Source organism: Mustela erminea, chromosome 12 (assembly GCF_009829155.1).
Source record: "Mustela erminea isolate mMusErm1 chromosome 12, mMusErm1.Pri, whole genome shotgun sequence".
Classification (NCBI taxonomy): Eukaryota; Metazoa; Chordata; class Mammalia; order Carnivora; family Mustelidae; genus Mustela; species Mustela erminea.
Window position 1 is genome coordinate 74,649,960 of NC_045625.1, and position 144,179 is coordinate 74,794,138.

A 144,179-nucleotide genomic window follows, 5' to 3' on the forward strand; every position below is an offset into this window, starting at 1 on the left:
AAAATCTTCACACACTAAAAAAGAACAAGAAACAAGGAAGACAAGGCAAATGTAGAAACAACTGAATATTCTACATATAAAAAATATTTTGGGGGGGCACCTGGGTGGCACAGTGGGTTAAGTGTACAGCTCTTGGTTTTGGCTCAGGCCATGATCTCAAGATCCTGGGATCAAGCCCCATGTCTATGCTCAGAGGGAAGTCTGACTGAGGATCTCTCTTCCTATTACCCTTCCCCACCCCCGACTCATACCCTCTATCTCTAAAATAAATACATAAAAATGTTTAAATATATACATTTTTTCCTGAAATTAAAATGTCAATACACTGAACAACAGTTTAGACACAGCTGAATAAGGAATGAGTGAATTGGAAAGAATATTAAAATTAGCAATTTCAACACAGAGATATAAACAGATGGAAAGAAAGGTTAAGAGACAAGGAGAACAAAATGAGGAGGTCCAAAATACACCTAATGAGTATTTAAAACTAAAAGAGAGAGCTAAGTGTTTTGCATATTATTTATGCCCTTTAGTTGACATAACATGTTGAAGTCGGTATTATTTTTCCCAATTTATGCAAAAAGAGATACTAAGACTTAGTTGAATAATATGTCTAATTGCATATATGTTGGCACGTGATGGTTAATTTATATATTAATTTCAATAAGCCATGGAGTGCCCAGACCTTTGGTCAAACATTATATTGTGTGCTTCTGTGAGTGTGTTTCTGTGTGAGAGTAACATTTAAATGGGTAGACTGAGCAAAGATAGCCCTCCATAACAGAGTTGGGCCTCATCCAATCAGCTGAAGGCCTGACTAGAACAAAAAGGCTGACCCTCCTGTAAGAGGGGGAAATTCCTCCTGCTGGCCTGGCTTGAGCTAAGACGTTGGATTTTTCCTGTCTTTGGATTGGAGCTACAACACTGGCTCTCCTGCATTTCCAGCTTGCCAACTGCAGATGGTAGGACCTCTCGGCTTTCATAATCACATAAGCCAATTCCTTATAATAAACCTCTTAGAAAGAAAAATATATTATATATATACATACATATATAATAGATTTATATATTTTTTCTTTCTGTTTCTCTGGAGAACACTGATTAATATAAGCACCACTGTTTTTAGGGTTAAAGCTGATAAGTGAATATAGCTAGATACCTGAAATCAAAAAAAGAGGAGTAGAAGACAAAGAAGGAGACATAACTGCATATAAACATAAAGCTTATATTCAAAGAACTGGTCTCCACAACGTGGGAAAACTATCTATGGCACTAAATTTACAGAAAACCTTGCTTTAATATAACAAAACAGAGGCCAAGCGAGATACACACTGAAGACCCAGCAGCATGTTTCAGTTCTGCAGCGCTCTATTAAAGATTGTTCCATTCAGTCTTCCGGAAGAAAGGAACATTTTCAGAGCTGGATAAACACAGAAGGTTAGATTAGGAGAGCCTTTCCCATCCATATTTAACATAAAGTGATAAGAAGATAGGCTTTCCAAGAACAGAGGGATGGTAAGCATCCAATTCACCAGGCTCCCAGCAGCACTGGCTGCTGCCCAGTTCTGATGGGAAACATACAAATGGGGCAGAGCAGCAGGATTTACTCCTGACCCTCAGGAAGAGACAGCCTGGACTGACCACACTGTAACAGCTACAAGATAAACGGATAAGCAAAGAAAGTGCAAAAGATCTAGTAGGAATCACAATCTGGAGCAAATCCTGTAGCATTTGGGATGCTTAGCAGAACAAATGGGTGACATTTAATCTGTGTCTATATTAGAAAGTCTTAACTTAAAAAAAAATATTTGACTTTTAACTTAATGCTGCATTTAAGCAGTGCACACACAGAAAGCTTTGGGGCTGCAGTTTTTGTTTGGAACATTGTTTTTATTTCTGTTGTGATCTGATGAAAATAAACAGCAATCTGACAATTAACAACTATTTCTGAATATGACTTGACCAAAAGAGAAATTTTTCCCAGACTGGAAAATAATACATTTTTGGGGTGGAGAACTATTTAAAATAGTAGACTTGAGAGAACTGGATTTGTATCCTTGCTTTGCCACCGCCTACTTGTATAATCATAGCCAACAATATACTAACAAAAAAAAAAAAAAAAAAAAAACAGGTACCATTTATTGGGAACTGACTATGGGCAGTAGTTGGTTAAGTACCGTACATTTATTATCGCCTTTAATTCTTATGACAATCCCATGAGTGGGATATTATGAGTTCTGTGTTTTAGATGAGCAAATTGAAGTTCAAAAAGGCTGTTAAATGCATTTCCCAAGGTCATTTAACCTTTCAGACTTAAGATTTCTTATTCATAAAGTTTGGGGATTAGACTGAAAGACTAAAATTCATCTTTAACACCTAGGATCTCCTTTGAGAGGTTCTTAGAAAAGAATGTCTCTTATAATAGCATTCCCCCATAATGTTCAATGCAATATATACATGACGACCACCCCTAGATGTTTGTTAAAAATTACCGAGTTTCATTTTTTTTTTTCAAAGTCAATCCATAAGTTTCACAGTCTTTATTAAATCAACAAACAAAATGAGTTATCATGGTCATGGGCTTGAAACAGGCATGCGCTGCAAAGTCAAAGAAAACTTTGCAGCAAACCAAGTAAGATCCAGGATGTAATAATGACTTTACAATATTTGTACTTATTTCAGGTTACAGTGGTGACCCCAGTGGGGGATCCACTGGAAAAGAGTAGAGGAGAATTGTCTACACCTAATTTTTTTTTTAATGTTTTGTTTTGTGTATTCAGCAAACAGAATGAAAGGTTTTGTTGGTACTTTTTTCTCAGGAGGGTTAAGGGACCTTCATTAGGACAGCTTTGGCCATGATTCATTTGTTGTGATTGTCATTCTGCACTCCATTTATGTCCACTAGGACCCAACTAACTCAAGAAACTGGATTTTATTTGGAAACCGGGGGCACTGAACAATGACCTAAATGTGATACATAATCCTTGAGGAACAGAGGATAAGCAATAGAGAGCCACTGAAAACCAAAAGCAATGTCAACATTCTGTGAAAGGAGTGATAAAAGTGCAAATCTGAAGTTGTCTGGAAAACCAAGAGGTAGAGTTACAAAACCAAGAGGGAAAACAAAATAGGTTTCTCAGAACTCAATGCCCACACAATGGAAAGGTAAAAAGCCCAAAACTTCAGAAAGTGATGAGAAATGATAGATACATAAAAAAAAAACCACCAGAACAAAACTGTGAGGAAGGGAGAAGCTATCATTTCAGGTGGTGCTAAAGTGCAGTGCAGCCATGACACATGACTTACTATGTAGCAAGAAAAAGAAAAATCTGGAACTGGCACCTGAGGTAGATTTAGGACCAACTGTATATTTTGAGGAGAAATAAAGAAAATATTGGTTTAATTATGACTCTTGAATTATATTATTTATGACACGTATTGGCTTTTTTAGCTTTTAAAAATATTATCTAAGAAATGTAACTCTAACATTATATTTACCAGTATAACTTCTATGTCATTTTGACCCACCTCCACTTTGCCTAAAGAATGAAGAAAATACTGTCATTCGTTTTACAAATATATTGGACACCAAGCTTGAGAATGAAAAGGTGAAGTTTCAAATTCCTGCTCTCAAGTAATTCACAGTCTAATAGGAAGACAGATGATTAAGCAGTTAATTTCAACACAATTTAAAATGCGCTATGATGGGTGTGAGATGTGCTGTAAGCAGCTCTGATCCTAGGAGCAGTGAAGCCTGCAACTCAAGGTCAAGTACATCTGCCAGCAATTTTTTTCATCAGCTTTGGTGATGGGAGGCTGCCTTTTTGAAGGATATATGTGTGGGGCTTTTGGGGGGGATGGGTGGGAATTTGGTTGGGACAGAAGATGTCATGCCATTGGGCCATTTAGTCAAGGACAGCGATGACCCCCTTCAGGAACGAAGGCCCTGAGACAATGAGTAGTCACATTACTCTGCCACTAACAACAGGTTGTCTTTCAACTCCCCATTAGGTACTGGGCTTCATCCTTCATGCCTAAAGGATACATTAACTCCCCACATTCTCTAAGTAGGGATGAGTACTAGTTCTGTTTTTTAAATGAGGAAACTACCACACAGAGTGTGGAAATGCCCCAAGGCATGAGACAAGTAAACAGTGGCATAAGGATCTTACTCATAAAATCACTAGAGCCCAGGTGTGTGACCACTGCTCCCTACTGCCTCCCTGCCTTCACTCTGAACAGAATGGACTTCTGGTTGATCAGTGATATCCACTAACTGCTTACCACTGCCTCCATCAGGAGGTAAGGGTCTATGACCCTTCGCTTTGAATATGGACAGGCTCAGTGACCTCTGACCAGCAGAATATGGCAGACGTGACATGTGTTGGTTCCTAGGTCTTTAGACACTGGCAGCTTCAACTTCCTCCTCCTGGAACATGCACTACTTTTTAAAGTAAAGAACCAAACATGCGTCATGAAGAATAAATTCAAGAGTAGCAAGCTCCAAGATGTCAGTAAAAGACCCGACCGCCCTGCTGAAGAGACCACATGGAGAAGCCTTGAGATTTTTATGACACTACATGGAAAAGGGAAGGAAATGGCTGCACCCAGCCTCCCAGCTCTCCCCTCCCAGGGAGCAAGGGAAATGTTCTCGGTCCCTCCAGACTAGTCTTACCGTCTGCTGGATATCATCCAATGATCCCAGTCAGTGCAAAGCTGAACAGAAGCGGAGCACTATACAAAATCCTACCTTCAAAATAATGTTAGGTAGAAAAAGATGTTATTTTTAAATGAATGAGGTTTGGGATTGTTCATTATTCAACAATAAATAACCAGAATGGATAAACTGACTGAGAAGTAGATATAAGATAGGGAATAGGGGAAATACACACTCCAAAGAAAGAGAGCTACCGGGACCTGCTGCAACACTCTTCCCACTGGCGGGAGGTAGGAATCTTTGGAATCAGTTAGCTATTTAAAAAGAGAGAGAGGGGTGCCTGGGTGGCTCAGTGGGTTAAACCTCTGCCTTGATCAGGTCATGATCAGGTCATGATCTTAGAGTCCAGGGATCAAGCCCCGCATCAGGCTCTCTGCTCCGCAGGGAGCCTGCTCCCCCCGCCTGCCCGGCTCTCCGCCTACTTGTGATCTCTGTCTGTCAAATAAATAAACTCTTTTAAATAATAATAATAAATAAATAAATGAAAATAAAAAAGAGAAAGAAAGTGTTCCCCAAAGCAAGCATATCTTTGCATTCTAATGGTTATTTCACTATAATTGTTTACTTCCTACCTCTGAGTCCTTCCCGTTACACTTACGCCTCCAGTCAAGTTTTATTAAACCTCACAGCCTAGATTAGAGTGAAGGGTAAGACACAGCAGAATAGGGAAGGGATAAGCACACAGTCACTCACCATACTCTGTGTAACACAAAGGAAATGCCCTCGTTGTTTGGACAGACTGCCTGGGCCCCATCCCAGCTCTGTAAGTTTCTTATTTTATCCCCTTCGACAAATTATTTAAACCCTTTGTGACTCAGATGCCCCATCTAGAAAAATCAGAGCCAGGACTGGCTCCCTATGCTTTCTATATCCATCATCAAGAAAAACGGGGAGCTTCAGAAACCTTCCTCAGCTTCCCCTCAATACTCAGAGCCTTACTGCCAACATCTGCCTTGAGGCCAACTTGGCTTCTAGAAGATGGGATGAGGGGTCTAAGTAGCTGGCGAGTGCCTAGAATGCCTCCAGACCACAAGCATTTTAGGTAGAGAGGGTGAGATGAGAAAACACCCAGGAGTATGAGGTAGAAGTGACTTTGGAAATCCTAAGAAGACCACAATGACATAACATCTGGTGGGCAGAGCAGAAGGTATAGGCAGTGGGGGAGGGCAGAAGAAGAGGAGTTGGACAGGAAAGCAAGATCAGACCACAGACAGCTTTATTTCCCATGCCAGGTAGTCGGGGGTTCATTGTGTAGGCAAGTGGACTAGGGGTGGGGGCAGCAATTACAAAGTCTGGAATTACAGACTCTTCATACCACATACTAACAATTAATCTTTGTAAGAACTTTGCTAGGCTGGTCGAGAACATACCGTTATTCCATTGCTACTGAGGAAATAAGATCAGGAGGTACAGTCCCCAGGACTCAGCAGGCCTGTAGGGTCTTCTCTGACCCAAGCAACCTGAGGCAGAAAATGAAGTTGGTGGTAGAGGACCACTCAATACATGCAAAGAGAACAGCTACTTTATAAATCTTCTCTCTACTCTGGAATTTCACTGTACAGGAAAAGCAGTAAATACATCCTAGGCAATCCAGCTCATATCCCTAGGTTTACTTCCTATGCTATAGCAATGAAACCAAACAGGAGCTGGTGGTCAATTATACACACCAAGATCTTCCAAAAGATCTTGGCAAAGTGTTTCTGTCTTGAGCTATAAAGCAAGGAGACACCTTTGTTCAACGGACAAGATCCCAGTTGTCCATATAAAAAAATAAATTACTTTAACGGCTATATCACCCATCAGGGCTAACAGTGGGAAACCCCCGTTACTTCCTGACAATGAGGTAGCACAAATTTGTTAAATAATCAGCTTATCTTGCCCTTTGCTGGCAATGTCAATGAAATTCACATTCCTTCCTAAGCAAAGAGATTTCTAAACCCAAGTCAGCCTGATTTGGTCTAAATTTTTATGTTTCAATTCCATCTATCATGCTTCATTCAAAACCATTAAAGAACAAAAGAACGACAGCCAGTCTCCCTCAATCACTAACCTTTAAAATTTCTAACCTAGATAGAGTTCACTCTCAAGACGGAATGACTTACTAGTTAGGAATATGGGAATTTTTCCATAATACAAAACCTGTGTTTTCAACAATATCCCTTTACTTTTCAGTTATTAAACTTCCCCCCAACAACTAGCACCTCTACTAACAAGAACAACATAGGAGGGAACAGCAGTCTTCAGAGAGTACCTCATCTAGGGAAGAAAGAACAAACAAAAGACATAGGCGTCTGTATTCACTGGTGGCCGGAAATTCAGCAGATGAAAGGAAATGGAGTTTCAGACCTCTGCAAACTCTCTCTCTTCTACGACCTCTTACTACGCACTTTCACCATATGAAAACAAAGAAGAAAAAACAATCATTATTACTTTTCTAGTCTGTGCCAGGATATGAGTATTTTGTAATTATTCCTCTCCTTTCAGAAAAAGGCGCCATGACACTCACAGCCATTCCTCAGAGACTCTCTATTCTCTCACCAAAAGCTCTCACCACCACACGCTCCTGATTCATTTATTAAACCCTCAGATCCCTCCTTAAATCTTCTCAGTGGGACCCTCACCTCCATCTTCATTGCACTTCTTGGCTCAAACGGCCCAAATCTCTTTCTGATTTCAATCTCTTCTATTCATTCTCCATTCAAGTAATTCTTGTTGCCCTTCCAAACTATAAGCCTCATTATAAGCCTTCTTACCTCAAAATTCTTCTAGGCTAATTCTAAAATTCCTCAAGAGAAATGTTAAATTCCTTAATCTGGTCCCCTCTCCTCACCGTGACTTGGCTGTAATTCCAGCTCCGGGGTAAAGGGCGGGGTGATGCAGTCCAGAAGAACATCCTCTTGTCACATGAAGTCAGCAGTACAAGCAAGTGTTCAGTTTAGGCTTCAGTCTTTTATGTCTCAGGCCTTATGGGAGAGGAAAGCCAGGCTTTTCAAAAGGCCTGAGGTCTTCAGTGTAGAATTTGGGGTATCACAGAGGGCCACACGAAGGGCAATTTATGCTAGCCTCCCCAGAATATTTTCCTATTGGAGAATATTTCTTCAATTCTCCAATTTCTCCTTTCTCCTATTGAGAAAAAACTCTGAAGCTTGAGCTAGACTGACTCCAAGAGGTTCCAGTTAGTCTAAACCAAGCGAGCCATGGCATTCCCCTCACCACAGACAGGGGTTCAGGGCTGGGTACATAAACTGGCCTTAATCCAAACAGCTCAGAGCATTCTCTGGCCCCTGGTATTGCTTCAGAGGCAGGTACATGACCTAAGATGCTCCAATCATAATAAAGCTCTGGACTTTGAGGAATGTGGGAAGAAAACTCTGATACCTCTCCTGGCTAAGAAGAAGGAAACCTACAGACTGCAGTCGCTAGTGGCTACTTTGCATTACCATAATAGACTAATGGGAAATCCAATATAAATGTGGTCAAAGTGAGACAGAATACTCAAGAGAAACACACACACACACACATACACACACACACACACACACACAAACACACACACAATGGGACTTCATTCCTGAGGCATTGTAGACATTTGGGTTATTTACTAAATGAGTCAACAAATTCCCTTTCCTGTTGAAAGCCAGACGTATCACCTAAACCATCCTAACCTATCCTGTACCCGCTCTTTTCTTCCCCTTCAACACAAACCCTTCATCTTTGTAAATTCTTTGCTTTCCCCACTCCACTTCACTTATTTTATCTCTGAGTCTCAGGAGAGGCTGTCAGTTTTTACTTCCTTCTTCTGAGCCGGTTGGGACCTAGAAGTGGGTAGATGCTTCCAACCCGGAGGAAGTAGGAGGCTCTCCTTAAGAACTAGTTTCAAGGTTAAATATCTTAGAAACAATTACATCTTCCTCTCCACATCTCCAGCACAGTTATTATATTAAAAACACTTAGTCTTTTGCCAACTTCAGTTGCATTCCCAAAGGTCCCCCTGTTAAACTGACTTCAGTTCACAGCAAGACCTGGAGAAGCCAAGGAGAAAGGGAGGGGTGAAGGGGAAGGAGAAAAACAAATCACCCCATGGTACACATGGAATCACTCATGGGCCCCTGAAAAGCACAGCTTCAAACAGTCCTCTACCTTTCTACATACCCTCCCCTCTGCCCAGAATCCCTCAACTGAACTCATGGTCTCACACATGTTGGCCTATCTTTTTAGACAACTAAAGAACAAGGTTAGGAAGCCACAGATACAATCCAGTATTCTCTCCATCAGGTCCCTACTATGGTATAAAGATCTCTCTCATAGTTCTTATCATTCTTGTCTACACTCACTTTTGTCTACACTACACTACACTGAATTTTGACTCCCTTCCCAAAACCAGATGCTAAAGCCACAGGAAGGCAAAGTCCCTGTCATATGGCAAAGGCTCAAAATTGTTTTATATATTGAATCTCATCTACAAGCTAAAATATGGAAAAGATTAGCTTTAAACTTCTTATATAATGGAAGTCTCCAGTGACTATTATAGACAGTGGAAGAAATAGAGCATTGAAGGTAAAATCAGAACCCTTATGAGAATGTAAAAAAGAACTCATGTTTGAAAGGTCTAAGCCTTGCGTTAGATCACCCACTCATCAAACAACAACCGCACTCCTACCACCAAGCCCTAGCGAATTAATCACTAGTGTTAATCAGATTAGTTACTTCACCAATCAGAGGCTGCTTCATTCAAATTTAACCTAACAAACCCAATATTTATCACAAACTCCTCACAAACCCTGACTTCTGCTTTCTTCATGAGGGTGCATTACCTGTCATAAGTGCCTCCTGGCCAACAAGAAATAAATTCAGCTTTTGTACTTCAGATTTGAGTCTGGGGTCTTCCAAGTTGTGATTGCTTTCAATACATTGCAGTCCTACTCATTGAAGAAACCTGAAAACACACCCAGTCTACAGGAAATGTGATATTTTTCAGGTAGATGGAAAAAAGCATCTCCTATCTAGTGCCATTACACCATTCCCATACTTCCCAACTTTCTATCCCTTTAACCTATCTGTAACCTATTATGCCCAATTGATAAAACAGAAATTAAACAAATGCAATTAATTCCTTTCTTTTTCATTTAAGGAAGCTCAAAGTCAGTAGCTTAAAATTGTAAGAATGACTTGAAGAGATCTTTAGATCAACAAGAAGAACTATATGGGTCTAAGAGATAAATAATCCAAAAATTAATGGCTTACTTACCCAGGTGCCCGACATTAGGGAGAGACATCACCAAAGTGTCTGAGCTACACAGGATTTAAATTTTCATGCAAAACCTCAAATAAATCTTCGATATAGACTTCCAGCAACAATTTAATAATTTTTTAGTCATTTGAATTCTTTAAGAGATTTTACTGCTGGCATTTTTTTATTTTTCCTCTTTATAATTTCATTCAAGCTATCTTTCTAATACAGTATCTTTTAATTTAAAAAAATTCAATGCAAAACTCCAAACTGTGCAAAGAAAGCGACTACGAAATTCATCCTCTGTGCTTGGCAATGACATTTCATTTACAGTGCGTGTGGCCAATAGGAACCCAGCCGGTGTCTGTGTTAGCCAGCTGGTAACAAAGTGGTTTGATTCTAAGGGTCCTCCCTTTCATCCTCTTTGCTGAAGGTGAAGATAGCATGAAGAAGCATTAGCACAGTGAGGGTCTTACAGAAGCTACTCAAGGAATGTTTTGTTCACATCTGAAATTCAGTGTAAGAAAAGTAAACATCATGGGACCTGTTTGCCAAAAATACCTAATTCTCTCCCCTCCGGCAAATGGTGGGATTACACTTACTCACTCTCTTGTGTTTGTTGGGGGGGGGGAGGTCAAGCAGGGAAGGGGGATGCCAATAAGAGATGCCACTTGTAGAACATTCAATAACCCCTATGATACCCTCTAGAGCCCTCTTTTCCTTCAGCCATGAAGCCTGGCTGTTCTATCAGACCAGACCCCTAAATGATTACGGTGAACAGAATCGTCTAATGATACGTGATGAACATGAAACATGAAGCAGAAATAAATCTTTGTTGTTTTTAAGCCACAGAGTATAGAGTTGTGTGTAATTCTAGTAAAACACAGTCTCTCCTGACTGATTCCAGTGTAATATGGCCCATTCAAGGAAATGAAGTCATTCAGGTACTAGAAATACATGCCAGAAGAGTGATTTCACCTATAAGTAATCTTTTTTGGCCACTGATAATATTATAGTAAGTTTAGAGTATATGTCATTTAAAATTCTATGAATTAAGAAACTTCAAGTACAAATAGCATGAAAATGGCCTCTCATTTCACCACAGGTTAAAACCTCAACTGACAAGTTAAACTCTCAAATTGGAGGCCAAAATAAAGTGAAAATAGCTCAAACTCTTCACCACGCACTTCACACTCAGGCCCCACCAGGGGCTAGGGCTGGGCAGCCTAACTGAGGCTTGTCTGCTCACTGCTGTTACCCCAGATGCTGTCGCTAATAATTATACCAGGCCTTTGTCCCCCCCCTTTGCTGGTTTCCTTCTTAGCATGTCAACAAACTTCGTTTTAAGCTCTGTTAGGGGCACTAGTCTTTCTTTTGTTCTTGGCAGAGAGAGGAGTATTTTTAGAAACTAACCTTACTATTTTCAGAGGGGGGTCATTAGCAGCCACAAAATGAGAATAATGTGTGCCCCCGGGGGCTCCAAGAACTGGTGAGCGAATTCTGAGCTCTCTGACCCCAACCCACAGAAGCTTCGCCATCCTGTCTGAACTCTGGTTGCTGAAGCAACTCAGGCTGACACATCCCCTCTCCTGCTACCTGGCCGGGCCTTGGTTTCTGGGGCGAACAATGAGAGTTTGCAGTTTTTAGAGTTCAACATAAAATCACATCATTGCTGGGCGTCGCAAGTCTTCACTAAAGGAAATGGGTACGCGACCACAAATTTCCCAAAGATCAGCTAGGTTCTGGTGACAGAAATGCAGTGGCGGGTCTCTCTGCTGGGGACAACGTGTGCAGTAAGTCCGATTGGCCCCTGCAGCTTGAAACCTCAGTGGGCGCAGCTAAGGCTGCGTGCGTGCCTGGACCTCACCCACGTCTCAAAAAAGAGAATACCTAAGTGTTCTCGGCAGATTTGTAAGTGACACTTCCTTCTCCCCTCCCCATTTCTTCTTCCCCCTCTTATAACTGAAACAGCACTCTGGAACCAAACCCTCCCTTTCCAGAGTTCGTTAACATTTTCTCAAAGAACAGTCCCACATAATTCCTAAATTGAGCTTGCCTTCTTTTACGTTGTGGCAAAGTGCAATTACAGTTTAAAGGGAATATTTATGTACATTAGTTAACGACATCATTGCAACTTACTGCTCACACATCAACACTTAATTAGTGCAAGCGTAAGTGACATAATTGCTACAAGGCATGCATTTGCTAGTAATGTGAGGTAATTTCATGCACTATGCACATTTTAAATATCTACTTTATACTTTGTCAGGCTGAATTTTTTAAATCAATAAGGGATATTTACATGGATCAGAAGTCTTCTTCCCTACTGTAGACAAATATACTGTTAATGGCCTTGCGACGTATGTGATATCCTGCCGGGTTTTGAAAGCCGGAAAGGTGTAAGACGGGCTACAGACCCTGCCCTTGGGGGTAGAGAGAATGCCCTAACGTGCAGATCATCAGCCACATTAATTACATGGGTTGCCCTCTTTCATTTACATCCATGTAATATGCATTTAAATCTCTCTTCAGGCACTGCAAATTCTTATTTAGAAATATTTCTAAAATCCAGTGGTTCTGTAAAACGGGGAGTTTCAGAGTCCCTTCAAAAATGGCAAACACTTCTAAGAAATCGCAAACAGCATCTTTCTACAATGTACCTTTATTCAAAGAAACTCCCTCAGAGACTTCTCCAGTGGCTTTTCCTATACTTCATAGCCAAGTTCAAACCCCAGCATGGGATGGCACCAGACCTTGGGGATCTTCTGGGAGGGGTCATTCCAACCACTCCAAAGGCAAGCTTCTCTTTCCACCCTTGCTCAGGCTACACCCCCTCTGTGTTGCAACCCTACTCCCCCCCCACACACACACACCCCAACCCCGACGAGTCCCAGCCCCATGAAGCCCTACTGCATGCTCCTCTCTCCCTGATCATGGCATCAACCATACACTGTGCTGTTACTCACACATCTACCTCCCTAGTAGATATTGAACAAGACTCACAAGATGGATTGATTTCACTTCGCTGATCCCCACATAACTGCGGTGAACACTGTGTCCCATGGAGGCAGAAAGTGTCGTGAATGAGAGCTTGTGCTTTAGAGTAAAGTAATCTTCAACCCAAAGTGACTTTAGCCAAAACGCTTCTCCTGCCTCAAGTTCCTCATATGTAGAATGGGGAGATGTGGCCTAAAAACCCCAGCCTTATAGACTGGCTGACCTGAGTCAGAGTCCTTGGGCTGTGGACATGGATTTTCCTCCCTGATTGCCTGTCTCTCTAGCACCCAAGCCCAATTTTTTTTAAAGATTTTATTTATTTATTTGACACACAGAGATCACAAGTAGGCAGAGAGACAGCAGAGAGAGAGCGGGAAGCAGGCTCGATCCCAGGACCCTGGGATCATGACTTGAGCAGAAGGCAGAAGCTTTAACCCACTGAGCCACCCAGGCGCCCCCAAGCTCATTTTTAGTCCCTGAATCTCACCTACCGGCCTATTCAACCTTACTCAATACCCAGCTCTCCAAGCCCAGGGTAGCCATTAGGACCCCTAACTGCTTTGGAGCGAAGTTTCAATGGTCAGGTCCACAGCAAAGCTGGGCTTTTAACTTGTTTTTTCCTCGGTCAGGAAGGCAAGCGACACTGCACCTTGAGATAAAAGGTCCTGGGTTTAAGCTCCAGCTTGTCACTGCGTCAGCTGTTCAGCAACTACTTAAGTTTCAACAACTTAGCAGACCATATGTTAGGTGGTCAGGAGGCAATGGTGAGCGAAAGTCACCTCTCAGAGCACAGACAGTTCCAACTGGGCCTGAACAGGTCTTGAACTTGTTGGAGGCAGTTTCTTTGATGTGGAGACAATATTCCCCCTTAACACTTAAAAGTCTGTGATGAAAATAAAAGGAAAGGGTGTATTTGGCGATGTATGATCAACTGTAAAGCGCAATGCAAATCAGGACTATCAGATTCTGACCCCTTCCCAAGGGTCTCCCAGTGCTCAGTCCACACGAACCTAGCGGGCATTACGTCGCTTAGCTAAATGCACTTTCCTCTATAGTTTCTAGCTCTAGACCACGCTACATTCCCCAGGAGTTCAGATCCTCCTGCTCGACAGGCTAATGTGCCGCTGCCATCCCCTTGATATTAGTCTAATTCTGATGTGAGGCTACGGAAGTGACAAGTGAAGCTATTTTAGAGGTGCCTGGGGTCGTACAACATTTTGAAAATTATTTTGCTGTCGCAGTCACGTCAGAAGAGATCTGCAGGAAGATTCTGTGGTTCTGAAGTGAACATGAGGTGCCTTTCTGCTTGTGCTCTGGAGAGAGCCGGCATGATGAACGGGACTGTCAGCAGGCACTCTGCTGAATGCCACGGAGCCCCACACGGCGCCCACCGAGCCACGGCCTCGGGGATCTTCCCGGCAACTCCAACGAAGCTTTGCAACCCACAGTGCCTGGAAGGATCCAGGAATAGGGAACAAAGAGTCCCTTGCCACCAAATGACACTTTTTTTGTTGTTCAAGTGTCAGAAGTGGATGTCTTTTTTCAATAGGAGAGATCCAGAAAGCTTTGAGGGGAAGGATCCGTCTTGCACTTTCTAAAAGGATAACTGAGAAAAGCTGCAAAAAATCAGAACTGGAATTCTGTAACCACTTATTCTCTTCTCTCAGTTTGTGCATTGAGCCTAGCTGCCCTCTTTAAGTAGTGACAGTAATGAACCCAAAGAATATGGGAGAACACTGACCACGAAATGACTTTTTAACAATAGCCTTGAAGTAGGAGTTTTCCAAAAAGGAAGCCCGGGACCAGAGTCTACACAATGAACACTAGGCCCACAGAGTTAACTACTTCCCTTTTCTCTGCATATTTCTGCAGCACACGCGGCAGGGGAATCCATACCCCTGAAGAAGGACCCTACTCCCAAAGCATCAAGATAACCCAAAGCACAAAGGTAACTTCTAGATATTTTCTTCTAAACCCCACTGACCAGGCTGTGAGGTCCTTTAAGATTAGAAACATAGGCTACCCACTTCCGTGCCCACCGTATCACATAGTGCTTTTACACAGAGAATGGGTCTTCCTGGGCTGCTCGCTGAATGAACGAATGACCAAACAGCTATGAAAGAATGAAGAGAAAGAACGAGGAGGCGGACAAAGAGGCTGAAATGGAGGAAAGGAGAGAAAAAAGACAAATTGTATAGAGAGTAAGGAGCATATAAAAGTAATGGATAAAGATCAGCAAATATGGAGGTCTGTCCAGCCTAACCTCCTTGGCTGAGAAAACAGCCGGATGAGTTGAGTGCTTTGTGAAGGGAAGCCGAAGTCACTGCACCATTGTTCTCCTCCTGTCCCTTGCTTATCTCCCTCCCCGTGGACCCTAACTTGCCACCAAGAAGACAGAAGAAAAGGTATCTTTTCAGATAAAAGTCCCTCTCACGCACAACCAGCTTATTTCAGCTTCCTGATTCTGACAGCCTTCTATAGATCTCTAATTCTAGAATGTGGTAACTGAAGTTACTCTGCCTATTGCCATCCCCTAATTCTAAGCACAAAGGTCATCCACACATACAGTCACCATCCTATGTCCTACCCCACTAATGCACTGGAAGGATTCAAAGTGGTGTATCAGGTTCAGCAGCTTTCAGACAAAGAATATTATTTTTAATGCACTGTGGCAAAGTAAGCATCAATGGTGCTTTTGACCTTCATTATTTGTTCTGAACAGAACCACATGGTTCTCAGAGCTTGCAAGAGCATATTTCCACAAACCTCCATCAAGTAACAATTATTGATGATTCTAATCTCTTTCGATAAATATTTTAGAACACAGCAGAATCAGTGTCAGTAGGAGATATCCTCAAACTGTCCTCCTGATAGGGGCTATTATTTTCCTAGTTACACACAAAAAAAGAGAGCTTTTATGCCCCTTCTCAGTAGAAAGATGTATTTATGTCACAAAGCTCCATAGAAAGATTTTAATAGATAAGAAATTGTTACTCCAATGTCTTCTCTCGAACACCTAAACCATACTTGCTCTCCATTTTGCCTCTTTAATGTTACCTTATACCGATCTACCACCTTCAGAAGCTCTATCTCTAGGCCCTGGGAAAAAGTTGCAATCGAACAAGGAGCTGTCCAGACCTGGTAGAGACTAAAGATGCTCACAATTCGTCTGGATAAGGAGAGAGGTACTACAGAACACGTCCAGCCTTTCTATAGAACCCATCCTCCCAGTGTGGCTTACCATAACATTTCCAAAACCACAATTTACAATTGACAAGAGAACACATGTCATGTTCCTTACAAACAAAGGGAGACATCCATTTTATAATAATAACAATACAAAAACAATAACAACAATGCCAACTTGAACTGCACCTTGCGGTTACCTTCTGGCTCCTTAGTGACAAAAACAAACAACGTAACAGAATTCAAAATGTAAACTACTAGGGAAAGACATAGGCTTGTGTCAATTGTATTTTACCTCTGAAGGAACTAGAGTCTTTAAAACACAGGCTGGATATTTTATACCCTTCCATTCAGCTATACCACCCTTCAGTGAATGATAGGTACCAATGCCACCAACCAACTAATTCCCACCAACCACCACTCATTAATTCCCACGAATGCATGAAGAATGAAAACCTCCAGCTAGGCCTTGCTGAGACATTGACAAGTGAAGCCAAGTTTCAAAAGGAGACCCACTGAGTCATAAAGATCCTACCTTCAGGCTGTGTCTATCACAACTCCCCCATTTCACTCTTCCGGGCCTGTTTCAGACACCATTATCTCTCCCCTGTTTTCGGACACCATTCTCTCTCTCCAGGGCAACTGCTCTTGCTTTCAAACAGCTTCCAGAAGACCACATGATGGTTCATCTAGAAAACAAGTTAAGTACATACAGGATCGCATCAGGCTGGCATCAGAATTCTCATCAGCAGCCCTACATGTTATAAGTTAAAGACATATTCAAAGTTCTACAAGATTCTGAATGTGAAATTCTATAGTCATACAAAAAAACAAGGAAGAAGTAAGATTTAAAAAAAAAAAAAAAAGTGTGTTTGGATGTGCATGGACACAGACTAGCAATGAACCAAGCACCATTTGTGAGTTTGACATTTGAGTGTGTATCACAGACAAAAAAATAAAGTTAAAACCAAAACAGAGGAGACAGAGAATTCCAAGAAAAGCTGCCCCCAAAAGTGCAAGACACATCCAGGGGCTAACAAGAGTTGATGCTGTAAGCGGATTCAAAGAGTGACCGTGGGGCACCTGGGTGGCTCTGTCTGTTCGGCGTCTGCCTTCATCTCAGGTCATGGTCTCAGGTCCTGGGACCAAGGCCCACATCCGGCTCTCTGCTCAGCCGGGAGTCTGCTTCTCCCTCTCCCTCTATGATCTCTTTCACTTTTGCTCTCTCTCAAATAAATAAATAAATTTTTTTAAAATAAACAAACAAACAAGAAAAAAACAAAGAGTGACCAGCCCTCATATAGCAGGAATTTCTTCTCCAGAGGAAGAAAGTATTGTGTGTGGTAAAAATGAGGCCAGGTGATTTTGAGAACACAGCAAACCCCATTAATTTAACAGCTACTGGGCAAAAACAAAAAATGCAATAAAGCATAGATCCACTTATAAAAAGTCAACTTAAAAATGAGAACAGGAAAGACAGAAGAGCTACCAGAAAAAACCATTGTTTAAATATGAGTCATGCTAAAATATGACAAAATTGTAATAAAAGTGAATCCATTTGACTCTGACATTAGGAACATTCTTTTTCAAATGGCAAAAATGTCCTAACACTGGGCATAAAAAGAAGGAAATGCAATCCCACGCCTTTATTTGAATTTGCAGTGAATAATATGTAGATGGCCATTAAAACAAATGATATTTATTGGCTTCCGGCCTGCAGTAAAAGCTAAAGACAAAGCTCATAATAATTATGGTTTCAGAAAGGAAGGTAAATGTTTCACTATGACTAAAAGAAGTATTGCCAGAAATTGGGAAGCAGAAAGGCAGGAGAAGGAAGAGAAGGGAGAGACAGGACATAAGCATAGCATTATGAAACAAACTGGGATATAAGCATAGTATTATGAAACTAATCAAGACAGGAACTAAAAAGAGTACTGTACACAAGTGGTCGCTTTGGCGGAATGAAAGATGCTGAGGAAGAATAAGTAGAAAAAAATTATACTTTTCCTTTCAAACACCTCTAAGCTTACAAAAGCCTAGTGAACAGTACACATATCAAATCATCTGTTGTACACCTTAAATATGTACAATTTTATGTCAATTAAACCTCAGTAAAGCCAGAAAATAAACATGTATACCTTGGACATTTCCTTTAAATATAAATAAAATATAGTAACAAGGACAAAGGGAAATCTTAAATGAAAAAGCACAGTATAATCTCAGATATGTTGATACGGCTGGATATATGCTCAGGAAAAAGCCTCAAAGGATACAGGCCAGCTCATCCATGTTTTCACACTCAGAAAATGGATTACTGGTGGTTTTTCACTTTCTTCTTTACATCTTTACATACTACGTCTCTCTCTCTCTCTCTTTTTGTAATGAGCACATCTTAAAAATACCAAAAAAAAGTTTTATTCTTATAAATCAGTACGTTTTTAAGATTTATTTATTAGAGAGAGAGAGAGAAAGAGCACGGGCGCATGGACATTGGGAGGGGCAGAAGGAAAGGGGGAAAGAGAATCTCAAGCAAACTCATCACTGAGCACAGAGCCCTACAAGAGGCTCGATCCCATGACCGGAGATCATGACCTGAGCCGAAATCAAGAGTCAGAGGCTTAACCAAAAGAGCCACCCTGGTGCCCCTTGAACATCAAATTTTAAAATGTATCTTTGAATCCTACAATTAACCAATTTTAAAAACCTATTACTTCTAGATTTTTGTAACATTTCAAAGTATTTTAAGTATTTTAGTTTTTTATATAAGCAGGGTCATAACTATACACATATTTTACATAAATGGAATTAGATATAACGTTATAATTTTTTCATACTTTTCTCCACCCATTTATTTACAACATGTTCACGCCTCCATTATAACAACTATTATCCAAACCAGTAGGTATGTCTATTTTTCCTACCTGTTTTTTATCCAGAGGATAAGATCCCAAAGTTAAGAACTCTGTTTTAATAATTCTATATGCCCAATTCCTTGCACATAAAAGGTATGCAATGTGATCCTTGATCAATCTGAGAAAAAGTCTGATGTACCACTCTTCTGTGAGGTTGGTTACCAAAAATTACCTTTGTAAATACTGCGTTCAGGCACACAACTAAAGCGACTACTTAACAACGCAGAGCCCTCATGTTGTTCCACCTTCCCCTCCTCATGGTACATTCCTGATCCTCTGGACAGGAAAAGAGGGATTTTCTTTTCTGCTTGATCATTCCATTTGAAAAAAAAAATAAAAGGTTCCTAAAAACTAATTTTCCACCATTAGGGCTTCTGTGGGAGCTCTGATGGGCTTCCAGCAGAGGGCGCAGCGGTTGCCAAAAGACCTCTTATAAAATTAAAGGGAGACAAGACGTCCTCCCCTTCCATCATCAAATCACCTTTCGAGACTTTCTTCTATAATGTTCCTCACCCTCACAATGAGATAATAAATTAAGTCTCCAATTTTAGTGAGTCATCACTCCTCAAATGACTGCCCTACTATAGTACCAGGGCAGACAGGCAAAATACTATTCTCCCATGGGTGACGATTATGTCACTTAGAAATAAAGAGCCCAAAGGAGGCAGGAAGAAAGAGGAGGTGGGGGAAAAATAATTTCCGATGTCATAGTTTCTTCTAAAATAATCTGTGAAATGACCTCAAAAATGATTGCAGTCACTATCTTTTCTATTAAAATCTCAAACTTTTTTTCCTCAAAGAAAGAGAACAAAACTTTTTTTTCCCCTCAAAAATATTTTATGAGTCTCTTGGCTGTAAGTTAAATTAAGACTGCATTTCCTATCCAGTACTCAACAGTACTCAAAAAGAATATCACACATTTTAGAAATAGACAAAGGATATTAAGAAGTACAAGCCTCCAGTTATAAAACAAATAAGTCACTGGGATAAAAAGTACAGCATTAGAAATATAGTCAATATCGAAATAACTTTGTATGGTGACAGATGCTACCTACGTGCATAACTATGTAATTGTCAAATCACTCTGTTGTACACCTGAACCTAATATTGTATATCAACTATACTTTCATTAAAAAAGGACCACCGCGCAGATCAGAAAATTTAAAAATGACCAGAAGCCACTTCCTCATGACCCCACCCAGCCAAAGAAAAATGACATGCACAAATTTTACCACCATAGACTAGTTTTGTTCAGCTTTGAAATTTATATAAATAAAATCATACAGAAAAGTGCTCTGTAAATAGTAGCTACCACTGCATTACAACTATGAAAACTTTTGCTAAATGAAGAATAATAAGAAGTTAAACCCCACCCCCCAGTAAACTCTAAGCAAACCTTATAAATAACATTCTAAATGAGATTTATCCACCATGCACATGAAAAAACTGGACTCAAACAGAAGTTTTGCAACTGCTTAAGCAAAAATCCCACTCTCTGCACAGTAAGTATCTAAACTGAGGTTTGAACCTAGATGTCCTCACTCCAAAATACTCTTCCCTCTATTTCACACAGCCATATGAATAAGTAAGATAATTGCATTTCTATTGGAAAATCATCACCTTACTTAGGGCTTGTAAATCTTAGAATATTGAGCTGAGCAAACAACTGCTTCTCTTCTATGGAACTTACCATCCTTTGGTGACATTACAAGGCAAGCTCTTGAATGGCATGAGTGCTAGCTCAGAGACAGTTACAGGCCAAGTTTACATGACAGGCTTCCTCCTATTAAAGAGTTTCAAGTCACTGGGGATAAAACCAAGAAACGGTTTTATTTCATCACTATTTCCAAATTTAATATTATTGAGTTTCCCTGCCCCATTACTTAAGGAAGTTTGAGGCAAATCCCATAGGTTTCTAGGTACTTTCTAAAAACCAGTCTAAAAAATAATAAATAAATACCCAGTCCAGTTAATGTTTCAATCTCATATCCAATTCAACAGCTAACAACTTCTTATATCACAGACTGGACCAGTGGCTCAAGTAGCCGACTGTGAAGAGGAAAGCATGATCCACTTCTATACTTTTTCTTCCCCATGATGTCCTGGAATTCAGAATGGAAGAGTATGGTATACTTCTGGATCACTTCTTTCCCTCCCCTCTACCTTGATCCTTGTGGTTAAGTCTGAGAAAGAGAAATAAAGGGGGGAAAGACACCCCATGTAACTGGCCACCTGTCAGTAATGAGGAGACATCACTGCTGTCCCTCTCATCCAGTCTGGTTCTATGTAATGGTGATGGTCCTTGCTGATATGGCAGCACATGCACGTGTGGGGTCCCTGGCAATGTTCTGGCCTCCAAGTACATCAGGCTTCTCAACAATAACCCTACTGACATACGAACACGGGTAATTCTTACTGTGTGGGCCTCCCTGTGCATTGTTTCATGATGTCTAACAGCATTCCTGGCCTCTACTCACTACATGCAATGGCAGCACCCTCCTCCCATTTGTTAAACTAGAATTGCTACTTGTCCCCTAAAGGGCCGATTCGGCCTGGATGAGAACCACTGTCTGTGTATGGTATGCGTATAACTCTTGGGCAGCCTCAGGAGCAATGGTTACTTCAAGTCCTTCCTTGGGCAGGTATACCCTCTTTAAGCCTAGATGTCACCTGGGCAGGCCAAGGATAACTGACTGATCCATCCTTTAACCTCTCTACTTCTTAATGCGTAGCCCTGCTAACCAATCATGGTTCTCTACTGAGCTCTCCAACAATAGTAGAAAGTTGGAATGTAACCATAATTGGATACAGGATCTTTAAAAAGGTAATTTAGTTAAAATGAGGTCATAAATCCAATATGACTGGGGTTTTTAGAAGAAGAGTAAATTTGGGGCGCCTGGGTAGCTCAGTCAGTTGGGCATCTGAATCCTGATTTTGGCTCAGGTCATGATCTCAGAGTTGTGGAATTCAGTTCCGTGTCAGGCTGCATGTTCAGCACAGAGTCTGCTTGGGTTTCTCCCTCTCTCTCTGCCCCCACTCACTTGTGCACTAAATAAATAAATAAAATCTTTACAAGAGTAAATTTGGACATAAACAATTATAGGGTAAAAGCAATGTGAAGAAACAGGGAGAAGACAGCCATTTACAAATCAGGAAGATACCTCAGAAAAAAACTAACTCTGTCAACACCCTGATCTTGGACTTCAAGCCCCCAGAACTGTGAGAAAATAATTTTCTGTTACATGAACCACCCAGTCCATGATACTTTGTTGTGGCAGTAATAGCAAACAAATCCATCCAAATACACTCCTATTCTTATCAACCTGGGGTAGGGAGATGGCTGAATAAGAAGGGCAGATTGTACCTCCTCTGATTAAGCCCTCGAGAGCTGTTTACCCCCTGTCTTTTGGTGACCCCATTTAAATAAGTGGTACTTGGACACTCTTCAACTCTGGGCCCCTATCACCAATTCTGGAGCAAGAGAAGAAAAAAATCCCTCTCGCTATCACGGCATAGATGCATCCACTGGGATTTTAATAGCATCCAAAAAGAAAACCATATTTTTAGCATTACAAAGAGAAAAATAGCTCCTCTATTGTCCACTGCTATCATACATCTCATAAATGCCTCATAAGGCAATAGCACCTTGTGTATATGAACCTGGGTGAAGGTTCTATGATGCAGTGACATGTCTGCTTGGTGATTTCATGGACAATATACCATAAACATGGCCGACTTATGGAATAATCTCTTTGTGTTGCTGGCTGGGAAATTGTTTTCAAACGCTGGTCAAGGTCTGGATGGCATCCTTCTAAGCAGACATAAATCACTGCCTTGAGTGCTCTGAACAATTCTAGGACAGGAAATGATCTTGGCAGTCACCTAACCTAATACCTCATCTGATGTTTCAATGACTTCCATCTACCTATGACCATGCTAGCTTGCACATAAAACAGAACCTTTGAGAAATAAAACCATGTGAGGATCCTAGACGCATAAGCCTGACCTGTAGGGTGAATTAAGCATTATGCATATTCACAGGTAAAACCTTATTTTTAAAGAAGCTGGTCTTTGAGATTCATCACTGAACAAGAAAACACAGTTTCCATTCCTGGTCACCTCCCTCAGTAATCTGCCATTCTATGCCCCACCATGTGACTGGGATCCATTAGGTGTCAACACTACGTAGAATGAAAAGAGAACATCAAACGAATTTAGTAGGCCGGTCTTAGTCTAGGACAAGTAGCTGGATAGTTAACCTTGGGCAAGTTCACTTTTGACTTTTAGTTTCTTCATCTTAAAGCAGGAGGATAAAAACATACAGTTTTAATGTTTACAGTGTTCCATAGTTTATATGCTGTTTTCCATTTTTAATTTCCCCAAATCTCATCTCATTTATATATAATATGTATACGTATAAACATGTGTGTGTGTATAAAATTTTGCCCATAGCCTAGTGATAAGCTTCCCCTATCTGTAATATGTAAGTCTCTACATAGACCTTTCCACTCTGGGAAATGTTATCCTTGTGAAACCTCCTTGAAATAGCAGCTAATTTCTGCCAAGTCTGGAGGGAGATGTTAAGGGGGTCAGATAATATGTTAGTTTTCTTTCACTGCCATAACAAATAACCACAAACATAGGTGAATAAAAACAACCCAAATCTATTAGCTCATAATTCTATAGGTCAGAAGTTTGAGCTGGGTCAACCGGTTTCTCTAAGCTAGATTTCACAAGGCAAAAATTAAGGTGTCAGCCGCTGGGCTTTAACCGGGAGGTTCTGGTAAGAATCTGCTTCCCAGCTCATTCAAGTTCTGATGGTTTTAGTACTGAAGTCGCAAGAGCTGGTGCTGCTCTTAGCTCCCAGAGGCAAGGACTGTACAGTCCTTGCACTCAGGCCCTCCTCACAGAGTCAGCTACAGCACGTCGAACCCTTCTAATGCTTAGAAACTCTCCAACTTCTCCTTCTGCTGAACCTCCAACTTCCAGCCAGAGAAAGTTCTCTGCTTTTAAAGGCCCATGTAATTAGTCCCTTCCCATGGGAATAATCCAGGATCATCTTCTCTTAAAGTCTCTACCCTTAATTACAACTGCAAAGTCCTTTTCCTTGAAACATGATATATTTATAGGTTCTAGGAATGTCGGAACATTTTCCAGGAGTCCTTATCCTGCCTATGTGGTGAGGGAAGAAAACTGATTAAGGGCACAGAAACAACTTCCTCCGTAGTATTGATCTGTTCAGGGAATTTTTCTTCTCTATGATTCAACAGGGCACTTAAAATAATAGTTTACATTGGGGCGCCTGGGTGGCTCAGTGGGTTAAAGCCTCTGCCTTCGGCTCAGGTCATGATCCCATGGTCCTGGGGTCGAGCCTCCCATCGGGCTTTCTGCTCAGCGTGGAGCCTGCTTCCTCCTCTCTCTGCCTGCCTCTCTGCCTACTTGTGATCTCTGTCTGTCAAAGAAATAAATAAAATCTTCGAAAAAAAAAATAATAGTTTACATTTAATGTGCATTTTTTATAAACGTAGCACTTTACTAGTATTTTAAAACACCACTTCATTTAATCCTCATAAAATCTTGGGCAATCAACCCTATTATCATCCCCATTCTACATCTGAGGCCACTGAGATTCAAAAGAGCAAGGATTTAAACCCCATTTCTGTGTCTCCAGAATCCCACACCCTCCACATTTTAGGGCTAACAAGTCACAAGCTCAGAGATCATGTGACTTACCCAAAAAATACGCAGATGGTTACTGCAAGCATCGGGAACAAAATCAGATCCGTACCTGTCTTACTAATTCCTGCTCTACCTGGCTGGCCCTCTGCTCACAAGTGCTTGATGCCCTGTAGTCAGAGCTCATACGACCGCACATCTGTCCATAGAGCACCACAACACTCGCTTCGATTACTCTCTTCTCCACATCTCTGAAAGTACTCGTCCTGCTGAGGTCACAGCAGCTTTGAAAATAGTGGGGCATTTTTTGTGTGTGTTATAAATGTCATACTTTATAATGCTAAAATATAAATTTGATAGTGGGCTTTGAAGCTTGGACTCTCATAATCACCTTCCAGCACACTAGGTAGAAAAGAGTAGCTACCTAGACCAAGAGGAATGGAAAGAGGACAATTCACCATCAGAAATTGTGGGTGAATAACTACAGTCTATAATACTCACTCTCCTGTTTCATCTGTAAGCACTTGCTCAAGCATGTAAATATGCAGGTGGTCCAAGAGCTGTTACAACCCAGTGTGTAACTGATGACACACAACACTAAAGATTTATTCATGCTCCTAGGGCCAGTATTCATTTGAACATCATAATATAGAGAGCAATTAATGAGCTCTTTCCATAACTCATTCATAGGGCATTCTGAAATTTTACTGAAGTTCCTTTCAAGTGTGGATGTTGACATGATGGCCATTTCTGTGGAGAATACTATTTTCAGACACAATCAGCAAACTCACGAAGCTACTATATAAGCCTCACTGAATGTCTTTAAGGAACGGGGTATTTGGCATAAATTCTTATGCCAAATTCTTACATGGTCAATCAGTTAATAATAGTACTTACATATACTCTCTCATTAAATGACCAGAGCTACCTATAACAGAAATGTGATTAGGCCCCACATGCACCTGAGAACACTAAGACCCAGAAAGGATAAGGAGCTTTTATCCAAGATGAGACAACTAGGAAAGCGCGGGATCCAGTTTTCGTGACCAGTCTGTCAGCGCCCATCCGCTCTAGTGCTTTCCCTGCTACTGATTCAGCATCTTCTTCACACACAAAATACGTGAACTTCCAGGCTCAGCTTTTTTCACTCAGCCTAATTCTCCAGCGGATAGATCCAAGTTGCGTGTATCAACGGTTTGCTCCTTATTGCTCAATAATATTCCATGGCATGGATGTCTATCAGTTTCTTTAACCACTAACCCACCAACTAAGGGTCAATCTGAAACATTTATTCGAGTGTTTCCACTTGTTCACCTCATGGAAAAAGATCAGTCAATGTATCTAAAAACTTTTTCCTTGGCCGTGTAAGAGGAAAAACATATTCACTTTAAGTGACAATGACTGGAAGGAGTTTAGCCATCATTAAGGATTTATTAAATGGTTGCTGTTTAGTTTTCATAGTAACCCTAGACCTGTTATTATTATATACATTATACAGATAATAAAAGCAAGGCTCAAAAAGTTCAAATTCCCACAGCTACTCAATAGTTGATCCACGACTAAAACCCAAATCCTTCCCACCTTAGATCCATCCCCTCTGTCCTCTGCTAGACCACACTGCCTGTGAGGGGAAAGAGAGAAGCCAACAGGAGCCCCTGCATTCAGAAACAGCACATCCGGAAGAACTATGCCATCAGCCACTGTGCGCTGGGAGAACAAAAGTCTGCCGGGCTTTCTTGACCATTATGCCTTTTTCATACCCAGCTTCTTTTATTTAACATCCCTGTAATCCAGAACGCTAACCCCCAAGTCCTGTTATTCCTAACAACAACAACAAACTTCACCAGACAAAAAAAGGAATAAAAAAGTTAGAATCAATTTATGGCTATTATGGCACCTTTGGTAGGGCAAGGAAATCTCGGATAACATGTGCTCCCGCATGGAATTAAGGACTTGAAGATAAAATAGTCCCCTTTCTTTTATTCCTCCCACACGCTGACATGGTATTGCTCCATAATTTTTTTGTCACAGCTTTCAGATAAATCAGTAGAACCACTACCTCTCTTGTCAGGCTGGTTTCAAATGACACCCGAGCACCGAGCCGGGGTCACAGGACTGTCCCCCTGCCAGCTTCCTGTGCGTGGCCACACCCCGCCCACCCTCAGAGAAGACCACATCTTGCTTACTAGACAGAGATAAATTCCTCGCTGGCATGCTCATCAGACACTAAGCCAAACTCATCTCTTTCCTCCTCTCCTTGCCTCCCTCACTCCGGTTATTTATAGAGATCACAGGTGAATCGGGGGAAATTATTACAGCGCGGTGACTGCTGAAAGGCTGGGAGCTAAAGAAGATGGATTATCATGGCTCTGACATGATTTGTATGGATTTCCAAAATTAAGCTGTTCGCCTAGAGTGACCACCTTCCTCCCACCCTGGGCTTCGCAGCTGCCCTGGTGATAACCTTCATCTGCACTTGTGAGCCCAAAAAGCTGAGCACGTTTCCCATTACCTTGCAAGCGACTGTGTAGGGTTCTTCTGGCCCCTCGGTAATAGCAGGGCTGCTGGTGAGCAGAGTGATAAACACCTACAGAGAGGGATGTAGCGTGAAAAGATCTCATCACCTGCCATTAGCTCACCGATGAATAATGCAGCATGTTCCGTGGCAGGTGTCAGGGGTGGGAGGGAGAAGTGCTCCTCGGAATGCTCTAGTGAGCTCTTCAGCACAAAGTAAGGGGTGAGAGCAACAGATGCATGGGACAAAATTATACAAGCTATTGTGTTTTTAAAGAAAGGGGAACTTTTACTTCACAAATATCTGGCGGGGCTCCTGTCTTTCTGTCTTCTACCCCTACCGTCAGGGCAGGCTAATGCTTCCTTCTCTGAAACGTTCACCATTCCCCCCTGGACCCCATGCCAAGGGATACTTTCCCTCTGATTGCACTGCTCAGCCAACACCACATTTCTCCCTCTGGCTCCAGTTCTTTCTCTGGTTGGTATATCTGGATCTTCTTTTACATATATGTGGACCTTCATTTTATTTTCATTAAACTTCGTAGGTGTGGGTTAAATAGATCTATCAGGCGGGAGCAAATGCAGTAATTTCTTTATGCAGTGGTACCCACATGGACATGCAACACACACGAAAGTGGTAATTTGGGGCCAAAAGAATGGGTAGCTAATGGGCTTATTACCTTTAAGAGTCTGCCTGAAGAGAATAGCATCAGTCCAGCAGAATGTAAGACAAAAATGGGATCCATTATTGGTTATTCACAGCACAACCTCCTCTATCCTAAGAGCCACAAACTGAGCCTCAGATCCCACATGAAGACAACTTTTGATTAACTTTAGCTCAACCTTCTTCAAGACTGCCACAACTTCTGAGCACTCAGGAGTAGTTTTTCATTTTTCTGCCAGTTATCAGATTTTCCAGTATGGCCAGACATGCCAATTTGACTCCAGGACTAATTAGCCACCAGCCTCAAACCTAAATCCCACATTCTCTGAGGCCGAAATGCCAGGTCCTCTTGTGGTGTGCAGCAGTACCACTTAAGGTGAGAAGAAAAATTTTAAATGAGAGAAATAGTCCTCTGGCTAAAATGGGCTAGAGGGTTTTAAATGCAGCACAGGTTACTACAGGCAATTGCTGAAGAGAATGTGCAGCAGCGACTTGCCCCCTACATCTAATTCCGGGTCTGCCCTTGTCACCGGTGCAAATGAAGATCCAAGCCCTTCCCGCACATCATGAGGGAGGGAAAACAGGTGGGCCAGACGGAAGCACCATGGTAAATTAAAACAAAGCTTGCCTTTGACACTACACTGATGCCCTTCTTCATCACTTGGGGCATCATTTTTCAGAACATATGCCCTGACAGGGGGAAGTTCACTTAGACAGTTGACAAGACAGATATGGAACTGTCCCAGGGAATTAAGGACATAAGTCAATGTATCATCTCTTTCACCTCGTTACCCCCAAGAGACCAGGATCCATAGAACGCCTTCAACTGCCTAATAATATCTCGTTTAGTCTTGCCCTCCTCCCAAACATGCCAGCTTCTCTAAGTGCCACTGATATATTTCCTCTTCACAATTCCCACCCCTTGTTGGAAAGCTATCAGAATCCATTCCTTAATTCAACAGTATCTGTTAAGTATGTGTGATGTGCCAGGAATATAGTTAAATGCTAAGGCTGTTCATGTCTCTGCCCAAAGGAGAACCATATCCCAGTAGAGGAAACAGTAACCAATTACCAGTAACCAAATAAACAAGCAAGTGTTTAGGCATTGTAACCACTGCTATCTAGGAAACAAAACAGCAGGCTGATGTGCTAAATCATAACCAGAAAAGAGGCTACAGTAGTAAAGGCCAGGTACGAGTAGACATCTGACCAAACATGAGGAAGAGAAAGCCAGCTGTGTTAGTACAGGTCCTCTAAGAAGCAGACTCCAAGGCAGGATTAAAGGTGTAAAGATTTGATGGGGAAAAAATGCCTGTGATTAAAGGAGAGAAAGGGGGGAGGCTGACACTGTCATGAGACCATCATACAAGTCTGACCCCAGGTGATGGAAAGAGGGAGAGAAGGTTGATGAGAAGAGTCCTAGGCTCCTATGCAATGTAACAAAGGTTCAGCAAAGCTACCATGGACTTCTGGAGCCAAAGTCAGCAGCTAAGAAGAGCCCCATGTCTCCTAGGAATAAGGCTCCCTGAGTTTACCCACAATACTCAATCTTCACAACACTCAACCACTGAACCCAAGAGAGAAGCCCTGAGAGGCAGGTCCTTGATGCAAAATCGTTGGTAGATTTCCAACCACAGAAACCCTCAAGGGGCCTTCACTCAGTCAGTCACACCACAGGTAGAAGATGTGGGAAGTTCATTCTCATGACAACCGTAGTAGACAGAAGAAGAACAGAAGAAAAGAGAATTCCAGGGAGAAGGACAAGTAGATGGAGGCTGAAAACCACCTGGAATGAATGAATCTTTTTACAATGTATGAAAGTAAACAGAAGCTGTCAAATGTGGCAAACTGAAAACAGTATATGGGCCCCAAAATAGGATAATGATCATTGAAATTGAAACCATGCATATTCATGAATGAAATACTATGTGGTCAATAATTTGGATTTTAAAGTAAGGGATTTCAATCTCCCCCCACCCAACAACAGGCACACGCACACACACACACACACACACACACACACAATTTACTCCCATAGTAACAAACTGATTGGTTAGGTCTAAGGACACTAGTCATATTGCTAAAAAAGTATATAAATGTGCTAAGCAAAGGAACTGAAAGTCAGGTACACATGTATGTGAGGGACAGAAAGGATCTCTCCTTTTAACTGGACTGACATTTTTCTCCGGGAATTCAAAATATACTGGGCCAAGAATCTAGTCCCCCCAACTAAAAAGAAAGGAACTATCAAAGTCATAAGGGGAGGGTCATGCAGAATGACACACAGACCAAGATACCCACAAAAGAAAGAAGTGAAAAATCTGACCCACACTGGATGTTTACAAACTAAGCTTAGAACAGAGTTATCTCAGAAGCTTAACTATATGATCAGAGTGGCCACCTAGATAATCTTCTCTTAGAGGGGCTAGATTAAAAAGTAGTACTCCTAATCTGGGTCATAATATTATAAATTATTTCAAAATAATTCAAAATCAGTTACCTACTGTTCTGTATCACCACTAATGGCTGAAAGCAAGATGTACATCTTATATGTTTAATTATCCCCAGATCTTAATACTGTTTGTTGTTTTTCCTCAGTGGGGATCAAAGACCTGTTTCTCTCTTTTTTTAAAAAAAGATTTTATTTATTTATTTGACAGAGAGAGAGAGAGATCACAAGTAGGCAGAGAGGCAGGCGGTGGGGGGGGGGGGGGCGGGCTCACCACTGAGCAGAGAGCCCAATGCGGGGCTCGATCCCAGGACCCCAAGATCATTACCCAAGTCAAAGGCAGAGGCCCAACCAGTGAGCCACACAGGCACTCCAAACCTGTTTCTTGAATTAAACTTCAGTATATGAAATGGCTAAGAACATTGTCTAGTGGAATCACCAATATTACCCATTAAGTATTGTCTGAGATGGCTTTTCCCTAGTATCTTCATCTAGCCATCTGGCGCAATTTTTGGAACTAATTAGCATTGTTGGCTTTTATTAAGCAAGATGGTTCTTGTTAAATGGTGATAACACTTTTTAGAGTTCCGTTCAATGATCAATTGAGATTTTAGTAATGAAATGGGGGAAGAAACAAGTCATGTGAGTTAAAAAGTGTGGCAGAAACCAACTATAATGGGTTGAACTGTGCCCCACAAAAGATAGGTTCAAGTCCTAACCCCCAGTCCTATGAATCTGGACCTTTTATGGAAAGAGTCTTTGCAGATGTAATTAAAATATGTTAAGATGAGAACAGTCTAGATTAGGATGGGCAATAAATTCAATCACTGTTGAGTTTAGAAGAGGACAGACACAAAGAGGAAAAGATACACAGAGAAGTCATGGGGTGCTGGAACAGAAAATGGAGCGATGCAGCTACAAGCCAAGGGATGAAAATTGCCAGCCAACATGAGTAGGTAGGAGAAAGATGTGGAATAGATTCTCAGAAACTCTAAAGGGAACCAAACCTGCTGACACCTTAATTTTGGAAGTCTGGCCTCCAGTACTGTAAAGAATACATTTCTATTGTTTTAAGACACCAAGTTAATGCCTATCATGGGAGCCCTGGGAAACTAGTACATCAACTCTGTCCATTTTGATCCTGGATCTATGTTACAGAGTGCTTAATAAAAATAAAACAAAACAACAACAACAACAACAATAAAACTAATCTTCTTAAATGGTGACACTAAATCAGAATCCAAGCAAACTGAAGAATATCACGTCGTCAGTAACTCTCCTTTGAAATGAGGCCACACTCACCACCTATGCCCTATGTTGTTATGGGCTTGAAGGCTATCAGAGCATGAGGGCATACAGGAGGGTCTGGTCCAGGCACCTTGGTTTCTAACCTGCTCAGAGGAGCAATACCCCATCCATAAAGGTTGGTGAATATTGCCTTGGTGAGTGGTATTTGGGGGACCTAGAGAATAAAATCTGGCTGGCCCCACTGCAACTCTGAGCAGCTGTTAGGAAGCCAACAAGACTGGGCCATTTGAACATGTGTCACCAAGTTCATTAGGACATGCCAGCACACATTATTATAACTGAAAATCATGTACCAGAACAGACTCGTCAGGAAACAGGTTATTATCACTGGACTGTTCAGTAACATAGCTTCTCACAGATGTTGGTAACTATACCAATATCCTTAGACAAAGCTGAACTATGATGACCCTCTTTTCCAATTATAACAATCATATCTCTGGCATGCTGTTGCTCTTGAAATGTGATGAGCTCACAAGTTTGTTTAAAGTCTGGTCTCAAAAATAAGCATTTCTCTTAGCAAAAACTATGGCTTCCTAAGGACTTTCTCAGTGTTAGAGATAAGGAATAGAAAAATCTTTTGAAAGAATCATTCAGTGCTGTTGTTAACTATCGTAAGCTTCTTATCTGAGAACAAAATTGTACATTCCCTTAAATTTGAGGAAAAGGGTATTCCTTTAGATGTCAGACTTACCAAAATATGTATGTGTATGTGTACACGTGCGTGCGTGTGCGCGTGTGCGCGCGCGCACACACACACACACACACAGTATACTGGAAAAGCAAATGGAAAAAAAGAGGCCAAATAACATTTTTAAATGAGGTATACATTGATATTTTCAAATCCTTAAGTAAATTAGAATTTTTAAGTTCAAGAACATCTAAGTAGTTTTTGGATTTTAAGCATATACTTCATTTTTATATAAATGATGCTAAAAACACTGCTCTGAGATATCAAATCTATGTGGGATTCTTCCTTCCTTAATGAAGACAACTCATTCCTGTGATATGCACTTTTTGCCAGTTGCTCTGATAACCAAAAGCAAAACAACAAAAGAACCAGAGGGTTGCCTTCTACAATATCAGATAAAAGGAAGATGGTATAAAAGAATTATTCAACATTACATAAAACACTGTTAAATGTGGCAGAACTCATCAAACATACACCTAGGGATCCTGCGCCTAGGAAACAACATGGCATAGTTTAAAAAACAAAAATGTTGAAAGAGAATGTTATAGCCTCGGGCAATACCTTGAATGTGTGGAACTACAGCTTAAAGTTAGTTTTCCAGAAGAAGACTCTTACAGATACCAGGATCCTACAGTATGTTAAAAAGTATCTTTAAAAAAAAAAAAAAGTATCTTGAGTTTCTAAAATTTGGTAGAATTTAAGATGACTCCTAGCTGGCTTAGACACGAGAAATTTTTATATTCTAGAAAGCTCATCTTCTACAAAGTAAAGCAATATAGGGACTAGCTACCATGGAGGATGGAAAGATACAGCCAACACTTACTGAATTGTCTTTCCAAATTCTCCCTGCAATACATATGATTGGAACATCAGCTTCTCAGAAGCCATGCCCTTAAAAATGCCTAGCCTGGGTTCAGTCAATTGGTTGGGCCTGATTTGCCTTGCATGCCCCTAGGGCAAGGAATTTCTTCTTCTCCAGGAAGGAATTAGGCATACAATATTATAGACATGGTTTGGCTGGTTTCTTGATCAAAGAAGACATAAATTTAGAAACCATAAGCACTTTTTTCTGCTATATACACATGGATAGATTCAAGTCTGCAATTTAAAAAAAAAAGGAAATTTGAAAAGAAAAAAGAAATGCAACAGCTGTGTGGGAAAAAAACATATATATATATGATATTGATATATATATATATATATATATATAATGAAATTCTTACCTAGGATTTAAGTTCCTGGTAGAGCTTGTTCCTGAGGACTAGCAGTAACCTATACTACAAGATGATTTTTATAATAGTTTCCACCCTTCAATGAAGATTTTTCTGTGAGATTTTATTATTTTTCAATTAGAGAATGACAAGAGTAGCAAGATAAGTTAAGTGGTAAAACTAGAGGAGTTAAAATGAACAGTGATGTGGTGAGATTTCAGTAATTCCAGGTGAAGACATATATAATTCTTGTCATGCCTTATAAGGAAAACTAGATCTATGTACATCATAGTAAAACAATTTAGAAATAAAGTACAACAACAAGAGGATTTTAAGTAGTCAAAGATAAAAGGCACTTTACATTCAAAGAAGCAACAATCAGACTGTCAGCTGACTTCTCAACAGAAACAATACAAGTCTGAAGATAATGGAATGGTATCTTTAAAATTCTGAAAGAAAGTGTCTGCCTGGAATTCAAAACCCATTGAAAATAGCTTTCAGAGAGGTAAAAATAAAGGCATTCCAAAACCAACCAACCTGTCAACACCATACCAACTCTAAACTGGGGGAAAGAGAAAGAGAAGGAAAGAAAGAAGAAAGAAAAGGAAGGAAGGAAGGGAGGGAGGAAGGGAGGAAGGGAAGGGAAGATAAAGGTGAGAGGAAAGGAAATTTTGAAAGTAGGGAGAGAGAAAAGGAAGGAAAACACGTCTTTATCGAAACAAATGTCGGATTTATTTATTTATGACAGGATTGTCATGGTGCAGAAGCATGAACTCACAACCACACAGATTACTTACTAAGGATAATGGGCTAAAAAAAAAAAATGTACATAGGGTGCCTGGGTGGCTCAGTCAGCTAAGCACCTGCCTTCAACTCAGGTCATGATCTGAGGGTCCTGGGAAAGAGCCCCACGCTGGGTTCCCTGCTCAATGGTGAGTCTGCTTCTCCCTCTCACTCAAGTAAATAAATAAAATCCTTTTAAAAAATTGTGACTATTTAATGAGAGATCTAGCAGTCACCATCCCAAGCAAACAGTCAAGCTCAGCATCCCTAATTTTTTTTTTAAGATTTTTATTTATTTATTTGACAGAGAGAAATCACAAGCAGACGGAGAGGCAGGCAGAGAGAGAGGGAAGCAGGCTCCCTGCCAAGCAGAGAGCCCGATGTGGGACTCGATCCCAGGACCCTGAGATCATCATCCCTAATTTTAACGAATCTGTGACCTTATGTGAGCAACGGGAACAAAATACTACAATTATCACCTATAAAGTCGCATCCCTATGAAATTTTTTTGAAGATTTTATTTATTTATTTATTTGACAGAGAGAGAGAACACAAATAGGCAGAGAGGCAGGCGGGGGGGGGGGTGGGGGGAAGCAGGCTCCCCACTGAGCAAAGAGTCCGATGCAGGGCTCAATCCCAGGACCCTGAGATCATGACCTGAGTCAAAGGCAGAGATTTAACCCACTAAGCCACCCAGGCACCCCATCCTATGAAATTTTAAGATAGTCTTTTTTTTTTTTTTTAAAGATTTGTTTATTTGAGAGAGAGAGAGAGGGAAAGCGTGTGCTGAGAGAGGGGCAGAGAGAGAAGGAGAAAGAATTTCAAGCAGACACCCCACTAGGCACGGAACCCAACATGGGGCTTGATCTCATAACCCTGAGATCATGACCTGAGCTGAAATCGAGTCAAATTCTCAATGAACTGAGCCACCCAGGTGCCCAGCACAGTATTTTAATTAAGATATAATTGACATATAATATCTATTAGTTTTAGGTGTACAATATAATGATGTGATATATATATATATATATTGCAAAATGTTTATAATGAGTTTAGTTAACATCTTTTACTACACACACTTTATTTTTTCTTGTGATTGAAACTTTTAAGATCTACCCCCTTAGAAACTTCACATATACAACAGTTAACAGTATTGTTAACTATTGTCAACATGCTGTATATTACATCCCCAGGACTTACTTATAACTATGATTTTGTACTTTTGACCACCTTCCCTATTTTACCACCTACCCCTCACCTCTGGTAACCACCAATATGTTTTCTATATCTGTAAGTTCAGTTTTTTAAGATTTCAAAGATAAGTGATACGATAGAGTATTTTTTTTTTCTCTGACTTATTTCACTTAGCTCAATGCCTTCAAGGTCCATCCATATTGTCACAAATGGCAAGATTTCCCTCTATTTATGGCTAAATAATATTCTATTATACATATCACAGAATATATATATTCTTTATCCATTCATCTGTCAATGGATACTTAGGTTGTTTCTATACCTTGGCTATTGTGTGTAATGCTATGATGAACGTGGAGGTACAGACATCTTGAGACAGTGATTTTATTTCCTTTGGATAAATTCCTAGAAATCAGATTGCTAGATCATATGGTAGTTCCATTTTTAAATTTCTGAGAAACTTCCATACTGTTCTCCAGAATGGCTATACCAATTACATTCCCATATCAGTGCACAAGAGTTCCCTTTTCTTTACAACCTCACCAACACATGTTATTTATCTCTAAGTATTCTTAAAAAAACAACAAAAAAAACCCCACTAATTTTTATATCATCAATCCTCTACACACAACCTCTGATTTACTTGTAATTCACAAGTTAGAGTTATGCCTCCCAACATACTAGCATTTCATGAGTTAAATGAAATCATTTGGAAACAATCAGACAAATTCAGAATACAGGGCATTTCTTACTACTACTGGCTTGGACTCCTCCAAAGGTCAAGGTCATTAAATAAATAATAAGATAGGAAACAGTTCAGAAGAGATTTAATCATCCAAATCAGTGTGTGAAATTTCATTGGAGTCTTAGTCTGTTAAAAAAAAATCACCTATAAAAGGCATATTAGGGAAATTGGAGAAGTTTAGATACGTACTGAATATTAGAATAAACTGCATTATGGGTAATTTTCTCAAGTAGGAGAATGGTACTGTGTTTATACAGAATAAATAAGAAATATTTTGACATATTTAGAAAGTATGTTGAAATATTTAGAATAATGTGTTGTGATGTCTAAAATATACTTCCAGGTAATACAGCAAAGATAGAGTTAATTGTTAAACTGTGGGTAGAGAACATATGGAAATCAATTTGCTATTCTTTCTTCTTTCTGTATTTTTAAAATTTTCCCTTCTTATAAAGTAAGGAGGGAAATAAATTTTTTAAATCCCTGGTTACAGCAACTTAATCATAATATAAATGCCCGCTGATTAGGTCTTTACTTGTTCTAAGTGACAACATCCAATACAAAATGGCTGGGGCGTGATTTATTTTTTCTTGTAATAGAACAGTTATAATTTCAGGCATATTTGCATATAGATGTTCAAATGGGGTGACCAAACATCTTTCTGGAGCATCTCTTGGCTCTGCTTTCTGCTGAGGTAAGCTTACAAGAAGCATGGAAATCATTAGGAGCCCCTCCTTTTACATGCTAACTGTTTAGCAATCTTGGTCAAAAGAGAATGCCTCTTCCAAACAGTCCCAACAAAAGTTCTTCAGATAGTAAGATCACTCTCTAAACTAATCATTGTGTTAAACATAGCCGGATATGCCAGCTGCCTAGTTCACAGACAGGTGCTTACCTATGGAATCATAACTGGAGTCAACTATACTGACTGAAAGTGATTTACAGTAGTTACTTACAAGTTAACAGAAGAAAAATCTTGCTATTGTCATGGGGTGTGTAGGAGGGGGGGACAGAGACAGTGAGAGAGAAAGAGGGAGAGAGAGAAAAGTGGACAGAAAAAAAAATGGGCAAAATAATGATCATTATTAAAGAAAAACAGTGAAAAGTGAGCAGAAAACAAGAACATGTGGGCAAAATAATGACCAACTGCAGATTCCTTTCTCTCCTTAATGGAGGTTTGGGAGTACAGAGACCTGGATCCTACAGGACATCCAAAGTAGGGACTGACATCTCCAGCAAGGTAGGTCCAGACTGAGGAGGCTGGAAACATGAGATTATTTCAGCAAAGTATCAAATAGGAAGATTTCAACTATAAGACACAGAGGAGCTAAGTAAAATGTGCTGCAAAGGAGATTCCTAATGCTGGGACATCTCTGAGGCACCCACAAATGCAATGTTTCCTGTATCGGGCCATAATAACTGTCCCTCACCAGCTGCTTTTCAAAGGTCTTCTCCATGGAGACAGTCTCTTGGGAGTCCCAGTGCCCCTCCAGATGATCCCCCGGGAAAACTCTCACTAAGTTCCTTCCAGAACAGCTCAGTTCATTCTTCTTAAATGCTCTTATCTGGCCTTGACCAAACACCCATGAATCACTGGCAAAAAAGAATCTTTTAGTGCCACACAGCCCATGAAGCCATCTTTCTTTGCCTGGCTATTGGAGTAGCTTGCCAGCCAAAGCTCCCGAAAGCCCCCTTGCTTTCTGAGGCAAGGGTCAAGTACTAGTTCATTCTGTCCTATCAACCCCATGGGTACCAATGACAAGAACTCTGTGCTCTTTTCAAAACCCTCTCGTTTGTAAAGTGAGAGGCAAAGTCCCACCATGAGAAAGCAAAAGGCCACACGGCTCCAACAACTTTTTTCAAAGAATACTCTCCCTTCTCACTTTAACCTCAACCCTTTTACACGCAAAAAAGGATGTTGGGTGAGGGTTTACAGATCTGGGTTTTTCTGATCCTTCTTTGCAAATTGGGCATCAGTGATCCAACACTATCACTACCATCCCCCTTGGAATGACTTGTTATCAACCACATACTTTTTTGTCTTGGGTCCTCAGTCGCAACTGAAACACCAAGAATCCTATATTACCATCCCATTACAATTGACTGGCTTAGCCTCGTAGTGATTTATCCCCAGGGAATGATACCTTACCAACCAAACAATAATGAAGTTATGGTTTTAAGGGAGAAAAGCCATATGGTAGGCAGCCAATTGTGTATTACACAGAAGAATTCACAGTTTTATCTAGGACAGGACCTGTTAACCTGCAAACAGTTGGGGACAAATGGAAGATATACAGATTTTATGTTCACGGGGTTAAAATGCTGAGATCCGGCTTTAAAAAAAAAAAAAAAAAAAAGACCACTGGACTAAGTGTCTAAGCTTCCCTCTGTATTCCAACTGCCATATTTCCAGGGCCTGGCACAAAGCCCAAGGTCTATAAATACTTATTGATTGGCTGACTACAGACCAGCCACTTCATTATAAAAGACTTCGTTCTCAAAGGAATCATTAATGCCAGTATCCTTGCATATGTGATTACATAGTATAAACATGGATAATACATTCTATATATTTTAACTCCAATTCTAGAAATGTTCCTGCCATGCCGTGCATTTGTCAAGAGTTAAAATTTAAGAGTTTCTGCATAAATACAATTTAAATCCACAATCCAATTAATGCATTAAAAGCTGACAGAGTTTTGCTAAAAATCACCATTTGTCATGTATTCTGTGCCCTGGCATTATCCCCACAGATATAGAAGGCTAAAAAAGGCCACCTATTACTGGAGAGATGTATCTAAAAAATCTCTCAGGCTGCCTGTAATAATCTCCATTATGTATAATGACCATTTTGATAATAGTCTTTAGAAGAGGTAATGGCCCTGCTGAACGGTTATTACCTGTCTGTTCATGCTGGAAGCAAGATGCAGAAGCCAGAGGGGACAGTCAAATGGTCCTTGTGGTGTATTCTGAGGAAATAAGAAATATTTAACAGAATGCAAGAAACAGACAAGCGAGCGCCTTTTGCGGCGGAACTGGCTGCCTCTCTGCCACAAGCCTTCCTGAATTTCATAATTTAAAGCAAATGCTCCCAATAATGGACCTGCTCTCAGCCTTCAGACCAATTTCATCTGAAGCATCCCTGGCTGGTCTATTAAGAGCAGGAGGAACAGACAACTGAACGCTATCACCCTCCTTCCCGTATCACTGTTGGTGGGATTGACTCATAACAACAGCGACTCCCGTGGGGGAGAGGTGATTCTCTCTTCGGCCCACAAAAAGGAGGCCTACCTGGGGCTCGGGTCAAACTGAGGACATGTCATGGTGCCAGGGACTAAATCTGATCCAGGCTCAGCCACAGCTCCAACTAGGAGACATACCATCCCTCCATAAAGGGTCATTCAGAGTCTCCACAGCTTCACACCTATGGGGCACATGTCGGGCCCCATTTCCTGAGAACAGATTTTTTAAAGCTTAGAGAATGCCACCCTTTATGCCTGCTTAAGTAATCCTTATGCTTTCACTAAAATAGAAGAGGGAATAAGTCTAGCTAAACATGTAACACAAGCTTTTGATGGGAAAAATGGTCTGAAGGAGACTTTTTCCAAAGGGGTTCTGGAGAATGAAGTCACAAATTGTTCATAAGCATTCCTGCTCGGGGGGCGGGGAACAACAGATCCCATGGTCAAATGGGAGCAGACAATTCTGGGTTAAACCAATATGAACAGATTGTGCAGTAAGGTTTCTTAAAGACTTTGTCATGTTTGTGTGAATGGTAAATCTGCACAAGGGGGGACAGTATAATACAGGTAGTATTTCCCAAAAGTACTTATCCAAGGGCATTTTATGCATGTATAGAATAATGTGAGATATAGTCTGTCATTGGTCTACACCTACAGTGACCAGTACAGCAGCCATGAACCATATATATATACATGAGAAAGTGATCTTGAGGGAAAAGAGCCACATAATCCACAACTGAAGCACTCTTCATCAAATTCCAAGATCTGAATATTCTCTTCTAAGGCCTATAATTTAGAAAGCATTCTTTTATTGATCTTCGCTGGGTCCAAGGAAGGAGAATGGATTTGAATTACATAATGTTTAACACAGTTCTTGGCACAAAGTAAATATTCAAGATGTCTAAGTTGTACTTGCATACAAGTATTTTTAAGCTCCTTGTGTGCTCAACACTGTGCTAAGGGAGGATAGAAAGATACATAACATTCAGCCCGTGCCCTCAAAGAGCTCAGAGTTGTTCAGGTACAAAAACAAGTTTGCCAACAAGACAAGACTGTATGTAAAGAGCCATAAACAGAGCCTGTGGAAACTCCAATGACGTTGAGATAATTTCCAGATAGGAAGATGAGGAACGGTTTCCTGGAGAAAGTGCTATTTGCAGTAGATCTCTAACCATCAGAATTTTGATGGGTTGTGATGAAGAAACAAAAATGTAAACTGTGAGAAAACCCAGAAACATAGGCTTATAGAAAATCTACCAGTCTTTATGGTGAAATTCAAGCCTCTCCTCCTCCATGAAGCCTATGCCAACTAATCCACAGATCTAACAGAGAAGAAAAACCACTCTGGCCACTTTCCGGGTCTGGAATGGGAAGTATCTATGCTTCCCAAGATGAGTCTGAGGCCAAGACATCCAAAATCTACCTTTAGGTATTGAGAACTAAGCATGGGATCTACTAAAAAGGAGGTTGCTATGAATCTCTAACTATAGGAGATGGAATTCTAAACTGCAGGAATCCTCTCATTCCATTATTTTCTTACACAAAAATAATCTAAAGTTTGCATGATTCCAAATTCTTCTACTCTCTAAAACACTGACTATATCATTGAAAAACCATAGGAAGAATCACTAAAGTTTGCATATTGATGTATCTGCTCTTCTCAAACCCAAATGGCTATCCTAGCGATGTCCAAGAAGAAAGAAATCTTATACAAGTAAAATAAATCATAAACTGCCTGAGCATGGATAGGTCTCAGCTAAAAGCCTTCCTAGGAGCATTCTATCAGAACCTGTTTAGACCAGGTCAAGATTTCTAGAAACCAAACATCAAAGGGATGTTTTTTGGGCTCAAATGAAAAACATGCAAAAATCAGTACCTGAGATAAAATCTGAGTTCAGGAAGAGAAGACAAGGGATGAAGACACCTAAGAGCCCAAAGTTCAAATTCAGCCTTGAAATAAGCAAGGTCAAAATAAAAGAAAATTAATAGGAAATGAAGAAAGGAGGCAGGGGCACCTGGCTGGCTCAGTTGATAGAGCATGCAACTCTTGATCTTCGGGTTGTGAGTTCAAGCTCCATGTTGAGCACAGAGCTTACTTAAAAATTTTTTTAAAAGATTTTTTAAAAAGAAGGAATGGAAAATTAATATTTAATGAGCAACTTCTAAGTACTAAGCAACATCTTAGTCTGGCTTTTCTAGACAAAAGAATCTGAAGAATTGATTATTGGTACTTTTGAGAGGTGCAGTTCTAGGGTAGGGAAAGTGATGGAAAAGTTTAAAAAGACAGAGAAGGATGGAAATAGATGTGAGCTGATGCATTATTATGCTGGTCAGGGCCTCACGATGAGCCAGCAATCAACAACACCTCTCTCCAGGTGAGTTTAGCTCATCCCTATGGGATTTTTCCAGATAGGATACATGGAAAAAAACATATACAGTGGTGGGGGGTGGGGAGGATTTAACTTGTATGTTCTCCCCAACTCCTGATGCCCACTGATCAAATCATTTTATGGGCCTTAAAGAGTAAACTGCAGGTGTCACTTATGGGTGTCACCCACATCCCATACACTGTTACAAGGTATCATTTGAGTTCCAAAGTAGCAAAAGAAGTCAGAAACATGGAGCATGTGTTTGCTCACATTTTGTCTGGCTGCTCAATGATAACTGGTCAGCCAGTCAGCTGAGCAGCAGGGACCCAAGTAGAGTCCTTGGCAATACAACTGAAGGTCTGGGAGGCAACAGCATCTTCGGGAATTAGGAGAGGCCCATAAGGTACATCTCATATTGGTCACCATGTTAGGAGAAGTAACTGTATATTGCTACATTGCTGCTTTACTCATGATGCATTTGGCTTCTAATAAAAAAAAAAAATCTGGTCACAGTTCTAAAGCGATAAAAATCATCCTTAATTCAAGCCTGAAAACCTGAATTCTGAAGTTCTAACTCTCTTTCCTACTTCATTTCTGTATCATCTCAGATACAGAACTTGATGTTCTGCTTACATAAGATCATGATTCCCAAATTATGCATTATGTTATTGCACCTATTTATATAATACATATTCCAAAAATACTAATCGTCAGAAAGGATAAACGTATTGCACCAACTGTCACAGCTAATATATGGGAGAACCACACTTGAAACTTTTGCCAATCAGAGTCCAAGTTCTCTCTCTTCTTTACCATTGATCACACCCACCAATGCTTCTCCTCTACTTAGCCCTGGCTCACTGATGAACCCCTGTAGCCACAGTCTGTTTCTTCCCTCTTAGGGTTATCACCTATTCAGGATATCCTCACAAAATATACTGTTTTATAAAGGATGCAACTGAGGCACAGCATCATTAAGGACTTCCAAGAATATCCACATCCAGTCAGGGAGAACACTGGACCTAGGTTTAATTTACCCACTGATCCTCTAGTCCTGAGACTAGAATTCCAAAGATAATTCAAGTTATACAGAATGGATTCAATTCCAGGGTCAGGAAGAGGAAAGACCATCTTAATTCAACACTAGAAACGCTGAAAATTGTCAAGCAAGTACATCTTAAAAGTTCTCATCCCAAGAAAATAACAGATGTTAACTAGACTTACTGTGGTGATCATTTCATAGTACATAAAAATACTGACCCACATTGTACTCCTGAAGCTAACATATCAATTATGTCTCATTTTTAAAAAAACTGAAAAAAATGAACATTTGTAACACAAAGTTATATCTTTAAACTTCCAACTCTCACAAAGACATAAATTTCTGGAAAAGGAAATATTGCTGAAATGTTTGAAATTAAAACAATTAAAATAAAAATGAATATCAACTTATCTATCAAATGCTCATGGATTATTTCATTTGTTTGGTTTTATTTTTTTAATGTAGGAACAAGAAAGTGCTCTTGCTACTCAAAAAAAAAAAAAAAATCCTTAATAGCTCATTAACTGCTTGAAAATTACACCTCCGACATTCATTTCCTTGGTTTAAGATTTCAATTTCTGATAAAACGCAAATATCGTAAGAAGGCTAAGAGTTTTAGCTGTTGTCTGATTTTTATACCTTAAGCTGCTATGAAGGTACAATCCCTTTGTTGAGAACAGGTATGGGATGCCAACTTGAGGCAGAAGGAAAAAAGGTTTCATAATAGATGGCTGGGTCTTCAATAACAAATACCATCTGCTCCAAACCTAGAGCCAGTGTGACACATGTCACCATCAGAAGGAAACACATCTTGACAAGACCTTATAATAATGAGGGGCTATTTACAAGATATGCTCCTTCCAAGCACTAAAACCATAACTGCAAATTGGCAGGTGAGATACACCTGTCCACCCATCCTCCTCTAAGCAATCTCAATCGTAATGTCACTTTCCTACATCAAAGATCTGAAGAGCAGTGGCAAATAAATCTCCATTTGGCATTCTGCAACTTCTCACACCCTCTAAAGACAGAGGCTCCAACAACTACATTCCTACTGCTGCAGCCATCCATGCGATGTAGTTTTGGAATATAGGTGAGGTTTGGTGGAGTGAGGTCCGGAGCCAACAGCCAAGAAAGAATTCTTGAGACATCCAGGGATAGGATTCAAGGGCAGAAAGAGCTGCCCCACCGGAGCTGTGAGGGGTGATTATATAAGTGGAGGTGGGGAAGGTAAGGGAAAAAAAGGTCTTTGAAAGAACTTTCATATGCTAAAGAAGACCTATAAGACACTGGAGGCCATGCCTCCAGTGTCAAGTTCTGGTTTTCCTTCTAGTTAAGCATTAACGGTAAGACAGCTGGGAGCCTGCTGGAGGAACATTATACTCTGCCTGCCCGAGGTATTTGCCAATGGGCTGCAGGTTAGGACATTTAATTTTATCTACATGTCCTTCTGGAAGTTGGGTTATTGATAAGAATGCTTTTTTTCTTGTAAATCACTATGACATTTGTAAACTGAGGGGGACTTGTGTCTTGCAGGACTGTGATCTCTATAAAGTAACCATTTGCTTTTCCCTTCCCTTAGCTTTAGGGCAGCCAGGAGTGCATGAGGAATGTCACACAGATCCCACCTGGGAGATTGTGTGTGTGTGTGTGTGTGTGTTGGGAGGAGAGGTGCAGGGTGTCAGCCAGCCTGTGCGCTGTCCTCAGCTTGCCTTCTGCTCTCTCATCACATGGTTCCGCTAAACACTACGCAGACCTGTGCACATGCTGGAAATGTGGATGTGCGCTCCGCAAGCCACCTCTCCTGATGGGGGGAAGGGGGGCATGTCTGCCACCCACTCTCTCTTACACTACTGTGAGTCTCTTTCCAAGCTGTTCTTAGATTTTTTAATTTGAGGAGTACTGAACTCTGAGAACAATGAGAAAAAAATCTCCCCCAATGCTCAGAAGTCATAAAATCTGTCATACTCTCTGAGCCATATTATTGAAACCACCTTTTCTTTCCATTGCCTCGGCTGTATTCTAACAAATTTTCTGGCCACACGCTCGTTATGAGGGCCACACTACTGGAAATGATCAGCAAGAATTTTGGTTGACACAAGGAAAAGCAAATGCATGGGCCATGGACAGCCCAGCTTATATCCCCAAATTCAGCTGATCACATTTTTCAGCCTTCCCTCCATCGGGTCATGTCCCTTTAGGTAATTTCTTACTCATTTTGGGGGAGTGCTCCTTTCATGAGAATTTGGGGGCTGAATATATGTTTGCAAACTCACCTAGTTTGTTTGGATTTTGTCTGTTAACTTCTGAGGCAGGTGATGTTCAAAACATCACTCTCTGTCAAGATGAGAGCAGTATGATGTAACTAATTGGATACAGAAAGAAGCTCTCTTCAGCCTCAACTGTCCCATGTATGAAATGAACTTTGAAGCTCTCCCAACATTCGTATATAATCCTCTAAAGAGAGAATAAGGAGGGATTGGATGCTCATGCTGGTAAGGTGTAAGGAACAGGATAATACAAGAGTTAAAAGCAAGATTTAATGTTGAAGTAGTGTTTAGAGAATACATTAAAATGATATTAAAATTTTAACTTCTAAGGCTATCATTTGAAAGCTATAAATCTGTTTTAAAGATCAGTAGGAACAAAGAATTTATCTTTTTCAAAGGTTTTTTGTAACATAAGTTATGAAGTCCATAGAGATAACTCAATTGCAACACTGAATAAATTAAAATGCATTATACATGATGTAAGAACTGTGTATTACACCGTGAAATAGATGTAATGTAATTAAGGTATAAACAAATGAACTAAATATTTTTGTCTAATGTATCTGTGACATTAATTTAAAATAAAACCTAGATTGTGATTATAGAGCTTTACAGAATCAGTAACTTTGATCCTAACATTCACAATTAGGTAATTTGACAAGTTGCCTTCCTATCTTTCCTGGGAAATGAACAGAATGCATTTTTAAGGAATATTTCTCAGCGCAGTCAGTAAGTCTGTATCATGCTGTCTTGAGTGCAAACCTCAGCTGAAACTTGGTCTGCAGAGCTATAAGAAAGGCCCCATAATAGAAATAAATGTAAGACAACTAAGAGTAGTGTTTTCACCTTCCCCTGGGACCAGCTACATCATCACAACCAGACTCTTGTCCCTTCCAAATCTTGTCAAGCTCTTCAATTACTTGGATTGCAAAAGCATACGTGAAAGGGAATAAAGATTTGAAAATAAAAGGGGAAAGAGAACCAATGAGTACATCATTAGTCTGTCTTCACAAAGAGTGCCAACGATAAGAAAAACCAGTACAAGCTGGCACCCAACATCTTTCTAGGAATTAACAGATAACTTGAATTGCTACTCAAAGAAAAAAATTCATTTCCCATGCCGTACTTAAACTATTTATGATCTTATTTTTAAGAATGAAAGCTAGAATTGAGATTACTGACCAAATGCACAGCAGTATTTTAAACAATAGTACTTGACTGAGGCAGAAGTCAAAACCTTCAGAGTGAAACAGAAGGGAAATAATAATAATATTAGGATCCAAATCCAAGTTACTGCAGTTCTGTGATACTAATTCCCATTGTGATAAAGATTTAGGTGTGAATACTGAGAGTATTTTGGTTTATATAAAGAGCGATTTTTATCAGGCTGAAAATTTCAGTTTGAAATATCTTTAAAACCATTCAGTAGGGCTGCAGACCCAATACCTGAATTCTCTTTAGAAGCCAATGAGTTCCAAATACAGAAGGGAGGAGATGCGGAAGAAATACTCTTCTCAACTTCCTTCCTTCTTCTCAATATCCTAACCACAAGAGGATATATTCAACAAACACAAAATGGAGAAAGATTCTTCTCTATGTGCTCTCCCAGACTTTAACCATGAAGGCAGATACTTTTTTGGTGGGAAGCAGCCAAAATAGTTGGAAATGAATGTGCTTATCTTTAATACTCTGGAGCATTCTTATAAATAAGTTCAGGGCAATAAGTAAAACAGTTATTAAGTATCTACCAAATGTTCAACATTCTGGTGCAGTCAGGTAGCAAAGACCATCATCGCTTGACCAAGTGGACACCTTATGAGCAGCAAATCACAACATCATGAACTGAGAACCAATAACGCTTGAATTCGTATCTTCAGCTCTGACCTCACCCCACTGAGCCTCAGACTCATGTACCTGCTTCCTTAACATCTTCACTCCAAAGCCTGACAAGGATTCAAAGCTAACACAGATAAAAGACAACTCTTTGTTTTCCCATCTGATCATTTTCCTCCATTATTTTCCCCCCAAAATGGAACATTTGGCCAAGCACAAAATTAAGACCTCATTCTTGACTGTTCTTGTATCTTATCCCCCCATATCCAATGTACCAGCAAGTTCTCTTTGCTTGATCCCCAGAATCCATCAGGACTTCACCACCATCATCGCCACCACCATAGCAGAGGTCACATTTTTTTCCCCCTCACCTGGACATCTACAATAACTTTCATTTGGTTTCCCTGCTATTTTTCCTGTTCACTCTAATCCACCCCCACTAGAAGCAACCCAACCTTGTACCAAGGCCTGATGAATTCTAGGACTGTATTTTGTTTACCATTTTCCTCCCTTTCTGACCTTGTCTAGTGCTAACCTCCCCCTCATTGGCTGGCATGAAAGGTTCCTTGAACATGAAAAAATAATTCTGATACCCTTTGATCCTGTGGGTTATTCAGCTCTGGAGAGCCTCCCTTTCATCTAAAGATGACTGCCTCTTTCTAATTCAGGTCTCAATTCAAGTATCACTTCCTCAAAGAGGCCTTCTCTGACTATCCCACCTGACGATTCTACCCCTACCCAAGCCACTACCAATCATGTTACTCTGTTGTAGTAACTTCAGAGCATTTAATAGCATCTGAAATTACCTTTCATGTATTTTCCTGTATTATCTGTCTCTATTGCTCCCTTCCCCAACCCTCAAGAACTTATCTGTGTGTCTGCTATTTCTCCATGACCAAGGATATGGCTGAGGAAGGAAGGTAGGGAGATAGGGTAGGAAGGAAGGAAGCAAAAAAATTACTGAGATGCTCCAGCCACACCAGTATATATAATCTGCACTGAGTATATAAGTAGCTAAAATGAAAAAGACACCTTGTTTTGACCCTAAACACAACTCAGTATAAAAGAACTATAGCTACAAAGACAATGAATTTCAGACTCTCTGAGATAAAACTGAACTTAAAAGTACAGTCCTAGTGTCAGTCCATGTCAGAAACTCCTCCTTCTCTTCTAGTCAGGAAACTTTCTCTCCCCCAAAACCTTCCTCCACACTGCCACCAGTATAACTTTTCTGAAATATAAATCTAAGCATGTCACTCTTCTGCCTCTAATACTTTGATGCCACCCCCTCCCCTAGTGACTTCAAATGGAATTTAAACTCCTGGTATAAAAGATTTTCATGCTCTGATCCAAGACTTTCTCTCCACATTCATCTTTGGCCACACCCCTTCAAATCTCCCCTCCAACTCCTACTCTCTGTACTACACACACACACAAATGCCTGCTGTTACCAAAGATCCTCCCACTGTGTGGCTCTGAGCATTCGCACACACTGTTCTCTCCACTTGGGGAAATACCCTTTATTTCTTTTCTTTTTTTTTTCCTTTTTTTTTCTTTTTTTTTGATGAAGCCCCATTCATCCTTCAAGACTCAGATTAAGAATCACATCCTTGGTTAAGCCTTCCCAAATTCCCTCTTCCCCTCCCCACTCAACCAGATTTAACTACTCACTTTGTTTCCCCTTCTCATATGTACCATATGAGCTCTTCGACGATTGTTCAGGTATTTGCAGAAAGCTAGGATATATTCTTAAACCCTTCTCTCCTCTGGTTACTTCAGCCCTTCCACTGACTCCACACCAATTTTACTAATAGTAAGATTGTGGGCAGGCTTTACTTTCTTATCAATTCCCTTAATGTCATATGCAAGACCAACCACTGTACCTTATACATAGTCTGAACAGTAACTGATTGAATAAAAGCTCCATGTGGGCATGTGCAGTGCCTATCTTATGACTCTGTATCCCACACTTCTCTGACTCTGCAGAGCCTCAAATCAGTATTAATTGAGTCAATGAAAGGGAGTGACTGAATGGGTGTGATGAGTTAGATAAATGAACAGATGAAAAGTACAGTAAAAGAATTATCTCCCTTCCTCCAGATACAGTGTACTCCAAATAAGGTGCCCTTGTGTTACATTTTATTTGGAGCATCCACATATTATAGAAGACTAGAGATTTATATTAAGTTAACAATTACCCAAAATTGTTCATATTTGGGCTGTTGGAGTACTGATCCAAATTTCATGGTTTAACATTTCCACCTAGTAAGTTCGGTCTTGTTAGATTCACCCCATCATTCCAGATCTCGATCTTTTTAACTCTTTCATCATTAATATTTTGTGCCAGCCACATAAGTGATGTGCATGTACTTCCCTTGTCCTTAATGTATACTTGGGCAAAGGGCAGGTTTCACCTAATTTAGACTCCAGTGCCCTCTCACAAATGGTTTATTCAGCCCTTTTAGATATAAAGTTCATTCTATTAGATAGAAATGGGGAGGGGGAGAAATTGACAATGGGCTGCAGTGCAGCTTTTTATTTCATTTATTAACGTAACAATATCCATTGCAAGCTGTGGCTTTATTATAGACTTGGTATTTTCTTACTGCCTTATTTTTTTCCCAAGAAAATATAACCTTTTGTTAAATCAAAAATATAAATATCACCTGCTCAACAATCTGTAGCATTTATAAAATTAGTTTTAGCCTCTAAACTATTCAAGACTTTTTATAGAAATTCAACCACTTAGGCATAAGCTGTTCCTAATAGATTTTGAAAATTTTCAACAACCACATCATTTTTAATGCCTTTATGATTTGAATAAAATTACATTCTTCCAGAACAAATAGCATAGGCCTTTCATGTATCCAAAACATCTTGCCGGCCATTATCAACTTTGCCCCCAGTCCATGTCAACTAGAGTTCTTGCTTTGTTAGCTGGTGCAATGCGGGATGCTAGAATTGGGATGTACCAGTTCTAGGAAGTTTGAGTTAGCATATCTTCTACATGCAGTGACATCATGTGGATAGCCTGAAAATGGCTCCGTTGGGAGTATTTACCCCACAAACTGGCAGAGGTTACAATGATAAACATGTACCAATACACACACTGCTGTGCTTTGCTATCCCTGACCGCTAAGCTCCCCCAAGAAAATATTCCTTGCCATTGTTCTTTTTGCCTCAGTATCTTCTATTTATTCTTTCTTCTTATCTGTTAAAATGAAAATAAGAGTCGAAGATAGGCTCAAGTTGGTTGACAACATTTATTAGAAAATAGAACCCAACGGAGCTTGTCCTCTGCTGGAAAGGGAATCAATCCACTCGGTAGTCAAATAAGCCTGTTCACATTTTGCAGCTTAAAACTGGAGGGGAAAAAGTCAAAACAGGAATATTCTGAAGGAAGTGTTTACGACCAGAACAGTATGAGGGAGGTTGTGTTGGAGAAATAAAAACCAGTAGCGACCCAGACAACAGTGGAAACTTTAAGACAAGAGGGACATCATGGAAGAAGAGGGCTTTGAAGGAAGCATGAAGAGGCACCAAAAGCAACTACTAATTCCTTGCACTTTAACTTTAGGGGAGACCTAAAGATCCTCCAAGAGAAGCTCAGCATCCACGTGCTACCACACATCAAGTTCAGTTATTTCACCAATGCCACATGCATTTCCAAGGAATTAATTCTTTCAGGTATCCCAAATACCATATAATTTTCATCCATTCAGGCCTTTTCCAATTTCTAAATTTCAATTTCCACCTTGTACTTAACTGCACAATTATCAAGTGTGATCACATATCCTGCAAGACATCTTTAGAAAGTAGAACCCCACAGAGTTTGCCCTGAATCAGTCTGAAAGGTGAAAGAGAATCAGTCTCCAATCTCAACAGTTTACATAATCTTGTTCACATTCTGTTGCTTGAAATGGAAAAATATTTTGAAATGAAAACACCTCCACAGGTTTATTTTTGAAGTTCAGATAATGCAGGTGAAGGAATACTACAATGTGAGGGGTATTGTGTATTCTCAACAAATGTTTGTGATCAACATCAGCTATGATTAACAGAGACCAGGCAATCTCAGTGTTTAAAAATGATGTCTTTCATATTCCAAACATATTAAATTTAAAAAGAACATCACAGAACACATATGAAATTAAACAGGAAACATAAGAACGTGGAAATGATGATACATGAAAGCCACAGATAATATATCACCATTGTGTGAGCCAGAAAGAGACCATTTCTTCATTCCCCTTATTGTGTGACTTTGAGGATGGAACAGCGTCAAACTTGGGGAACAGATTTGTTCAGTGAGGAGTCCATGAGAAATTCAGGTTATAAAATAAAGTCAGAAGACTCCTAGAGAAGCTCTTCCTGGGACATATTTCATTTTTTTAAAAATGAAGAAATGATTATAGCTCTTACCCCTAGCAGCTTGGCATGAGCTAGAATGTTATTAAGATATCTGTCAAAACCAATTCAGTTAGCAGGAGTGAAGCTATGGAATGTGTCCTTGGGGGACTTTCAAACCAGTGCCATTAATGTAATATTGCAAAACAGAAAACAAAACGGACAACATACAAATAAAGGGTGAAGATGAAACAACCTCATTATCCGCTGTGGAGTAAGACCTGGAAATTTCTGGCTGCATGATTCTTCAAGGCATGACTCGTGATATGTGAAACATGTAAATGATCTAGGGGGTAGGAATGTGGCCAGGAGGAGAAAAGGAATGAATATAAAAAAGCAGAGAGACAAAAGGAGTCTGTTTCCCAGGCATTAAAAACAAAACAAAACAAAACAAAGAACAAAGGAACAAAAAAAAATAACCATTTTCACTTCCAAGCTCAAGCAACCAATATGTGAAAAAGGACTCATTCATTTCAACCACGTCTCAGTTCTCAGCACGGCCCAAAAAGCTTTGGTCTAACAATGCCATCTCCAGCCTATTGGTTCCCACCGTGGCCCAGGCTGTTCAGGGCAGAAGAGAGACAGGGCTGTTCAAGGCCGGGCAGGGATCCCAAAAACATAGCAGGAGAAGTACCATGGCATTTCCGAAGGCCAAAGCCCTCCAATCACTGACAGCCCTTTAATTTATTCTCCTTGTACCGAATGGCACACATTTGGCCTCCTCTCCGTTGGCCCATCCCTTGCCGGCTCACAGCCCAGGCACCTGAGGAAAGACTTTGGCCGGGTGCTTCCTTGTATTTTCAGGTTCTCTTTCGTTCCCATTCTTTGGCCTCCAAATGAGTACAAATTGACAAAATAGAATCATTTCTGCTTGGCACAGAGCTTAGCAACCAGATAACACCAGCCAGGCCACATTTACTCTTCCCCACATTCATCGGCATGCAAAGTTCCAAGATGGAAATGTTTCTCCTGCAGTTTTATGACACTTCTACCGCCTGATTATCCCACTTTATAGCAATTTTCATCATTATGGGCCTGTGGCAAATGAAACAAATTGCCATAAAATGTTGGGAAAATCCTAAATCTTGGCTGTCTGGCTTGCTTGAAGAATGACACTGAGGTTGAATTCAGATGGCTTGGTTCATTTTGCTACAAACAGTCATGCTGGCCTTAATGGGGGCCACTGGCCCCCACGTCAGGATGTGTGGTGATTTCTAGATGAGGCAAACTAATAGAATTTTTTCCTGATGCACTAAGCAAGTCTTCAGTAAAGAAAAACACATTGATTCTGAAGTTGTTTACTACAAACTAAATAGAACCTCTATAGCTTTTCCCATGCAGCTCACATTAGAGCTAAATTAACAGCCCTCATATGTATCCATTCTACTAGTACCAGACAAAAGTGCTTATACCATTAGGAATATAAGTTGTCTTAGTGTAAATCTTGATATAGAAGATTGTCTCTCTCATTTAACAGCCTAGCTATCAAAACTTATATCAGGCAGAGACAAGACTTTAAAGAAAAAAAGAAATGCAGTGAATGATCATGAATAACTGCTAATTTTAATTCAGAGCAGATATGTTAACTTTAAAGGAAGGGAACAGGAGCCTAATGGTTAGACATGCAGAAAAGAAAGAAAAAGAAAGAACGAATGAATGAAAGAAAGATTAAGAAAGAAAAGGAAAAAGAAAAAGAAAGCTTCATCCATTCCTGATTAAAATGCTTCAAAGTATAGGGATAGAAGGAACATTCCTCAACTTCATAAAATCTATCTATGAAAAACCCATAGCAAATATCATCCTCGATGGGAAAAAGCTGACAGCCTTCCCTTTGAGATCAGGAACACGACAAGGACGCCCACTCTTACCACTCTTGTTCAACATAGTATTAGAGGTCCTAGCAACAGCCATCAGACAACAAAGAGAAATAAAAGATATTCAAACTGGCAATGAAGAAGTCAAACTCTCTCTCTTCGCAGATGACATGATACTTTATGTGGAAAACCCAAAAGACTCTACCCCCAAAGTACTACAACTCATTCCGCAATTCAGTACTGTGGCAGGATACAAAATCAATGTACAGAAATCAGTTGTTTTTTAATACACTAACAATGAAAATACGGAAAGGGAAATTAAAGAATCGATTCCATTTACTATAGCATCAAGAACCATAAGTTACCTGGGAATGAACCTAACCAAAGAGGTAAAGGATCTGCACTCAAGGAACTACAGAACAGTAATGAAAGAAATTGAAGAAGACATAAAAAGATGGAAGACCATTCTACGCTCATGGATTGGAAAAATAAACATTGTTAAAATGTCTATACTGCCTAGAACAATCTATACTTTCAACACCATTCCAATCAAAATTCCACTGGCATTTTTCTTTTTTTTTTTTTTAAGTCTTTATTTATTTATTTGATGGACAGAAATCACAAGTAGACAGAGAGAGAGAGAGAGAAAGAGAAGCGGGCTTCCTGCTAGCAGAGAGCCTGATATGGGGCTCGATCCCAGGACCATGGGATCATGACCTGAGCCGAAGGCAGAGGCCTTAACCCACTAAGCCACCCAGGCGCCCCCACTCGCATTTTTCAAAGAACTAGAGCAAACAACCCTAAAATTTGTATGGAATCAGAAGAGACCCCAAATTGCTAAGGAAATGTTGAAAAAGAAAAACAAAACTGGTGGCATTATGTTGCCTGATTTCAAGCTTTACTACAAAGCTGTGACCACCAAGACAGCATGGTACTGGCATAAAAACGGACACATAGACCAGTGGAACAGAGTAGAGAACCCAGATATGGACCCTCAACTCTATGGTCAAATAATCTTTGACAAAGCCCTAAAAAATATACAGTGAAAAAAAGACAGTCTCTTCAATAAATGGTGCTGGGAAAATTGGACAGCTATGTGTAGAGAAGAATGAAACTCGACCATTCTCTTACACCATACACAAAGATAAACTCAAAATGGGTAAAAGACGTCAACATGAAGCAGGAATCCATTAGAATCCTAGAGGAGAACACAGGCAGTAACCTCTTCGACATTGGCCACACCAACTTCTTTCAAGATATGTCTCCAAAGGCAAAGGAAACAAAAATGAAAATGAATTTTGGGGACTTCATCAAGATCAAAAGCTTCTGCACAGCAAAGGAAACAGTCAACAAAACAAAGAGGCAACCCAGGGAACGGGAGAAGATATTCGCAAATGATACTACAGACAAAGGGCTGATATCCGGGATCTATAAAGAACTCTTCAAACTCAACACACACAAAACAGATAATCATGTCAAAAAATGGGCAGAAGGGGCCCCTGGGTGACTCACTGGGTTAAAGCCTCTACCTTCAGCTCAGGTCATGATCTCAGGGTCCTGGGATTGAGACTCCCTTCAGGCTCTCTGCTCAGCAGGGAGTCTGTTTCGCTTCCTCTCTCTGCCTGCCTCTCTGCCTACTTGTGATCTCTGTCAAATGAATAAATAAAATCTTTAAAAAAAAAATGGGCAGAAGACATGAACAGACACTTTTCCAAGGAAGACATACGAATGGCTAACAGACACATGAAAAAATGTTCATCATCACTAGCCATCAGGGAGATTCAAATCAAAACCACATTGAGATACCAACTTACACCAGTTAGAATGGCCAAAATCAACAAGACAGTAAAAAACGAGTGTTGAAGAGGATGTGGAGGAAAGGGAAACCCTCTTACACTGTTGGGAGGAATGCAAGTTGGTGCAGCCACTTTGGGAAACAGTGTGGAGATTCCTTAAGAAATTAAAAATAGAGCTTCCCTATTTCCAGGGCGCCTGGGTGACTCAGTGGGCTAAGCCTCTGCCTTTGGCTCAGGTCATGATCTCAGGGTCCTGGGATCGAGCCCCACATCAAGCCCCACATTGGGTTCTCTGCTCAGCAGGGAGCCTGCTTCCCCCTCTCTTCCTCCCTCTCTGCCTACTTGTAATCTCTCTCTCTGTCAAATAAATAAATAAATAATAAAATCTTTAAAAAAAAAAAGTGTCTATTTCCAGACTATAAATATTTATTTGGATATTCCCATATATTTCATATATGTTAAGATCCTTTTGGTTTCTAAAGTAGGAAGCATATAAGAATTTCTAGAAATCCACATGGTCTTGAACCAGAGGTCCTGATTTGCAGTTTCTAAAGCATCTGCTAAGTTTATGAATCTAAATACTACATACAGATTTTGAAACATCCTTTGGCATACATTACATACGCAACCTCTTATCTGAAAGGACAATCACTGAGCTAAAATTCTTCAGTAACAACCAATTTTAAACCAATGGCTTGGCAGTTTTCAGACCCACTTGCATTTTTTAGTTTCCATCATACAGACACATGAGCAATTCCTTAAGAAACACTTGCATACTTGTATATGGCCTTGATACAAGTGATTTCATTCCTCCTCTCAAACCCAAATGTGCAGTGCAAATACAAATTCACTGATCTTTTTTATAACAATCCAAATTACTGTGGTTCAAATGTCTTGACTTAAGTGAGCCTTTAAGAAATAAGATGCAAGGGCACCTGGGTGCCTCCGTTGGTTGAGCGCTGACTCTCAGTTTTCGCTCAGGTCATGATCTCAGGGTCCTGAGATCAAGCCCTACATTGGGCTCTGAGCTCAGTGGAGAATCTGCTTGAGATTGTCCCTTACCCTCTGTCCCTCCCCTTGCTTGTGCTCAGTCACTCCCTCTCTCTCTAAAAATAAGTAAATAAATTAAAAAAAAAAAAAGGCAAACTAATTAAGTTTCTTTTCCATGTTTGAGGTAACATTAGGTGACCAACCTACACAAACAATAGCCACATAATGATTAATAATTGATAATGTGATCAATAATAATTTAAAATTTGTTCTTCTTTTTGAGAACTGATCCTATAGCTTACTGTTAAATGTGGGCACTCTCTAATAGAGTTTATCTATGGGAATAATATTTTATCTATGGGAACCCTAATTAAAATTTTCAACAAATCCACTACACTAACTAGTTGTGCTAGAGCTTTCCCATGAGAGGAAGTACGTTGTGGGGTTAAGAATTTTTCCCTGATGACTTCTAGGCCAACATCAAATATAGTAGCCATTCAGAAATTTTATGTCACTCCTCTCTGATAAATCCCATACTCTTACCATTTCTAAAATTGTTGGGCGCCTGGGTGGCTCAGTGGTTTAAGCCGCTGCCTTCGGCTCAGGTCATGATCCTAGGGTCCTGGGATCGGGTCCCGCATCGGGCTCTCTGCTCGGCAGAGAGCCTGCTTCCCTCTCTCTCTCTCTGCCTGCCTCTCCATCTACTTGTGATTTCTCTCTGTCAAATAAATAAATAAAATCTTTAAAAAAAAAAATAAAATTGTTTCTTTGATCAAACCTTGAGTGTTACACACACAGTACAGACTATCTGAGGAAAATACATACAGTTAAGGGTTTTTTGAGATTATCTTATTTAATCCTCATAGCAACTATAAAGCATACACTATTATTCCAATTAGAGATGAAGAAACTGAGCTCAACAAAACCAAGAGATCCCACCATACGTCACACTCTTAGTGAAAGATGAACCTGGAACTAAAACCCTAGGAACATGATAACAAAGTCTAAAACGTTAACAGCTATTTTGTCACCATTGGTTATCCTCCTTAGGGCTGGTCTGTAAAGTTCAGAAGCTTATTAAGTGCTCTTTCCATCAAGGGTTTAGCTCAGAAGTCATTTTTTGGCTCATAACTGAGAAAATACAATCCATCAGGGAATAAAACAGCAGGAAATTTAAAAACCACTGAGCTCAATTATATATAGAAGAAAATAATGTCAGAGAGGAGATTGTCCAGGTTAAGCAAAATCCCTTGATTAGAAGCTTCTGCCTAAACACTGTGGCCTTCTACCATGCCACACTCCAAATACAAGTAAGCTCAGGTTCACCCTCTTCAAGCAGTGATGGAGGGATCTGGGACATACCACTGAGCATCTCATGAGCCAAGATTAGGACTTTCGATTTGTTTATTTGTGTGTAACTATCTCTCTGGTGTCCTTTGGCCCAAGGTAAAATAAGTCTACTTTGTTATTCGTGTGCTATAAGGACCCTTTCTGGTGTAATTCAACTTTCTCTCAACACTTCAACTGGAAGTACTATTAGTAAAATCCTTTCCAATAATTCTGCTAATAGTTTCCAGCAAACTTAAACCTGGAGCGACATTTGAATGAATTTATCTGTAGTGGGCTTCTGCAGGAATCTATAAGTCATTCTGATTCATTCTCAGTTTCTAGAGGAAAGTATTTATTTTCTAAGATGAGACAGAATAGAAATGGGAATCATTTGTATGGGGTGAAGCACAGCTTGCTGATTAAGTTACCTTCTTCTCCTTTATTACTCCTGAAGGATTAAGCCACAGGAATTCTGGAACTTAAAGCTACAGATTTCTTCTTGGGATCTCTCCAAAATCTCAGAGAAGCGCTAAATATCCCCATGGGTTTCTAATAATTTGCACCATGTTGAAGTTAGGATTTTGTCTGGAAAAATACTTTGAAAAACCAGCTAGTTGAAAATCAGACCATGCTTCATCTACTAGTATATGAATACATGAAAATGTGTCCAAAAAAATCAATTCTCTTACATGCCCCAGTGAAAATGAATAACAAAAATACAAGTCATCATGTGAAAAGAAATGGGGGAAGTTATTAACTTGTAATCCAAATCTGTGATGTTTTAATAACGAATAATTCCTTACAACAGTGAAAGTGTTCATAAAAGTAAAAATTCTTTTCAGGTATTGAGATTGAGGACAAACCCCAAAATATCAGAGGTCCCTGGGAAACAATGACCATTCATTTTTACCTTATAGACAATGCAACGTAATTAGAATGAATTTGTGTTCCTAGGTTTGGAAGACATAGCCACCAAAACTAGCTGCTAAGCATTTAAATCTAACTGGGAATTAACCCTTACAGGGATTGAAATGGCATATGATTTTGCTTGCCTTCATAGATAATTATTTAAAAATGTGAGTCAAGGGGCAGCTGGGTGGCTCAGTGGGTTAAGCCTCTGCCTTCAGCTCGGGTCATGATCTCAGGGTCCTGGGATCAAGCCCCACATTGAGCCCCACATTGAGCCCCACATTTGGCTCTCTGCTCAGCAGGGAGCCTATTTCCCCCTCCCCGTCTGCCTGCCTCTCTGCCTACTTGTGATTTCTCTCTCTGTCAAATAAATAAATAAAATCTTTACAAAAATGTGAGTCAAAAGGCTCCTAGGAGTCAATTATAAAACCTGCCTGTCCTTACGGATTCATAATTCTGAAAGCGATTCCAACGTGTGGGTTTCTCCTTACACCATCAAGCAATTTGTGAACACCAGCTGGGTATCCTACAATTCAATTCAATTCTGACACTATCTATTCAGAAACAGCATCTAACTCCACAGGTTAAGGGCTCAGTCCCACAAGACTGCCCTTGATTTCAGATGCCAATAGCAAGTCCAGGTTGTTACCTGTAATTCTGACCAAAAGGCTCTCTAAACCAGAGGTCCCCCAATGACTCCCTTCTTGGGTTCAACCAACCTGCTAGAGGGCCTCACAGAACTCAGGACACTCGTTTATTAAAAGGATTTATGTAGGGGAAGCCTTGGTGGCTCAGATGGTTAAGCATCTGCCTTCGGCTCAGGTTATGATTTCAGGGTCCTGGGATCAAGTCCCATACTGGGCTCTCTGCCTAGCCAGGAGCCTGCTTCTCCCTCTCTTCCTTGTTTGTGCTCTCTCACGATCTCTGTCTGTCTCTCTCAAATAAATAATTTTTTAATAAAATAAAAAATAAAAGAGTATATGAAGGCTATGAATCAATAGGCAAATGAGGAGATAAAGGGGGCAAGGTATGAGCAAAGGGTGTGAAGCTTCCATGCCCTCTCCAGACTTTGCCAGTGTCTCCAAATATCCATGTGCTCACCTACCAGCACTCCAAACACTATCCTTTTGGATTTACAGAGACTTCATTATGTAAGCAAGACTGATTAAACCATTGCCCACTATTTATTTAACTCAATCTCTAGTCCCTCTTCCCTCCCCAGAGGTGACAGGAGGGTGGTCCTGAAAGTTCCAACCTTCTCCTGGTGGATTCCTCTGGTGACCAGTCTCCCTTCTTAGCTGCTTTCCAAAAGCCACCTCGTGAACATAACAAAAGAACCTTAACTGCTCTCATCACTGAGGAAATGTCAAGGGTTTAAGGAGCTCTGTGCCAGAAATGGAAACAAAGACCAGATAAATATACATTTCTTATTATAAATCACAACATCATGGGAATAGAGCATCTTCCTATCAAAGTAGACCTCCACTGCTTTGGAAAACAAGAATAATATGAACTATAAAACCCAAAGCCTTACCCTGGCCCTGGCTCTGGCCCAGAGGACTTCACAGATATTGAAGTATGAACACAGGTTCCTGGGACACGCTGGGACAGAAGCCTTTTTCAGAGATTCTGCCAGGGGTAGACTTTTATGGGAAGAATAGATTATATAATATCTCTTGGGTCTTGAAGTAGAAACAAGATTTAGGAAGAAGGACTAGCATTGAGAAGGGAAAAATTCCTTTCTTGTCACTAGAGAAAGACTCCCAAAATAAGCTATTTCTTTCATTATGTACGACAGGACAAGCTCTGCCAACAACATCAACAATTGTGAATAGGCCACAACAGTAACACAACATAAAACTCAGCATGTCCTAATATCCTATGATCTTTCTCTGTGGTGTAGCCCCCACTCTAGACAAGTTTTATCATTGATCTTAGCTACTGGGAAGCCAGGAAAAGCTAAGATAATAGCAATTCAATATTGTTAAAAAATTATTTCTATTTTTTTTTTTTATTTGACAGACAGAGATCACAAGTAGGCAGAGAGGCAGGCAGAGAGAGGGGGGGAATCAGGCTCCCGAGCAGAGAGCCCGATGCGGGGCTCGATCCCAGGACCCTGAGATCATGACCTGAGCTGAAGGCAGAGGCTTTAATCCACTGAGCCACCCAGGTGCCCCCAAAAATTATTTCTAATTTTAAATTTTATAGAAATTATTTTTTAAAACCAGAAACACATCCACCAACAAGAGTTTACATATTTTAACATCTTATTCCACATGCTACAGAAATCTCTGCCATATCCTGTCTGCCTTTCTCTCCTTCTAACTCTTGAAAGGCTACTACAACCTGGAAATTGATACTTATCATTCCCATGCATTATTTTCAATATTAAGTAAATATACAGGAATTCACTGTATGTAGTATGGCCTTATATATATCTTAACTTACAGAAATGGCCTTCTATACTAGGACTTCTCCACCTTGGCTGTATTGACATTTTGGGTTGTGTATTAGTTTCCTATTGATGTTGTAAAAAATTACCCAAATTTAACGGCTTAAAAGAGCACAAATGTATTCCCTCAGAGTTCCAGATGTTCAGAGGTTTTAAAATGAGTCTTACAAGGCTAAAATCAAGAGGTCAGCAGGGCTGGGTCCTTCTGGAGGTTCTAGGAGAGAAATCACTCCCTTGCCTCTTCCAAATTCCAAATAGGCTTTTCTCCTCCTGCTTCCACTGTCACACTGCCTTCCTCCGTTCAGACCTTCTCACTGCCCTTTTACAAAGAATACTACAGGGGCACATGGATGGCTCAGTGGGTTAAGCCTCTGCCTTTGGCTCAGGTCATGATCTCAGGGTCCTGGGATCAAGCCCCACATCAAGCCCCGCATTGGACTCTCTGTTTAGCAGTGATCCTGCTTTCCCCTCTCTCTCTGCCTGCCTCTCTGCCTGTTTGTGATCTCTCTCTCTCTCTGTCAAATAAATAAATAAAATCTTAAAAAAAAAAAAAAAAGTCTACTGTAATTACACTTCGGGTCCAACAAGATAATCCAAAATAATCTCCCTATTTTAACATCCTTATATATATCTTATATATCTTATATTATCACATGCAATTAAGATATAAGATATATATAAGATATATAAGATATAAGATATATACATATAATATATATCTTATATATCTTATATATCTTAAGATATATATGTATAAGATATATACATATATCTTATATCTTATATATCTTATATATATCTTATATATATCTTATATATATATATATATCTTATATATATTATTATATATATCTTATATATAAGATATAAGATATCTTATATCTTATATATCTTATATATATCTTATATCTTAATTGCATGTGATAATTTCCTTTTGCCACAGAATGTAACATTTATAGGGTCAGAAATTAGGATATGGACATCTTTGAGAACCACTACTGAGCCTATCACAGGCCAAATAATTATTTTGTTGAGGACCATCCTCTACTTAGTAGATGCTACCAGCACATCTCATGTTTTGGCAATCAAAATGCCTCCAGACATTACCAGAGGTCTCCTGGTAAACAAAATTACCTCTGTTGAGAAGAGATGGTCTACATGTGTGTTCCTCATGCGTATATTTCATTCTCAATACATTTGAGAATTATGTATGTCAAAACATTAAGAACTAGCTCATTAATTTTAATTCCTCAATAATATTTTGTTAAGTGAATAAAATAAAATAAAATTTAAGAATTCCCAACTTTCTTTCTATATTACAAACAATGCTTCATAAAAATCTGAATGTGCCTTAATAAGCACATTCAGATAAATAAGAATTTATAGCAGGGCAATGATTCTCATCCTTTAACATGATCAGAATCCCTTGGAGAGATCCTTAAAATGCAGACAGACTTCTGTGTAACCCACCCAGATTCAGTAAGTCTGGAGTAGCACTTGAAATACTGAATTTTTAACAAGCTCCTGTGTGATACTGCAGCTGTTGGTCTGGGGATCACTCTGAGAACCACTCCTTTAGGAGAAATAAATATAAATATAAATATAAATATAAATATAAATATAAATGGAAGTATGATTTTCCAGGTATTGTCAAATTGTTACTGTGGTTATGATTGGCAATTTCGCTCCTACCTACAAGGCCTTAATTCATGTTTCCCTACAACCTGAGCAATAATGGTGAAGACTAATTTTTTGCAAAAGTGAAGGTGTGGAGCTGTATCTCATGGCCTATTATTTTATATTTCCCACATCAAAAGAGTCACATATATTTCCATGAAAGTATTAGCTACTTGGGGTTCCTAGTCTGTGTGTTACCTCTTCTTATTTTTTTTCTTGTTTTTCTAATGAGGTATTAGTAGAAATTCTTTCGATACTCCAGATATTAAATTTTTCTCAGTTGTACAGAAAAACACTTTTCCTGATGTTTTTGTCTTTTTAATTTGTAGCTTCTTTTTACCAAAAGACATTTATTTTAATGTAAATTTTTTTATAGCTTTTGATTTCTCACCTTAAGAAATTAGGATACCTTGCCCTAAAGTTGCCCTAAAGTTATAAAAATATTCCTCGTAATTTCTTTAAATTTTGCTTTATGTATTTTTGGTCACTAATCCATCTGGATTCATCTTTGAGTATGATGTGAGATAGGAATCTATTTTAATGAATTCCATGTGAATAGGCAGTTGACTCTGCCCTATTTATTGAGTAGCTGGACTCAAGGATTTATAGTATTCCCTCTGGCCATGTGTACACGTATGTACATGATTCAGTTTGAGCTTTCTATTATATTCCATTGAATATTTTTGTGCCAACACCATATAATTTTACCTACTAAAGATTTAAAATAGGTCTTAATTTGTTAGGTTAAATATACCTTTTTTCTTGTTCAAAAATGTGATGGCTCTGGGCACCTGGGTGGCTCAGTCAGTTAAGCATCTGCCTTCAGCTCAGCTCATTTAAAAAAAAATGATGGCTCTTCCCTTTATTCTGTCAAATGAAATTTAAAATCAGATTAAATTCTATTAAAAAATACAGAATTTTTACAGGTGTTACACAGAAATTACAAATAAAGGTCAGCTGCTACCATTACATTATCAGGTCATCCATCCAATAACAGGACACACTTATCCATTTATTTAGGTCTCCTTTTATGCTCTTTAACTAAGTTTAAAAAGCTTGTCCATAAATGTCTTTGATATCTTTTAATACATTTATTCCTAGGTCCTTAAAATACTATGCTATTCTTAATAATATTTTGCCTGCATTTTCTAATTGTTCTTTTTGTATAGAAATGCTAATGAGATTTGTACATGGATATTATATCCAGCAACCTTGCTAAATTCTCTGATCAAAGAGTTTGATTCATGTGGATTTTTCTAGATAAGCAATATTATCTATAAATAATGATACATGTGGGGGTTTTTTTCCCTTTCATTCTCATGCTTTGTGTTCTTTTCATTTTAACTAGGATCTCCAGTACTGTATTAAAGAGAACTGATGACAGTGGGATCCTTGTCTTATTCTTGTCTTTGAAAATACAGCTTTTGCTATGTCACCATTAAATATAATATTTTCTACAACTTTTCAAATTACTATTGGCCAGGTTCAGAAAGTTTGCTAAAAGAGGCTATCATGGGTAAATGGTGAATTTAATTAAATGTATGTCTGTATTTATTGATTATAGGATTTTTCTCCTTTAGTTTGTTAATGAGGTAAATTATACTGATTTTCTTAGTAAGACAGTTTTTATTTATATCAGTTATAGGTGCATATATTTTAGAGTCAAATGACTATTCATCTGTTGTGAAACACAGCAGACTCCTTCTCTCACCATGTCCTCATCCGCAAAAGCAAAGCCTTTTATGTCTTTTAACTGATCCTTTCAGTGCTTGTTTCATATTTTTAAATAAAATGCTTACACTGTTACTTAACTTTTCGGGGGTTTAATCTTCTATTAACTTCCACTGCACGACTATCTTTCACTCCCAATGCCTCCCACAGAAATATACTCTCTCCTCCCTCTACCATTCTAATAGAGTTAAATACTTATTTTACTTAGGTAAATATTCTGTGCTTACATTATTACAACTATACAAACATTATTCATAGCTCAATGTAGTAAGCTATGATTATTTTTCCTTTGTGGACTTTATTTTCTCAACACATACTGTCTTGCTTTTATTTGCTAAGTTTTCTACAAGTTTACAATTAACAACAAACTCTTCACCAACTGTCTAAAACTCATTTTAAGGTGATCATATATATCAGGTATTGTATCAAATTTATCTTCCTGAAGAAGTCTCTCCCAGGTCCTCTAACCTGCTCCAATGTGGGTGGTTGCCCAGCATGCCTGATGCACAGCTATTATCTTAGAATCTCTCTTTGCCATCACTCCATATATCCCCTTTGAATTTCTGTGATAGATCTCCAATATCTAGGATCCTATGCCTCATTCTTCCATTTATTCCTCTTTTTATGAAATAGATCTTCTAGTAGATTTCAGAGAAGGAATGTGTGGGGATAAAAGGGTATCGCTGAATTTTTCTTCAGAATGTTGAAACACTACTCCATGGTTTTCCATCTGCTAGTGCTGATGTTGAGAAATAAAAAATCATTCTGATTTCTAATACTTTGTATATGACCTTGGTTTTTTTTTTTTTCTTCTCTCTTGGACCTTGATGATCATCAGTCTGGCTCCAGTGATCCAAAATTTCACAATAACAGGTATTGGTGGACTCATAACATCTGAATGTTTTACTTCTTTCTTACCAATTTGGATGTCTTTCCTTTCTTTTTGTTGTCTTGACTCCTGTGGCTAGGACTTCTAGCATATGTAGAATAAAAGTGGTGAAGAGTAGACATCCTTGTCTTGTTCCTGAACTTAGAGGGCAAGCTTTCAGTTTTTCCCCCACTGAGTATGATGCTCACTGTGGGTTTTTCAAATACGGCCTTTATTATGTTGAGATATGGTCCCTCTAAACCTACTTTGTTGAGGGCTTTTATTATTAATGGATATTGTCCTCTGCCAAATGCTTTTTCTGCATCTTTTGAATAATTGTATGGTTTTTATCCTTTCTCTTACTGATATGACATATCATGTTGATTCATTTGCAAATAGTGAACCACCCTTACATCTTGGGAATAAATGCCACTTGATTGTGGTGAATAGTTTTTCTTTTTTTTTTTTTAAGATTTTATTTATTTATTTGACAGACAGAGATCATAAGCAGGCAGAGAGGTAGGCAGAGAGAGGAGGAAGTGGCTCCATGCTGAGCAGAGAGCCCCATGTGGGGCTCAGTCCCAGGACCCTGGGATCGTGACCTGAGCCAAAGGCAGAGGCTTTAACTCACTGAGCCACCCAGGAGCCCTGTGAATGGTTTTCTTAGTGTATTATTAAACTTGGTTTGCCAGTATTTTTTTGAGGATTTCTGCATCTATGTTCATCAGAGATACTGGCCTGCAGTTGTCTTTTATTTTTTTATTTTTGTTTTAAATTTTATTTATTTATTTGACAAACAGAGATCACAAGCAGGCAGAGAGAGAGGAAGGGAAGCAGCCTCCCCGCTAAGAGAGAGCCGGATGTGGGGTTTGATCCCAGGACTCTGGGATCATGACTTGAGCCGAAGCAGAGACTTTAATCCACTAAGCCACCCAGGCGCCCCTACATCTGTCTTCTAAGCCTTGCCCTCTATACAAGGAGGCTGGCAGATAAGACATCAACAGCTGTGCTGTCCAGCACAGAACTGAGGAAGGGAAGGATGGGATCTTGGTTGGGCTGCTTATTCCCTTGACTTGCACCTTGTGTGGCTGCCGCAGGCAGCCTGCATTTTGAAGTCTCCGTCAGGCTGCCCTCTCCTTGGCTGGTAACAGCCAGTTCTTCTTTTCTTTCAGGCTTAGAGATGCCCTACTGTTGCCTGCAGTTGTCTTTTATTGTGGTGTCTTTATCTGGTTTTGGTATCAAGGTGATACTGGCCTCATAGAATGAACTTGAAAGTTTTCCTTCTATTTTTTGGAATAGTTTGAGAGGAATAGACATTAATGCTTCTTTAAGGGTTTTGACAGAATTTGCCTGTGAAGCCATCTGTTCCTAGGCTTTTATTTGTTGGGAGTTTTTTTTTTTTTAAGATTTTATTTATTTATTTGACAGACAGAGATCACAAGTGGACAGAGACACAGGCAGAGAGGAGGCAGAGAGGAGGAAGCAGGCCCCCTGCCAAGCAGAGAGCCCGATGTGGGACTCGATCCCAGGACCCTGAGATCATGACCTGAGCCAAAGGCAGAGGATTAACCCACTGAGCCACCCAGGCGCCCCAGTTGGGAGTTTTTTGATTACTGACTCAATCTCCTTGCTGGTAATCATCTATTCCAATTTTCTATTTCCTCTTGCTTCAATTTTGGTAGGTTGTATGTTTCAAGGGATATATCCATTTCTTCTAGGTTGTCTAATTTGTTGACAAATAGATTTCATAATATTCTCTTACAATTATTTATATTGCTGCTATTTCTCCTCTTTCATTTATTATTTTATTTGGGTCCTTTTTGGTTTTTGTTGTTGTTTTAAGATTATTTATTTATTTATTTATTTGACAGATCACAAGTAGGCAGAGAGGCAGGCACAGAGAGAAAGGAGGGAAGCAGGCTCCCTACTGAGCAGAAAGCCCGATCTGGGGCTCAATCCCAGGACCCTGGGATCATGACCTGAGCCGAAGGCAGAGGCTTTAACCCACTGAGCCACCCAGGCACCCCCCCTTTTTTTAAGGAACCTGGCTAGAAGTTTATTGGTTTTGTTGATGTTTTCAAAGAACCAGCTCCTGGTTTCACTGTTCTGTTCTATTGGGTTTTTTTAGTTTCTATACCATTTATCTCTGCTTTTATAGTAATTTTCTTAGTATCCAAAATATATAAAGAACTTAAAAAACTCAAGACCCCCCTAAAGAGTAATAATGGGCAGAAAACATATACAGACATATCTGTAAAGATATCCAGATGCTCAACAAACACATGAAAAGATGCTCAACATCACTCATCACCAAGGAAATGCAAAACTACGATGAGATATCACCTTACACCTGTTGGAATGGCTAAAATCTACAACATAAGAAACAAGTGTTGGCTAGGATGTGGAGAAAAATGAGTCCTCTTGCACTGTTGATGGGAATGCAAAATGGTGCAGCCACTGTGAAAAACAGTGTAGAGATTCCACAAAACACTAAAAACAGAATTACCCTACAGTTCAGTAGTTGCACAAGTGGGTGTTCACCTAAAAAATACAGGGGCACCTGGATGGCTCAGTCAGCTGAGTGGCCAGCTGTTGGTTTCAGTTGAGGTCATGATCTCATGGGTTGTGGCACTGAGCCCCACACCAGGCTCTGCACTTAGTGGGAAGTCTATTTGAGATTCTCTTCCTCTGCTGCTCCTACTTATGTGTTTTATCTCTCTCTCGAACAAATAAATCTTTAAAATAAATTAATTAAAAAATACAAAAACATTAATTCAAAGGGATACATATACCTATAAATTTTACCAGCACTTTATTTATAATAGCCAAGATACAGAAGCAGCCCAAGTGTCCACAGAATGATGAATGGGTAAAGAAGATATGGTACCTATATACAATGGAATATTATTGAGCCATAAAAAGAATGAAATCTTGCCACTTGGCACAACATGCATGGAGCTAGAGGGTATAATGCTAAGCAAAGTCAGTCAGCAAGAGAAAGACAAATACCTATGATCTCACTCATAGGTGGATTTAAGAAACAAAAGAAAAAAAAAGAAATAAAGAAATAAAGAGAGAGACAAACCAAGAAAGACTCCTAACTATAAACAAACTGACGGTTACCAAAGAAAAAGAAAGAGAGAGAAACCAAGAAACAGACCCTTAACTATAGAGACCAAACTAATGGTTACCAAAGGGGAGTTGGTGGGAGAATAGTTAAAACAGGTGAGAGAGATTAAGGAGTGCAATTGTCACGATGAGCACTGGGTTATGTATGCAAGTGTTGAATCACTGGGTTATGTATGCAAGTGTTGAATCACTATATTGTACATCTGAAACTAATATAACACTATATGTAACTATATTGGAATTAAGAATTTTTTTAATTGTAAAAAAATTAAAAAGGTTAAAAGGACAAAAAATGTTGCCTGGCACACAGTAAGTGCTGAATAACATGAACTTTTGTATTTTAAAAGAAAAAGAGGAGGAATGGGCTCAAAAAGCAGCCCTTCCAAGAATGGAGTTTCTGTACTGCCTGAGATTAATTCTAATAATCAAGAAAAAATTGGTTGCTTCTAGACAGTGGGAATCTGGGGTATATGTCTGTAATCCAAGGGTTCTCTGAGAAGCCTTTTAATACTTCTATTCCAACAGTAAAAGTTAATGCCATTGAGCAGTTGGCCCTTTAGAAATGAAAGTTTAGTTAACCCAGGAAAAACAATAAAGTAAAAAATAATTATAAAGTATGGGATGTCAGGATGGCTCAGCAGTTAAGTTTTTGACTCTTGATCTCAGCTCAGGTCTTGATCTCAGGGTTGTGAGTTCAAGTCCCATGATGGGTATGGAGCCTACTTATAATCTAACCAGTTTTTCCTCCAAATCTTGTATTTTCTCAAATTCATATTTGTTAAGAGAGAGCAAGCATTAGCAGAGGGGAGGGATAACAGAGGGAGAGAGAGAATCTTAAGCAGGTCCCACGCTCAGCACAGAGCCCCATGTGGGACTCGATCCCACAATCCTGAGATCATGACCTAAGTCGAAATCAAGAATTGGGTACTTAACCAGTTAGCCACCCAGGTACCCCCAAATTCATTTATTAAGAGAATGGCATATATAATTCTATCCTTGTACCTCCCACCTCTTTATCCCACTCACTGTGTTAAACCCTGGGTATTTTTCTTATAGCCATCTTCTAGTTTACAATTTTCTCTTCGGTTGTATCTAATTGGGATATTTAACCTAGCAAATGAATTTTAATTTCAAATTCCCCAATTTTTTCATTTCTAAAAGTTCAATTTAATTTTTTTCTCAAATATGCATCATTTGGCTTGTTTTTTTTTTCTTATGTTTCTTGGTCTTTCTTTTTCTTTGTTAGCAATTTAAAGGATACTAATTATATTGCTTCACATTATTTTATCTCAAAATGTGGCCTGCCAAACTCTCTTTTGTCTGCTCACCCTAACTCATGATGGATAATTCTTAAGCACTTTTACAGTAAGTTCATCTGAAGTGGAAATAATTTTTCCTCTAGCCTGGATTATGGAAAAATACTTACATTCATTTCTTGTTGCCATTCTAGAGATAAAGCAGCCTAAGGACTACTTTTAGTTAATGTATCAGTTTGTTAGGGTGAGAAAGCATAGGTTTAACCAATATGTGACACACACACACGGAGTCTAACAGGCTTCTCCTTCATCATTAACTGAATGTACTTTACTTCTGGATGTGGATAAGTGCACCCTAGAGCTCCAATTTTCACATGTTTCAATGGGTGACATTCTTTAACCAACTGCCAGAGAAAAGCCCATTCATACTCTAGCAGATGGGAAGATATGTAACCAAATAAGTACAGGATAAGAAACTCAATATTGCTACGGAAATATCATTTTGAGATAGTTATTTTGTCATGATCAAAGTAGGGGCTAAGACTAGAATAAAGAAGCAAGTTCAAAGGCACAAAGGAATGCAACCTGACATTATCTGGAAACAGAAGAGTGTACAACAGTTGGAAGACAAAAGATGTGATGTGGATGGGATGACTTATAGATAAGGGTGGACAGAACAGCAACAGTCATCTTATGAAAGCATCCTCTTAACACAGTGAAAGAAATCCTCATTAGAAGGTTGCACATCTTTTTAACCATGTATAAATTTGTTTCATAAAATGCAAATATGAAATGATTACATATTAAGTGCTGCTTTCTGATTAATTAATCATTTCAAACATCAGGGCATTCATAATAAGTTTTTATAGTAAAAATTATCATTTTTGGTTTAGTACTTGTTATTTTTTAGGTTCTTGGGGGGAAAGGGAGAATCTGAGCAGGACTGGTCTCTTGGCCACTGCCCAAGAAAGTGGCTGAAGAGGAGAAACGGGTTGTTAGAGAGGGCTGGACATAAGCCAAGCCCAGCCCAGTCAACATGGACAGAGAGCATGAGACAAGAGGGAATAAAAACACCTGCTAAGGCATACTGCCAACTCTGCTTTTCAAAGGACAGAAGAACTGGGAAAGTCCTGTGCTTTGAGGAATGGACCCTAGACATGAATGCATACTGGAGTTGTAAATTATATGAATTTGATACCTTTTCCTAAAGAAAATCCTGGGTTTTAAATATAGTAGGCATAACAGAAATAGAATAAATAAGATCCGGTGACTATGTGAGCCAATGATTTTTAAATCTGCCTGCACTATCAAAATCATCTAGGGACAGTCTGAAAAACTGTAAATGCCTGCAGCCCATCCTATACACTAGAATTCCCTCTCACCATTTTTAAGTTCCTTAAGTGATTCTTGTGTAACTCACCCAGCATAAGTCAACATACCAGCACTTGGAAAAGGAAGATAAAATATTTCTTGATTATAATTTGTATTTAGTTTATCAGTTCAGTTTATCTTAAAAATGATGTACTTTGCTTTAAAAATTAACTTACAATTAATTCTTAGAATTATTCTTCTAGGGATTAAAAATGTTTATTTCATATTTTATCAAAATTGTATCTCATCTTTTAATTGTAAAATTTTACATGATAAATATAGAATTACAAATTAATAGGGGAAAGGCTGTTATACAGCAATACTTGAGAATTAGTTAGCCATCTGCAGAAGAAGTCAGACCTTTTTCTTATACTTTACTCCAAAATAAATTCCAGGATAATCAACACTGCAAATAATGAAAATTAAATAACACGTTAAATATTTTTTAAATCTCAGAATTAGAAGAGATCTTTTTAAGACAGATACAAAACCAAGAAGACCACAAAAAATAATACTGATAAATTAGGAAATCTAAAACAGACCATTTCTAAATAGTGGGCAAAAAAGAAATTTTTTAAATCAAAAAGTGATATGTATGTGCTTAATATTTTTAAAATTCCTAAAATCAATAAGATAAAGACACCTCAATAGAAAAATAGGAAAAATGTGACCAATGGTTCCCACAAAAAAGGAAATAAAAATGTCCATTAAAACTATGAGATACTAGTGGCACATGGCTGGCTCAGTAGGAGAGCAAGTGACTCTTGACCTGTGTCATGACTTAGAGCCCCACATGGTGTGCAGAGATAATCTAATTTTTAAAAACTTAAAAAAAAATAGTATGACATGCTAAACTTCATTCATTATAAGTGTGCATGAAAACCTGTACACATAATCACATAAATGTGCATAAAAGGATCTAATCTTTACTCTCTCAAAACTGATAGATTAGTTTGATAATACAAAGTTTCACTAGGTTGTGAAGAAAATGAACCCTTCACACATTCCTTATAAGATGACACAGCCTCTGTGGAGTACAATTTAGCAATATCTTCCAGAATTTTTAAAATACATATTGAGACCCAGAGATTCCACATTTACAAAATTAGAATACAGCTATAGTCACAAGTATGCAAAATAACATAGACATTAGAATATTCACTGTAGCATTAACAAAATTTAGAAATAACCCAAATACCCACAAAGAGGGAATCTGATAACACCATGTTGCCATTAAAAAGAATGAGGCAGCCTCATATTAAGATATAGAAGAATATACCAATCATGCAAAAAAATTCTATGTACATACTTTTTACTGTAAATCCTTCGTATCTTTTTATTTTTGTGTTGTATGAATATATTACTTATTCAAAAATTTACAGATGCAATTTTATGGCATTTCTATCAAATATATAAACAGTTTGATGGCAAATGGAATGCAATTTATAAAAATTATAACAATGGCATTATGATTATCAGATTATAGGTTTTTAAATTTTTTTTCAAAGATTTTATTTATTTGAGAGAGAGAGAGAAAGATAGACTACAAGCGGGAGGGTTGAGGGACAGAGAGAGAGGGAGAAAGAGAAGTCCCGCTGGGTGGGGTTCCTGATGCGGAGCTGGATCCCAGGACCCCAGTATCGTGACCTGAGCCAAAGGCAGATGCTTAACCGACTGAGACACCCAGAAGCCCCTATAGGGTTTTTTTTTTTTTAATGCCTTTAATTGGGACGCCTGGGTGGCTCAGTTGGTTAAGATGCTGCCTTTGGCTCTGGTTATGATCCCAGGGTCCTGGGATCGAGTCCCACATCAGGCTCCTTGCTCAGCGGGGAGCCTGCTTCTCTCTCTGCCTCTGCCTGCCTCTCTGCCTGCTTGTGTTCTCCCGCTCTCTCTCTCTGACAAATAAATAAAATCTTTTTAAAATAAATAAATAAATTAAATGCTTTTAATTTTTCATATATTTACAAAAAATATATAGAAGGAATGACAATAAACTTTTTTAAAAAGTATACCTGTTCATTGTAGATTGTAAAATCCAGAAAAAAGAAAAAAATATATGAATGACAGTTCCCTAACCCCCACCAAATAACCACTATTATTTTTTTTACCACTATTATTTCTGTATGCACTTGTAAGCTTATGAATACATGCATAATATGTGAAAATTATTCTATACAAATACATGTATATTTTAGAACAGATGACTGTAGTATATATTCTTTACTGGTTTTTACACTTATTATGAGGAATATAAATGATAATAGCTCCATAAAATAAAATATAATACAGCAATTAAAATGAGGGTTCTAAATTTCATTCATTTTCTCCTTACATATGTTTATTTTGGAGGTTTAATTAGCCTGACATTAAAAAATACATACTCAAAAAAAAAAATACATACTCTAGGGGCACCTGGGTGGCACAGCTGGTTAGGCATCTGACTCTTGTTTCAGTTCAGGTCGTGATCTCAAGGTCGTGAGATCGAGCCCCACATCCCATGTCAGGCACTACACTCCAAACAGAATCTGCTTGGGACTCTCTCTCCCTCTCGCTCTGCTCCTTTCCATTCTCTCTCTCCTTCTCTCTCTACCCCCACCCTCTCTCTCTAAAACAAATAAATATTTTTTTTAAAAAAAGATACATACTCCAAAGTTTTAAAGAATACTCTTGACCAACACTACATTTGAAGTCCCTAGCTCTAGCAGAATCTAGGATATATTCTTCAACAATAAACTTAAATATACTACTAAACTACTCCACTTCTAATAATTCAGTCTTTGTCCTAACCACCTAGTGAAAGTAATCTTACAAACAAATGCTATTAGGAATTAAGGGCTATCAGCAGGATAACAATTAACTTAGAAACCCTGCATTATCGTCTTCCCATTTTAGAGTCACATTTTGGGTAGAGGATTAAAACAATGTTTTTTAAGGCTTTACAATGGTATGGAAAAAGAATCAATTATACCAAAATGAATTAATATTGAGAATTATTTTTGTGTTGGCCAAAAAATACAAATCAAGAAGGGAGAAATATACCAAGTAATTTATAATTCCATTATAACTTCCAAAGAAGGCATGGCCTCAACATACGAATTCCACTTTCACATACTGAATTAGAGATTCAGTATATTTTCCTAGGAATCAAGTTTGTATTAACTTGATAAAGAATATATGTATTTTCTTTCCATCTTAAAAACCTGGTGACAAATTGAGTTGCAAAATGTGATCATGGAAAACAATTCTTTATATAGAATTTATAGACTACAGGTCTTGAATTGTAAAGCTTTTTAAAAGTCTCCAATGTTGTTTATTCTTAATTTCAGTCTTTCTTCATGTATGCCATTTTCCTTTTAGCTCTGTGCCCTTAGATACTTGAAATCAGACATTAAACTCCTATCTAGTAAGTTTTCCCAGTTATACTCCTTCCGCCCCCTGCATCCCATTTGCCAGTGTCATTTCTGCCTCTCTGCACTAAAAAATACTCAAGGTTAGGGATTATCTCTCATAAGGTTTTTACATCTTCCCATAGTACCTACTTCATTGATCTACACACAGTAAGCACTTACTGAATGTATTTAGTGATTGTTTCAAGGATCCTACAAATGCTTGAGTTTACAGTACACATGTGAATTACTACATGACAGAATTTAATATCTCCTTCCTCTTTGCAGGGAGATCAAAATGGGTGTTCAAAAAGCCAGCTAAAGTGTTCCATCTCCTTTATCATAATTCCTTTTAACCACTATGTTCCACTACTAAAATTATTTGATTTTTGCCAGGATCTTATTTGGAGAAGCTGTTAAATTCAATCCCATTTCATCAAACCACATCGTCCTCTTCCAACATGCTTTTTTTTCCCCCCTCTTACACCAAACTGCGCTGTTCAGGATAAGCTGAGTTGTCTGTATTAACAAGTTAACCCCTAAATCTCAGCAGTTTAATGCAACAAATGTTTATTTCTCACTCGTGGTATTTTGGGGACAGAGGTCTGTTCCACAGGGTTGCTCAGGGGTCTAGACAAATGGAGGTTCTACTATCTCAAGGCCAGGTGGGGGAAAAAAGAGTCAGAGGGCTTCATGCTACATGAAGACAAAGGGACTAAAAGGACAGAGAAATGAGGGGCATATGGATAGTCAGCAAGCAGTGATGGTCTCTGTCTGGCGTAGTCACTAGAGAATTTTGGCTACAGTATGTGCCATTTCCCTTTGCAGTTACTCCCAAATTTCCTAAATTAAAAAAAAAAATTCCAAATGATTAGTTCCTGTTATTCAACTCTCAAACATCAGTTAAGCAAACTTTCACCCATAAACAACTATTTTAAGGTTTTCCTCTTTATTCTTCATGTCTTGCCTAGACAATGAACTTGCCTAGTTCATTCTTCCTTTTCCTTTCACAAACATGGTCTTATTGCTCCAGTGTTCCTCATCTATCAGGACCTTTTTAAAAGTATCACAACCATACTCAGAAAAGAAAACTTCCTGGGACACCTGGGTGGCTCAGTCATTTAAGCATCTGCCTTCAGCTCAGATCATGATCCTAGGGGTCCTGGGATCAAGTGTCACATCAGGTTCCCTGCTCAGTGGGAAACCTGCTTCTCCTTCTGCCTGCTACTTCTCCCTACTTGTTCTCTCTCTGTCTCTTACAAATAAATAAAATATTTTAAAAAAAGAAAAGAAACGCTCCTTACCCTTTGTTTTTCCTCTTCCTGTTAGGATGTTGTCCTTATTGGGTTCTACCTCACCTTCTCCCTGATCGCCTTTTCTTTTATTCTGATAGGATGTGATGCTGCATGGACTCCTTACCTTTGCTAGTCATCTCCCTCTGTCCTTGGTTCTTAGTTGTAGCTACATGTCAGAATCACCTGGCAAGCTTTTAAAAATGACTGGTGCTCCAAGTTCTAGGGGCCCAGGAGGAGCTCAGATGTTTGTTATATGATGTAGTCTTAGGAAAGACTTCCCAAGTGAAATGCCACTAAAAACAGTCCTTGATGATGAGCAGGAGTTGACCAAGTAAAGAGTGAGTATCCCCATTAAGATCAGATAAGTTCTCCACAAACAGGGCACAGGGTCAGGTCTGTGTGTTAAAAAATGATCCCTCTGGGGCCTACATGAGGCACAGACTGGAAGAGGAAAGACTTCAGGCCTGGAGAGCACAAGGCATTGATAGGAGGGTCTTAGCAAAAGGCGAGCACAACCTTCTGTTGCCATATTTATTCAACACTTGGTTATTCATGCACTTGCATATACACAGAATGTTATTAGCCAGAAATGTGTTCAACTTTAAGCAGCAAAATCACCTTTTTATGGGTTAAGCAAAAATTTAGTTTTATTATACAAAAAAAAATTTTTATAATACCTGAAGTTCCCCTAAACCAACTGAATTGGCATCTCTGGGGCAAGGTTGGTCACAGCAATCATCTATTCCTCAATGTATATTTGATTTCTTTTCTTCCTTTTCTCATTCCCCCACTTTGAAGCATACTACCTCCTGGGATCACCTCCCAAGTAATATGGACCCAAATCTTCTAGTGTCTGCTTTGAAAAATGGGGGAAATGATAGTGCCCAACACATACAACTGTTGAAAGGATCAGTGACTTAATATATGTGAAGCAAGTGTTATTTACACACGCCCTTCCCTCTTCCTCATACACCCTAGTCCATACTTCAACGGGATTAGCTCCTTCTCCCACTTTTCATCTTAACTGAAATGTCACCTCCTCAAAGAACACTTTACATTATCTTCAGGTGTTCTCTGTGGGTCTCTCTTATACTTTTTGGTTTTGCTGCTGCTGCTGTTGTTGTTGTTGTTTTGCTTTCCAAGTACTCAAAATAATTATAATGTTTACTTTAAAAAAAAAAAAAAAAGGAATGAAAGCCCCCAATGGGCAGGTACTCTAACTTGTTCCCCAGAATTTACTGGTGTAGCATAATGTCTGACATATCACAGGAGTCTAATGCATATTTATTAAATGGATGCCTCTGGTCCAGTAACATGCCCTTAAGAGATGTTGAAAACATACTATATAGCCTTTTTAAAATTCTAAGTAAAGAATAAATCTGGGGAAGAAACCTATCATACTAGGCAGAATAATAGTATCCCCCCCAAAAAATGGTCATGCCTTAAATCCTGGAACCAGTGAATATGTTACTTTACATAGCAAAAGGGACATTGCACATGTAATTAGGTAATAGAACTTAAGGAGAGCTGCCTGGATGATTCATGTAGGTCCTATCTAATCAAGTGAAACCTTAAAAGCCAAGAATATTCTCCAGCTAGTTATAGAAAAGGAAGTCTGATTTAAAGAATGAGAGAGACTCAATCCACCATTGCTGGAAGGAAGCCACTTGGAAAGCAAGCAGCCTCTGGTGGAAAGACCAGTCCCCAGGTGACAGCCAGGAAGGAAACCAGCACTTCAGTCCTACAACCACAGGGAACTGCATTCAGCCAGCCACCTGAAGGAGCCTGGAACTAGACTCATTCTCAGAGCTTTCAAAAGAAGTTTGACCTTGTGAAACTCTAAGCAAAAGACCCACTTGTGCCACTGTGAGTCAGCTGAAGTGTGCAGTAATAAATGGGCATTGTATAAAGCTTTTAAGTGTGTGAAAATTTCTTATGGTAGTAATGGAAAATCATCTTCCCTAACACACCCTTGAGGAGGGGCCAGAAAAGAGAAAGACAACTAGAGGCCCAGGGCTGGTGAAAAACCACAGAGATCCAAGGTTCTGCCGTAGAGCAACAGTATTCTCTAAAATTCTCGAGCTCCAGACCAAAGTGTGTTTCTGGAAACCAGGAATGAATAGTATTTCCTTCTACACATGTATCCTCTCATAGACTCTGTCCCTTAGGGAAGAATGAGGTAATCGTCCTGAGGTGATTTACAAGATGCAAATCTACCAAGACACTCAACAACTTTTAATGCCTGGATGGTGATTGCTAACTGGGAAGAAATTCACTATAATTAATGCCACAACTAAATATTAGATGTTAAAAAAAAGCCTCTTAACACTCTGTTTCTCTGAATCAATGTATTCCCAAATATGAAATATGCATGTGAGTGTGCACAAATGCAGAACCATTATGTACATATGATTTTAGAGGGTTTTTTCAGATTTTAACAGACCTGTAATAAAAATATCTTAAATAGTGCATATTCTTAAAATGGTGACATTTCTCCCCCAAAAGCAATTTTTAAAGCAAGATTAGTTTTGGGGGTGTGGTACTTAGCATTTAAATAGTAATATGTGTCTTAGTTGGCTAGAACTACCATAACAAAATACCACAGACTGGATGACTTAAATAGAAATGTATTTTTTCACAGTTCTGTAGGCTAGCAGTCTAAGATCAAGGTGCTAACAGGTCTAATTTCTACTGGGGCCTCTCTCCTTGGCTTGCAGATGGCAGACTTCTTGCTGTGTTCTTGTGTGGCCTCTATTCTATTCATATGTAGATAGAATTCTAGATAAGACAATTTTTCTGGGAGGGTTTATCTTGCAGAATAGTTTTCAACCGTTTTTCTAAGCCACTTGAACCCCACTTCCTTCTTGATAGAATTTCGATGATGTTTAGAAGCTTGTCATGAATAGTCTGTCTTGATGTCACCAAAGCGTTTTAGAAGGACTCCATGATGGTGACCTTGTGGTGGAGGAGAACACTCAGACACTCATCTTCACTAACAGTGTCAAGTTCCAGCCACATCTCTAGCTGACTGCTACAGAGTTCTCTCCCGGGAGCTCTCTTTTTTGAAACTTGGTATCAGAGATTTGGATAAAGTTGCAAAACACAATTATAAAATTTTCAATAGCAAAACACTGAGAGGCAGAAAGGATATGCTGAATAAAAGGTTCAAGATCTAAAGAGATCTTGACAGGATAAAATGTTTGAACAAAGCCCACACAATTCAATGAAATGAAAGGTTTGATACTTGATATAAAGGCAACTGTAAGGACAGAGTTGAGTAAACTCAACTTAGCAGGGGGAAAAAAAAATGTGTTGAAATTGAAAATCATGGAAACAAAGACAGGCCAAAAGTAGGGCTCTATACTGAAGCCCTTGGATGAGAAACGGTACAAGGTATGAACTTGCTGGAGCTCAGATCAAAATTGCTGATGATTTATTTCCCTCCTCTACACCCCACTCCCAGCTCCTTGACTTCTGGTAAAGGGAAACATCAGTAATCCCTCTTGTTTCTATTTATAACAAACTAACACCAAGATTGAAGAATCAGCCCATCCCTCACCCCGTATTCCAGAGTGAACTCGAGGTACCTCAGCCCGAGCACGGTGTACTGTCACACACTCAGACTTGGTAGAGACTCTGGATACTCAGGTCCTTCCCGTATGTTCCAAGTTACCACTTCCTACTTCCCTGTCTGAATGCCAAGCCCCATTTAAACCTGACTGCTTGAGACTGCTCACACTTTTTGTGGTCTCTCCCACTTCTAGGTCTTTGTTCAGCCTGATTTTTCTCTCCCTGGAATACACTCCTCCCAGCTTCTCTGAAATCCTACCTTCCTTTGGTGGTACACTGTAGATACAGCCCTTGATGCAAATTCACAGTCTCTTTCCAGATTTCTCCTCTTAAAATTCCAAGTAGCCTCCCTTTTCTTTTTCATTTGTGAACATTTACAGCAATCAGACATGCTTCTTTATGACATTTGTCATCTTTTTTGTGGGGGAAGGTTTTCTCAACAGGGAGGCCCAGTATTTCCCCCGTTGCTTTTCTGCCTCGCTTGGCAGTCACATCCCCCTCTTACTCTGCTCCCTTCTCAAAAAGAGTGGCAAACCGTGGCTCATCCACCAAGGCCTGAAATCCCTGGTTTTCTCTTCTGTGAAGCTTTGGGCATCCCAAGCAAGGATGCTCATCATTCCTCTGCAGCCCATCTTTACTGGGCACATACGGCTCTTAGACATGTTTATAATGTTGCAATTGCCGTATCCCCTCAGTTATGAAGCCATGTTTGTAAAAGCCCCAAGGGCTTATTAATAGGATATAAAATCAAAGTGATAAACACTTTAAAATACGCACCTTATAATTAAAAGAATGCACTAGTTATTAACATATATGCCTTACTCTACAGACTGGCAGGTCCTCAGCTGGTAGCAGGAATCACGTCTCATTCATCTTATTACCATTGGCTAGTATATCGCATTGGCTCAAGAAATATTTGCTGAGTGAATGAATGAATTGAACAAATAAGGTTGAGCTGGCCATAAATTTATCACAGTTCAACACTCTGGTCTGGCTGCTGTGAAATTTAACTTAATATAAGACTGTATCACGTTAGGATGTTCAGATGACAGAGAGCAAGAGTCACAGATTCAATCACATCTGGAACATGGTGTTCAATACATTAATTGTGTTAAATATCTTAAAGGGGGACGCGGCCCATCCAGGAAGACCTGGGGGGTGATAAACCCAGAAACACATAAGGCAGGGCTGAAAGAATTGGGTAGATAGAGCCTGCCAAAGAGAGGCAAGTGTAAAACACGACAGCCATCTTCACACATCTAAAGGCCTCTCTTTGTAGGTGTAAAAGGGCCTGATGTGTGGAGCTTTAAGAGAAGCAAAGACCAGTATGATGACACTTGCAGAAATTGATTTGATTCTTCATACAAAATGCCATTACAATCCACTGCTATGAAGCAATGGAACGGGTTGTCTTGTGACACAGCGAGAATTCTACCTCAGGATAGATCAAAGCAGAAACCTAACAGCTAAGGGTTATTCAGCACTAGAGACAACGGTGGACTAGGTATGCCATTGGGCTTCCTACAATTTCTAAGTTTTCTGATTTTATCAACATTGATTCTTTTTCCAGAGAGGACAACCATATCTACAGACACAACTGAAAAATGACAAGTAGTCTGAGGGATGACCTGTAAGTTTCCAGCCGCAGCTCTAACACAGATTGTCAATGAAAATGCATCTCTCCATCCATCCAGCCATTCATTTATCTAACCAAGATTTAATGGGTACCTGCTGAGTGCCAGCCGCTGCCCTAAGTCCCAGAGACACAGCAGCAACACAGCTACTGTATTTAGGAACTTACTGTCTAGTGTGGACATTAATAAGCACACATAAATACAAATTACAGCCCATGGTAAACGGTATGAAGAAAGGCATGGGATGCTAGAAGAGCCAACTGAGCTAGTTGGAGGACTGAGAAAAGGTTCAGGAAAGGCTGCCTTGATGCAAGTCATTTAACTTCTCCATTCATCCACAGTTATTGGACTGAAACTGGGCAGGTGTCTGTCTCACCAAGACTGTGAGGAGTTTAGAGTTTGTAATCTGGGGCAATCCTCTCTTTCCTAGGGCAAGGTCCCCTGACCTCTTGAAACCAAACTGGGAAGCACAAAAGCCCCTAGGTCATGAGGTTGGGAGGCCATGCTTCTGAGCCCAGGGTCTGCCACAGAGTAAATTCCCAGCAGCCGACAAGTGTTATTAAAATAAATAGGAAACATCCTGAGCACTTCCAAAGAAAACTTTCACATACATTCCAGATCTTTTTTTTGACTCTTCCAATTAGGCCAGCTTTCTAAAATCCCTGGGCTATTTGGTGAGATGGGACAGTGAGATCACCAGAGGGTACGGGGACACTTCATCTCACGTCAGGGCATCAACACTTCTGTCTCCGGTCTGCATTTCCTGCCTTACAGGTAGCCTTCCGCTATAGGATGAAAAACACCCTGCCTTCTTCTGTTCCTGTTCAATACCTTCTTTCTTCTCTTTAAAAATCAGAGAGGGTTAGAAAGGACACTTCCAGAGAAACTCGACCATCTCTGCCTCGGCCAGCGCAGCCACCAAATGCAAGTACCCAGCAGCAGCTCCCTGGTGTTCCAGGAGGAGACCAGCCCTGTATGAATAAATAATCCACATTTCAAGCAGGATTATGGATATAAATGAAAGACGAAAAGCACATCAGGGTACCAATTCGTCACACATCTCCACACAAAAGCACAGTCTTGTTTTTCTCCTCATCCCCAGTTTACCCCATTTCCCACTGCACTTTGTGGCCAAACATGCACAACGCTGAAAAAACATAAAAAAGAAAGTGGGTCAGAGAGCGAGAGCTGCTAGACTGACAGGCGATTTGAGTGGGTCTGGGAGTGCCAGCCATTGCCTCCTGTCCTGTCAGCACTCTGGAGCCCCCCGAACCTTCAGGATCAGATGACTGCCACCGGGGGCCTGACTATCACCTCAGCAAGTGGTGTCCCGGAGCACCCAGCCACTGCCTCGCTGAAACCTGTCCTTGCACGGGCTCTCCTGTTATCTCCCACTTGTCTTGATAGCTAATACAGCTCCCACAGTCGCTCTATGCCATTAGGTCAGAGCAATGAAAACGAATGCCATTTTCTTGATGGCTTATGCAGAATTGCTGTAATTTGAAGCAAGCTTCCCAGGTCCTGCTTCTTCCCCGTCTCTTTCCCCCACCCCATCGCCCCCCCTTTCCTGGCTGCTCCTGCACCCCCAACCCCTCCCACCCCCTGTCTCTGTCTTTCTTCTCCCTTTTCATACTGAATATATTGGGGCCCTGGCGGGCTGCCATTCTAACTGCACATTAGAAATGGTAGAGTTTTCCTCTATCTGATTCTATAAAATGAGTTCACCAGAAGGTGCAGACCCAGCACATTCGTGGTTTTTCCTATAAATTACTTTAACACTGTGTCCAATCATATATATAATTTCAGATTTTCAATTTCAACTCACTGCTGTGTCAGCACAGACTCCACTGATATGTCTAACGTATTTAGCTTAAAATGAAACGGATGGCATTTCATTACCAGGAAGATAATATTTTTGAATATGTTTCCTGCATGGCGGGATCCATCATTATTCTGCCATTTTATGTTCAGTGTGTGTAATAGCTTTTTAATGCTTTGACGTATTTTATTTATATATGTAATATTTTTCTAATACCACAGGACAGTTTAACTCATTGGACACATTAGAAAATCTTAATTGAATGCTTTTAAATATTAGCAGGGTGGGGGGAGGCTGAACAAATGGCCAATATTTTTATTTAAAATTTTGTCAGGAGTCACAAAAAAGGCACAAAAATTGTTCAGCCAGCCTTGTTCTTTTCCTTTACCTATTCTTCCCAACCTTCTCCCAACCCCCACTCAGTAGTCTCCCCATAAATATACACACTTTGGAGAGGAAATATAAAGATAAAGAAAGATCTCCCCCGTCCCCTGAGACTTAGGAGCTGTCAGGGTGAAAGCGAGGAACACGAGAAATATTGAGCAAGCCCCGGTGTGAATGACAGGAATGCTCTCATTGGTGGAAGCTTCTGACAGTGCTGAAATCTTTAATACCAGGTTCCCGGCTCTTTGACCAAAGTCATGGAATGTTTAAAAGGAGACTTTTTCTCAAAAGCTGCCTTTGCAAAGAAAATGCAAAGGAAAGTGTTTCGCTTTAAAAACGTGCAGGTAGCTGACTTTGCTGAAGGCATTTCAAATGAACAGGTAAGAGCCAGAGAGAGCACTTTCTTCTGGTTCTTTCCCCCACATCTATCAAAGCAGCACCTGACTCCTCCAAAGGAAAGTTCTGGGAGTCAGTGTGGGAAAGGCGCTTCGCCTTCCTCTCTTCCAGTCAAAGCAGCTCAGTGAGTGGCCTGCTGGTACTGAGAGCCAAGTAAGGGAAAGATGTGAGAATTAACGTTTTCTTTGTAGGGGTAGCTCTGCCTTCCCAATATGTACGTATGCACATGGGGTTCCCCAGCTTTACGGAGGTAAAACTGACAAATAAAACTGTGTATATTTGCTGTCCGTGAAAGTGTACAACATTGCCTTCGCTGCGTTCAAAGTGTAACCCCTATTCTCTAACTGCGGCTCTCCTAGGGAAGAGCAACCAGACATGAATTCTAATACCAGGCTACCTCGGATCACCTAGAGGACCGTGAGCCGTTACTGCAGCCCTCTGAGTCCTAGAACATTTATCTGGACAACAGAGCTACTAGTTTCTGCCCCGGAGGTTGCTACAAGAATAAGACACGGCGCGTGGAGGCACCTAACACAATTTGTGGCTTATGTAGTAGACACGCAATGACAATCATTTTTCTTATAATTAACAACTTGTTTTGTTGTTAAAAGTCAGCCCATCTTTTTCCTTCTCTCTCCTTCCAATTCTCCTGTCTACAACAGGAGACTCCAATCTGCATGCTGATAAAACAGCCTCCTTCCTATAAATAAAAGTTGGCACAAAAGCACAAACAATTACAGTATTTCATTTATTCCAACAAAGCTCCCTTTGGAATGAAACTCTCCAAGTTTTGCCTGAGGATATTTTAAAGAGGTTTTCCTGGCTTTCTAGTTGTTATTTTTCCCCCTGTGTTTGTTTACCTCTTTTTTCTTAAAAGAGTAGAAAATTATAGCACAAAACTGCTCGAACAGAACTTGCCACTAACAATTCCTCGGATCAATGTACATAATTTAAAGGTCCTGTAATTTTTCTAGCTCTCAAAGAGTTGGTAAAATTAACTACAATGGCAATTATAAAATACATAATTCTATCAAATCAACATGGACCTCTTTTGCTCTTTTTTGAGAGAGAGAAAGAGAGAGAGAGAAAAGGCATGTGAGTAGGGAGGGAAAGGCAAAGGGAGAGAATCCCAGGAAGGCTCCACACCAACTGATGAGCCTCACGACCCTGAGATCATGAACTGAAACAAAATCAAGAGTCAGAAGCTTAACCAAGTGAGCTACCCAGGTGCCCCTAACATGTACCTCTTAAATTTACACAGGGTTATATGTCAAATATATTTCAGTTAAAAAGAGGTGGGAAAACAATACTCTAGGAAAGGGGTGAGAATTTTTCTGTGAAGATAAGTATTTTTGGCTTTGTTGGCTCAATTCTGCCATTGTGCAAAAACGTATGTATAATATACAGGAACAAGGAAACCCACCGTATTCCAATAAAACTTCATTCACAAAAACGGGCAGTTGGTGGCAGGCCTCAGTTTGTAGACTGACCTCTGATCTAGGACATTAATATACCTAATTTTGCATTTCTCAAAGACTAAAAATCCCAAAGTATAAAATCGCAAAATCAAGTGCAGAAAAAAGAAAATGTCAAAAGTATAATTTAAGTTGGGCAAGGGATTTTAAGTCTCCTGTTACTATATTCTGTATCATCTATTATTCTTTTATCTGTTCTGATATTCATGATTTTACAGAAATTTGCTAAGAGGAAGTTTCAGTTTTTCACCCCAAGCCTCTATGATACACATTTCAAATTTATACTAATTTACTGATAACAAGTTGGACAATTTTGTTCAAGACAAAAAAGTTCATTCAACAAAATCCACTGAACAATCAGTATGTGCTAGACACTAGCAAAAAGCAGGGAATAAATAAATAAAATCCATCTCTACACATTTAATGTTTTAGTGGAAGGGAACAGTACATACTTAAACTGGTCAATAAAAAGACAGATTTACATCAGCAAGTACTAATGACAATCCAAAAAGTTGTTGGGACAGAAAGGAATGGATTTAGGGACATGAGTGAGTCCTGAGAGTCTAACTTCCTTCAGGAGGGGGATGAAAGTGACTATGTTCAGCCCTCTGAAAAGCTAGAAATAACAATGCAAAAGTCATGAGCAAAAATAAAAGAGCTTAATAAGGAGAAAGAAAAGCAAGGAAGCCAGCGTGGTTGGAATACAGGAAATGATGGTCACGTGGGCAGTCATATTTTATTCTCATCAACAGAAAAGTGTTTGCACTGATTAATTCCCAGTTATAATATCTGTTGACCACTCTGAAGAAATCATCTTGAATTGACTCTATGAGACTACTAGAAAACAGAAATCAGAAATTCCTAATTACTTTGCTACAGGCCTCCTTCATGAACCCCATTTCTAAATTCCTGCAGTTCTAAAAAGAGGTAGAAAAATTTAGGTAGGCATGTGCAGATCAGCATTGCCTTATTTTGCACTGCTCTTTCAGGAACCAAAGCAGAAGCTATTTGATAATACTCCTCTTCAAAGTTACATGGCACTTTTCATCTAAGAATATCAGAGCACTCTGTCGCAATTAAATTATTAATCCTCATGACAACCCCATCAAGAAAGTATCTGCTTTATTATCAGTAAGAACACTTGGCATTTACATGCTCATCTTGAGGATGCTACTCAATCACACGCAGTTAATTAATGCACACAACACATTCAGAAGGCAGGTCACCATTCTCGTCCCCACTTACAAATTTAAAAAAAAAAAAAAAAAAAAAACCCACCTCTGTTCCTGAAAGGATGAGGTATTTCTAGCCAATTTCTCCAAATGAGAGGAGTATCAGAAATTGCCTGATGCCTTGATCTTAGTTAAAAATCAATCACTTTTCCAAGTCTCACACACACACAGAGCTCCACCAAAGCTCTGCAAAGCTGGCCAAGCAAGCACCCTGCCCCTTGTGCACTGCTCCACAATGGTCCTGCCAAAGCCAGTCCATACTTACAACCCATACACAGGACACCCCTCGAGCACCTGTCTCTGGTGGTCAAAGGGGATTGTGTTTCTGGGCCCCATGTGTCTGAAACAATTGAAGAAACAGTTCTTGGCAGCCTACCATCTCCAGAGCAATGCACAGAGAGCAAAATAAAACACACCCCTAGCCTTCTGTGAATAAGGACCATCTACTTAAACTGGAGCTTTAGCCAAAAGGACAGGCTTCAAGTCTACCATACAGCTGAAGGTGACTAAAGTGCTCTTGGGAAACACAGTCTGGGGACACTACCTCTGAGCCCTGACCTGGCCTTGCTACAGCTCACCAATACCCCCAAAAAGAGTCCACATGGCCATCTAAAGCTGCCAGTTTTGCATCTCTCACAAAGGGACCATTTCTTGATCTTGTGGTCTGGAGGCCAGCAGGGCACACAACTGCAGTCCTATAGGACTGATACATTTGCATACCTTAAAAGCTACTGCCTGATGGTCTAGTTTCCAACTAGCCTGAAAATAATTTCAGTGTTAAATGAAATCCCTCTTTCTGGAATACTCACAAATCTCAACATATCCTCAATAACTAAGACCTACTCAAAAAAAAAAAAAAAAAATCAACTTGCTCAGACAATCACAGAGGTTCAAGAGACAATCAAGAGCCAGGGCAAGGTTAAATAATAAGGTTTATCTCTTACACAATGCCTGCAAGACTGGGAGAGATATAGCTGTCTCACCTAATACATGGAATGGATAGAAACAAACACAAAGACAAAAGTAAAATGAGGAGAAAGGAGTAAGTTCCAAGCAAAAGAATGAGATAGAACCCCAGAAAAAAACTTAATGAAGTGGTGATAATTTATAATATGAATTATGATAAAAAGTTAAAAGTTACAGTCTTAAAGATGCTCACTGAACTTGGGGAAAAAATAGATGTACATATCAGAAACTTCAACAAAGAGATAGAAAACATAAGAAAGTACAAAAAAAAAAAAACCCCACAGAACTGAATAATAAAAAACTGAACCGAAAGATACACCAGAGGGGTTCAGTACCAGACTAGATGAAGCAGAGGAAAGAATCAGTAACCTCGAAGACAACATTATGGAACAAACCCAAACAAAGCAACAAAAAGAAAAAATTAATTTTTAAAAATAAACATAGCTTAAGGTGTCAATGGGACAACAGCAAAAGAAATAAAATTTGCATTACAGGGCTCCCAGAAGAAGAAAAGAGAGACAAGGTAGAAAACTTATTTGAAGAAGTTAACAGTTGAAAACTTCCCTAACCTGGGTTAGGAGACAAACACCCATATCCAGGAAGCACAGGGACTTCCAAAGGAGATGAACCCAAAAAGACACATACTAAGACACATAATAATTAAAATGTCAAAAGTTAAAGATAAAGAGAGAATCTTAAAATATCCTAAGTTAAAGATAAGGCAAAGAAAAACAAACTGTTACATACAAAGGAAATCCTATAAGACTGTCAGGAGATTTCTTAGCAGAAACTTTTCAGGCCAAAGGGGCATGCTTCCAAAAAGAATACTCAACCCAGCAAGGTTATCATTCAGAACTGAAGATGTTTTTCATACAAGCAAAAGCTAAATGAGATCATCAATCATAAACCAGCATTAAAGAAACTTGTTTAAGCTGCAAAGTGTAAGAATTAGTAACAAGAAAAAGTGTGGAAGTAAAAATCTCACTGGTAAAGGTAAATATATGATTAATTATAAAGTTTATGAAATTTATAAAACAAAAGTAGTATAATTATATATAACTGTAATAACGTTACGGGATACACAAAATAAGATGATGTAAAATATGGTATCAAAAACATAAAAGGTGGAGGATAGGACGTAAAAATGTAGAGTTTTAGAATGTTTCCAAACTTACTATCAACTTAAAATATATTGTTACATAGAGTGATTATCAGAGATGAGCCTCATAGTAACCACAAAGAAAAAACCCAGAGTAAATACTAAAAAGATAAGGAGAAAGGAATCTAAGCATAACCCTATAGAAAGTCATCAAACCACAAAAGAAAGTAACAGAGAGGAAAGAGACAAAAAGCAACAAAATGGCAATAAGGACATAGCTGCCAATAATTACTTTAAATGTAAATGGACTAAATTCTCCAATCAAATAACACACAGAAACTGAATGGATTAAAACACAGACACACACACACACACACACACACACACACAATCCATCCACATGCTGCCTGCAAGAGACTCATTTCAGATGGAATAACATACACAAACTGAAAATGAAGGGACAGAAAAAGATGTTTCATGCAAATGGAAACCAAAGAAAGCTGAAGTAGCTATATGGACATTAGACAAAAAAAAAAAAAGACTTTAAAGATTGTAATAAGAGATAAAGTAGTCATTACATATTACATAATGATAAAAGGGTCAATCCAACAAGATGATAAAATAGTTGTAAACATTTATCCATCCAACATAAGTGAATCTAAATATATATAGTAAATACTAACAAAACTGGGGGAAATTAATGATAGTACAGTCATAGTAATGGACTTAAATACCCCATTTGCATCAATGGATAAAACATCCAGACAGAAAATAATAAAGCATCAACCCTTAAACCACACATTAGACCACATGGACTTATGAGATATACAGAACATTCGATCCAAAAGCAGCAGAATACACATTCTTCTCAAGTGTACATGGAACATTCTCCAAGGCAGAGGACATATAAGGTCACAAAATAAATCTAAATAAATTTAAGAAGACTGAAATCATATCAAGCATCTTCTCCAGGAAGCACAGGGACTGTGCTTCTAGTATACAACTAGAAATAAATTACAAGAAGAAAATGGAAAAATCATAAATATGTGGAGATTCCACAACATGCTACTGAACAACAAATGGGTCAATGAAAACACCAAAGAAGAAATTAAAAAATACCTGAGAAAATGAAAGTGGAAATATCACCTACCAAAATCTCTGAGATACAGCAAAAGCAGTACTAAGAGGTAAGTTCACAGCAATACCAGACTACCACGAGAACAACAAAAAAAAAGTCACAATTTAACTTTAGCCCTAAAGGAACCAGAGAAAGAAGAATAAAGAAAGCCCAAAATTAGTAGAAGAAAGAAAATAATAAATATCGGAGCACAAATAAATAAAATAGAAACTAAGAAGACAATAGAAAAGACCAATAAAAGAGCTCATTCTTTGATAAGATGAAGAAAACTAACAGACCTCTAGCTAGACTTACTAAGGGAAAGAGAGGAAAGGCTCAAATAAATAAAAGCATAAATGAAAGAAAAGTTACAACTAATACCAAAGTATTACAAAATATCTTAAGAGACTATTATGATTGGGGCGCCTGGGTGGCTCAGTGGGTTAAAGTCTCTGCCTTCAGCTCAGGTCATGATCTCAGGGTCCTTGGATCAAGTCCCACTTCGGGCTCTCTGCTCTGTAGAGAGCCTGCTTCCTCCTCTTTCTCTGCCTACTTGTGATCTCTCTCTGTCAAATAAATAAATAAAATGTTAAAAAAAAAAGAGACTATTATGATTAATTATACATCAACAAATTGGACAACCTAGAAGAAATAGATAAATTCCTAGAAACATACACTCTTTAAAGACTGCATCGTGAGGAAAAATGTAAATAAAAATATTACTAGGAAGGAAATAAAATCAGTAATCAAATAACTCCCAACAAAGTCCAGGACCAGATGGCTTCACTAGCAAGTTCTAGCAAACACTCAGAGATTTAATACCCATCCTCCTCAAACTAATCCAAAAAATTTAAAAGGTAAGGAAAGAACACTTTCAAATTCATTTTACGAAGCCATAAAAATACTGATTCCAAAACTAGACAAAACCATACACACAAATACACACACATACACAGGCCACTATCCCTGAGGAACATAAACGCAACAGCCCTCAACAAAATATTAGCAAACCAAATTCAATAATACATTACAATTATCATATAACATGATCAGGTGGTATTAATTTCAGGAATGCAAGGGTGGTTTGACATCTGCAAATCAACCAACATGGTACACCACATTAACAAAATGAAATATGAAAAATCATATGATCATCTCAATAGATGCAAAAGCACTTAATAAAACTCAGCATCCATTTACGACAAATACTCTCAACCAAGGGGGTGGAGAGGGAATATAGCTTAACATAATAAAGGCCATATAGGACAAGCCCACAGATAACTTCATAATTAAAAGCTGAAAACTTTTTCCTTATGATCAGAAACAAGACAAGGATGCCCACTCTCACCACTTTTGTTCAACAACACAGTATTTGAAATTCTAGTCAGAGCAATTAGAGAGAAAAAGAAATAAAAGGCACCCAACTTGGAAAAGAAGACATAAAACGGTCACTATTTACAAACTACGTAATGTTTATATATAGAAAACCTTACAGAATTCACAAAAGTGTCAGAACTAATAAATTCAGTAAAGCTGTAGCATATAAAAATCAATACATAAAAATCTGTTTCATTTTTATACACTAACAATGAACTACAGGAAAAATTAAGAAAACCATCCCATTTATAATTACATCAAAAAGAATAAAATGCAGAACAATAAATTTAACCAACATTGTAAAAGATGTGTATACTGAAAACTATAAGTCACTGACGAAAGAAATTGAAGATGACATGAATAAATGGGAAGATACTCCATGCTCATAGAGAAGAATATCACTAAAACGTCCATAGTAGCCAAAGCAATCTATACATTTAAAGAAATCCCAATCAAAATTCCAATGGCATTTTTCACAAAACAATCCTAAGGTTTGTATGAAACCACAAAGTACCCAGAATAGCCAAAGCAATCCTGTAAATAAGAAATGAAGCTGGAGGCATCACACTCCGTGATTTCAAACTACACTACAAAGCTATAGTAATAAAAATAGTATGGTGTTGGGGCGCCTGGGTGGCTCAGTGGGTTAAAGCCTGTGCCTTCGGCTCCGGTCATAATCTCAGGGTCCTGGGATGGAGCCCCACATGGGGCTCTCTGCTCAGCAGGGAGCCTGCTTCCTCTGCTCTCTCTCTGCCTGCCTCTCTGTCTACTTGTGATCTGTCTGTCAAACAAGTAAATAAATCATTAAAAAAAATAATAATAAATATTATGGTGTTAAGATAAAAACAGATACAGATCAACGAAATAGAAAACACACACATGAACCCACACATACGTGGTCAATTAATTTAGGACAAAGGAGACAAGGATAAAGAATAAGGAAAAGTCAGTCTCTACAATAAACAGTGTTGGGAAAACTGGACAGCCACATGAAAAGGAATGAAACTGGACTACTATCTTACATGGTACAGAAAAATTTACTCAGAATGGACTAAAAACTTAAATATAAAACCAGAAACCATAAAATTCCGAGAAGAAAGGCTATCTTGATATTGGTCTTTGCTCCAGAACTCCAGAAGCAGTGGCAAACCAAAGCAAAAATAAACAAATGGGACTACATCGAAGTAAAAAACTCTGCAGAGTGAAGGAACCAATCATAAACAAAATAAAAAGACAACCTACTGAATGGGAGGAGATATTTGAAAATCATACCTGACAAGGGCTTAATATCCTAAATATATAAAGAACTCACATAACAACAACAAAGGAGTATTTCAGTAGACATTATTCAAAAAAAGACATACAAATTGTCAAAGGGCACATGAAAAGATGCTCGGCATCACTAATGAAGGAAATGCAAACCAATGCCACAATGAGATATCACCTCACGTCTGTCAAAATGGCTATTAACAAAAGACAAAAAATAACAAGCACTGGAGAGGATGTGGAGTAAAAGTAAGCCCTGTATTGGTGGAAATATAAATTACCAATGGAAAATAGTAAGGAGGTTCTTCCAAAAATTAAAAACAGAACTATCACACAATATAGCAAGTCCACTTCCAGGTATTTATCTGAGGAAAACAAAACACACTAAATTAAAAATATATATGCACCACTATGTTTACTGCAGCGTGACTTACTTAAGCCAAGATATGGAAACAACCTAAATTTCCATCAGTGGAACAATGGATAAAGATGTGGTGTATACAGGGGGGCACCTGGGTGGCTCAGTGGATTAAGCCTCTGCCTTTGGCTCAGGTCATGATCTCAGGGTCCTGGGATCAAACCCTGCATTGGGCTCTCTGCTTGGTGGAGAGCCTGCTTCCCCCACTCTCTCTCTGCCTGCTTCTCTGCCTACTTGTAATCTCTGTCAAATAAATAAATAAAATCTTAAAAAAAAAAAATAAGTCAGGGGGATATAATATACAGTATGGAGACTATAGTCTGCAACACAGTATTGCAAATTTGAAAATTGCCAAAAGTATAAATCTTAAAGTTCCCATCACAAGAAAAAAAAATGTAACCACATGGTGACAGATGGTAAATAGACTTAAAGTGATCATTTCTCAATGTATTCAAATGTTGAATCATTATGTTGTACACCTGAATATGTTGTATCTCAATTATACTTCAATAAAAAAATAATCACTTCATGCACTACACTCTCAAACATCTAAGCACCTCTAATTGTGCAACTGTTTATAAAATCAGATGGGCATTGACCAGAACACAGCCTCTTTAAATGTTTCCCATAATAATGTCCCTTGGAGCAAATTTCAAGTTTGCCTAACATTTTCACACACATTTCTCAGTTGACCTTCACTATGACTTTATGAGTCAGACCAGATGCTGATGTTACCATTTTATAAGTGAGGAAATGGAGGTTCAAAGAGATTACAAGATTTGACCATCATTATATGGTTAGTAAGTAAAGAGGTCAGACCTTGAACCTAAGAATTTTTACCTTACGTGTTGTGTTCTTTGCTCCGCATCAGTGTTTCTCTACCCTCTTAGATTTTCACTTTAAGATGATTTGTCCTTGACCTCCAACCAAGGCATTTTGTCTTCCTACACCCAAGATGATACTGATTTTATGTTTATGACACCTACAAAGTTTTTCCAAAGTATGGACTTTGATGGAAAGGTTTTAATAAAAGTTTCCTTCAGTTGATAATGAAACCTACCATAAACAAAGCAAAAAAGCTGTACTGTTTTTGCTTTTGGTTTGTCATATTGTATTTTGGTATATATCCGGTCAGGAAAACAGAAAACATTCCAGGTATTTCAAACAAAGGGTACTTAGGGATATTATTTAAAAGGTGATGAAAGGTTGCTAAGGATAGGGTGGGGGAGGGGAGCTGGATTTGCAAAAAGGAAGAGGAGTAAGGTTCAGATGTTACTAATGCCACTTATTGAATGAAGCCTATAAGCCTATAAGCCTGGCCTATTGCTACTGTTAGATCCACAGAAGGTGCATGTCCTCAGCTAGGGCTGCAAACACTGAAATGAAACAGTGCTGTGCCTGGAGCTGAGAATCACCACGGCCCAGAAAGCACCATATTAAGTGAAGATGAAGCCATGGCCTCTTTCTTCTTTCCAGGGCTTCCTACTGGCAGATGTCAACAAGAAGCCAGCCAGAAAGGTAACCAAGGAAATGTAGCTTGCAGATGCCTAGTCCCAACAGAACATGGTGTGGAATGGTAGTGATGAGTCCAGAAGACAGAAGGGAAATAGCTGACATGCTCAGCATTATAAAGGCTTAGACAGATCAAGCAATGACTGCTAGACCTGGTAACAGACTCCAGGTCAATGCTCTTCACCTCAGTGACAAAGGAAGCTATGTCCCACCCCCCACTCCAGGAAACCAAAAAGATAAAATGAAAGGCTGAGGTTCTCTGTAGTTTAAAATCTATACGGGAAGAGAAGAGGCCTACCCAAGAAAGCAAAGAGTTGTCATTAATTCAAAAATATGTCATGTGATCCCCAAAGGGAATAAGAATTTCTGCAATACAGGGAGTGAGGGCTGAAAGTGGGAAGGCAAAAACAAGAAAACAAGACCTAGTAAGACACTGATGAAGGAGGATTAAGGCATCAGGTGGGAGGAGGGAAAGTGAGCAGGAAGAAGATCAAGAGTTAGAGAGAAATCAGGATATACTTTCAGAATGGAACAGACAAAGGAAAGATTCCAGAAAGAAACTATCATGAAGGACAGAGAAGCGAAGGAAGAAGGACTCAAACGAGGTCTCAGAGCCTGGACAGGCTAACAGCCATTGGAAGAGCTGGGAAGAAATCTTCCCCCATAAGCCTAACAAATGTCCATCGATATCTGAAGGACAAACTCCAGGGAAACGATAACCAAGTACAGTATGCTGCCTCAGTTTCCCAGAGATGACTGGCCTCCAAAAGAATAAAGACAACCAGGTTCCAGGAGAGACTCTGAAGCAAGCACAATTCTTATTTATAGCAACTCCTGCCCTATCTCCCTCCTCCACACCCCCCGAGTTGAGACCATAAATTAGAGAACTGCCTTTCCAATATCCAGTTCTCCTCACTTATTACATACATAGGTGGTAATCAGAACGCCTACCCTCAAAAGTATTTTGGTGTAGTATGGATTTCCCAGAACTCCAAACTGGTCGATTTTCTAACAGCAAAGAGTCAAAGTACCTTGAAGTTGTCTGATTCCCCCATTTGACAACTTTAAAGATTCCTCCTCACCCTCAATGTAAAAAATGCACACATAATAAATGAATCAAAGAATGAAATAAACATCTCACACTCTTTCTTCTACCAACCCTGCTTTCATTTCCTAAGATCCCAGACATCTACAGAAGCTTCAAAGTTGGAGATCAAGCTCTCTTTCACTAAATTCCAAGGGAAATTCCTAACAGATCTCCCTCTGTGAGTACAAAAATCAATCTAGAAATGCTCTGGGGGTAAGTGAAGATACGGCTGAAGAAACTTACAGTTAGTTTTGGAGAAAAACCTTTCCCTCTTCAAAGGATGGGTTTGCCCCTCCCTTACTTGGTATGCTCAATCAACACCAGCCAACAGTAGGTAAAATGGCTGACTGGCTGTAAACACCACGTAAAGTCTCACTCAAGTTGTGATTTCTGGCTGCACATAAAGACTGGCCTAATAGGATGGATTTGTGACATCTTCACGGAAGGACAAATACTGTGCTGTGATCCTTGTTCCTTACTTGATGAAATTAATTTTCTCAGCAAAGTATTCATGGTGGTTAGGATCCAAACACAGATTCACCATTTCAGTTTCATCTACCAACATCTCCACGTGCATACACCCCCACAGGCACTTCAGCCACATCCCTGAACCAACGTGCCCTGTCTTTACTTCACATGCAGCCTCCCCCAGCCTTCTACCCATTCTTCCTTCCCCGCCTAGAAAACTCCTTTTCAGATTTCAGTGTCCAGCTCCAGTGAAGTTCTCCTGAGTCTATACAGTCTTCCATGACTTGACCAGAAATAATCCATCATTCCCTACTCTGAAACCTTCAGTACCTTGAATGTACCAACAGAGACGAGTGCTCTCTTAGCATTTGTGCTCGCCTCTCCACCAAGCATTTTCCTCTCTCTTGGTCACTTCCTAAATTTTTATTTGTACAACTCCATATACCATATATAGCCCACACTGGACACAAGCAATAAAAAACAATGGGGGGGGGGGCGCACGAGCTCTTACATACCATGTCCATCGAGCTTGATTAGGTTCATTTGCTTTGACTTAGTACATCAAAGATGTCGTCAAGGATCCTGTCTCCAGGTAGAGAGTCTGGACAGCCTTATGCAGAAAACACAGAATGTTTGAGTGCCCTCAGAAGTAAGTTCTGACATAGCTTCCTTTATTTCTAGTCCCTATGGGGCAAGAGAATAAGATTCCTAATAAAATAAAATTAAATTTTAAAAAGAGAGTAAAACATTCTAAGCTCTCATCACTACCAGCAGAACATGCTGTACACTGATGGGAGGAGAGGTAGCACAGTTTCAGCTATCTGTAGGTCTCCACAATAGCCTGGGGAGGAACCAGCAGATCCTCCTAAGGGGGCACCATCAGAACCCCAGGCCTCAGGCTGCCCTGGAGGGATGGCCACTGGCAATTCTCTTAATGGGTAAAAGAGAAGAGTCCTTCTTAATGAGAGCAGCCAAGTATTCAGAAACAAGGTTACCCAGGCACAGGTAAGATACCCTTCACACACATCCATTCAGTCCCATAAAAATGTTTGCGAGTCCATTACAATCCTGCCATAGCACTAGGATTACCACATAAAATACTCCCAGATAAAACTGAATTTCAGATGGGCAAGTATTTTTAGTTTTAAGTATTTCAGTAGAATACTGAACACTTATTAGTATAAATATGACCCATACAATATTTGGGACATACTTACACTAAAAAATTACTCACGGTTTATGTGGAATTCAAATTTAGTGGGAGTCTTGTATTTTTAGTTCCAAAAACTGCCAACTCTGTATGGCATCAAAACTAAAACTTCTCATTTAAGGTCTATGGGTTTCAACTAATTTAGCAGACAGTTCAGTAACTAAAGAAAAAGTTTTGATATAAAGCAACAATCCCAAAAGGCTATCTCCTAGGGACATTTACCAATACAATGACTCAGAGCATAGCGTACGGATTTATTTTGTTTGTTGATCTGTTTGCTTCTATAAAAGAGTTTGAATCACCATGGGCTATTTTTTTTCCCTCCCTTCCTTTGGGAGTTGGTGCAAGCTTACTACAACATGAGCTACCAGCCAAGAGACAGATTTTAGACATCAGAGATCCTCCAGAAGCTCCCTCATCTCTCGCAGAATGATCAAAACCCATCCCGATTCTCCTTGAGAGTTCATCCTCTCATTTCTCCTGACCCCATCCAGATCCAGAGATGGATGAGTAACTACACAAGCAAGAGAAGAAGAACTGGGTTGTGTGGGCAAAAAGTCACTGTGGAACTTCTCCTGGGGCTCCTCAAATGAAAACGAGTTCAGCCTTCTGCATTAGTTAGCTTGACTCATTTGCTGTGCATGGCAAGGAGACTGAATCACAGCAGCCTGTAATCGTTAAATAGTAATGTTTTCTTTGGCTCATTGCTCTGTAGTGGAATTTCCCCTGCCGTACGTGATGCCATCCCAAGGACCCTAAATAGCAAAAGGTGTGCACCATTCTCTCCACTGGTGCCTTCACGGGCTATTGGGTAAGGTGTCCCCATTAGGGGTACCCAGTCATTTGCCTTTCATTTTCTGTGCACCATCTTAAAAAAAAAAAGTCTGAATTCGAAACTTATTTCCAAGTCGGAAGATTCTTTAAGTCTCTTTTCGAAAGCAGAGACATCCTCTTCCCTTCTCTGGATGTGTCATCAGGAACTTTAAAAGCAATCCCCTTGCGTCTGTCACAGTGACTCAGAAAACTAGGCCAGTGAGGATTCTGTCATTTAGTGGTTCTGTGGCACATGTGCCCTACCATCTTTCATTTCTATGCTTCAAAATACTAAGTGGGCCACACTGAGACATCTTTTTGTCACAGAGTAGTAGCCGTGTAATGGTTTTGGGAACACTGGAAAGGAAATGGAAAGGCGGGGGAGGTACTTTTGCATAACTGCTGTTTATTTCTGTGGCAAGTCGCTGGTTGGGAAAACATGTATTTGAGGGACATTTAAGGTTTGGCATTTCAATCCCTGACTTCAGTCCTTGGAACTGCCATTCGTAGGGTGACATTTGAAACTTGACCACCCTGGACTGCCTGGTTGCCAGACAGCAGCCACTCTGGCAAGAGCGAACTCCAGAGGGAAGGGAAGAGGCTATCTTCTGAAAGGAATGAATAAATGTCTCCTCAGGCCTCCCTATCAGCCCAAACAAGCAGCTGCATTCGAAAGGTTTCTCCTATCTAGTCGAGCCAGAAAAAGGTGAGCTGTTCCAGGCAAGGCCAGAGAAAAATGTACTAGAATGTCTGTGGGAAAACCACTTGTTTCTTAAAGGAGAATGACAGAGCTCAATTGGGAAGATAAGCACAGAACTTTCTAGCCACCCCCATTCTATCTCCTATTCAGTATCCCCGAAGGCAGAGCTCACGAAATGAAAATCTGGAAACTACCCAGACTCTGGTTATTTTGAGGGGCTGCCCCCGACAAGACTCCCCTTCAGTCAAGACCATAATTTTTTCCCTAGTGTGTCATGTCTCCTATTCTCTTTAGACTATGACAAGCCTTGATGTAAGAAGGCAACTGAAACGCTTCTTCGTTGATATCTTCCTTGTCTCTTACCTCTGTACCTCTGTCTCCCTTATGTAATTGTTTCCTTTCTTGATCCCCCCTCTAACAAAATTTGAAGAGAGGCAAGATAGTCAAAGGGACATGGGTGGTAAGATGGGATAGGAACGGGCTAAAGAAAGTCTACGGTAGACCTCCAGCACCGGTTTTCACTCCCTAAGTTAGATGAAACACTCCTAGAAGAGACCTCTTCCCTCTCTTAGAATAACAATATTAACAAGAAAACACTAATAGAAAGCTTAACTAGAAGCACTTCCCATATGTTAACTTGCTCAATCCTCATACACCCAACACGTAGATATTAATATTACTCCTTTTAGCCAATGAGGAGACAGGCCCAGAGAGGGTAAGTAACTTGCCCATCAACACGTGGCATAGAAGTTGCAGAAGAACCAGGACCTGAACCTGGTACCTGGCTCTGCCATCTCCAGGCTACCTCCCGCAGTTTGGAAGTTTTCGTTTCTGTCTGCACTAACTTCCTGCTCTCTATTAAATCCCTTCCTTCGGCCACCTGGGTGGCTCAGTGGGTTAAAGACTCTGCCTTCAGCTCAGGTCATGATCCCAGGGTCCTGGGATCGAGCCCCGCCTCCCACTCTCTGCTCAGCGGGGAGCCTGCTTCCCACCCACCCCCCAACCCCTTCTGCCTCTCTGCCTATTTGTGATCTCTGTCAATAAATTAAAAAAAAAAAAAAAATCCCTCCCTTCTTTTCTCATGGGGTTGAGATTCCAGAGACAAATTTACTATTTCAGAGATTGCATGGACTGTTTCCAGGGTCCAGAAAGAAGGCCTGTAACAACAGAAGATAGGAAATGTCCCAGCTTCAAGCCACAAATCGAGGTCATTTCCCAGTATGCCTGCATCAGGCATGCAGGGTTCAATCAGAGAAGCAGCAGCAAGTATGAGAAAGACTGAACCCTGACTTACTGACCGACTGACTGCCTGGCAGAAGCAGGTGGGCCGAGCGTCCACGTACTTTGTTACCGCGACTTGACTCACACAAGTATGCGGGCTGGTTAAGCAACCCCCTGCAAACCCACTGTTCTCGCGAGTACTTCTGAAGCGCGACGTCTGCAGGCAAGGCTGTTCAGAAGGGAAGACATAAGGTGGGGGAGATCAAGGGGAAGCTGGAACCCCAGAAGGATGGTATGATGCCCTTGTAAGTTCTTACTCTGACCTTGATGGGATGAGTGTCCCGCAGATGCCAGTAAGACGAGGAAGGCTTTGGCATGGAGTTAAGCACAACACTAGGCCCGGAGCTGGAGGAGCTGAAAGAAGAGCTCGGGGAAGCGAGCACATGCAAGCTGAGCCACCGCCTCCCACCAAGGAAGTGAGCAGAGAAAGAGAAACGCTGCACGTGACCACCAACATGGCCGCGGCTCTCTCGTTTCCCACCCCGCGCTCTCCCACAAAGTTGTCTCTTATGGCCTACCGTACCGGGACAGACATGGGAAAGGAGTTCTGGGAAATGTGGTTCGGCCCTGTGAGACCAGCTCATTGCACAGGCAGGGCACACGCTAGCCGAAACTTTCACGGCACGGTCTTCGTGGAATGATCTAACAGGGTTCACCTCCCAGTAAGTGTGAAAGGAGGGAAGGTAGAACGGTTAAGATATGTACCCCAAAACTACACAGATCTGAGTTCAAATCCTAGTGCCAGTTACTTGCCCACTGACCTCTATAACCTTTAATTACCGCACTTGTAAAGCAGAGATAATAAAAAGGTGCCATCCTTGAAAGCAGTAAAGATTAAGAGCGATAACACCTATAAGGTACTAAGTTCTATGTCTAGCACTTATTAATACCGATATTTATATTTAATATAAGTGACATATGTAACCATAAATATATAGTAATAAAATGATCATTTTTATTAATACTTTATAATTTTGCAATAAATAATTCAATAACCAAATTAATTGAAAATGCATTTTCTCAGCCAGTGTTCTTATACTTCATGAGAAATAACAATCTATGAGTTCTCCTAATTTAGTACCCCCAGATACTCAGAGTTTTCATCAAGATATGCTAATTAAAGTTTTAAACTATCCTTTAGAAAGATATAATTAGGGAATCCCTTGAGCATTTGAGTGTTTTTGTTTTGGATTGGTTTTTTTGCTGAGGATTTTTATCTAAATATGTTTACTTTAAGCCTAAAGAAGTAAGTAACAGGAAGACAGTAAGAGAGAAATACAGATACCTGGGATCCACACTGCAAGTTAAGTTCGTGGGCCCTTAAGCATGGCTTGATTTCTGTGAGTTATAGGATCCCTACAATTCAGAATTGGTATGAATCATAGAAGCAATTTAATCCATGCCTGATCTGATGCATCAATACTCTCTAACCTGTTCTTGATTAAGTCTGGGCCTTAGAGGGGCACCTGGGTGGCTCAATGGGTTAAGCCTCTGCCTTTGGCTCAGGTCATGATCCCAGGGTTCTGGGATCAAGCCCCACATCGGGCTCTCTGCTCAGCAGGGAGCCTGCTTCTCCCTCTCTCTCTCTGCCTGCCTCTCTGCCTACTTGTGATGTCTCTCTGTCAAATAAATAAATAAAATCTTAAAAAAAAAAAATTCTGGGCCTTAGAGATATCAAGTGATGAGAAATTCACACCACCTACAGGCAGACCAGTTCATATGGACACAATTCAAATTTTTAAAATATTACTCCTGATATAGCCAGATTTTACCTCCTTGCAACTTAGAGCCATTGCTTGTTGTTCTGTCCTCTTTAGCCAACAGCATACATATAGCACATTGATCTTCAGTTTTGGAGAGTCTGGTTAATTCTGTGGACCTACTTCACCTCAAAGTATAAATACTCCCATACACTCAAACTCTACACATAACCTCAGAAGCTTCTCTGATCTCTTTTAACTCCTGGTTAGTTAAAGCCTCCACATGACTTCTCTTCCTTTATTCAAAGACAGTTGTCAAGTTCCTCCTGAGCCTTCCTTCAGGCTGTTCCACCAACAGTTTTTTTGGCGTGATCTCAAGGTTGGTTCCTCTCATAGCTGTGTTTCTAAGAATCAGCTTGTTTTTTCAGGGCTTCTCTTAATGTGTCACACTCTGAAAAAAATACAATGCTACTGGAGCAATCTGGGAAATTCAGAACAAAGTTAAACCATCATCACTGGAGCCACTCATGTTCCGATTCAATACAGAGTGATATTGCATGAGCTCCTTGGCAACCACATCACACTGTTACATTTACCTAAAAAGTAAATGGGGCTTCAGTTTCCTATTTTGCAGATGGTTGGAGTAGAGAACCTCAAAGGTCCTTCCAACTCTAAACTCTGAGTTTACTGAAAGAAACCACCCCCCCCAACCCCCCAAAAGTGATAAGCTCATCAACAAATTCAACACAGAAGAAGATAACGGCAAACATACTGGGAAGCTGTTATTGTGATACAAATTCCAAGAGCAAAGCATCACAACTGTGTTACTTAGGTTGCATAGCCCTTGCCCTAGTGACCAGAGGACAGAAATAGGGAGCGTATGGCTTTCAGCTTTCTTGGCCAGAGACAGAGTTCTACATCACAACACAATGGTATGTTCTCCCCTGATACAAAAGGAAATTGAAAGCTGGACAGCCAAAATATTTGGCCGTGGTTATAATGAGAATAGGTATAAAATGGAAAGATCTGTGATACTCACTAAAATGCCAATTAAGAGGAAAAAAGCTTTTCCCATATTACCTTTGAAGTGCATTTTCAGGTTAATAAAGAGCCTTCATAAACATTAATTCAAACTATGTTGCTTGGAAGACTACTTCTGAAGCTTTATTACGCTATCCTAATTAATGTGCTGCAAAGCAACACTGTAGACTTACCAGTCTCTCAGAAATGAGGGGTTCCCAATCATTACCAAGCTCATCATTTAGCATTTATGCATGTGTAGGAAGCATATGAATTTGTGGGCTCCAATTCAGCTGTTGTTCTGCGGCTGAACTCCACTAATTTAAACAACTTGAGGCCAGATGTGTTGTAAAGGGGCGATTTATCTAGATTAGTTCTCACAAGCTGATAGCCACAATCCTTCTTTGCAAAACATACAGCATATTCAGATCCTAGGAAGCCTTGGCATTATGAATTCCTTTCACTTGGTTGAGTGTTTTGTTTGCCTGCTAATATAAAATTCATTGAGGCAGCAGGCAGCAATCAGAGCTGTTGGGAGTTCTAGTCCAGTGCACCACAATCCCACTGCAGTACAACTAATGGCAAAGAGGGCATCCCAGAATAACCCACCTTCCCTTTTGGCATAACAGTAGGCTTTCTGCATATGTGAAGCCCATGTACGGGTTATACAATGGTTTGGGGATGAATTTGCAACTCTGACCACCAGAGACCAGAACTATTTCCACTGCGGTTCTGTAGCTACTTGGCAAAAATGCATCAGAGTGCTCAGCAGCGAAAAGAAATGTGATAATTGTGAGAAGATTGGACATTACATTAGAGTGAGTTCTTTGGCACAAAAGAATAATGTCTGTGAAATGCTGGTTTCGGGTCATATAACACCGAATTTCCAGCATGATGCTTTTAGGATGCAAAATGAGGGGGCAGCAGTCAGTAAGTCCAACTGAATAACCAACTGGTCAACCACCTGAGGGTTCTGCAGCAAGTACGGGGGAATAGTAGGTGGGGAAAGGAAAGGCTCGAGGTCACCCTACGAACTGTGGAATTTTTACTTCTGACTGCCAGATTTGAAGCATGACATGAATGAGGCCTATTAAAAAAAAAAAAAAAAGCTTGAGTCATCCAGATACACGAGAGATTAGTTTGTATGAGAAATGCAATAGCTTACTTTTCAGAGAAAAAGAGAGAAGCAATTTTGAAAAACCAAAATCAGATGAGAGGGTTGCTTAGAGAATATGTTGTCTTGGAGCTAGAGAGATTTTACTAGGATTTGTCTCATTCAAGTTTCCCTAGATCCATATAGCCCCTTTCTTTCTTGCATATGAAAAACCAGTGTCCCATACTTCCTATCTAGGTTCCCCTCAGCAACAGTCTAAAAGTCACTCAGTTAGTAAGTGGTAGAACTGGAGTTCCAAATAGTCCTGTCAGACTATAAAACTTTTGTTCATTACTCATCATTACCCTATTTCACCTCTGCTTTTAAGCCCATTTATTGATGAATACTTTTTAACTAATACGTTAGTCAGGATAGACTTGGCTACGTTGCTGTAACAAATAATTTCTGAAATATTGCTGTCTTGACATGTGACACAGTCCAGTATAGATTGTAGAATTCTCTCAGAAAGTTCTTCTCCAATCAGTGTTTTAAGGACCCATACACCTTCCAGCTTCCATCTGACAACTACACCATCTGGAGTTCTTGGCTTCCAATACCTCGGTGGTATAACATCCAAGATCAAAGCATCATATTTGTGATGCTTAAATCATATGCCCTTTGCTCTGGGGACCAGAGAGTAGCGAAACAGAGAGTATGAACCTGTCAGCATTGCTGGTGGGAGACAGAGTTCTACATCTCAACAGAGCAGTGGAGTCTCCCCTGACACAGAGGGGAATTAGAAGATGGACAGCCAAAAATATTAAGAAATGTTCATCATATCTACTATGTGCAGCTTATTGTGCTAGAAGCTGTAAAGAGTACAAAATAAGTAATGCATGACTGCAGTTTTGAAAGGAAATGATATTCTAATGGTCTGGGAGATTGATCTACAGAATCAGCTACAATTTCAGATAACACAAGAGAGTAAAACAATGGAAAAGAAGCATGACAAGTATTGTACAGGGAACTAGCCAGCCTCAAAATTCTCTGATACATTTCAAATTCCTACCAAGCAATGAGGTCAACCAACCCTCTTCACTTATTCAGAAAAAACATCTGAAGAGAGAAAATTATTCTCTTATTATAAAATTTGAAGCCAACATTTTAAAAAATATTTTTCAACCATTCTCTTAACATCACTCAAACTCAGTTTTCTCATCCGGAAAATTATCACATGTATCCTAAATTTCCTTGGGTAGGGTATGCTATAATAGTAGGCACTCAGATACAAAGTATTTCTCCCCATTTCCCGGACCGCTGGTCTTTTTTTTTTTTTTTTTTTTTTACTGCCTTCAGTACAGGAAATAGTGGTTGTACCTGCCACAGGTTGGTCCCCTGCACTCATTCTTCCTTTGATTTCAGTGTCACTGTCAAAACCTACCTGTCTCATTCACTTCCCTAAGGTCTTGCTAAGTGGCTAAGTTAATTTGAGGAAATAGTTTTGCTACTGTTTTAATGGATGATAATATATTGATATATTATTACTCCAAGGTAAGATATTATATATGAACAGTGGTCCTATCTCAAATAAGTATTAAACATAAATAGTAAGATTTCTTAGACAATATGTCAGCCCCAGAGAACAAATAGATCCATGCCAAAGATTCTCGGCCTCAGTGTTACCGACAATTAGGGCCAGATAATTCTGGGCCAGGGATGGGGGGAGAACTCATGTGAATTGGAAGGTGCATTCCTGACCCCACCTACGAGAAGCCATAGTAACCTCTTCCCAACTTCCAAGTTGTGACCTCCATAAATGTCTCCAGATGTTGCCAACGTCCCCCTGGGTAGGGAGACAAAATTGCCCGCATCTTCCCAACCAACCCACAGGTGAGAAGCGCTCATCTATATAAAGGAATATTTTTATATGCCTTCTAAAAGCCACTATACATATTTGCCTTTAATAACAGAAGCCTTATCTCATTGAGCTACATACCCTCCAGACATGAGTGCTCTTATTCTGAAATCAGAGAGGTAAATCCTCAAGATCTAATCCAGTTATGGTAACCCGAAGGTCTTTACCAAAAGTGGTTTAGGGATAGTTATGTAACCCAACTACAGCTAATAAGAAATAAGGAGGAGGCTGCTTGACTAATTCCACAATGGGTTTTACTGCTGGCAGAAACATTCAAAGGAACCTGTTCTTTTTTCCCACTGGATATGATCATGCCTATGTACGATTATTACAACAACAAAAATTCTGAAGACTTTAGCTATTGTGAGATCAAAGGCAACAAGCTAAGAATAAGAACCTAGGTCTTTGATGCAATTGACACGAATTTAACTGATCCTGTAGCTACCCCACCTCCAGGCTTCTTGTGAAGTATATTAATAATCTGCCCTTTTGTTTAAGCCTATTCAGTCCAGGTTTTATAGTAGAGCAAAGCGCCTAGTCTAATACACTGCACGTAGCACATCTACACAGCAGCCATCGACCTCAGCCTATAGAGCCTGTTTGACCAAAGTTGCTTCTACATAATTAAAAAACAGCTAATACTGAAGAGTAGGCAATTCACGGTTTATCCTCTGCCAATGAATCATATTTAAAAACATGTACTGGGATAAAACTAAAGTATCCTAGGTGTGACAAGTGTGAACACTTACCTTAGCATTTCAGGAGATGAGAAATGTAAATATCCGAGCTACATTAAAATTACCCCCACGTAAAGAATTTGTCTAGTCATTTGTTTATTAATTCAACAGATGTTTATTAACTAGTTATTTTATGAAAGGTGCTCTGTGGTAGGAAGAATAAACAGATTTGACTAAAATTTACCCTGCCTTCAAGGGGCTTACAGTGCAGTAATGAGAAGGTGTGAGCAGAAATTACTCTAATACCTAGGTTTTTGTTATAAGGGATCATAAGAGTGACAGAAGCAGAATATTATGGGTGTTCAGATGAGAATCATGTTGCTTGCAACCTATAGTAATCAGGGAAAGTTTCATTAGGAAGGAGTATTTAATGGAATCTGGAAGGACAGGTACTATTTATTTAGATTGGGAGTGTCATGGGTTGAAAGGCAGGAAGCGGCAAATAGGGCAGATGAAGCACACGGGTGTGTGAGAAGCTCCCAGCAATTCAGTTTGTGTGGAATGTTGAACATGTGAAGGTTAGTAATGATCAGAGAGAAGACTCAGACCATGGCCAAATCATAAATGGTCTTAAATGTCATGGTAAGGAAGGCTGAAGTCAGGAGAAAAGGCCAAATCAAAATTAAAGAGGATAAATATCCTCAATGTTACAAATTAATGAACACGTTTATTTCCTTCTTCAGAAAAGAAAGATGAAGCCAGGAAAGAGAATTATCAGAACCTTCGATGCAGGTGAAATAATGTTAATCTAATTAGCTCTGATTTCCTTCTCCATGTAAAAGCCTAAGATGAACAATTGACGAAATAGCCAATGGCCTCTTTCATCATTTTCAGCATCACAGAAAGATATAAATAGGAATAGGATATTAAGCGTGTAGGTAACCCTTGTCAAACTTTCCCTCCTCCTCACTCCCCCAGCAAGATCTTTCTACACAGCCTATTTTCTTTCAGGCCTGTGCAAGTTTTCAGCCCTCAAGTAAACATAGGTAGTGTTAGCTTTTTAAATAAAGATGATTTGGTTTCTAGTCATATTCCCAAGTTGATTCAGTAATTCAACATAGATTCTGTTCTCAAATTATAGCATAAATCATTTACTATATAGTAGGTGGTTTAATGATTTCACAGAAAATGTAAAATCAATTTCAATGCAAATGTAACTTCAATAGAAATCACCACTTCCCCCACTTATCAACTGTGTGACTTTGGAGATATTATCTAAACTTTCCAAGCCTATTTCCTGGTTTAAAAAAATAATAATAAATAAATTAAATAACCATAACTACCCTTTGAATGTTGGCAAAAGCAACGAATAAGGTAATATACCTAAATCAGCAAAACAACTCGCGGTACATGGTAAGTGCTCAGCTAAAGCTGGGAGCGGGTATCATTGAATCAAAGCTTCAAAACCAGGAAGTAGAATAAAGGGAGCATTTATGAAAAAACATACAAATATCTCACAGAAACTAAGAGAAGAAATTATAGCAGGGCCTCACGAGAGACTAAGAAGTAGGAAGTCCGAAGCTGAGTGAATCATCTCATTCAGACAGTATTATTTCTGGATCATGTGTCTGGGTAGCTACTGGGCTCCTCCTCTCTCTCTGCAGTCGGCCTGCTCTGGCTTCCCTGAGCACCTGCGAAAAGGACCATCCCAGGCCCAGTTTCCTGCCACCATTATATCCAACTAAGGAACAAGGCTCTGAACTACGGGAGGCAGAGTCAGGTTGGTCCAGCCTGCATCCAGGATCAATCATGCAATCCACTGGACCTGCCCTCCTGGCCTAATGCCCCCTCATTTCTGAGAAAGGGGTCCTCTAGGAAGAGGGGACGACCATGAGAAGGAAGCGAGTGTCACATCTAGAATAGTCGACAGAAAGAAAAACCCTAAAGCCCTCACTGTAAGGTCCTCCAGGTTGAACAAAGGAAACAGTGGACTGCGGTATCTCTAGAGGAATCCTATTTCAGAGTTCAGAGGAGCGAAAGGAGTTTGCAGCAAGAGCCTCTGCCAACTGCTTCGCTTCTAGCCCAGCTCCTCCTGTCCCTGCTGTAATATATTCAGGTCTCTTCCATTATGGCTGCGTGTGTATTTCAGTTTGGCACCTCCCTCCGGAGCGAAGCGGAGGTGATCATATTTCAGGAGGTGCTAGTTCCTGCGTGTGGAGTTGCCTCTGTGTTATAATTGCTTTCCGCCATGCAGCTGCCACACATGAGCTCATCTACATGCTGTATGGCTCCGTTTACAGCAAGCTGGCCTCACACTGAGTTTAGAAAGAGGCAGGCTCTGCCCGCAAATCTTGCTTCCCGAGGCATGTCATTTCTTTGGACGATTTGCAGTCGGATAATGACCATGTCATGATTGTGCAGTGATAACTCCAAATGCCTCAACACACTTGATGGATCTTAGCATAAATTGGCCATTTATCAACATGTGGGACCTTTAGAATTTCCATATTCGAGCTGTTATGCCATAACACTGATTAATTGTTCAAGGCCCAATGTAACCTCCACATCTCATGTTCCGGGGAGGTTACAGGCACCCACGTGACTTCGTTAGATTTGCCAGGGAGGAGAAAGTGCTGTATGCTCTTCAGTGAAAGGCAGTGCTCTCCTGGTTTCCCAGTGATGGCACAGGTTTCTTAAGAAAAGATAAAAAGAGCATGCAAGGACTTCGGCATATCCTCTACGGTTCCAGTGGAGAGCAGAAAGTCTCTTTGAAGATATTAACCGGGTACTGCTTGCAGTCTTTGAAATGGGGGGGAGGGCAGGAAACAAAAGCTATCATCACATTCAAAATATATCCTGTTCCCATTTAATGAATCTGAACTGATGAATCAGGTTGGTTTTTTCGTAACTGCTACCTTACTGCTGGTGTCCTCCATTGTCATTAATGTATTCACTGAGTCAGCAGATATTAAGTGCCTACTATGAGCTTGCACTGTTGATGGCACTAGGAACAGCAGTAAAAATGCTTGTAAGGCGCCTGGGTGGCTCAGTGGGTTAAGCCGCTGCCTTCGGCTCAGGTCATGATCTCAGGTTCCTGGGATCGAGTCCCGCATCAGGCTCTCTGCTCAGCAGGGAGCCTGTTTCCTCCTCTCTCTCTCTCTGCCTGCCTCTCTGCCTACTTGTGATCTCTCTCTGTCAAATAAATAAATAAAATCTTTAAAAAAAAATTTTAAAAAAAATGCTTGTAAAATATTTCACAAATACACAAACACACACACGTGCATCTGAACACCTAAGTCTGTATGCATATGACTTGGGATTTGGACCCCTGTCTCTCTGGTGTGAACTTTGCCCCAAAGCCCAGGGCCACATCCCATTCACTAACGGATGTGTTCATCTTGAGGTCTGAGCATCGAAAATTCACAAAAGAAAGAAACCATGATCAAAAAGTAGACATTATGAGAGGATAGAATTGGTTTTGTGTAAGAAAAGTTTCATAAGAATGAGGGGCTTTCCAATAATAGACGGGGCTATTCCTTGGAGCGGCAAAGGCTGTCCCTCTAGCAATATTCCGGCATTTTGCAGGGATGCTTAAAATGCACCCTGACATTCGTTACAAGGAAATCAATCTCAATGATCCCCTTTAATTCTAAGATTCTCTTTCTTCTAAAGGCAGAGCTGTTAACATTCTCCACTCTGACAATCAAAGAAAAAGGTACTTAAAGCTATTTAAAATACCTCAAGTTTAAGCAAATGGTGAAGTATACTTCTTCTTCCACAAACATCTTTTCCTTCCTTCTTTTCGTTGATGGGCTCTCATACCCTAACTTCCTTCCTTACTGGTGTTTGCTTGTAGACGCCATACTTTCAGGAAACCCTAAATTTCATACTCAAATCAACGTTGAGCAGCCATCTTTTCTGCATATTACTACTTGATTTGGGATTTTCCAATGACCATATGCTGCAGGTTCATAGTTTCAGGGAAGGTTATTGTGAAAGAGACCTGTGTTAGTTTCCTGTTGCTGCTAGAACAAATTACCAAATATTTAGCAGCTTTAAAGCAAGGTAAATTCATTGTCTTAGAGCTCTGGAGGTCAGAATTCCAAAATGGATATCAATGGGCTAAAATCAAGACATCTGCAAAATCACATTTCTTCTGAAAGGTCAAAGGAGAAGTCACATTCTTGTCTTTTCTAGCTTCCCAAGGCCACCCACATTCCTTGACTCATGGCCTCCATCCATCACCAAAGCCACCAATGGCAGGCTGAGTCCTTCTCATACTGCATAGCACCAACCTTGCTTCTATTCTCCTTCCCTGATCCTTTTGCTTTTTTTCCCATCTTCTAAAGACCCTTGTAATTACACTGGGCTCACCCAAATAATCCAGAATAATCTCCCTAGTTTAAAATCCTTAACTTAGTCACATCGTCAAAGTCCCTTATAACCACAGAGCATAACATTTTCACAGGCTCCAGGGATTAAGATGTAGACTCTTTGGGGAGGGGGGCACGTTATTTCCCAAGCACAAGACCTTAGGGTTGATTTGTGAAATTCCCCGTTTTACAGGTGAAGAAAGGGGAGGGAGGAGACGGAAGCACGTGCCTGCCACAATGGTGTGGGGTAGAGTCAGAACTAAAATTCATGTCTCCCACCTTCCAGCCCAGGACTCTAGAATGCCACACTGTCATCTTCACTAAAATTATAACTTAGGACCAACCATTCCTGGAGCGCCTGGGTGGCTCAGTTGGTTAAGCGTCTGCCTTCATCTCAGATCATGATCCCAGAGTCTTGGGATGGCGCCCCACAGCAGGGGCCCTGCTCAGCGGGGAATCTGTTTATTCATCCCCTTCACTCCTCCTCCCACCCTCCCAGCCCCATTCGTGTAGTTTCTCTCAAATAAATAAAATCTTTAAAGAAAAAGAAAAAAAAGAACCATTCCTAAGACTAAAAGATTTTTTGAATATTATAAATTCTTCCAGAACCTAACAGTCTTCTGCTCGCCTTTTTTTTTTTTTTTTTTTTTTTTTTTAAAGCAACTGGTAATTCCCTGGTCGCGTCAAAGAGTTAATATCTCCTTTTAAATGTACTGGGTTTGCAGAAAGAATCCTCTTTTCATGCCATAAAGGAGGCTGGGGAAGGTCAAATTCACTTACTTTATAAAAGAATCTTCCAAATCAAACAGATGGCTTTATTTTATTTCACTTGTGACTGTGATTAAGGTTTGGATAGTAGTTTTAATTCCCCTCTGTTTTCATGAGTGGTTGGTCCATCCTTGTGAGATCCCCCATAGGTCAGTAATGTGAAGTTTCCTTTCTGCCTGGGAAGCCACCCAGGGAAAGTGTAGGTAGTTAAAGATGAGCAAAGAAATGCCCTGTGATGGAGCCCTTTTAAGACTACGCTTCCCCCTTTCCCTGCAACAGAAAATGGCAACAAACATTCTCCTGAACCGCCCTCCCAACAGAAGAGATCACCTCCACGAGCGACCTTCAGCTTCTGTGCCCACCAAGCATTCTCTTGTCCCATAATGAACATCAGGGTTTCAATTCTTGGTCTACACAGCTTTGAGGCTCAAACCCTTCCCAGCTACCAGGATCCGGGCAAACTTCAAAAAGTCGACTTTTCAACACTTTCCACCAAGGGCTGGATTTATCATGGTGATGAAATGGTCCAAGGACCTCTGACGGACAGCCCTCCCACAGAGACTAGCCCCTTGGGATGATCTGCACAACCTCTTGACAGTTAAACTATACTTAGCAGAACACGGTTTACAGTGTAACTTAAAGTCAACAGTAAAATGGGAGCCAGGGTCTGGTTAGAAAAGGGAAAAAATTAAACAAATCAATCATGAGGCCAATACCAGAAAGAGCATGAGATTCAACAACAAGAGCAAAGGAAAGGAGATGCGTCCCCCCCACCCCATTGAAATCTGAGCAGAAATGCCAGGTTGATGAAGCAGCAAGAGGCCAGAAACTCTTCAGTACAATGGCTGAGCCCGTCCTGCCTTTCGGCAGGGAACCAGGGCAAAGCCTTACGCGGCTCCGATAGCTGCTTTCTTTCCTCACGCATCTGGCTTCCCGCAGCCTGGGCGGTCATAGAGCACTTAGCCGCTCACAATAATAACGCTGGGTGCAGCTTTGCGTCCATCAGATACGGGCTCCTCTGCCAAATGAGCCCCCCTAGCACCTCGCCCCCCTGCAGCCTGCTGATAATCTGCAGCTCTTCTGTAATTGTTGCCCGAACACGCACTTTCTTTCGCTGATGACTTTGGCACCCTCGCAGGGCTCTACCCAAAAAGGCACTGAACAATGGGATGTGATTGTTTTGAAACGTGTCCAACAGGAAGCCATCCTCCGACGTGCTCTCAGGCCCCGGGCTTTAGGGATTGGACGGATTAATGGAGTTCAGCTGTAGTTTACAGTTTATCATCAACCAAGTGTCGCTTTCTCGCTGCCTGTCCTCCCCTCTCCAGCTTGGAAAGAAAAATAAAGGAAAAGGAAAAAAAAAAAAGAAAAGAAAAAAGAAAAGAAAGCAGCAGCCCTAGAACATTCATTGTGTAACAATCTGAACAAGGGAAAGGCGGGGGAAATGCCCTCAGTGACCATGAAACTGACAAGACTCCCCAAAATGGCTTCCGGCTTCCAGTTTGTCACGCAGAGCTGTCTTTCCCTTCACTCTCCCAACCCTCTCCCCCATTTATAATCATCGTTCAAAGTGGTGAAAGGCCTAATTGCCCCGAGCAGTGTGGTCAATCTTCCTGCAGATTTAGCTGCCTGCTTTCATCTGGCAGCCTGGGAGGGATCTCAGCATTTCCCTCCAGGCAATCTATATGGTCTAGCGGTTCACTGCAGAAAGTGGTGCCTTATCGATTTCTGCCATAGCTTCCATGGCTGACTCAAGGATCAGAGCCTCTGACAATGACTAACAAGTTTAAACCATTAGTCCCATTTGTAACTACTCAGAGAAAGGCTTGTCAGTCACGGTGTACCGTACACTGCAGCTTTTAGCAGATTTCTAATTCCATTCATTTTGCCCACAATGACCCCTGTAGTTAATGGGGGTTATCGGAAAACTATTTTTTCCCTTCAAAAGCATTGCCTTTTTCTTCTTCTTCTTCTTCTCCTTTTAGGAACATAAAAGCCATTTTGGTTGTGATGTTTCAAAACAGTGATGCCACCCATGATTAGAATCCCTCCTCAGAGAAAACCTGTCTCCTGGCATGTGGTACATCAAATCTGATCCTGAAAACCTGCACAGAGAGTTGCGTGGCAGGTAACAAATCATCATAAACAGATCCTCCTGTCCTACTCTTCTTAAGATTTTTTATTTTTTTATTTGTCATAGAGAGAGAAGCGAGAGCAAGCACAGGCAGACAGAGAGGCAGGCAGAGGCAGAGGGAGAAGCAGGCTCCCTGCCAAGCAAGGAGCCCGATGTGGGACTCGATCCCAGGACGCTGGGATCATGACCTGAGCCGAAGGCAGCCGCTTAACCAACTGAGCCACCCAGGCGTCCCCTGTCCTACTCTTCTAATACAGGCTTGTCTTAACACCTTTTGTCTCCTTCTTCTTTGATGTAGGAGAGGTTCATTTTGCTGTCAGAAACATCTCTCTTTCTGGGTGTCCAGCCACCCTGCCAGGAGGTCCAACAAAAGCATTCTTATTCCTTGTGTGGCCCTCCGACCATCAGCATCACCCAAGAACTTGTTAGAAACACATAGTTTCACGTGCGATGCTAGACCTACTGAATCAGAATCTTCATTTTAACAAAATTCTCAGGTGATTCCCCATGCACCTGAATGCTTGAAAACTACTGTTTTAAGGAACCTGGTTGGTATTGTTGTTATTTTTTTACTACAATGTTTTTATAACAAATAAAGCCTTATGCTGAAATAAAACCAAATGTAACCCTACCATTATATGGGTTAGGATATTTTTAAGAAAAAAAAAAAAAGGACTTTTTCTGCATTACAATTCTAAGGGTTTCTCCTTGTATATCTGACAACTGAAAGATATTCATCGCTTATCTGCTGCATCTCACCCCGTACCTTGTGAATGGTAAGTACAAGATGAATAGTGGTTGAATGGATGATTTACAAGAAAGAACAAATGAATGAGAAAAAAGAGAGGAAGGTGATATATCTGTCAATGACATAAACAGCCAGGTATCTTTAATATAAAATGATATGAAATGAGAAAGCAGAAATAAAATGCAAACGTTGGCTACAGGACTCAGCAGAGAATAAGCTTCTACATTCATTTTTTATTGCCTTAACTAGATGCTCACATCATCAACTTGATCCAGCCCTAAAGATGAATTGCAGGAAAAGCAATGCAGCAGTTAGAGCTTTTCCAGGGGCATTTTCTTATTTCCACTTCTAGATCATTCTCATCCCATTTCTGCTGCTTGTTCTTGCTCTTCTCTCCCTCTGTTCGTTTCTATTGATCATCAGTCTCTATCTTCTAAAACCCTATACTGAGCCAACTGAACCCAAAGTATCTGAAAACCCAACTCAGACTAAAATGAGAGTGACTGCCAAGGCCTTAATATTTGGAGGGTTATTTTTGACATTCCCCAAATTATACTACTCTAGGCAGTTTCTTTCTCCTTGAGGTCAAGTCAGGTCTATCACTGCCAAATTAATACCAGAAAAGGACAAAATAACCTCATGACAAGATATTCATGGAAGAGATTTTGTTATGCAGCTGCTTCCTGTATAAATCTGACCTTTCCACCTCCCAGAGGAATTTTTTTGACCATGTTGCCACCCTTGTCTTACAGTCGTTAAGTCTTTGTTTAGACACCAGTCCTTATGGAAAAAAAAAAAAAAAAAAAAAGCATTGTGAAAAAACTTAACCTTCATGTTATCTCAAAAAATAAAAAGCGTAAGTTAAAATCAAAGCAAATTTGAGGTGAAAGTTAAGGACCACAGCCATCTACACCAAAGAGAATCCTCATGCCATCATTTTTATTTCCAGCTTAAAACAAGGACTTGGGGAATAAAATTACCTTCTTCCAGTGATTACCTTTGCAAATGGTAATTTCCAGAACATTCATCTATGGACTGCCATGTTGTGACTACTTAATTGCTGCCTGAAACACAGAAAACTGATTTTGTGTTTTCGTTTTAAGATAATTCTTTGACATTTTGAATAGCTACATAAATAGGTTGTTTTTGTGTGGTGCTAGCAGGGGCCAGCAGGAAATTATTTCATTCAGGGGCAGGTGGTGCTGGGGACTAAACAGAAAAGGTTAGGTGGATGGCAGGGTGGGTATAGACATCTACACACAGGAGCACAGAAACTGAGGGTACAGTAATTCTGTGGTGTCTGAATTCTCAGCCTGAATTTGTGTATCTTAAAGAAATTATTCATTGATTTCCCACACACAAGTTAAAAAGTGCCTTCAGGCTAGGGGTATCCTCCTCCCCCAACCCACCCACCACGAGTTTTAATATGTAATTGGAGAGCATGTAAAATAAAAGGAAATGTCATTCGGCTTGTAACAAAAGACCTAAATCATAACGGATTATCGAGCGGCATCTTGTGGTCAAAGGTGAGTATCACAGTTGGAGAAAGCCAGTTTGGTTTGCCCTCCTTCTACTCTGAAACGTGGAACACAGCCTCACATCTGGCTTTTGATCATGTTAATAAGGGGCTGTGCCAGGTTATCAATGCAGCCTTATCATGCCACCTTCAAATATTTTTGTGAATGAGCGCATTAGCTTATAATTAATCGTCTTGCACTAATGTAAATGTATCCGTGCAGGCAAATTTAATCAGTACCCTTTCTTTCATATTTTAATAGCAGAGCACTAAGAGACCTACAAGATATAAAGTTACATGAGCAGTGTTTATAATCTAAACCAATTCATCAGAATTTGAAAATCAGGGCTTCCTTATGAGATAAAATATAAAATTATTCAGTCATTCTCTAAATAAGAAGCTTTCAAAAATTTTTATTATTCAAATCCAAAAAGAAAGGGGGGGGTGATGGTCTTTCTCTGGCATCTATCTCCTTCTGTGTTCCATAGAACTGTGTGGGTTGGGGCCAGTATATGAAGTGATAAGTTAACGGACCTTCATAAATACAGAACCCAGACACTACTGCCATATAGCCAATAGGCTATTCCTGTAAGACAGCAAAACACCTGGCTGGCTGTCAGTTTGCTTTTTGGAAATCAATATTTTCAAATCCTACATTTTTACCAAATTTCCCATTCTGGAGAAGAGGGGAAGAGGAAGGATAATTCCTGAAGCAGAAGCTGGGGGCAAACGGATCCAGAAACAGTTTCTTATAAATCGATGCAAGGCCAACAGATTAAGGATTACTTAACTCTCTCCAGCGAGAAGGAATTGAGAATCTCTATAACTAATTCCCTGCTCAGCCCTGGATGGATGAATCATAATGAGGTTCACAGAATACTTCCCAGAAGAAAAATGCACACTGGCTTCCCCCCTGCCCCCATGATGTCATTTCCAAAGTCTTTTGTCTGTTTTACTGCTCATTTTGTATTTACTATTTTCTGTGGAAGATGGCTATCTCCAGAGCACCGCAGAACAAGAAGTGCAAAGTATGCCTACGATTTCTGCGCTACTGAAATTGATTACTTTCACTCCCTCCCACAAAACTTATTTAACAAGGTGAGTCTACCATGGAGGCACAGTAACAGCAAGTCTTCAGAAATGCTTAGAGAAGTGAACAGGTAGTAGCATTCAGCATGTTTTTTCTTCTACAGACCTTGGGAAAGTCACTTAGCCTCTCTGGGTCTCAATTTCCTCATTTATAAGATGAGAAATGAGGGAGTTTCATTAGATAATCTTTAAGGTCGTTTATGGCAATTAGGTCCCTTGATTTTATTATGGTGTATGTGAATTCAGCTTGAATATTTTACTCTATGTCTCTTCCTTTTGTTTTATTCCTCTCATTAACTACCCACTGTAACCGGCACAGGTCACTCCCTTTCCATCAAAAGCACAAACCAAGACGATGTAAAAATAGAAATTCCAGTGACAATTAGGAATCTTTTCTAAATGGCCACATCTTGGAAAAGCCTGATCTAGCTTTTTTTCTGGGAACTAATGATCAACTGAGATGAGTTGCTGATAGGCCACAGAGGCAAGGACCATTAACACTTGATTGTTACTAATTCTGAGTCAATGTGCCATTTCAAAGTCATTAGTGGTATTAAAAACTGAAGCAGCACATACACATGAAAAAAGAAGTGCATTAGGATATGCTCAAGATTAACAGGTTACCACAGCAAATACAAAAGAAATGCCCATAAAAGACTTAATTCAATAAATGCCTATTCAGAGAATTCATAGTATAAATGCTATACTAAGCATTACCTGAGATATAAAAAGTAGTACTTCCTCTACCCTCAAGAAGTTAGAGTCTGCAAAATTTTATGTTCATATGGTTTTGTGTTGGCTTGACAAGGATGGTCTTTTCAAAACTTCCAATTTCATTTTTTTTTTTAATTATCTAACACAAACCAACCAGCCACAGAAGCCATTTCAGAATGTTTCATATATCTACTTAAATCTAATGATTCTTTCCATCTTATATTAAATGAGTGTTTATTATAGATCATCTGCTAAGTGCCAGTCACTGTGTTAACAAAACTAATCATCTGCTAGGGGAACAAATGAGTAAGAAGCCTACAGAGCACTTAAAAAAGGAAAAAAACAGGTGACAATTTTGAGAGCACATGGAAAGCTCACCAACTTTAAATGTGAGGGGTGATGAACCACCGCTACAGTGGTTATCTGCTGTTTTTGCCTGCTCAACATTCTTCTCCCTCTTTCTGAGCGCTAGCACCTAATTTCCCTTTGATGAACTCCATTTCCTTGCAATGAAGGACTCACCCATTAATCGCTGAGGGCATCCCTCTGCTTTAGGGAGTCTGATCTGTGAACCAAGCCAGACCAACCATCAGATGTTTTCTTCCAGAAATATTTATCCTGAGTAGAGTGCCACAGATGAAAAAAGGTTGGAGATTTTCCAATGGTAGAATATTCAAGAGACAATACACTGGCTTCTATCACTTAAATTTCCAGAGCTGCATTCATTCCTGTTCCTCCCAGGTCCTGAGTTTTTAGCTTTTCATTTGTTTCTTTGTGCTACCCTGTGCCCTTCTAAACAATTCCTCATTAGTATATAAGCCAGAGTCTGTTTCTCTTGCTTACAACCTACATAGTAGAATATATCCCAATGCCAGCAGAAATGCTAAGCTGAGCCCAGGAGATGTTGCTGCCTTAGCAAAAGGGGTAGGGGGGAAAAAGGAGAGAGAGTGTGTATTACACTACAGAAGCCAGAACAATGGCTTCTGTGTATAAAGATGGCTGGCTAGAATATAAAGTACAAGATAGAATTCCAAGAAATAAGATAATGAAGAGTAATATCATTCATGGATTTATAAACATACTGAGACCTAATGTCTTTTTTACTTTAAAAGTCTTTTAAAATGTAAAATATTCTATAAAGATTACTCTGAAGTCAAGAATAGATTGGAGGCTTTAGACTAGAAATAGGAAGACAAGAAAAATGATGTTCAAGTAATCCCATCCTATAGAAGATAATGGTTTGACTTGTGATGGCAAGAATGGAAATAGAGTTGGACTTCTAAGAATTTGGGGAGTTAGACTCAACAGGACATGAGGCAGGAGATAGGAAGAAATCAAGGATGTCTTCCAGACGAGTTTGGCTGATTAAGTAGGTGGCGGTCTTACTTACTGAGAAAACATAAAAACCAACTCTGATTTGTGAAGGAAGATAACCAATCCATTGTTTTACATGTTGAGCTGCTTATGAAACTTCTCAACAGATATGTCAAGTAGGTAGATGAGTATATAAATTGATAGTTGGGAGATACCTGAGTGGAAGATACAAGTTTGAATTTGGGAATCATCAATATTTAGATGGAAGTAAAGGATGAGAACAAATCAGATCACCTGGGGAGTGTACACAGAATAAGCAAATATTATAGTGCAGAGAAGATTCTCCATGACATATTGACATCTTAGACATAGAAGCAAAAAAGGATCCAGGGTAGCCATAGACATCAGAGGAAAATGAAGAGACCATAATTTTATGGATATGAACATAAGAAAATATTTCCAGAAGAAAGATACAGATAATCCTGTCAAAAAATCAAGAAAGATAAAGATTGGGAAGTATCACTAGATTTAGCAGCAAGGAGGCTCTTGGTGGCCTTGATCAGAAACAAGACTATAGTGCGTAGGGAAGTGAGTAGAGGAAGCAGAGACAGCAGTGTAGACAACACTTCCAAAAAGTGTGGCAACAGATGGGATGTAAAAAGAGCTGTTAGAGATGGGGGAAGGGAAAGGGGATTTAGAGGAATGTGTTCTAAGAGATGGGATGTGTCTTGAATATGTTGACATGTTGGTGAAAAAGAGCAACTAGAGAGGAAGTGATTCCAGATACAGGAGACAGGAGGGAGACTCCATGGGCCAAGATCCCAGAAAAAGTTGGCTAGGATGGGACCCAGAACTCAGGTGGTAGCACTATCCCAAACAACTAGCAGCACTTTTTTCAACTTTTAAAGGAAAAGTTGCAGATGTTAATTCACAAGCCTGGAGATGGAATATTGCAGAAATGCCTGACTAATGGCTCTTGTTTCTCTCAAAGTACACATGAAGGTCATCATCTGAGAGTTAAGATTTGTTTCTGTAAACTTACTGATTATGTGCACATTTGTATTATTTCTGACTTTTCTCCTAACTTTTTTATTCTTGCCCTACTAGTTAAAAAGGAACCAAAATAATAACCAGAATAATAAAAAGAAACAGCAAGGAGTAGACACTAATTCCATATAACTATGAGAATTGATTGATTTATTTAGCATAGACTTGCTGTGTGTCTACTAGGTGCCAAGCCTAAGGACTATGGCTAGTAACTAAGGCAAAGTCCCTACCCTTGTGGAAATTTAAACTGTGGTTAATAGATAAACCAAAATGGCTTCTAGTAATGCTAAGATACATGAGGAAAATAAGTAATATGATAAAGAGCAACTGAGGAGGAAAGAAGAGTTATTTTGATTGAGTGGTCAGGAAGGACCTCTCTGAGGAGGTGCTTTTTGAGTTAACACCTGAGAAGTGAAAAGAGAAAGGTCACTGCGAAGTCTAGAGTCCATACGAAGATCATATAGGGAGATCATTTGCCAGCACCTGGTGCAGTCTTTAGGCAAAAGGGACTCATTTTGTTTAAGGGAAAGAAAGCAGTGTGGCTGAGTTAAGGGGAAAAAATGACGCCAGAAAAGAAAAGTAAAGGCTGTTCCTATCAGCTCTTCCAAGTCGAGCTTCTATTTCTTGCTTATTAAAATGAGCAGTCATTGGAGGACTTAAGCTGGGAAGCAGTGTGATCTGACTCACTTATGACTAGTGTATAATAACTTCCATCCTAAAACTTGAGCAGACCTTGTGTTTTAAAAAGTGGGATTAAAAAAAAAAAAGAAAGGGAGACAAACCGTAAGAGACTCTTCATCTCAGGAAACAAACTGAGGGTTGCTGGAGTAGGGGGTGGGCTGGGAGAAATGGGGTGGCTGGGTGTTGGACATTGGGGAGGGTATATTCTGTGGTGAGTGCTGTGAATTGTGTAAGACTGAGGATTCACAGACCTGTACCACTGAAACCAATAAAACATTCTATGTTATAAATAAATAAATAAATAAATGTGAGCTGATATATATTAAACGTTTGCTATCAGTCTGCTTCTTGTGCCTCGTACACTTAAGAACTTTTCTTTCTATTTTGAAGACACTAGGCTTCTCACTACTCATCTAATCCAAACTACCATTTGGATCATTATCATGTAATTATCATTCAGTCTTTCACCAAGACCTTTCCACCTAAATTATTTGATAAACCTAAGGAATTACAAGGAAAACCTTATCATGAAGGTCATCAAGATGGTTTTCAAATTTAAATTTTACCAAAAAGATTAATAGCCGGATAAGGATACTATAAATTTCACTCATTATTCCTTTTTTACTTTAAAAATTTGGATTCTAGGGGTGCCTGGGTGGCTCAGTGGGCTAAAGCCTCTGCCTTCGGCTCAGGTCATGATCCCAGGGTCCTGGGATCGAGCCCCACATCGGGCTCTCTGCTGGGCAGGGAGCCTACTTCCTCCTCTCTCTCTGCCTGCTTCTCTGCCTACCTGTGATCTCTGTCTGTCAAATAAATAAAATCTTTAAAAAAAAAAAAATGGGATTCTAAATAATTATGCCTCTTAATATACTTGTTAATAAATATTAGACATGCTCATTCTCATTTAGTTTTTAGAAGTTCAATATTTAAATACTAGAGCCTAATGAATGATTAGCACTTTGAGGCATTACACTGAATAGTTACTAAGGGTCCAAAATACATAAACCATTAAAATTATTAAACACAATTCCTATATAATCTCATAAAACAGAATAAAAACCATTGACCACAACACCTCCACATGACCAGACTGTCATACTTTTCAACTGTTAAAAAAAGAAGAAAAAAATACCATTATAACTTCTCAGGTTTAATGTTTTCATTAAACATTTGATCAAAGATATTAATATCTTCCTGACCTAATTTACAGATGAAACAAAACTGAGAAAACACTAAGTTGGACGAAAGAAGCAAATTCTCAAATCAGAGCAATGGGCAAGGATGGTGGGCCAAATCTTATCAGATGGAAATGAATAAGACCATAAAAGGATAGGATGGAGAAGATGTGTCTCAGTTAGAATTACGGTACAAAATTAACTAACTAGAGATCTTAGCTGTAAGCCCAGTGGTTCATACAACCCTACAGAAGAATTTCAGTGTCTCACCAAAGGAAAATCTCTTGCTATAATGCACCAACTGGATCCTTCCTGGAGTATTTAATTTTGTCCTGAGGGTCAAATCAAGATTAATGATTACAAATGAAAATGTATGCAAAAAAGATCTATAGCTTGGCAAGAAATAATGAGAAAATACAAAGGACATTTGAGGTCACTGGACTGAAAAAGAGAAGAAAAACTAAAGAGAATCGGATAGTGGCCTTCACAAATACTATAGAACTTCCAAGGAAAAGAGGAATAAAATATCTTTTTATGCAGCCGTAGATGGGTTCCTAGAACTAATGGGTGGAAGTTACAGGGAGATGAATTATGAATCAATAAAAATGAAAAATTTCTAACATTAGGTACTTCACAAAAGAGACCAGCTTGAACTATTCAAACAGAAATCAGACACCTGGGGTTGAGGATATTGTTTGGGTTAGGATCAGATCAGTTGTTTAGGATCGGTTCTCATCCTGAGGATTTATATGATGGTAATACATGTTAAGAAAAACATCCTCAAGATACTATAGTATTACCTAAAGATTTATAGAAGGTAGAGATTGAAAAACATTTCCAGTTATGCCACAAAAATAATCAGTGATGTACCTTCTATGATATTTTCCCACATGAACTTTGAGAAAATATTTAAATGTCTCCACAGTCATGGGAAGCTGGGTGGCTCAGTCGGTTGAAGATCCAACTCTAGATTTCAGCTCATGTCATGAGCTGACACCCTCAGGTCTCAGGGTAGGGGGGATCCTTGGGTTTTGTGTTCATTGAGGAGTCTGCTTGAGAATCTTTCCTTCTGCCCCTCCCCCTGGCTCGTGCATGCCTCTCTTTCTTAAATAAATCTTTAAAATAAATAAATAAATAAATAAATATAAATATCTCTGCAATGATGAAAGTCACAAGGGTGATACTATTGGAAACCAAGCAATGAGTGTGAGTATCACTGCTTCATAGAAATGTTCCATCCTAATCACAAGCCTAAAATGTCCTGGGACTGGTTTGCAGCAAGAGTATTCAAGGTCCAAAGCATTAGAACCCCTAGAACAAGCTAAGTGCAGGATGTTGTCAACAGAATACCGAAGGAGAATCTAAGTCATTCCAATGAATCCAGTTACTGACCTGATTTACCCTTAATTGCATATTTGCTTCTGCTTAAGAAAATACAAGTCTAGGGGCACCTGGTGACTTAATCTGTTAAGTGTCTACCTTCAGGTCAGGTCATAATCCCAGGGTCCTGGGATCGAGCCCCATGTTAGGCTCTTGCTCAGCAGAGAGTTGCTTCTCCCTCCCCCTGCCACTCCATCAGCTTGTGCTCTCTCTCTCTGTCAAATAAATAAATAAAATCTTAGGAAAAAAAGTAAGAAAGAAAGAAAGAAAGGAGGGAAGGAAGGAAGGAAGGAAGGAAGGAAGGAAGGAAGGAAGGAAGGAAAGAAAAGAAGAGTCTGAGCGATAACACCAAAAGATGCTTCTTATAAGATCAAGGTGAACAGTAGATTATATTTGAAGCCATGGGACCTGGTTATAAAAGATGCAGCATTCTGGGGCACCTGGGTGGCTCAGTCAGTTAACCATCCACCTTCAGCTCAGGTCATGATTTCAGGGTCCTGGGATTGAGCCCAATGTGGGGCTCCCTAGTCAGCTGGGAGCCTGCTTCTCTCTCTCCCTCTGTCCACTCCTCCCACTCATGCTCCTTCTCTCAAATAAATAAATTTTTTAAAAATAAAAATAAAAGACGCAGCATTCAAATGAGCCTGGTTAATCAAACTCTAAGCATTCTCCAAACTGTAAAATCAGTATTTACAGAGAGAAAGAAAGAGTCAGTGGTTTCCTCACGGAAACCTCACGGAAGGACTTCTCAGCATTTCTTGGTGTTTCCTGTGAATCTCCACAAGGGTAGAGGAAATGCAAGACACCATTGTGAAAATTCCAAAATCCATGAGTGAGGCCAAAGTACCCACACTGGACAAAAGAGACTGAGAAGGACATAGAGGGGGAAAGGGATGAAACTACACTTTGACTGAATGCCAGGCCCTTCCCCAAGACCAACATGGGGCCACACAGATGGGGCGTCCTGGGCCTATATTTTCTCCAGTGGAAAAAAGCAAGCTCAAGAGGGGCATGCAGCTTGCCCAGTGTTGTGGGACACTTCACAGAAGGCTCCCTCAGGTCTCACCTCACAGGGATCATGAGGGGAATCTATGGAGCTCAATAACTGGGAATCAGATAGAGACAGATAGAGTGCCTACTGTAGCTGGCACTCAGACCTTGGCCAACCATATTCCTGCTTACAGTAGCACGCGAGCAAAAATCCCAGCCACTGAGGCTGCCCATCTGCAAAGCCAGGCCAGTGGTCCTGTTTGACTAAGGAGCTCAGTTGGCAGTTCTGCCTGATTTGGGTCCCCAGCCAAAGGACCACACTAGCTGTCAAGTCCATTCTACAGCCCTGTCTGGACAGAGGAGAAAATTCACAATCCTTCCCAACTGTGAGGCATGGTCTTCAGTCGACCACTCTGGGCAGCATGGTCATGAATGCCCAGTAGCATAAAACATATCCTACATCCCACCCAGGCAGGGGAACAAACTCCTTGTCTCACTCAATTGCTGACCATAGCTTCCAGTCCCATTCCTGTGGGAAATATGGCTATAATTGATCTGTAGTTGTAGGAGATATCTTTAGGGCCATGCTGGTGGAGATCCAAGTCATCTGCCCTACCTAATTGTTGAGCATAGCCTCCCAAAATAGGCAACCCTAACAGTGAAGCCTCAAGCACAACTTACAGTGTGGCTCAGCTGAAGAACACAGACTACACCCTCAACTATCAGTGGAACCTAGACTAGAGCCCTGCCAATCACTGAACACAACCTGTGGCCTGGTCTGGGCAGGAAGCTCAGCCATGATATCCATAGTTCAAGTACAGAAACTAACCTGCTGCTCCACCTGAGCAAGTAGCCCAGTCTCCAGCCCTACCCAACTGTGAGGTACAGCTGGATACCCCACCCAGAGAGCCCCATCCAGTGACTTCACCCAAAAGCAGAATGTAGCTAGGCCTACGGTCTACCTAGTTGTAAAGCCCAGCCTGCAGTCCTGCCCAACTTTGGGACATGGACTACAGCCCCACCTGATCATAGAACACACCCTGAGGCCCCAGTCCAACCACAAAGCCCAGCCTATAGGCCCACCTAAACCCAGAGTCCAGTCACTGGCACCAGGAAACTGGGAAGTATAGCCTGAAGCCCCACCCAACAAGGAGAAATTAGAGCAAAGGCTGCAGCCGTGTTCAACCAGAAAGTCCAACCAGCAGCCCCACTTGAATGCAGACCTAGTTAGAAGGAAGGAAATAATAAAAATGCCAACAAAAATAAATGAAAGAGAAAATGGGAAGAAAATAGAAAGGAATAACAAAAGAGATGCTCATCTGAAAAAAATAAAATTGACAAACTTTTAGCTAGACTAACCAAGAAAAAATAGAATTCAATTATGCTGAGTGAAATAAATCAAGCAGAGTCAATTATCATATGGTTTCACTTATTTGTGGAACATAAGAAATAACACGGAGGACATGGGAGGAGATGGATTGGAGAAGGGAGCTGGGGGAAATCAGAGCGGGAGATGAACCATGAGACACTGTGGACTCTGAAAAACAATCTGAGGGTTTTGGAGGGGCAGGGGGTGGGAGGTTGGGTGAGCCTGGTGGTGGGTATTATGGAAGGCACATATTGCATGGAGCACTGTGTGGTGCATAAACAATGAATTCTGGAACACTGAAAAGAAAGTTAAAAAATAAAAAAATTTTAAAAAGAAAAAAATAGAATTCAAATAAATAAATCCAAAAGAAGAGACATTACAACAGATACCACAGAAATACAAAGGATCATAATAGAATACCATAAATAATTACACACTAACAAATGGAACAACCTAGAAGAAATGGATAAATTCTTATAAACACACAACCTACCTTACCAAAACTGAATAGTGAAGAAATAAAAATAGAAAATCTGAACATATCAATAAGGAATAAGCAGATTTAATCAGTAATCAAAAAACGCCCAACAAAGAAAAGCCGAGGACCAGATGATGTCACTGGTGAATTCCACCAAATATTTCAAGAATAATTAATGCCAATTCTTCTCAAATGCTTCTAAAAATTGATGAGGAAGAAATATCCCCAAACTTATTTAATGAAGTCAGCATTGCCCTGATGCCAAATCCAGATGAGGACTCTATAAGAGAACTATTATAGACCAGTATGCCTGATGAATATTGATATACTATTTCTCATCAAAATTCAAGCAAACTGAATTCAATAGCACATTAAAACGAATATACAACATAAACAAGTGGGACTCATCCCTAGGGTGCAAGGATGGCTCAACATAAGCAAATCAACGCATGTGATACATCACATTAATAGAATGAAAGATAAAATCACATGATCATCTCTATATACATTTTTGTAAAAAATGTATAAAAGCATTTTTGACAAAATCAATATCCTTTTATGATTAAAAAATAAAAAAGAAACACCATATGATTTCACTTATACATGAAATCTAAAAAGCAAAACAAACAAACAGCAATAGACTCACAAACACAAAGAATATACCGGTGGTTGCCAGAGGGGAGAGGGTGGTAGGAGGGTGAAATAGGTGAAGGGATTAAGAGGTACAAGTTAAAACAAAACTAAACTAAACAAAACAAACTCAACAAATTGGTTATAGAAAAACATACCTCAACATCATAAAGGTCATATATGACAATCCCACAGCTAACATACTCAACAATGAAAGGTTGAGAGCTTTTCCTCTAAGATTAGAAGAAGACAAGGATGCCTACACTCACCACTCCTATTTGATATAGTACTAGAAGTCCTCACCAGAGCAATCAGTCAAGAAAAATAAATAAAAGGCATCCAGATCAGAAAAGAAGGAAAATGTTGCTTGCAAATGACATGATCTTATACATAGAAAACCCTCCAAACTGCCATTACGTATAAACAAATTCAGTAACGTTGAAAGATGCAAAATCAACATACAGAAACCAATACTGTATTGGATACTTGAATGTTTATAAGAAAGTAAGTCTAAGGACACCTGGGTGGCTCAGTGGGTTAAGCCTCTGCCTTTGGCTCAGGTCATGAGCTCAGGGTGCTGGGATCAGGCTCTCTGTTTGGCAGGGAGCCTGCTTCTCCCTCTCTCTCTGCCTGCCACTCTGCCTACTTGTGATCTTTTTCTCTATCAAATGAATAAATAAAATCTTAAAAAAAAGTAAGTCTTAAAAGTTTTTACCACACAAACAAACAAAAAATTGGTCACTCTGTGAGGTGATGGATGTCTTAATTAACCTTACTGTGGTAATAATTCTGTAATATATACATATATCAAATCATTACATTGTATATTTTAAACTTACATGATGTTATATATCTCAATAAAGCCAGAACAAATAAAATTTATGTAATAAAAAATTAAAATAAACCTGTGAACATTTAACAATCAGCCTGTCATCTAACAGGAGCTGCCTCTAGCACCCCACTCATGTAACCAGAAAACCCTAGGACCTAGTGTCATGTCTTCAGGCAAAAACCCACACCCTGTGCAGCTTCTCAAAGACCAATGGTTCCACCAGACCACAGAGGACACAACCACCACCACCACCAGTGCACAGCATTTTTCCAAGAACAAAGTCCACATTGGACTAGACAGAATTGTTAAGAGAGGGCAAGGATAGAAAATAATTCATATGTCCACCATAATGTCTAATAATCCCTCTTTTCTTTTGAAATAAACATTTTAAAGAGTAATATAGAGAAGAATGTACAAGTCATGAGTATCTAGTTTAATTATCAAAAACTGGGCATATCCATATAACCACCACCCCAGTCAACTAATAGAATAATACCTGCTCCCTAGAAGCCCTGCTTGTGTCCTTTTGAATTCTGTATCTCCACTCTTTATCAGAGGCAACAAATATTCTGACACTTAATGCCATAGATTAGTTTTAACTGTTTTTGAACATATAATACATATTCTTTAAGTCTAGTTCCTTTTGTCAGACCTTAAGTTTGTCATTAATCCATATCACATACAGCAATACCTCATTTTCATTACTATATAGAATTCCCTTAAATACTATTAAATACTATTGATGAATATTTGAGTGCTTTTCCATTTTCTATTACCAAAAATGCTTCTATGAACATTTATTTTATATATCATAGATATGTGTGTGGGTGTATATATATAGATAGATAGAGATAGAGAGAGAGAGAGATGTGTGAATATATGTATGAGTTTTTGTTGGATATATTCCTAGGACTGAAATTACTAACTTATTGGGTGGCTTTATACAAGTGGGTACCTTCCAAACAGTTCCCAGAGTAGTTGACTAGCCTCCACTCCTACTACCATTAGTGAGAATTCTAGCTGCTCTATACTCTCCAACTCTTATTAGTGTTAGTCCATAAATTGTCTTTCTCATGAACTGTGATTTTTAAAATATTTTAAATATTAGCACTTAAAATTTCATTTTCCTAATTACTGAGATTCAGTCTCTTTCCATATCTTTATAATCCATTTGAGTATTTTTTGTGAAGGCCTCCTACATGTCTCCTACCCATTTTGCCAGTGATTTATATTTTCTTATTGGTTTGAAGGAATTTATCATATAAGCCCTTTTTGGTTATATGTTCCAAATATCTCCTCCCAGACTGTGGCTTGTGTATTTTTCAGTCTATAAGCAGGTTTTGTTTTTGTTTTGTTTTGTTTTGTTTTTTATTCATAGAAATCCTTCATGTTGATATGGACAAATTTAGCAACCATTTCCTTCATAAGTATTTTTTGTATCCTCTTTAAAATGTTCTGCCTACTTCAAGGTTATGAAGTTATTCTAAGTTACTTTCCATCATACCATTTATACCTACTATCTGCCTGGATGTGATTTTTGTACTGGTATGAGGTAGAAGTTTTCTATTTTTCATGCGGATATACAATTGACACAGCACCACTTATTTAAAATAAATTGTTCTTTCCCCAAGACCCTAAAAGAAAAATTTGCAGTAAATTAAGTCCACATTTATTCATGACTTTCATTCTGGACTTTTTAACCCATTTGTGTGCAAATGCTACAGTATCTTGATTATTATACCTTTATCATAAGTCATCATATGAAGTAAAATCATTCCTTGCTCTTCTTGGTCCTTTGTATTTCCATAAAAAATCAGATTCTCAGTCTCCACAAAAGCACACATTAAGAAGAAAAATATGCTGGGTTTTGACAAATACAGTCTTGAGTCTATAGATCAACTTGGAGAGAATTGACATCTTCATGATTACTCCTCCAATTCCTCAACACAATATATTTCTTCATTTATGTAGGTCTTCCCTATTTTTTCAATGTTTTATAAATATAGGATTATGCTAACCTTTCTATTTCCTCTAGTGTCAGTTTTGGTAGTTTTTTAAAATGAATTTCTCTATTATATCATAATTTTCAAATTGTCTCCATTAAATTGTATAGTGATATACTATTTTCTTTCCCACTATTGGCCTTCTTGGCAGGAATACTGCATTCCTGTATTTCAGTGATTCATTTGGCCATGGACACATATCCGGTTGGGGCCATAGAGAAATGGTGACATTATTGGTGCAGCCCTCTCTTTTCCTGGACTGGCATCTTCAAGGACATAGGCCAAAGGTGTTGCTGCCATTTTGTGGCCATAGAAGGTCTTTTAACAGTCTGTCAGGGACTTAAAATTTTTTAGTCTCAAAAAAAAAAAATGTTTAAAGGTTTAGCTTTGTAATTCTTCTCTATAGTATATTCATTTTATATGTCACTTACTTCTGAATTTACCTTTATTATTTTCTCCACTCAGTAACTTTTAGTTTAACTTGCTATTCTTTTGCTGACTTCATTAGAGAATGTTCTAATATTTAGCCATTGCTCTTTTCTACGATAGACATTTAAGACAATACATTCTCTGCACATAGATTTAACTATCTTCCACTTGTTCTGATATGTCATTTTTGTCATCAGCTTAAAATATTTTCTAGTTTTCATTGTGATTTTCTCTTTGATACATGGATAATTTAGAAATGTTTAACAACGGGATTTCTGTAGTTATCATTTAAAGATTTCTAGTTTAATTCTATTGTGGAAATTAAATGTTCTAAATCCTTTGAAATTTGTTGAGACCTGATTTGTAACTCTCTGAGTGATCCATGTGCACTTGAATCAAATGTATATTCTATCATTTGAAGGTACAGGAGTGTGTGTGACCATATGTATTCTTATTTGTTACATATATTATTCAAATATTCTATATCCCTATTGGTTCTTGGCTTTTTGCTCTTTTGGTTACTGAGAGGAGTATGTTAAATTTCCTAAATTTGAGGATTTGTCTTTGGTAGATAGGTACGTGGGTAGGTAAATTTATAGATATATAAATAGAGGCCAAAGAGATATAATACTTTGCATATAAAATTTGAATAAAATTTATAATTGTTCCACTTCTGTGCCATTTTTCCTATATCCTTATATCTTGTCTACCTCTTTTTTTTTTTTTAATTTAAGACAGAGAGTGCAGTAGCAAAGGGGAGAGGTAGAGGGGAGGGAGAGAAGAAGCAGATTCCCCACTGAGCAGGGAGCCCGATGTGGTACTCAGTCCCAGGACCCTGTGATCCTGACCTGAGTCGAAGGCAGACGCTGAACCAACCAAGCCACCCATGTGCCCCTGTTGTCTACCTCTTATAAAGTAGCATATTTTTAATTTTTTTTTACCTAGTCAGTCAACACAAGAGTGTTTTGTCTATTTACATTTAATATAATCACTGATAAATCTGGGTTTAAATCTACCATCTTACTATTTGCTTTCTATTTATTTCTCCATATGATGCTCTTTTTCTCCTTGTCTTACTTGAAATAGACTGTATATATATTGTTCCATATTTTCCCCTCAATTAGCTTGTTAAGTATATGTTCTTATTCTCGTATTTCAAGATTTCTTCTAGAAGTTACAACACCTTCAACTATTAAGGTCCACTATAAATCACTGCTTTAATATCTTATCAATATTTTGGTATTTTATTTTTAGTGATACAAAATTATATATAATCTCACTAAAATAGAACATAAATGATATTTTTAGTGAGAGCAATGTGATTAAAGTGCTTCACTATCTATGGAAATCCAAATTTAACACTGTGGGATACAACAAATTAGAATATATTATTTTCAATTCAAGTTTATTTCAATATTAGCTGTCTTACTTAAAAATCATACCTCAGCAAGGTATATAGATCCAAATAGAACAGCTTGCCAAAATCTGGTATGTTTTCCAATCTCCTTTTCTAACTAGGCAAAGATTCATATGAATATTAAGCTAGTAAATTTTTATCTTTCCAGAACTCAATTATTTATTTCTACAAAGTCATCAAGAGTGTTGCATTCTTACTTTCAAAAAATTGTTTTGAACATGTGTGATATTATTCACCAAGTCAGAAAGGTTTTGTTCCAATTTTAAATATACCAATAGAATACTTAGACCATCTTCACCAGCAAAATCAGTCAACAATTATAACCTTTTGAAATGCCATTTTTCAAGATGCTCTTCCATAACATGAGTATCTTTTAAAGTATTTACTTTCTCATTTACTATTAAAATATCACCTTTCTGCTGAAAGGGCCAATTAAGAGTGTGTATTTTAAAAATATCTTCTAAATAATGTATTGAAGAGAACTGCTTGTTATCACGTGAAATGTCAGCAAATTTGCAACACTTGTGTGTTTGTAAAAGAATAAAGCATAATTCATCTTTTGCCCTACCTCTGCCTCAGGCAATCTGTCACAGGATCAAGTATAAATTCCCATGGGATCAAAATTATTTTTATGGTCACCCTCCATCTCATTACAAATACCATGAAGATGCAGTATTTTGGAAGTCTTATTTTTTAAAAAGAAAGTAATAACCACATCAATGACATCATGTAGCACTTTGGCCATATCTAGCTTCAACTTCTCCTGCAATGTTTCTGCTTACGAAAGAGAATGAATTTCACTTGTGGTTCTTTCCTCTGAATTTCACCTCCAGAATCCTAATTTTTAACTTCCAAGTCAAAACAGTTACACTTACCCAGCTTTTCCAGAAAATACTTGTTCTTAAGAAGTGAATTAATCTATACAAAAATATCTTATTTGATATATTCTTTTTTATGGATCACAAAGTAGTTTTGTTTTTTCACATTGAAACTGAACCTAATAAATACCATAAACTGAGACATGATGAAGTTATCTGTACTTTGAGGCAGCCATTTAGGAAACATTCCGCATCTATTTTAATACTTGTTTCCTTAAATGATCAGTGGTATTTTCCCTTGGCTTTCCAATAGTACTGGCTGGCAAAGGGACACATATTATTGAATATATTGAATATATAGAGAGAGCGAGAGACAGAGAGAATATATATGAATATATTGAACCAAGTAGAAAAATACCTGCATTCAGAAAGCTATTCTTTACAACTCAAAAAAATGTTTCTAAATGTTTAAAGTGAAGTTTAGTAAATTTTAGTAAAAGACCAAATACCTTAAAATATCATTCAAAGTTCCGCAGGGTTTTCTTTGTGTTTTGATTGCTTTATTTTTGGTTGCCTTGTTAATTTCTTTCTCTTTTTATTATCATTGTTTTATATCTCAAAGCCCAATACAAACTTGTGGTAAGATTCATCATTAACAGTAGTGGATGAAAATCCATTTTTAAATAGCCCTTGTTTTTAGCTTGTTATTTGCCTATATCATTTTACTTCAAACTGTCGATGCTACCATTTTCTTGACAATGTATGTTTGCACTGATGTCTCTGTAAATTAGGGTCCAAGTAATAAATAAGTGACTGTAACTACTTTAGCAGAGAATTTTAAAAAGGAAATTGGCTCAAGAGGTAGTAGATGACTGAAAAGGGAAGAACAAACACTGTGGTCACAGAGATGGTAACGTCAGGGAGCAGTTTCCACTGCTGCAGCCAGGGATCAAAGTGACAAATTTGGGGTTAACAGACTTAGAAGTCTGGGGAGACCCCGTGGGTCCTGGTAACCACACCTCTGGGGAGGTACCAATGCTGATTCCTCAGGCACTTGGAGGAAAGGCCCTTGGGGCAGGACACAGACCTCTGAGGAGGGGTGCTCCCTGGCTGGTGTGGCCACACCTGAGAGGCATGGTGACACTGGTTTGGGAGTGTGAAAAGACACAGGGAATTGGAACCAATTACTCTTAGAAGCCATTGGGGTAACAACAGCAAAATCAGGTGACAAATAGGAAGGAGCAAGTTCCTGCTCCCTCCTCCTGCCTTTCCGGTTGGCAGAACCTAACAGGGAGGAGACTGACGAAACAGAAATGTGGTTTGCAGCATCCCAACCCCCATATGACAGAATGCAGAGTAAGGGGAAAAAAACTATTAATAGCACAATACCCAGTGATGCCTTAGTCTTGGAGGAGGTACACTGCAATGTGGCGGCATTTCTATACCCCACTTGTAGACATTACTCATGCACTCTGATATCTCATTCTTGTGTCCATGTTGGGGATGACCATTCTTCTGCCCTTGGAAGCTAAGTACAGCCATCTGATTAGTCCTCAACAACAAAGCATAAGCAAAATAATGAGTATCACCTCCCGGCCAAAGTGGGTCCTTACCAGAGTCCAACCCTCTAGCACCCTCTTGGTCAGCTGAGGCAAACCTCAGCACACTGTGTTGAGAACTCAATGATGGAAGATACTGGTGGTGCCTCTCTCCACCTGAGCCCCTGAATGACAACTGTAGGAAGAAACTCCTCCCACCCTCATTGGGCAAATGGTGATTTGTGAAACTTTTTGTCTTAAAGAACTGCTATTTGGGGTGCCTGGGTGGCTCAGTGGGTTAAAGCCTCTGCCTTCGGCTCAGGTCATGATCCCAGGGTCCTGGGATGGAGCCCTGCATCGGGCTCTCTGCTCAGTGGGGAGCCTGCTTCCCTTCCTCTCTCTCTGCCTGTCTCTCTGCCTACTTGTGATCTCTGCCTGTCAAATAAATAAAAAAAATTTTTTTAAAAAAAAGGACTGCTATTTGGAGGTTTTCACCCCACCACAACTTAGTCCTGACACAGTCCCCTGATACAGCATCTAAATGGATTCAGAATACCCTCCCTTCCTTGCCTAAATTCTGCCCAATAAAGTTAGAGGTAGGTCCCACAAGCCAGAGGGATGAAGCTGCAAAGGCGATATTCCACTAGCTGTGAGTTTCCTTAGAAATGGCAAGTGTTTGATACTAGGTGCCACTGCGACTTGGAGAAGGCTTGTCACCTGGTTCAATAAAGGACATGTCAAGACCGGCCCTTCCTTTCCCAGGTCCCTGTTTCCATTGGTGTATGAAGGCAAGATTCCTTTGGAGTTAGGCAGGTCTCAGTTTGTGTCCTGACTCTGCCATTTAGTAGCTACATGACTTTGGGTGAATCACTAGGCTTCTTTAAATCTCAGTTCCCTCAGGCTTGAAATGAGCATAATTATAGCAACTTTTCCTGACTTCACACGCATTAGCCACAATTTACAATGACTGCTGGTGTCCCCCTGACCTCTGAGGACAATCCATGTGCTCTCCAGGCCCCCCATCTTTGCCCCGGCTCCTCTTCCTGTCACTCAAGACTGTCTCAGCACTTGGCATTGCTCCTTCCGCAAGGTATAAGCCCTTCTAACTCAGGAGCACTTTCTCTTGCTGTATCACTGGAACATAACCTCTCCATGTTCTGAACTCTGTCTCTTAACCCTCTGTAGCTCCTACACATCAAGCAAAATCCAGCTCAAAAATCTCCTTCTCAGTGACAACTTCCCCAAGGCCAAGGGTACCCTCCTCTTCCCACCCACCCCTGCTCTAGCTCCCATCCGTACCTGGCTTGGCTGCTGTGATCACATCTGGCACAACTGCCTTGTTGCTTTCATTTGCTCTCTCGACAGCTCATTAATGGTGGGGCTGTGCCTTCCTCATCCTCCTCTCCACACCCTTGATCCCCAGTCAGCTCTATACTTAGAATTCCTGGGGTATAGCAGGCCATTAGGAAACATGAGAAGCCAGGCAGAAAGAAAGATTGCGGGGGGGGGGGGGGTAAAAAAAAAAAAGAGAGGGAGAGAGGGAGAAAGCAAAAGAAGAAAAAGGAAAAAATAGGCAGCTCTGGCTTCTATCAAAGAGAGGATAACCTAAAACTATAGCTCCCCCTTCTAAGAAAAACGTAGCTTCCTTTTAAAGAATTAGCTCATAATCTGTCTCACTGAGTCATGCAGAATTTTTAAATGATTTTTTGAGTTGACAGGTAATCTATAAAAGGAAAGAGTTCATTGCAGGTTGATGAAATGGATGCAGATTCTTTTCTTCCTCTTAGCTCCCGTGCCCACATATCCATAATTATTTATATTTCTTTAATCAGTTCACTATAAAAGGCAATTCAAGAGGTGAGAGGGAATATTTTTGGTTATCCATGTTATTAATGCCACAAAAGAAGAAATTGGCAGAGCTCTAACAGCAGAGGCCCAGCCCTAGCCGAGAAGAGCTTTCATTAAAAAAAAAAAGTGTCAGACCTTCTTTATTACAACCATGCTTTCTCTTTGAGGGTAAAAGTGGCCCCAGCAACACACTATGATAAAACATTAAAAATTTTAAAAATAGAAAAAAATGTCAAACCCTGTGAAATGGAGCTAAAAATAGAAGGAGAATGTTATAAGCATTTTAGGGGGCACAAAAATTGTATCATTGAAGTTATCAATTTCTCCTTGCTGCTGCCCCAGATATGCTACTGGACCAAATCCATGGCAGGTACAAGGGGAAGGTTATTCCTCCCAGTAAAGGACATGGGAGTAATGACAAGAAAGTGAAGGAAACTAGTATCGGTTATGAAACTCAAGGAAAATCAGTGCTGAATTATTTATGTCGAAGTTTTAATGTTCCCTTGCAGTTTTCAATTGTCAGGAAGTCAACAGAGAAAATCATAGAATTTCCTCCCTCCGGCCAAGAGGACAGCTTCTTCGAAAAAGTGGTCCTTGGAGATGAAGCCCTGGAAGTCTCCAAGGCACAGCACAGAGCTCAGGGTGAGCTGAGGTGGAAGTTTAGAAGTATTTCCAGGTGTGTGAAAAAGTCAGCACTATCAAATTGCTCTGGGACAAGAGTAGCCAACAGATAATTATCTGTCATCCTGAGGAGTCTTTCTGATTTTTTCAGAGGCCAGATGTCTCTCAATTTGTAAGATGGTCAGCAATTGTGTGCAGTCAACCACACTCTCTTCATTCAAAATAATGAAAGAGACTAAAGTTCAAGATAGAGGGGTCAAACTGAACCCATTCAGCATCGAGGGAAGATTTCTACTTCTTTATTAAATGAATTGCCCACATTGGGTCGCAGCCTAACCAAGGCGTGTTTTCCTGAACTGTCGAAGGTCATCGTGTGCTGATGGTTTGGATTTGGCATTCATAGGGAGGTAAAAGAGAAGCCAGATCCTTGTGACCATAATGCATTGCTCTGAGGAGCCCAGGAGAGAGATTTCCTGACCCCATTCATCAGTGAACAACTGCATGGATGGTCGAACAGAACAGAGCACTGTAGGTTTCACCTCTGCAGAAATTGGTGGCTCTCATTCTTGGAAGACTAAGACTATTATTTTAGAAGTTCTAAGTTCAAGCCCTGTGCCTATTACAGCAAAACCCTCAGACTCTATCCAATATCACAGGGGAAATCACTCTAAAATCTTAGTCATCTCCAATAGGAGGGCAAATTGGTGAATGAAAGTAAAAGCAAGTGTGCCGACACCATAGGGTTCAGAAAATTAATTAAGAGCCAAGGAAGAGTTCATAATGGACAGAAATATACCATTGGCTACTCATGATTAAGAGACTAAATATAGTAAAATATAGTAAAATTGGCTCTACTATGAACCAACTCATCTCTCCCAAAACACTGTAAGATATATAGAAGAAATATGATAACCTTTTAGTTATCTTTCTAAGACAAATCCTAGCCTCTATGTTCTAGAGTTATATTTTAGATAATCATATACCCTACTTTGCCTGAGACATTTCTGGTTCCTGTCTACTGACCCAGCATAATTATTAATAACCTCCTCTTTCATTCTCCAAAGTGACCCAGTTTGGACAATTCATGTGGTCATACTACTTGCAAAGGGTTTCTGCTGAATTATAGATGCTTTGTCAATTCCTATTTGAAAGGGAAAGGGAGTTTCTCTGCAAATAAAAAAGAAAGTCTCAGTATAATGCCATGTGTTACACAAATGCATAAATAGGTTTAGTCTCACAATAGGACAGCAGAACAATACATCACATGATGCCGAGATTAAGCTAATAAAATTATCCCCAATGCCTTTACCAGTGGAATGTCTTCCTCTAGCTCTCGGGTCATGTGGCATTTTTTAATTTGACATAATTGATGTGATCTTGTAATACCAACCTCAGCTTTACGGTAAGAAGAAAGAAATGCTGCTGACAAAGCTCACATCTGCAGCGTACACATTAATGGAACATGTTTTCTCCACCACCTAAGTCTTCCTTTGAACATCTTTCACGTTTCCAGTTATGCCTTCAAAATTGCCCAAGACAGCTGGGCCTGTTCCCTGTTTCTCGTTAATTAATTTTCATATTTCAGTCTCTGTTATTATTACCATTTGTTCATTGACTGCTGTCATTATCATAATATTTGTTTATCGCTCTAAATAAGCTAAATACTAAGACTCTGAAGTAAATACAGCACAGTCACAGAAAGCTTCTGAAAAAAATGAAGAGAGAATATTGAAAAATCATCCGGGGAAATTTTGTTCCTGACAAATTACTTACAGGAATGGATGCTTATGACAGAGTTTAAGGGAAATTAGACATAGTCAAATGAGGCCCTAAATCTCGTGGAAATTGGCTAGTCTGCACTGGGGAGGACAGTGAAGGCAGAGTGAGGTTGCTCAGCATGGCTCCTCCCTGTCAGCGGTCAGTGGAGCCCTCCCTATCCTGTCCAGATAAAGTCTCCAGGGGACTCTGGCCTTTGAGGAAAGCCTGAGAGAGGAGTAAGTAGGGATGGATGCCTTAATCTCTCTGGCAATGATCCAGATCTCAGAACCCATAAGGTTCTACAGCACCTCTCTTGGGGGACAGGACAGTATCATGGAGACAACCCAATCCATAGCAAAGTGCTGGCCCTAAAACTCCAGAGAGAGATGTACGCAAGAGTCAATCCACCAACTCTTCCTCCCCAGCTGGCACTTCCACCAATTATTACCACAGCATCCTGCTGACCTTTATGCACACATGGTCCTCAACCAAAGTGTTTGTCATTCAGGTTACCACTACACAACGGGAAGTAATGATGGGCCCAAACGATTATCTAACTCAATTTTTTTTAAAAAAGGAACCTATTAGCAACACAAAGCTTGTTTTCCATGCTTTGGATGCCAAACCAGTGCCAAGATCTTTCTGATTCAAGATCTAGTCTTTTCCTTGGACAAGATACTCTTTAATGAGGAGGAGGAAAAAATGAGAAAATCCACTGGAATAACATGCGTCAAACCAGAAGTCAACCCATGAATCAGAGAAAAATGAAATGTCAGTATCAACCCTAAAAAGGAATTGGTCAGAAATATCTCCTCACGATTTTTCATTATTACCATTCATTTACCAGCAGAAGGTCGCATGCCTCATACACGCCTTGCCAAGAAAGCAGTCACCACGCACAGGTGATTACGTGACACCATGCAGAAATTCTTTTCAGACATCATCTTTGCAATTTAAATGCTAGGTACTTTTTAGTATGGTTTCAGTGTATTTTGTGAGACGGATCTCATTCTAGAAAGGATGACATAAAGGGTAGAGAAGAGGGCTGGCACTCATGCCAAATCCTTCATTTTTCTCTTTTCTCTAGACACTTGCAACTTTTACCTTTTAAGGAATTTCCAGATTATGATTCTTTTACAGTACTGAAAAGCTTTATCCACACATGCCATGTCTCCCAGAATAATCATTTTTTCTTTTAAGCACTCTAAAAATAGGAACTCAGTTAATCTTCATAACAACCCCATGAAGTAGGCACTACTGTAAATGGAGAAAACACAGCCATGAGAGTTAAGAAACTTCCTGGAGAATTTGATTCTAGAGTGGAGCTTTTAACCACCACACCAAGCTTAGCAGCCAGGGAAGGACTATATCCACTATCAATGTACAAAATACCAGAGGCAACCAGTTTGATAAGAATAGCTATAAATACAGAAGACCAAACATTTATTGAGCACCTACTACATGCCAGACATCGTGCTATGTACCAGGATAAACAGACTAATTACACAAAGGGCAGTTTAGAGAGGGGAAAGTAAGCACATTTGAGAAAGGAGAAGGTAGTAAGACCCATTCAGCATCCTGGGGGGCGGCAGGGGCAGAAAGGAAGGGGTTCCAGTGAGAAGTAAGAGGCTGGCAAGGCAATGTGGCTAGAGACATCTTACCATTTTGTTAACACCTATATTTCCATGATCAGCCCCTTTCCTTTGGGCTACAATACACTTACCACCACAAATTCATCAGCATCGACATATAGAAGAGACAGTTCCGAAATTCCCTCTGACTCACCAGCAATTAAACACTGTGTTAGAATAAGACATCCGCTTGGCGCCTGGTCCTCCCTTCACTCCCTCCCACCCAAAGCTCCTCTTTGTTTTCAGTGGCTCTGAAGAGAGAGATTTTTTCCCCCCTCTCCACCTTTCCATCAAGTTTTGTAGACATTTATCAACTGTAGAGTTTCCAAGTTGGGCTGTCAGTCAGTTAACCTTCACCCTCCTTGAATTTTCATCCTGATAGGTTTGGATTAAACCACAGACTGATAAATGAGCATTGCTTGGGCGACACAAAGAGCAGTCATTAAGGAAGCCTCGCTGAAGGTATGAATCAAAGCCAGGGATCTTTTGGTTTCTCTACCCGCTCTAGTTCACGGATCGCCTGCAGTAATACGTTTTTATTATTTTTATTTATTTCTCTCTCTCTCTTTTTTTTTTTTTTTTTTTTGCTTTGGTTTCCAAACGGTTTTCATCATCATTTCCTGCTTGTTTTTCTCAAAGAATAAAAGGGTATCCTGACAGCAGAGTTCTGTCTTTACGGCAGTAATGTGGCTAGCAAAAGCATTTTATCAATTTGAATTTAATCCAGGACCAAGAAGCAGAGGGACAAAGGAAATGAAGGTGAAGTAACAGGACCCCTGACGTGAATAGTCTTTCGCTCATGAAGACTTAGAATAATTAAGGAAGTGATGTTTTCCCCCTCCGGGGCAACTGTTTTTGCTTAACTGGAACATATAAGGAGGGATTTTGCTCTATTTATTTAGCTTCCCATTTTCCAATTCTCTAAACCATCATTGACTTACACATGGTGTCTGCTTTCTTTCTGGTTCGGAAAGTTGGACACCATCTTAGCACTACTCTGAATCTTTCCCTCTCCACCAAAATAAAAAAAAAAAAAAAAAAAAAAAAAAAGACAAAAACAAACAAACAAAAAAACCCCCACAAACCTAGGGCTTGCCAAAGGGAAATGCCTTTGGAGTCAAAACAATGCTTTCTTCTCTAACACTGTTGTAACCCAAATGTCAGCTGCCTGAATTTGCTTAAGCTTTTGGGAGTCACCCTATTCTTTAAGGTTTTAGCAGAACTGGCTTAAATCCCCATTGTCTAGGTTATGGGAAACCCATTATCTCCTGAAAGCTTTGGGAGTTTGGATGTGGAGGTGAGAGAAGGCTGGCATTTATCCTTGGCTCTTGGTTTCCCCTTTGGCTTATGACTATATATGGTCCCCATCTGTATGCAGATGCCAGCCCTTTGCAGGGCTAGACCTCCCAGCTAACACTGGTCCCTAGTCTCTTGCTGACATAAGCTGTGGGCAGCAACCCTTCTCAACAAATGAGGAAACAAAAGACAGAAAAGAAAATGGCTTGTCCAATGGGGCCATTTATTCCGCAAACCTGTATCAGTCTCTTGTCACACTCTAAGTATTACTATGCTAGATCCAGGGTCTTGCATAAGTGACTTGAGAGTCAGAAAATAAACTCTGTACCCAAAGAAGGTACCAAGCACTAAGGAAAGGAATACCTCGTGAAACTCCTCCTGCAAAGCCTACTCCCAGCTTTCTAAAGAAATCCTCCTGGCCTTAGCTTTAGAGTTCCTGACAACCTGAATTCCACCTGACAGCTCAGATCTCTGGTTGATGGCAATGTGGCAAAGGCCCCTTGAGGACAAAAGAGCCTGTGCCAAGGATAGACAAAGGAGAAAGGCATGTAAGGCATTACCCCCACTAAGAGAAGCAAAACCATCCATGACTAAAGCACAGGGAGAGAGAGCTGTCCGTGAACTTGTGGCTTCCCTGGCCAGAGGATCCTGCTCTCCCAATGAGCCTTTAGTCGCACATAGAAGGCCTAGCCCTGATGGCCAAGGGGGCTGCCTCCCCGTGATGGTATGCTCCAGATTAACATCAGCAAAAAAATTCTACATTTTAGTCCCCAAAAGAAATAAGAAACTCCTGATGAGCACATGACACTTCTCAAGGCTCCAAGTTCATTCCTGATAAAGAGCAAAGAAAAGATGCTCTTAGGACAACTTAGTGGGGCTTCTGCTTGTACTCAAAGCCCAGTGCATCGGAGATGAGTCACCTGCTCCCAGTGAAGAGAAAAGAAGGTAAATGAAAGCATGGGCCAGTGACAAAATGGCCACACACTATTTCTCAAACAAATACTTCCTATGATGAATATCCAGTAAGTCATAGATGAAGAGCCTGAAAGAAGGAAGAGCCATGAGTTACTTCACAGATGAACACAGGGGTCATAATGATCCAAATTTCCTTTCTACAAGGAAGGATTAAGGCCCAAGATGGAATTTCACAGTGGAAACCCTTCCTTGGAGGTGAGAATTAACCCTTCACAGACTCAAACATCTGGAATGACACTGAAAAACAGAATATGGGTAAAGGGGATATACAGAAAAGCTGATGCAAGTATCGCGAGAGTAGCGTCTTGGGTGAAAGTTCACAGTTATTGAAATCGGACAAATGGAGTTCATATCCTAGCTCCAAATCACGTCCAGTGAGACCGTGGGCAGGTTGCTTAAACTTTGTAAGTCTCAGTTCTGTCATCCATAAGATGAGTAACACCTACTTCTTTATTCTGTAATATTTTAAATGAGGTAATATGGTAGGTGCCTAGCTTAGAGCAAAGGCTTGCAACTATTGAAAGATTTTCCTGTGAAGTCCTAAGACCCTATCCCACCAACACAACTTGACAGGTATTCAAGACATGACTTAAAGACCAGTTTACCCATTCTCTGACACCTTTTCTAGTATATTCTCCAGTTAGTCCCATTTTTACTGACCTTTTGAGTTTCATGATCTGTGGCTGCTTTTTCGTAACTCTCAAGAACTATTTTCAAATCACTCCAAGATTTATTATTTTATTTCCTCCCCACCCACTTTTTCCAAGGGATGCATTTGATCAGATTTGACTTTTCATCACCATCGGGGTAATGAGTTAGAGGAGGGCCTTTCACCTCCCCATCCCAGATCACTAAAAGGAGTCCGGTCTTACAGATGATCTTTGGGAAGGACTCCTGAATCAGGCTGAGCCTTGTGGTTTCAGAAAGGACTTCTGAAACCCATGCAGGAATGACCCAGCCAGTGTCCAAACAATTAAGGTATGCAGTGTCGTTACCTGGTCTATTTCTCTCCCTTCCATTTCGCTGAACAAAGGAGAATTTGGCTTCTGTTCCTTTTGGTTTGGAGTTTTTGGTGTCATGTGCAGGAAGGGTCTAAGTACCAACTTGTTCAATGCCCCATCCCGGTCTTTCTCTCTCATCCACATCACTTAGAAAACCAGACTCTGCCCATTCCTTCTCCCTCCCAACCTTCTTAGTGTTTCCCTCCCTTTCTTCCTTCTTTCCTTCAATCAGAAAGAGAAGAGCTGTCGGATACGAGAGTCAAGCCCTGCTAGAGTCATCACAGGTAACCACTTTGCATGTAAAGTCGGTCTACACCAGTAGATGAGAATCCCAGTTCCCACATTCAATTCAACAGACAATTACTGAATGTTTATTGTATGCCAGGCCCCATGCTAAACACTGGGAATACAAAGATAATTTGAGACATGGTCCCTGTCCCCATGGAGTTGTACAGCTAAGTGGAAAAGTCAATAATGTAGTGAACTATAGTAGTCTATTATAGTAATATAATATTATACCATCATAATACTTTGTGATGCAGGACATAACAGGGCTATGCTGTAACTGTTTTGAGGGGGGTTAATTTGGGGGGAAAGTCATCAGAGAAAGCTCTCCTTGATTCAGGATTTTATTATCTCATGGAGAAAATTTGAGGAAACCTGCTAAACTTCTTCCATATGTTTTCTCAACCCACTCTAATAATCCTCCGTGGTGCCACCAGAATCTTCATAGTAAGACACAACTGAAGCCACGTCCTTCTTGAAATCATTTAAGGGCTTCCTGTCTCCCTCAGGGTAAGACCCCCAGCACCTTGGCCCGCTGGCTTTCATGATGCATGCTCCTCCATCCCACACTTCAGAGTCCTGTCTCCACTGTCCACAACTATTGTCAAACAACTACCACGCTCCCTCACCTTCCCATAGTTTCTTTGTACATGTTAATTACTCCTGCTCAAACATTCTACATCCTCTATTCCCTCCATCTCCCATCCCTCCTCTATCTGATAAATCTTACCTATTCTTTGAAATTCTGTGAACCCTCTGTGGCATCCTTCCTCCCTCGCATTGACATACCCCCCCCCCCCACCCAGGGCATTAGGTCCCTCTGACAGATAATGCTCATTGGCTAGAGAAACACCCATGCCCAACCCTTACTATTTTATCAGTCAAGGGACACGCAGGAAATAAGTGGTACACACAGATTGGGTAATTTGAAACAGGATTGTCTACAAAGGAGCAGCAGTAAAAAAAAGCTGAATGAATACAGCAGTACATGCTTGCAGAGGGAATTAGGGGACCACTGGCAACAGTAGGGCATCTCTAAGCCTGAAAGGATAAGAAGAACTGACTGTTACCAGCCAAGGAGAGGACAGCTCATCCTTCCCGTCCTCAGTTCTGTGTTGGACAGCACAGCTGTTGATGTCTTTTCTGCCAGCGTCCTCGCGTAGAGCGCAAAGCTTAGAAGACAGATGTAGAAAAGCTAAGTTCTCATTTTCTCATTTCCCTGTGCAGCTGGTAGGAGGTAAGGGCTGGCATATGACACAGGTTGTGCCTCTGAGGAGTCAGTAGGAGTCTCCTTTGGAGCTTAAGGAAGGGGTTTCCATGATGAACAAGATAATCATCACTGGCATCTCTTCTCCTCCCCAAAAGAACTATGGCTGCCATCTTGAAACACCAAGGGAGAGCCCAAGAAAATCAGAGATACGAGCCCTTGTGTCATTGGGATAGTAAGCCGACACTGCAGCTTTCTACTTCCAGACATTTTACGTGAGTAATACAAAATTCTAAGCCACTGTCAATGGTATTTTCCGTCATTAGTAAAGGAAAACGTTCCTAGCAGATATGGCTTTCTTGTGGTCACTCCTATTACAGCAAATCCTCTTGGAACTCTGAGTAGGTGACTATCTTCTCCCCTAGAATATGAGCTTGGGAGGTCA

At 39.8% G+C, this 144,179-nt stretch overlaps 1 long non-coding RNA gene across 2 annotated transcripts; it reads right to left on the bottom strand.

Moving 5' to 3' along the window:
* Window positions 1-13,414: 13,414 nt before the first annotated feature.
* On the bottom strand, window positions 13,415-99,675 carry LOC116570882. Of its 2 annotated transcripts, XR_004277593.1 has the most exons (4): window positions 99,528-99,675; window positions 39,175-39,243; window positions 16,666-16,819; window positions 13,415-13,827 (listed from the first exon to the last, which is right to left on the bottom strand). It is a non-coding gene; the product is annotated as an uncharacterized LOC116570882 (long non-coding RNA). The 2 variants fall into 2 exon arrangements; XR_004277592.1 differs by lacking the exon at window positions 39,175-39,243.
* Window positions 99,676-144,179: the final 44,504 nt, after the last annotated feature.